At 40.9% G+C, this 144093-nt stretch overlaps 3 protein-coding genes across 4 annotated transcripts; all 3 read right to left on the reverse strand.

Moving 5' to 3' along the window:
• Positions 1–13480: 13480 nt before the first annotated feature.
• Positions 13481–40528, reverse strand: rfx4 (regulatory factor X, 4). Of its 2 annotated transcripts, none has more exons than XM_060922927.1 (18): positions 40486–40528; positions 37517–37603; positions 37223–37283; positions 35672–35795; positions 34589–34650; positions 34201–34414; positions 33605–33682; positions 33291–33454; positions 27120–27220; positions 26967–27025; positions 23363–23507; positions 22381–22475; positions 21192–21309; positions 18633–18752; positions 17359–17520; positions 17062–17224; positions 16823–16961; positions 13481–13750 (listed from the first exon to the last, which is right to left on the reverse strand). In XM_060922927.1, exons 1-18 carry the CDS (start codon positions 40526–40528, stop codon positions 13481–13483), a joined length of 2205 nt encoding a protein of 734 aa, XP_060778910.1. The 2 variants fall into 2 exon arrangements, with proteins under 2 accessions (XP_060778910.1, XP_060778909.1); XM_060922926.1 differs by having other exon boundaries at positions 17062–17227.
• A 3292-nt stretch (positions 40529–43820) lies between these two features.
• polr3b (polymerase (RNA) III (DNA directed) polypeptide B) lies at positions 43821–105585 on the reverse strand. Its single transcript, XM_060923754.1, is given in 29 exon segments — positions 43821–44304; positions 44407–44580; positions 49602–49715; positions 49936–50102; positions 51012–51115; positions 60024–60166; positions 64145–64262; positions 64485–64643; positions 70736–70945; positions 72406–72533; positions 73061–73159; positions 73352–73426; positions 74023–74176; positions 74407–74569; positions 77306–77412; positions 77415–77505; positions 84319–84480; positions 85981–86115; positions 86278–86394; positions 93565–93687; positions 95392–95500; positions 95608–95725; positions 98404–98495; positions 98818–98918; positions 103162–103237; positions 103324–103388; positions 104989–105045; positions 105174–105206; positions 105425–105585. Coding segments are annotated over 29 exon segments (3396 nt in total). The 5' UTR covers positions 105497–105585; the 3' UTR covers positions 43821–44174.
• Positions 105586–131739: 26154 nt separating this feature from the next.
• Positions 131740–140645, reverse strand: endouc (endonuclease, polyU-specific C). The gene is made up of 8 exons (XM_060923755.1): positions 140543–140645; positions 140213–140272; positions 140025–140124; positions 139697–139808; positions 136907–137028; positions 134114–134226; positions 133549–133699; positions 131740–132359 (listed from the first exon to the last, which is right to left on the reverse strand). The coding sequence occupies exons 1-8, from the start codon at positions 140551–140553 to the stop codon at positions 132090–132092; spliced, it is 939 nt and encodes a 312-aa protein (XP_060779738.1). The 5' UTR covers positions 140554–140645; the 3' UTR covers positions 131740–132089.
• Positions 140646–144093: the final 3448 nt, after the last annotated feature.

The following is a 144093-nucleotide window of genomic DNA, read 5'->3' on the forward strand; positions in this document are numbered from 1 at the left end:
TCCACACAGAAAGGCCCTCGCCGGCCCCGGGGCTCGAACCCAGGACCTTCTTGCTGTGAGGCGACAGCGCTAACCACTACACCACCGTGCCGCCCACCCTAATATAATATCAACAAATAATAATATATTGGAAAACTTGGCAACTTGGTGTATGAGTATTGAAAACAAATATACTTACTGTCATGACTATAGCACCCAAAATATGTCCAACATGCTTTCTGTATTTAACCATTTATGAGAGATAAAGCATTAGGAGCTTCATATTGACTAGGAATCAACTTGAAAAAAATTAATTATTGCATAAAAATCGTATCGCAGCCAAGGCCTACCCTGCTCCCACGTTTGCTTATAAGCCCTTTGTCGTTTCTCCTTCTCGTACGCTTTATCGGCGGCCTTTTTCTCCTCTTCAGACCGAGGTCGCTTTGTCGCCATCTCTGGCGGTTTCTGTACACCTTTCAGAAAATTCCACATTGCAACGTAGCTTTGGCAGATGTAGATGTAAACAACAACAAAAACACTTGTTTAAATGGGCAATAATGTGGCCACATCTATTGAATTTGATAACGTGATTACCGCGATATTCAACGAGACGTGTTATATGCATGCGCAGTAGTGAAAAAAACGACAGCCACGATATGATTCGGAATTCTTTGGTATTTTCCGTCCTGCCGATAAACACATCAATTAACACAGACATGGCACACAGCTTTAGTTGACGGTGTGTCTGAATCTTCACTTCATATATATTTTTTATTTTCAACTAGCCAGCCGAGCTGGCTAGTGACAGGAATTACCCACCAAATGACAAATTAAGTCGCCTCGGGCGACCGGACCACCGCGAATTTCAAGCTGTGTTATGGAGTTTGATCTACTGGGAAACTACATTGTGTGTTTGTAGACCTGGAGAAGGCATTGTATTGTATGGTATTGTATGAGAAAGTGTGGTGTGAATGAGAAGTATATCAGAGCAGTGTAAGACATGTATGAGAACAGTGAAACAGCAGCGAGGTGTGCAGTTGGAATGCCTGAATGGTTCAAGGTGAAGGTGGGACTCCTTCAAGGATCTGCTTTGAGTCCTTTCTTAGGCGGCACGGTCGCCTCACAGCAAGAAGGTTCTGGGTTCGAGCCCAGCAGCCGACGAGGACCTTTCTGTGTGGAGTTTGCATGTTCTCTCCGTGTCTGCATGGGTTTCCTCCGGTTTCTCCCACAGTCCAAAGACATGCGGTTAGGATAATATGGGACGGCCTTGGGCTGAGGTGCCCCGGGCGCTGTTAGCATGGCTGCCCACTGCTCTGGGTATGTGTGTGCGCTCATTGCTCATGTGTGTGTTCACTGCTTCAGATGGGTTAAATGCAGAGAGGAATTTCACAAGTGTGTGATGAATAAAGTTGTGCTTTCTTTCTTTCTTTCTTTCTTTCTTTCTTTCTTTCTTTCTTTCTTTCTTTCTTATTTGCCATAGTGATGGATAGCTTAACGGACGAAGTGAGGCAAGAGTCACCGTGGAACATGATGTTTGCGGATGATATTGTGATATGTGGTGAAAGTAGAAAGGAGGTTGAGTTGGGTTTGGAGAGATGGAGGTATGCATTGGAACAAAGAGGAATGAACATGAATAGTAGCAAAACAGAATACATGTGCAAAGTTGGTGAATTCAGGTACCTGGGGTCAACTGTGCAGGAAAATGGGGGTTGCGATAGTGAGGTGAGAAAGAGAGTGCAGGCAGGGTGGAGCAGTTGGAGAAGGATTTTGGGAGTCATTTGCGATAGGAAAGTCCCAGCAAAAGTTAAGATGTATAAGACAGTAGTGAGACCAGCTGTGATGTATGGATTGGAGACCGTACCCTTAACGAAGAGACAGGAGGCAAAGTTGGAGGTGGCGGAGTTGAGGATGTTAAGGTTTGCAATGGGAGTGACAAGGTTGGACAGGATAAGGAACGAGCACATCAGAGGGACAGCACATGTGGAGAGCTTGGGAATTAAGCTAAGAGAGATGAGACAGATGGTATGGGCACATCCTGAGAAGAGATGCAGAGCATGTTGGAAGGAGAATGTTGAGGATGGAGTTGCCAGGCAAATGAAAACGAGGAAGGCCAAAGAGGAGATGCATGGATGTGGTGAGAGAGGACATGAAAGTGGCAGGTGTGGTAGAGAAAGATGCGAAAGACAGGGAGCGATGGAGACGAAAGATCCACTGTGGCGACCCCTAATCAGGAGCAGCCAAAAGAAGAAGGAGAAGAAGTCCTACTGGCAAACTATTTTTGCATGTTAGTCAAAATCAAGTTAAAAGCTTGACCAAAATACCTGAACGCTTTTAAGTGAATTGCTAATCATTCCACTAACTTACTATCTGGAAAACAGCACACTGAATAAGATTTATTACAATAAGACATTATTAAATAGAGCAGCGGCTACAATTATCGACACCTTAATGATCTTTTGGCCATTGCAAAAGTAGAAAAGACTTTCAATATGTAAATTGTGCATGAATAATTACTCAAACTTTCGCTGGAAAAAAAAAAAGAATTGATTCCCGATTACTTAGCTTATCAGATCACATGAGACCATTCCACAATTATTGACATCCAGATAATTATTTATTTTAAATAATAATAATCGGTATGTGGAATTAAGTTAACAAAACATAGTTTTTATTTAAAAGTTGTTTTACATAGGGTTATATTTAGTACAAAATATCTTTTATATAAATATGTCGAGGGCGACATGGTGGTGTAGTGGTTAGCACTGTTGCCTCACAGCAAGAAGGTTCTGGGTTCGAGCCCTGTGGCCAACGAGGGCCTTTCTGTGTGGAGTTTGCATGTTCTCCCGGTGTCTGCGTGGGTTTCCTCCGGGTGCTCCGGTTTCCCCACAGTCCAAAGACATGCAGGTTAGGTTAACTGTTGGCTCTAAATTGACTGTAGGTGTGAACGTGAGTGTGAATGGTTGTTTGTCTGTGTGTCAGCCCTGCGATGATCTGGCGACTTGTCCAGGGTGTACCCCGCCTCTCGCCCGTAGTCAGCTGGGATAGGTTCCAGCTCGCCTGCAACCCTGTAGAACAGGATAAAGCATCTTGAGATGATGGATGGATGGATAAATATATCAATGTTGGTGCTTACGTAAATGAGGAAGTAATTCTAATGTTTGTAAACAAATGAACTGATAATTTTTAACCTGCGGCACAGTGGTGTAGTGGTTAGCGCTGTCGCCTCACAGCAAGAAGGTCCTGGGTTCGAGCCCCGGGGCCGGCGAGGGCCTTTCTGTGTGGAGTTTGCATGTTCTCCCCGTGTCCGCGTGGGTTTCCTCCGGGTGCTCCGGTTTCCCCCACAGTCCAAAGACATGCAGGTTAGGTTAACTGGTGACTCTAAATTGACCGTAGGTGTGAATGTGAGTGTGAATGGTTGTCTGTGTCTATGTGTCAGCCCTGTGATGACCTGGCGACTTGTCCAGGGTGTACCCCGCCTTTCGCCCGTAGTCAGCTGGGATAGGCTCCAGTTTGCCTGCGACCCTGTAGAAGGATAAAGCGGCTAGAGATAATGAATGAATGAATGAATTTTTAACCTGTCAGAAAATCTTTTTGTCCCACTTTCTAAGTATTTTTGTAGATCACATTTTGTTAATCATTTGTTGTTGTTTGTATTAATTTCTAGTTTTGTAGTTTACCAATAAATGTCAACAGGCAATTAACATTGTAACCGCATGAAAATCCAGGTCAAAGGTCACATGTCATTCCTCGACCCTTGATTCCTCAATTTATATTTTTACATCTAAAAATATTAAATGTCTACTGATATTGTAATATGTGGTAGATATTTACAACAAACTGCAAAAAAAATACACATACAGTATATATATATATATATATATATATATATATATATATATATATATATATATATTCTGAATGGAATAGAAAAATCTGAGTATTTCAAGCATGTAATTTTTTATATGCTAGGAATTTAATTCTAGTCTAATTCTATTTATTGCAATCGGATTCCAAATACTCTATAAGCATTCCATTCTGTTATGAATCAGAAAAAAATTATTATAAATCACAGCACTTTTATTTTTTTTAAGTACTTCATCTACTTCAACAATGTTACACAAAGATCGAACCATAACAGTTGTAAATGTCACTTAATTCCACAGGGTGTCGATAATGGTGGACACCGGTGAAAGTGATCACTATTATCGACACCTCACGTGACTTCTCAAACGCGTGTTGAGATACAAAATGGTGACTGTCAAATGAAAGAGTAAGAAATAAAGTAGGTTTCGACAAGGAGATCATGAAATATTGGTGAATTTGATAAGTAAAAACATGTTCATGATCTTTCCATCATGCTCACCTGTGATGATAACATCTGGGTTTTCCTCAAATTGCTGATCGTGCTGAAAAAAATTCCATCTCAGGTAATGAGCTGTGTCATCAGACGACAAGACCCAAGGGCGAGGGCGGGTCTTCTGGTTGATTAATTAACCAATAATAACTGTTGTAACTGAAACTCACCTTTGTAAAATTGTTTTTTTATTGGTAAATCTGAAAAGGTGTCGATAATTATGGACTGTCGATAATTGTACCTGCTGCTCTATATATTTTTTGATTGAGTGTTGTATTTATAGGTTGAAATAACATAAGTCGAAATCATGACGTAAATTTTTTTCCAGCGCTTCCTTAACTTTTAGCATGCTAGTGCTAACTGTTTTCACAGAGGTGCTTAAATTAACCAACATTATTTACTCATACTTATCTAAATAAACTGTTGAAGTACAAATTCAAATTCTCTTAATTCACTCAAGCCAAGATTGAAACTTACTTAAAGTATAAAAGTAAAAGCACAAGAAAGGTTCAACAAAAGAAAATGATGCACTGATTGTATTTCTGAGATAAAATGGTGCCTTTTTAAAAGCAAGGAACAGGAAAATATCCCTTTATTCCTAATCCCTCAAACATTAGCTATCGTGATCACTGATTATACAGTACATACTAGTTGAATGCTACAGCTAGCTATTACAATGGCTGCTTTGAATACAAAGTATACATTAAAAAAAAAGAAGAAAAGTCACAGTGATAGCACTGCTAAAAAATCAAGTTTGGTCTGGCCAGTTACCAAACCACAGGTCAAACTGGTAGACCATCTTTCCCAGCTGGTAAATTATTTTCCAGCTTCCTAATTGACTGAATTGTTATGTAAATATAATCACAATGTAAATTGTAAACAAAAAATTGTTATATAAATGTTTGAGGATTTTCAACTGCATTACTATTGTTTTATTTTCTAAAATACAACCTGTCTGTGATACACACAAGTAGCAGTAATTCAGAAACTGTTTCTGACCAGCATGGCCTATGTTTGCACCTGGTGGCTTGCCACACCAAGCTGGATTTTCCAGCAGGACAATGCCAAGCCTCATTCTGCACGGGCTACAACAGCGTGGCTTTGTAGACACAGAGTGTGTGTGCTTGACTGACCTGCTGCCAGTCCAGATCTGTCTCCTGTTGAGAATCTATGGTGCATCATGAAGAGGAGAATCAGACAACAGCGACCACAGACTGGTGAGCAGCTGAAGTCTTGTATCAAGCAAGAATGGACAAAAATTCCAATTGCAAAACTACAACAAGTAGTATTTTCAGTTCCTAAACTATTAAAAAGTGTCATTAAAAGGAAAGGTGATGTAACACCAGTGGCATCGTTAGGCCCTACCACTCAGGGCTAAAGCCTGTATTTTAAGCCTAGCCCCGGGTACTTTTGCCTTCAAAAAAGTAAGAGATTAATAGAAAACAACTGACTGAAACCGATCAGAACTTGACTTGCAGTGTCTGAAGACAGAGAGGGGAGGGGGGACATAATTGAGCACTGCACAGTGCGCATTCAAAATTTTGGTAACCACCAACTGAAGAAGAACATTCAGAACTGGTTGGAAAACGACTTCAAATAAATAATCCACTATTGTTGGATTTTTCAAGATGAAAACAGATGGTAAGTCATCGACCGTGGGTGTATATATAGAATGTATCAACAGTGTAACCTATTGAATTATGTTAATGCACAAAAACCATTCCGTGTAACCTGGTTATGTTGAATTTACGGTGTAGGGTCTGTATGATTAGTGTGCCAGGCTTGCTCAAAAGTTCGAGTGGTTTAATGAATATCTACAGTGGTGGTCTATTTGCCCCAACTAAGTTTATTTAACAGGTCAACAACAATTTGTGTTCATGTAGACACCAGTAGTTGCCCTGACATAATTTAATCCTATGTTTTAATGCTACATGTCAAGTCAAGTTTATTTTTATAGTGCTTTTAACAATAGACATTGTCGCAAAGCAGCTTTACAAAATTTTAATGACTTTAAACATGAGCTAATTTTATCCCTAATCGATCCCCAATGAGCAAGCCTGTGGCGACGGTGGCAAGGAAAAACTCCCTCAGATGACACGAGGAAGAAACCTCGAGAGCAACCAGACCCAAAAGGGAACCCATCCTCACCTGGACAACAACAGACAACATGACTATAACATTAACAGTTTTAACATGAAGCCAGTTTCGTTGATGTTATAACTCTTCATTGATGGAAACTTGAGTGCAAAACTGTTCATGACAACTGCAGTCCTAAAGTTAGCAAGTCAACTGTAGTCCTCAGCCGTAAAAGCGTTACTGTAAGTGTCCAGAGCATCTTCCAAGTGTGACTTTCAACTGGCCATATGGGGCCGTCCTCCACAGGAGCGATCTGATGATGTGATCTTACATGTAGCCTGTGCAGAACCAGCCAACCATAGCCAGACTTTGGTATATTAGTCACATATAGGGATAAAATAGGGTGTTTTTTTTTGTTTGTTTTGCAACACAAAAATTAATGTCAACATAAATTTGCATTGTCCAGACACCACAAATGAGCTGCTGCAGTCAACTGAGCCTGGATCCACTAGAGAAATTATTATTTTTTATTTATTTATTTTTTGGTGTGTGTGTGAGAAACTTGGAAGACATATTTATATGATCATAGTCTTGTGATATGGGATGTCATCTGGGATTTTGAATGTTGTAATATAGCTTAGAATTTGTGTCTTTGTGATCCTAAAGGAGAGAGATGTGAGTGAGAAATTATATATTTTTTATTAAACTGATGATAAATTTTACGAGTGATATTTAAGTCAATTGACACATGCCTCAGTTTCCTGAGATATTATGGGTGTCGATAATAACTTAATAATGAGGAGACAGAAACTGAAGTGAACTACATAAATTTAAAAAGAGCACAGTACGAAAATCAGTAATAAAGATGTCATAACCTTTGAATGCATGTGGGTGATAATATTTCTTGTCAAGTTAGATACAACCTTGCCAACCTATCTATGCCAATCTCCCTTAAAAATATACAAGCTCCAGGAAAACTTGACTTACCCCTTGTTAGGCAGCAAGAGAACAGTCAGTTACTGAAGTAGATATGTTGGAAGCAGGAAAAATGGGCAAGCGTAAGGATCTGAACAACTTTGACAAGGGCCAAATTGTGATGGCTAGATGACTGGGTCTGAGCATCTCCAAAATGGCACATCTTGTGGGGTGTTCCCAGTATGCAGTGGTTAGTACTGACAAAAAGTGGTCCAAGGAAGCACAACTGGTGAACCGGCAACAGGGTCATGGGTGTTGAAGGGTTATTGATTCGCATGAGACACGAAGGCTAGCCTATACAGTCCAATCCCACAGAAGAGCTACTGTAGCACAAACTGCTGAAAAAGTTAATGCTGGCTAAAACAGAAAGGTGTCAGCATTAACTTTTTCAGCAGTTTGTGTAATGAAAAAAAAAACTGTAATGAGATAATGTTATTCACTTCCCCTCTCAGTGGCTTTAATGTTATGGCTGATCGGTGTATACTTAAAAATCAGACTTACGTACAGTAACAGAGTAACTGTACTTTGCTACTTCCAGCCTCTGGGTTTTGACCACAGCTCTGGTCTCTGGAAAGTGAGGGTGTTCATGTAAGGCAAAGTGTTGACAAAGATTATAGAATAATATTTATGTATTTAAATTTTCCATTCTGCATATACAGTAAACTATGATTTATTTGGAACCTTCTATTATCTGTGCACTTATGTTGACTTTAATATCTTAACATACAGTGGTGCTTGAAAGTTTGTGAGCCCTTTAGAATTTTCTATATTTCTGCATAAATATGACCTAAAACATCATCAGATTTTCACACAAGTCCTAAAAGTAGATAAAGAGAACCCAGTTAAACAAATGAGACAAAATATTATACTTGGTCATGTATTTATTGAGGAAAATGATCCAATATTACATATTGGTGAGTGGCAAAAGTATGTGAACCTTTGCTTTCAGTATCTGGTCTGGCCCCCTTGTGCAGCAATAACTGCAACTAAACGTTTCCAGTAACTGTTGATCAGTCCTGCACACCAGCTTGGAGGAATTTTAGCCCATTCCTCCGTCTAGAACAGCTTCAACTCTGGAATGTTGGTGGGTTTCCTCACATGAACTGCTCGCTTCAGGTCCTTCCACAACATTTCAATTGGATTCAGGTCAAGACTTTGACTTGGCCATTCCAAAACATGAACTTTATTCTTCTTTAACCATTCTTTGGTAGAATGACTTGTGTGCTTAGGGTCGTTGTCTTGCTGCATGACCCACCTTATCTTGAGATTCAGTTCATGGACACATGTCCTGACATTTTCCTTTAGAATTCGCTGGTATAATTCATAATTTATTGTTCCATCAATGATGGCAAGCCATCCTGGCCCAGATACAGCAAAACAGGCCCAAACCATGATACTACCACCACCTTGTTTCACAGATGGGATAAGGTTCTTATGCTGGAATGCAGTGTTTTCCTTTCTCCAAATATAACGCTTCTCATTGAAACCAAAAAGTTCTATTTTGGTCTCATCCATCCACAAAACATTTTTCCAATAGTCTTCTGGCTTGTCCACATTATCTTTAGCAAACTGCAGTCGAGCAGCAATGTTCTTTTTGGAGAGCAGTGGCTTTCTCCTTGCAACCCTGCCATGCACACCATTGTTGTTCAGTGTTCTCCTAATGGTGGACTCATGAACATTAACATTAGCCAATGTGAGAGAGGCCTTCAGTTGCTTAGAAGTTACCCTGGGGTCCTTTGTGACCTCGCCGACTATTATACGCCTTGCTCTTGGAGTGATCTTTGTTGGTTGACCACTCCCGGGGAGGGTAACAATGGTCTTGAATTTCCTCCATTTGTCCAAAGTCTGTCTGACTGTGGATTGGTGGAGTCTAAACTCTTTTTAGAGATGGTTTTGTAACCTTTTCCAGCCTGATGAGCATCAACAACGCTTTTTCTGAGGTCCTCAGAAATCTCCTTTGTTCGTGCCATGATACACTTCCACAAACATGTGTTGTGAAGATCAGACTTTGATAGAGCCCTGTTCTTTAAATAAAACAGGGTGCCCACTCACACCTGATTGTCATCCCATTGATTGAAAACACCTGACTCTAATTTCACCTTCAAATTAACTGCTAATCCTAGAGGTTCACATACTTTTGCCACTCACAGATATGTAATATTGGATCATTTTCCTCAATAAATAAATGACCAAGTATAATATTTTTGTCTCATTTGTTTAACTGGGTTCTCTTTATCTACTTTTAGAACTTGTGTGAAAATCTGATGATGTTAGGTCATATTTATGCAGAAATATCGAAAATTCTAAAGGGTTCACAAACTTTCAAGCACCACTGTAGATGTTTCAGTCTGGATTTTTTTTTCTGTCTTTTTTTTTCCGGGTCTGTCGGTCATGGTTAAAAATGGGGACATTTCTGGGGACAGCCCCAGCCAGGGACAGGTCACCAAAAACAGGGCCTGTCCGCAGAAAATGGGGACGCCTGCTCACCCTACAGTTACACACTGTAAAACATTTCAGCTTTGTTTAGTTATGTCCACTTACTTTTTCTCTTTAACTCAATGAGCTCTGAAAAGTGTTTTAATTTGAACTAATCTGTGCAAGTTTTCAAAGATTAGACTTAAATTACTTATTTGTCTTGAGTAATTGAAACTTTTTCTGAGTTGAAACAAAGATAATCGTCAAATTGAGTTAACTTGCATTTTCAAGACAGCAGGTGAACTTGAATTTCCAAGTTGAACCAAATTGTTCATCACATCATTCTGTGTATAAAAAAAAAAGTTTCTGAAATGCATACAGTGGTGCTCGGAAGTTTGTGAGCCCTTTAGAATTTTCTATATTTCTGCATAAATATGACTAAAACAATCAGATTTCCACACAAGTCCTAAAAGTAGATAAAGAGAACCCAGTTAAACAAATGAGACAAAAATATTATACTTGGTCATTTATTTATTGAGGAAAATGATCCAATATTACATATCTGTGAGTGGCAAAAGTATGTGAACCTCTAGGATTAGCAGTTCATTTGAAGGTGAAATTAGAGTCAGGTGTTTTCAATCAATGGGATGACAATCAGGTGTGAGTGGGCACCCTGTTTTATTTAAAGAACAGGGATCTATCAGAGTCTGATTTTCACAACACATGTTTGTGGAAGTGTATCATGGCACGAACAAAGGAGATTTCTGAGGACCTCAGAAAAAGCGTTGTTGATGCTCATCAGGCTGGAAAAGGTTACAAAACCATCTCTAAAGAGGTTGAACTCCACCAATCCACAGTCAGACAGATTGTGTGCAAATGGAGGAAATTCAAGACCATTGTTACCCTCCCCAGGAGTGGCTGACCAACAAAGATCACCCCAAGAGCAAGGCATGTAATAGTCAACGAGGTCACAAAGGACCCCAGGGTAACTTCTAAGCAACTGAAGGCCTCTCTCACATTGGCTAATGTTAATGTTCATGAGTCCACCATCAGGAGAACACTGAACAACAATGGTGTGCATGGCAGGGTTGCAAGGAGAAAGCCACTGCTCTCCAAAAAGAACATTGCTGCTCATCTGCAGTTTGCTAAAGATCACGTGGACAAGCCAAAAGGCTACTGGAAAAATGTTTTGTGGACGGATGAGACCAAAATAGAACTTTTTGGTTTAAATGAGAAGCATTATGTTTGGAGAAAGGAAAACACTGCATTCCAGCATAAGAACCTTATCCCATCTGTGAAACATGATGGTGGTAGTATCATGGTTTGGGCCTGTTTTGTTGCATCTGGGCCAGGACGGCTTGCCATCATTGATGGAACAATGAATTCTGAATTATACCAGCAAATTCTAAAGGAAAATGTCAGGACATCCGTCCATGAACTGAATCTCAAAAGAAGGTGGGTCATGCAGCAAGACAACGACCCTAAGCACACAAGTCATTCTACCAAAGAATGGCTAAAGAAAAATAAAGTTAATGTTTTGGAATGGCCAAGTCAAAGTCCTGACCTTAATCCAAAAGAAATGTTGTGGAAGGACCTGAAACGAACAATTCATGTGAGGAAACCCACCAACATTCCAGAGTTGAAGCTGTTCTGTACGGAGGAATGGGCTAAAATTCCTCCAAGCCGGTGTGCAGGACTGATCAACAGTTACCGGAAACGTTTAGTTGCAGTTATTGCTGCACAAGGGGGTCACACCAGATACTGAAATCAAAGGTTCACATACTTTTGCCACTCAGAGATATATAATATTGGATAATTTCCCTCAATAAATCAATGACCAAGTATAATATTTTTGTCTCATTTGTTTAACTGGGTTCTCTTTATCTACTTTTAGGACTTGTGTGAAAATCTGATAATGTTTTAGGTCATATTTATGCAGAAATATAGAAAATTCTAAAGGGTTCACAAACTTTCAAGCACCACTGTACAGTATATGTCCATAAATCCAAACAGATCATTATTAATTTAAATAAAAGTAAAATAAATAGTTGGATGACTGGAGAAAAAAGTACATTAACTATTTTATTCTATTTTATTGCATCTTTACAGTGTGTACCATTAATGATAAAAGGTTCTTCCGTTTGTTTAGGTCTTCAATAGTGGGTTTTGAGCCTAGAAAACATTCAAAGTAGAACCGCTTTAGAATGCTAGTGTGCAATCTGCAATACTAAACAATCATGTAAGCGTTTTGTGAATTTTCTCCTGTTCCACAGTGTGGCTGTATTGGTTCTGTGCTTGAGCTCATTTCTGAGTGAGCAGAAGTGGGGTAGGCTGTTCAAAGGATGAAAAAATCTGGGACTTTTCTTATCAGAAACATGCAGCAGAAGAGGCAGACATGAGGTCTGCAAAATGACGTACCAGCATAACTCACTGCAGGCTACACCCAGATTGTTTTACACACTGGGAAGAAATATAGGTCGCTTGAGGTTAAAAGTGTTACCAGTTATATGAATTAAACTAGCAGGGTCAGGCGCTCCTCTGGAAAAATGCCAGTTTAATCGCAATTAAAAGAACAAAATCAAAAGTATATATGAAATACAAGTTGGATAACACTCATCATTTAAATAGGCAAATAATCACACTTGATATTGGGTTTTAAAAATTGTTTATGTCGCAGCAAATAATTCCACATATATCATTTACACGGTAACAGCTGTCACCACAGAAGTTATTGAGTGCTTTTATTTACAAGAGAAAGTGGCTAAAGATAAATGTTACATTTTGATATTCTTTCCTTTTTTTTTTATTTCTACCCATAGGGTAATAGGTCCACTGTACCATTGAGTGTATTTAAAAACACACAAATCTAAGTTAACATTTTTCTAAAATAAAAAAAAAAAAATTTATAATACAAACATATATAAACAAAGCCAAAGGACACCATGTTACTAAGGAAAATGTTTAGTTAAGCTCGTCCACAGTGACAGCAACAGGGCCTGTAATACAAAGAACAGCGCAAAGCTGCTGACGCACAGCATTCTAAACACTTCACTGTGAACTCATCAGAACCCCATATTCACATATACAGTCGGCAAATAGATAATAGTTGTAATTAAATTCATTGGTAAACTCCCTTCCTCTGACGTCCATGGGCCAAAAGGCCTTTGAAAGAGTTTTATGCTTTCTGGGTTTTTGTTTTTTTTTTTACTGTAAAACATGAGCCAGGAAATGCTGGAAAGCAGTCAGCACAAGAGCTAACGCAGAGACGTAGCGAGATAATGAAATCTTTAATGTTGTTAAAGAGCTGCTCTGACGCACAAGCAGCGGGACAGCAGCATGTTAGATGCATACTTTCAGAATAAAACTAGCCCACATTCCAAGATTGTTTGGAGAAGGAATGAAAATTAATGATAATCAAAAGGCACACTTAGGCTTGACCTGCACTGTCATCACATCACAATGATTCTGCTTGGTGAGAAATAGTCAGTTTGGGACCTCTCGCAGAGGACACCCTTAAGCATGCACTTGCTTTCTGAAACCCCTCTCAGTCCTCCACTGACACATATGTTGGGACGATGACGCTGGGTGTTCCTTCGCCTTGTTGGAGTTCTTCCTTTTGTCATATGCTGATACACTCCTCACGTCTCTGGGAATATTTCGAAATATTTTATAAAGATTTGGCTATTTGGCCCACCCTGTAGTAGCTTCCCCACTAATATAGGCAAAGCCAGGAAAGTGTTGTGCATGCTCATATTCAGAGTTCCTTCGTGGTGTTAAAGAGGAGTACATGTCCCCTGTAGAGGCATAGCGTGTTGAGTGCATAGGAGTGCTGGAGTAGCTGTTGGCTGAGGGAACATCTGGCCAGCGGGGGGTCATTGGGGTTGCATGCAGCCGAGGAGTACCACCCATCAGACATGGCTCCATGCGGGACATTGGGCTGTTCAGTGAGTACTAAAGAAATAAAGGGGAAAAAACAGTCAGTGTGTGTGTGTGTGTGTGTGTGTGTGTACTGCAGTCATGTATGTTCCATAACTGCACTTTAAACAAAATCGCAAAAAAGTCTCAGAATTCAAAGACACACGATGACTGATTAGCTGTCATGCTTATGCTATATATCTTTTATGTGTAATGTTATATACACTGTAAGCATTTTTCAGTTACTGAAAGCTACCATATTTTAAGGTATCTGGCCAAGAGAACAGTTTAGAAAAAGTATCGTTTTAGCTATAATTTCACATAATTCATTTAGTCATAACCAGAACTAAATTGCATATCAGTTTGAGAAATAAAGAGATATTAAGGAGATATTAAAAGCTATACAAAATACAAAATGCATAAAAGATACTTAATCCAATGCTCAATTATGATAGGTCAAAAGGTGTCAAATAATTTTGTATAACTCCGTATTTTCAACCACAAGGTTTATATTATTAAGGTGCTTCTTTTAATATGTTATTATTTCTATAGTAACAACCTACACGTGGACTTGTATGGCGGATGCTCCACTTTTTTTTTTTTAAAGTGTGTAATCATTGGTATGGTGAAGTTCTAGAGAAAATATTTAGGTACTAGCATTCTTGGAAGGAGATGCCAGTGTCTGCGCTTCAGTCAGATGTATATATCCTATAAATTTAAAGTGCATATCACGGGTAATTTCAGGAGCAAGATCAATGTAATTCTCCTATTTTATATTAAACTTTGGTCAAATATCTGTCACATTCTGCATTCTCTGCAATTTTTTTTACCTTGCGCAATACCAGAAAAATTCAGTTGAAATCAAGCCATTTGAGGCGAATTGGTCCACCTCTGAAAAAACTTGCCATTTGAATTTCCTGGCAAACACTGATTTTCTTGACGTCATCTGCGGGACGCCTCCCTCTGAATCCTACGTCAGTGCTGGTTTGTTTATGAGAAAACGTCCTGGTGGTTTTCTGCAAATTTCTTCAATGTTATCGCGTAATTATTAAAATGGTTAACAGATGTATCGTAGGAGGGTGTAGCAACACCAATCTTGATGAGATTAGTACTCATCGTTTTCCAAAAGACCGGACAATGAGAGAGAAATGGGAGCGCTTGGTCTACACAGACTGTGCACTGAAACCGTGCAAAGCTCGCGCAGCCTGCTGGCACTTCCGCAGATAACATCACGAATCTGGCTCCAGACTCCCTTGGGATTTTTCCAGACGCGTTTTGTTATTTTATTTTTTTTCTGCTGTAGACAGATGGCCTTGTGCAAAATTACCCTTCTGGATAAGTGTGTAAAGGGACATACTTTCATATAAAAAAACCACGAAATTGGTCCAGAATATGCCCTTTAAGGTGTCTGATACAGGAAAGTCATCATGACAGAGGGCTTTGAAATTTCTCTTTTTTTCCCTTCTTCTTCTTCTTAAATTAAAGAGAACGAAACTTAAAGAGAAGCCGGTGAGGGAATGACTGTAGATGCTACGTATATGTAATAACAGGAACTAACTTGTTTTGCAGATGTTCTACAACATTAAAAAAAAGCTTCAGGACTTAATGTTATTAGAAAATAATCAACAGAGTGTTTCAATATTTTTGCAACAACAGCATATCCTGAAATGTTTAATTCCTTACATATGACGTCATATTTATTTCCATAAACAATACAATTAAGCAAGTTATAAGGTTGAGTTTAAAGAAATATTATTTAAGCAGGGACGCTATTTAGGGACTTGACATCAAATTTTTGTTGCCATGGGTAACTCAAGTGATCATAAACAAAATTAAAATCATACATGTCGACATGTGTGCTTCATAAAAATCCTTTCTGTCTTCAAATAGGAAACCAGCATAGTGTTCCATTTGTGTCGTGTAAATCACTTCCTACTGAAAGCATCCACTCAGACAAAGATCAGACATTGTGCTTGTTTTAAACACACGGAGGAAAAGTGGAAATAAAAATCTCTGTCCTCTCTAAATAGAAACAGTCCACAGTCCATACCATTATGAAGTACTGCAGCATGGAAAAAGAAAGTCAGCCGGGGTCTGACCAAGATATGAGGCTTAGTGACCTCTTGTTCGTGCAGAGAAAAGGGGCCATTGAATAACAATATTTTAATAAAGGCGTGCTCGGTCTGGTTTGCCGCTTGCTGGCTGGGGCTCTGTGAGGCAGCTATTGAGTGTTGGGTAGAGGGGTGTTGAGTGGGGGGCTGTCAGAGCTGTGACCAGGCCACCTGTCAGTGTCTGCATCCGCTGTAGAGAGAGCGATTCACCCCGGCTGCTTCGGCAGCACTGAGGCTGGGTCAAAGATCTCTTGACAGGAAATTACTATTGCTATTATGTCTGCTTTGGCTTACAATATACGATGCCACCAACCTGGCAGTCTCTTTCCTTTCCATGTGCAGTTCAGTTTAACCACTGCTCGGCACTTTCAGTTCGATAAAAATGCAATTTGTGCATATCTTCTGCAATTTGTAGCCAGTTTCTGCATGAAGTAGTACACTAAATGCAGAACACGTGTAATTTATTTACTTTGGACTCACATGTTCTAATTAAGGGTGGTGAAGAACGCATACAATTCTTTGTAGGACCACCAAATTAAAATGTTATTTCTAATTGTTTGCACAGAAACATTCCTGGAAAAAAAGAACATACGTTAACTTGGAATGAAATGACAGAGACACAGTTCACCCACAGGCTAAATGATCCATTACTATGGCCCTCTCTGCATTATACACAGTTCAGCATTTCACATGCTAATGACCACAGTTTGTCATACACCATTCTTATTCATATTAGCGTAACAGGCCTTGTAAGATGCTATTAAACAGGCAGGAGTGGAATCCACTTCCATTACCATTTCCATTTCAATGAATGGGAATACACAACTATTATGCAACTATTATGAAACACTGGAAGTCATTACAGTTGCATAAAGATGTATATTGGACTGAACAAAGCTTGAAATCAATAGATGGTAAGACACTGCCATTATTAGAGAAAAGTTTCACATTGTTGGCATATTCAGAGTAAAGGAGTGAGTTCTGGTGGACAGCTGACCTGTGCAGAGGAACGGTGGTAAGAGGAATAGTGCAGTGGGGTGGGGAGGCCTGCATCATGGGGCAGACTTGGATACTGGCTCTGAATGGCATGATGATGCTGGTTTGTGTAGCTGCTGTAGTTGTAGCTTCCCGTGTAGCTAGGAGAAAGAGCATGAAAGAAAAAACAAAACAAAACCAATAGCTAATAAAATCAGGATTATTGGAACCATTCATCTGTATCTCTTGTGATGGGCTCACCCATGCTCGTCTCTGTATGGGTAGACTTGCATCCGGTGTGCAGACGAGGTAGGGTGCACTGGGGCGCTGCTACGCATACAGGACAGCTGGGATCCTCCGTCGGGGGGATTGCCTCCTGACGTGGTCACTGTGTATGTAAGGGACCATGTATATGACTGAAGAGCTCCTGGTATAGTACACACATATACAAACACGTGTTTCTCCCGTGGACCTCATTTTAATTACATAAATGATAGAGGAAACCTTTTACACTGCCAAGATTACGTATTAATCGGAAGTTTTTGAATGCTTACATACCTGAGGTAATAGACACACTGTTGTATTCTGGGGACTGGGCTGATGTTGGGGTGCTGGTGGCTACTGGTACCGTTCCCACTGAAGGCACTGACTTTGCAGGAGAGTAGGGTTCAGGGGACACGGAGGTGCTCTCATTTAGCATCATATCCTCACTACTGTCTGCTGTAGGAAAGCAACTTTAGAAACCTCAATACATAACATACGCTTAACCCAATACTTTATTTGGAAGGCCTGTACACCTGGTTATTCATGCAATTATCCAATCAGCAATCATGTGGCAGAAGTGCAAGGCATAAAATGCACAATAATACAGGTCAATAAGCTTTGCTAGTGTCATTGATGTCAGTTCCAGACAGTATTTCAGAAACTGATGATCTCCTGGAATTTTCATGCACAATATTAGGTAGAGTTTACACATAATGTTGGGGAAAACAAGAAGACATCCAGTGAGCGGCAGTTCTGCGGGTAGGAATGTTTTACTGATGAGAGAGGACAGAGGAAAATGGACAGAATGGTTTGAGTTGACAGGAAAGCTATGGTAACTCAGACAACCACTTTTTGTAACTGTGGTGAGCAGAAAAGCACCTCAGAATGGGCAACAATCCGAATGGGCTCCAAAAGCAGGCTCCACTCCTGTCAGCCAAGAACAGGAATCTGTAGCTGCATTGGACACAGGCTCACAGAAACTGGACAGCTGATGATTGAAAACACATCGCCTGGTCTGCCACATGATTGGGTGACTGGATAACTGCATGAATGAGCAGGTGTACAGGTACTCCTAAGTGGCATCAGAACACCATATACACGATATGCTTCATTTTGTAATCTTATGATGCCATAATGTTCATTCAAAAAATATCATGGGTTCCTTAACACAAAATGAGTATGGCTTTTTCTTTTTTTTTTTGCTTGACGTTTGCTCTGCCCATTGAGCAACCACAAATAAATAACTAACAGCTTACACAAAATGTGCTTGTCCTGGCTGCCCAAGGTACTAATTTGTCCACCACTCTCCGAACACACAGTGTTAATCGCTGCCATCTTTTAATGATAACACATGACAGTGATGGTCCTATACTATGCATTATGTGCTATTGTCACTTCTGCTCTCAGTAAAATACATTCTGACTTATCTACATTGTTTTAGCTTTGCATATGCTGACGTTACATACTCTACCATGCCTTATGTTAATTTCCTAGGTTTATTTGTTTCTTAATAAAGATGTTTTTGAATATAAGACATGATAGCTGACAGCCCATATCCTTTGACTCACCTGTCGTTCCCTCTCCCTTCATGGCTCTCATCAGCTCATTGGCTCTTTCCTGGCAGTGCAGTGACTCCAGCAAGTACAGCACATAGTCATCAAACATCAGATGAATCAAGTGGAATGAGCCTGCACATACAGGACCAAGGAATATACAATAAATGACAGTGTACCATATTCTGTGCTTATACACAGAGTCTTTCTTAGGAAAGTCCCAGCAAAAGTGAAAGGTAAGCTGTATAAGGCAGTAGTGAGACCAGCTGTGATGTCTGGATTGGAGACCCAGGGGCGCAGATACGTTTTTTGAACTGGGGGGCACAAAGCTGCCAGCAAACCAACCCCAACCCCACCCCCACCCCGTGTTGTCAACGTGTTGACTTTCTAACTATGCCTGTGTGTTGCGTGAGCGGCAGTCAGTCAACAACTCTTCGCAAAGTTTCCTTATGAAACAATATGCTCGCTGAAATTATGGCAGGGAACGCCAGATTAAACATTAAAACTGGCTTCTGAGCACTGTATCTACAGGCTACCACCGAAAGAAGGAGGCTATCAGAAAGGCATCTCTACTCCGTACGATTTTACTTTCACTACGACATTACTTTGAACAGACTATCAAAAAATTGCAAGGTGATATCATAAAGTAAGGCACACCTTACTTACAGTCGTTGTTTTTTGAAAAAACGATGCAATCATTTTCTGCCTTTTCGGTTTGGCACCCTTCATCATGCCGTGTTGGGGTCCTGAACTAGGAGCTGTCCCCAATATGCCTGTCAAACTTGTTGTGGGTAACCATAGCAACCAAGCTCGAGCTCGCAACCTGTGCAGTCTGCGCAGCTCAACCAACTGAATATCAGTCTTTGTTTTGTTTTATGTGAGTTGTTGCAAATATGTATGTACTGCTGTGCACCTCAATAAACCGAATGGTAATTAGTCTTTTGATTTTTCCGTGAGGTTTGCCTTATGCAAAGAAAGACAGCATAGACGTTTTTTCCTCCCTATAAGTGGGGGGGACCGAACAAGGTGAATTTAAATCTGGGTGGGACGAATCCCACCCGTCCCACCCTCTATCTGAGCCCGTGTGGAGACCGTACCCTTAACGAAGAGACAGGAGGCAAAGTTGGAGGTGGCGGAGTTGAGGATGTTAAGGTTTGCGATGGGAGTGACGAGGTGGGACAGGATAAGGAACAAGCACATCAGAGGGACAGCACATGTGGACAGCTTGGGAATTAACTTAAGAGAGATGAGACTGAGATGGTATGGGCACATCCTGAGAAGAGATGCAGAGCATGTTGGAAGGAGAATGTTGAGGATGGAGCTGCCAGGCACACGAAAACGAGGAAGGCCAAAGAGGAGATACATGGATGTGGTGAGAGAGGACATGAAAGTGACAGGTGTGGTAGAGAAGGATGCGGAAGACAGGGAGCGATGGAGACGAAAGATCCGCTGTGGCGACCCCGACTCGGGAGCAGCCAAAAGAAGAAGAATTAGAAGATACACACAGTCTTTCTTAGTTGTACAGAAATCTATACTTGGTTAGGCTTTTGTTAGACCCTCTAACGAATACAGATTACAAACTATGATTATAGATTAGACAGAAATCACACACTTTTTTTTGAGAGTCGTTGGTGCGAATATAATGTAAAGGCCCTCACTCATAACAACCGGGGGAGGGAAGCACAATCCTCACATTGTACAAGTAAGTCCAGTCAGTGTGTGCGTTATAAACCCCATGGCTATTCAGAGCACCAGGCGCAAATACTGCCCACTCATAAAATGGGAAGCAGGAGGAAACACTTGCGGAGGGGGGTTAGCCTTTGTTAATTAGCTGTTTTGTATCAAGAGCTGCATTATCAAAACACTGCAACCAGCTGTGTCTTTGATATTCACAGACAGAGCCGAAGAGGAGGGGGTCCTCGCCTCTTCTTATAGTCCTTCTTTCAGCTACTTTGCTTTAGACACGGAACTGCTGTTAGCCAAGAGTTAGCACGGCAGCCATGTTGACATGAAGCTTTGAGATTTGGATTGTGAGAAAGCTCTTGAGAATAAATTCAGAGAAATAGACCTCAGGTCACACTAGACTAGAGATGAGTGCAAAGTGAAATAGTGCAAAAAGTGAACCAGCTATTTAAAACCTCAAGAAAAATACAATATTAATATTTTAATTTGTTTTAAGATAGTCACATTTAAAATAAAATTTTACTTGTATAGTTCTTTTAACAAGTCACAAAGCAGCGTTACACAAACCAGGATGTAGATTTAGATTTAATGAACAAGCCAGAGGAGACAGTGACAAGAAAAACCCGCTGATATGAAATTGAGCTAAAATACTTCAAGATACAAAAGACAGCCATTCTATTCTGCATGATACCAGATAGTGGGATTATACATTATAGTATATGGCTGTAGAAGAGCAACAGCAAACAGTATTAATTGTGCTGACAGGATGTTCAATATGGGTACATTGTGAATAAGACTGCTAAGATGAGCACATGGCATTCAAATATCTATCTCATGGGGGTTACACCCCAGTGCGACTGTAGTAGAATATCACGGCTCTTGCAGACTCACCGAAGCTGGGGGCGCTGTGCAGCGTCATGTCCCGGATCACTCTTGTCCCAAAACAGGACCACATGAGAAGAAACTGCTGAGCAACCTTCTTCAAGGATCCAGGTCTCTTCCCTGCCACCTAAAGGAATATTACCATGAGAAAAGCTTTGGGGGAGGAGGACAAGGGCCTTAACCTTAGAGTCCACGCTGGGGTCTAACCCCAGAGGAACGAAAAACATGTCAACAAGTCAACTATTTGACTTTCCCCTAGGGACACGCCTTCCCATTCAACTATTGTCTGCTGGGTAGTGGACGTTCCCAAGGCGACCAAATTTTTACAACCCTATATCTGCAATATAATGGGTGCAAAAGAAGCCATGAAGACATCATTAAGTCGGGGAACAGCAGCACAAATGGCCCAGCATAAGCCTGTCATAATAGGGTTGGCATTTAGACTGATGCTTCACATTTCAGAAGCCCTGCTGTTAAAAAGAGCACCTAAGGTATATTTAAGAAAGGGTTAAAAATCATTTTAAAAGAAAATTCATATTAATTTGAAAGTACTTTCGAAACAGAGGAAAAAACAGGGAAAGGGCTTGGGTTTTTCATACACTATGTTGTTTATATTTTCTGATTAAATTTTAAACATGCAGAAGAAAAAGTGTTTTTAGTATAAATATGCAGGTGATTGTAGAAAATCGCGCACACTGATTGGTCGAAAAATTTGGGTTATTTCTGGATAATCACTTCAGGCAACTCGGCAAAATGGCCGCCAATTGCTTTGTCACTGTAAGCGAAGGAAGAATTACAAATGATGAAAGAAAATGCCGTTCCTACAAGCACTAAAGATGCTACGAAGTTTGGTCGAAAACTATTCAAAGGTAAGGTGGAATTGTGATTTATTTCATCGATTTCAAAACAAAGTATTTTATGCGAGTCGGCATAGATAAGTGACACAAGTCTGCGTGCATTACATTTGCATGCCGCTTTTGAAGTTTGAAATAAATGATTTTTTAAGATACAGCTGTTGTTTATTTTTTTTAATAATCACTGGTGTATAATAACCTCGACTTCATCTTGGTTATTATTCACCGATATTCACTTTGCCTTCTGTGAATAACTGTTAAATAGGGGAGTGATTTGTGAACAGGTGGTCTTGTTTAATAGCTGATATTTCTACCGACTGAAAAGACATAAAAGCTAAACTGACCCGTACAACACATCTGTCCACCATAGAGTCCAGCCACTCGATGTATGCTTCAATGGGAGACTGATCCTCTAGAAGCCGGTCAAACTCCTGATACACTGAGAGAAGTAAATCAGGATGAGAGCGATTAAATGGAAAGAAAATTAAATTCCTGGGTGCTTTGTTAATGCTAATTATCCATCGACAGTCATTCATGTTTCGAAGCAGTGCTTCCACGAGCATAGCAGAAAATGTCATGCAGTTTACTGCATGTCTTTGCTAAAACACAAACTTCATAAGGGCGGATTTTTCAAAAACTGAAGATCAAGGGTTTTTTTTTATATCCATATCAATAAGTAAATATATTCAAACTCTGTTGGCATGAACTTGTTATGAATTAACACATTATGCCCCTTAATACAATTCTGAACAATGATACAGTGCCAAAAGCCAATTTCTGAACTTTGAACTTATCAGTCATTTGTGGCTCGCCACTGAAATGAGTCTGAAGTTCTCCCTGGTTGTTAAAAGTTCGAGGGTAAGCTCGGTTAACCTCTCAGCGGCTCTAATTAAAGACTGCCTCTCATGACCGTGGGAATGATTCAGCCCTGGGTACCTACTACAGCTACTGAGTGACATCAGACTGACATCAAACATCAAAATGTAAATCTTGTCCTGGAGCACAATACTTCCAATACAGATACTAACAATTCACTGTTAATCACTACTAATAAACTCATATGAACTTCACATTCTAGCAAAGTGCGACATGGGTAGCAGAGATGACTCGTTTATTACATCAGAGTAGCTGTAAAAAGACCAAAATATTCCTTTCGTTAGGTTACGAGCAGTTAGCCCTGAGCCTTTGTGTTTAGTTTTATATGACTACACTGCTCTTTTTACTCTAGGGAAGAAAATAAGCTGTTTCTACAATTTAATTTACGCCCCTTTCCTCATCTCTCTAGCAGACATTATTAATCTATTAGTTGTTTAGTCACTCACTCACATTGGATTATGAGTCGTCTCTGGTCCTCCCGCGAGTCCTCCATCGTGTAAAGTGTCTGCTTAGTGATGCTGTTCAGATCTACATTCCTCCAGTCCTCCAGCATCTGAAAGGTGATATCTGCACTGTGGATCACAGTCCGTGACGCCTGCAGGTAGAGAAGTGTGAAAAAAAATTCAGTTTAGTGGAAACTTTAATACAAAATAAAGAACACAAAGCATAATATTTATACCAACAAACCATTGAATGGGTTAAGTTTTAGACATGTTCATTTATTATTAAAATTAACAAAAATGGTAAAACAGTGTATGTTAGGATATTGATATAAAATTACACACACACATTATATATATATATATATATATATATATATATATATATATATATATATATATATATATATGAGTGATTCCACGCTTATGAGTACTGAAATGGGGACATGAACTTATTCACCTAAAACCATTTCTTTTTTTACCATCAGGTCACAAAACATGTAATCTTTAATGAATGATATGTTAAAAGATAACTTTAATTTTCTGAGATGTAATAAAAACATATTTATATGCCAAAGTCAAGCGTATGAGTTCCAAAATGATGTCTGTTACATTACTTCTGTTACGATTGTCCATCTCGCGTCTGTTACAAATTAATTACAATCTAGCTATATACCATGTTAATCTTATTGAAAGAATGTGTATGTTTATTCTACTACACATGCTTATTAATTATATTTGCTAAAACATCACCTTCCTATGTTTCAAAAAGTAATTCTACATTGTTAAAATTGAGAATATATATGTCCACAACACTTCTGTTACATTCTGACTTTGGCATATAAATATGTTTTTATTACATCTCAGAAAATTAAAGTTATCTTTTAACATATCATTCATTAAAGATTACATGTTTTGTGACCTGATGGTAAAAAAAAGAAATGGTTTTAGGTGAATTTTTAAAAATAAGTTCATGTCCCCATTTCAGTACCCATAAGCGTGGAATCACTCATATATATATTCAAAAGTTTGCATCTTCTTAGATGAACGTGATATAAATATTCACTAATAATCCCCCCACCCCACTGCTTTTATCACTACCTCTTCCATATCCTCTGGTCATCAGTATTCGGATCATCTCAGTAATATTTAATCCCACACCACTGACTCAAATACATCCTAGTGTAACTCGAAATGCCATAAACTGGCTTCTTCAGATCAGGTCTGGAGACAGAGAGGTTTATTGTAAAACTTTTTTTCTTTTGGTTCTTTTCAAACTATTTAACTGTTGTGGGGATGCAATTCTAAGTACATCGCATTTCATTTAACACAGGGCTGCCAACTTTTCGAAATTCCTTGGAGTGAGATTTTTTTTTGGGGGGGGTTGACGGCAAAATTTTTCCGCACACCATGCAGTAAGTGGGAATTTTGTATTCAGTTTGATATTCACTTGTCCCCCTGCATTCTGGTGTTTTTTTTGTGGGTCGTCCAGCTGGAGATGGACAATGGGGGGGGGGGGGGGGGGGGGGGGGATTTTGGATTTAGTAGATGTTCCTGCATTCTGGTGGATTTTTGGAGTGGCCTGCTATGCCATACCTACATTCTTACACACCCTGACTTGCCAGGCCTTCAGCTTGTGGCCAACAAAAGCACCAAGTTTTGGCTTAAAAGCCCCCACACTAGAAAACTACAGATGACTGCCAATGTTCCTGTAGCCCTATAGACCTGTGTTTCAGATTTAAAGGCAAGTTCATGTTTGAAAATATTTCATCAGCAAAGCCTAAACACCTTCTGAATTGAAACTAAATGTTAAGTTTTTAATAACTGTTGCAAAAAATAAGATTGTCCCTCACTGACTATTCATTATGCATTTAAGGGCTTTCCCCACCACTGGGTTCAGCAGAAGATTGGCATGGGGAAAAATATCAACAGCAAAAGAACAAATAAAATGCTTAAACAGTAAGCAAAATGTGCATGTGCTACAAGAAACATTAAAATAATTAAGTTTGAACAGTATTGAAACACAAAAAGCTGAACCTTGGCCATAGGTGGGAATGTGCACACAAAGTTGGGCTTAAAAATTTTGGTCATACTTAAATAAGCTATATTAATATATTTCTTATTAATTTATTCCTTATCTATGTTTCTTATTAGTAATAGAGCATTTGTCAGGGCCTGTTATCTGACAAATATTCTCTACCTGTCTTGCCCTCTTTGAAACCCTGTCTCCTCAGTATATTGTTCTCTGTCTTTTTTTTTTAATTATTCACAAGTTCAAGTTCTTTGATATTACAGGTGACCATGCTTTATTTACTTTAACTGAGAAATTACATACATCATAAATAATTAAAGGCGGCACGGTGGTGTAGTGGTTAGCGCTGTCGCCTCACAGCAAGAAGGTCTGGGTTCGAGCCCCGTGGCCGGCGAGGGCCTTTCTGTGCGGAGTTTGCATGTTCTCCTCGTGTCTGCGTGGGTTTCCTCCGGGTGCTCCGGTTTCCCCCACAGTCCAAAGACATGCAAGTTAGGTTAACCGGTGACTCTAAATTGACCGTAGGTGTGAATGTGAGTGTGAATGGTTGTCTGTGTCTATGTGTCAGCCCTGTGATGACCTGGCGACTTGTCCAGGGTGTACCCCGCCTTTCACCCGTAGTCAGCTGGGATAGGCTCCAGCTTGCCTGCGACCCTGTAGAACAGGATAAAGCGGCTAGAGATAATGAGATGAGATGAGATAAATAATTAAAAATAAATACCCTGTAAATAAACAATAGGTATGGTGGCTAATGGCTCTTCTTGCATTTGTAATATTATCTCTTACTTGCTTTATTTTACAACATTTCCAGTATGGCTTCAAATAAAGTCATAAAGTAGGATAACATACAGTAAACAAACTAAAAATGCGCCTTAATAAACGTGTGCTAAGGAGGTGCTCTCCCGTGCTGCTTGTTGGGGAAGATAGAGGCTGTGGCACGGCAGTAGGCCTATAATGATTTAGCATGCCTAGTACACAGTTCTCGATATGGCATTAAATATTCTCACAACACTTATAGGCTAAAACGATTAAGAAACTTTATATAAGTTCATAATTACGCCAGTAACACCACACATTGGCGTGCATATGTACAAACCTGTCTGAGACACCCGTCTTCAACTCGAATACCTTCTTCTCTCTCCTCTTCCTCTAAATTGACGGTAGGCAATTATCCAACTTCCGGCGAGTGCAGCATCATTAGATGCGCCACCTACCATAGGGGAGTGTGTACAGAAGGGAACACCTCTCTGCCTGTTTAGCCGTGCATAAGGCGCAATTGATCGATCGCAAGTGGTTGGCGCGACGCAATGGGTAGCCTAGATCAGATAGATAAACTAGATTTTTTTCTAGCGTGAGAAATCGGAGGTATGGCGTGTGAGCGTGTGAAGACAATCAAATGCGTGTGTCTCACGCTCATTGCGTGAGAGTTGGCAGCCCAGTTTAACATCATGTATTTAATTTTTTTGTAACTAACTGACTAACTATAATTGGACATGTGGTAAGATATACAGTATATTTCATATGAGAAAACAGTGAAACGCAAAAGATGTATATTATTTCTGGATGCAAAGTCATTTTGTCTTACCTGACAAAGATGATTTAATGACGTTTGCCGCTTAAGGATCTGGGAGAATCTTCTAGACACTGAAAAATTAAAAAGTTAAACATTTCTTTCACATTGCTTTAAGATACCTCAACAGTCCAGACTCAGTATAAATGCAGGTAAGATGAAACTTACATTCAAACTTGATGTTGCGCAGGTTCTCGGGCAGATCGTGCAGAGCCACCCTCAACCACTCATCAAGCTGTTTAGCAAATTTCCTGATGACCTGAGTCAGGCTACATGGACCATTAGAACGATTATTTTATTTTAAAAAATGAAATACTTGTACAGCTAATTATTAAAAAGACATTATGTAAATAAATATGGTGATGTCATTTAATTTATATAAAAGTCAGTAAAAGAGATTAAAAAAGTGAATATAAAGAAAAACTGTTGAGGTAAACATGCTGTGTGTGATGACTCACGTGGACATATATATATATATACAGGTCCTTCTCAAAAAATTAGCATATTGTGATAAAGTTCATTATTTTCTGTAATGTACTCATAAACATTAGACTTTAATATATTTTAGATTCATTACACACAACTGAAGTAGTTCAAGCCTTTTATTGTTTTAATATTGATGATTTTGGCAAAAAAGTAAAGGAAAACCAAAAATCTCTATCTCAAAAAATTAGCATATTTCATCTGACCAATAAAAAAAGTGTTTTTAATACAAAAGAAGTCAACCTTCAAATAATTATGTTCAGTTATGCACTCAATACTTGGTCGGGAATCCTTTGGCAGAAATGACTGCTTCAATGCGACGTGGCATGGAGGCGATCAGCCTGTGGCACTGCTGAGGTGTTATGGAGGCCCAGGATGCTTCGATAGCGGCCTTAAGCTCATCCACAGTGTTGGGTCTGGTGTCTCTCAACTTCCTCTTCACAATACCCCACAGATTCTCTATGGGGTTGAGGTCAGGATAGTTGGCAGGCCAATTGAGCACAATAATACCATGGTCAGTAAACCATTTACCAGTGGTTTTGGCACTGTGAGCAGGTGCCAGGTCGTGCTGAAAAATGAAATCTTCATCTCCATAAAGCTTTTCAGCAGATGGCAGCATGAAGTGCTCCAAAATCTCCTGATAGCTAGCTGCATTGACCCTGCCTTTGATAAAACACAGTGGACCAACACCAGCAGCTGTCATGGCACCCCAGACCATCACTGACTGTGGGTACTTGACATTGGACTTCAGGCATTTTGGCATTTCCTTCTCCCCAGTCTTCCTCCAGACTCTGGCACCTTGATTTCCGAATGACATGCAAAATTTGCTTTCATCCAAAAAAAGTACTTTGGACCACTGAGCAACAGTCCAGTGCTGCTTCTCTGTAGCCCATTTCCTGCACACACCTGTGCACGGTGGCTCTGGATGTTTCTACTCCAGACTCAGTCCACTGCTTCCACAGGTCCCCCAAGGTCTGGAATCGGCCATTCTCCACAATCTTCCTCAGGGTCAGGTCACCTCTTCTGGTTGTGCAGCATTTTCTGCCACACTTTTTCCTTCCCACAGACGTCCCACTGAGGTGCCTTGATACAGCACTCTGGGAACAGCCTATTCGCTCAGAGATTTCTTTCTGTGTCTTACCATCTTGCTTGAGGGTGTCAATGATGACCTTCTGGACAGCAGTCAGGTCGGCAGTCTTACCCATGATTGCGGTTTTGAGTAATGAACCAGACTGGGAGTTTTTAAAAGCCTCAGGAATCTTTTGCAGGTGTTTAGAGTTAAGTCGTTGATTCAGATGATTAGGTTAATAGCTCGTTTAGAGTACCTTTTCATGATATGCTAATTTTTTGAGATAGGAATTTTGGGTTTTCATGAGCTGTATGCCAAAATAATCAGTATTAAAACAATAAAAGACCTGAAATATTTCAGTTGGTGTGCAATGAATCTAAAATATATGAAAGTTTAATTTTTATCATTACATTATGGAAAATAATGAACTTTATCACAATATGCTAATTTTTTGAGAAGGACCTGTATATAAAATTTGCTCTCTTTCTGTGCATGTCTCAATCACAAGTACAGTATTAGCATTTTAAATGCTGGTTAAAATCTAGGTCCAACAACCTGATCGGCATGGTGGTGTAGTGGTTAGCATGGTCGCTTCACAGCAAGAAGGTTCCGGGTTCGAATCCAGCGGCCAGCAAGGGCCTTTCTGTGTGGAGTTTGCATGTCTGCGTGGGTTTCCTCCGGGTGCTCCGGTTTCCCCCACAATCCAAAGACATGCAGTTAGGTTAACGTGGGGCGGCCTTGGGCTGAGGTGCCCTTGAGCAAGGTACCTGACCCCTGACTGCTCCCTGGGTGCTCTAGTGTGGCTGCCCACTGCTCTGGGTGTGTGTGCGTGTGTTCACTGCTTCAGATGGGATGAATTTCACTGTGCTTGAAGAGTGCGTGTGACAAATAAAGTTTTTTTCTTCTGATGCCCTGCTTACATCTACATTTATCATCTAATGAATTTAACAATATTGCTGACAAATTTCAGTAAGGTACACTACCGTTCAAAAGTTTGGGGTCACTTTGAAATGTCCTTATTTTTGAAAGAAAAGCACTGTTCTTTTCAATGAAGATCACTTTAAACTAATCAGAAATCCACTCTATACATTGCTAATGTGGTAAATGACTATTCTAGCTGCAAAGGTCTGGTTTTTGGTGCAATATCTCCATAGGTGTATAGAGGCCCATTTCCAGCAACTCTCACTCCAGTGTTCTAATGGTACAATGTGTTTGCTCATTGCCTCAGAAGGCTAATGGATGATTAGAAAACCCTTGTACAATCATGTTAGCACAGCTGAAAACAGTTGAGCTCTTTAGAGAAGCTATAAAACTGACCTTCCTTTGAGCAGATTGAGTTTCTGGAGCATCACATTTGTGGGGTCGATTAAATGCTCAAAATGGCCAGAAAAATGTCTTGACTATATTTTCTATTCATTTTATAACTTATGGTGGTAAATAAAAGTGTGACTTTTCATGGAAAACACAAAATTGTCTGGGTGACCCCAAACTTTTGAACGGTAGTGTATAAAGTTACAGCAGAAAATCAGTCTGATAGTCAGCATCATCCACAGGTAAAAGTCGCAAGATATTTAAATATGAGCCTTATCGTTGTTGCTTCACTTGTCTGCTCTCTCTGTGCTCTTACACTGGTGAGGAAATAATCACCAATTAATGAAAATACAACCCCAAATCAGAAAAAGTTGGGACGGTATGGAAAACTAAAAAAAATTTAAAAAAGAAAGCAGCGATTTCTAAATTTACTTTGACTTGAATTTCATTACAGACAGCATGAACCCAAGATATTTTATGTTTTATCTGATCAACTTCATGTCATTTGTTAATATACATCCATTCCTCCATTTCAGGCCTGTAGCACATTCCAAATAAAGTTGGAATGGGGGGAATTTAGGGCTAGTAATGAGGTAAAACAATTAAATAATGATGTGATTTGAAACAGGTGATGTCATCAAGTGATTGTAATCATGATTTGGTACAAAATCAGTATCCAGGAAAAGTCTTTGAGGAGCAAAAATGGGCCGAGGATCTCCAGTTTGTCCACAAATAGATAGCAAAATAATTGAAATGTTGGAAAACAAGGTTCCTCAAAGAAAGATATGAAGGGATTTGGATATTTCACTTTCTCTGGTGCATATCATCATTAAATGAATCAAGGAATCTGGAGGAATTTCAGTGCATAAAGGGATATATAGATACAACTGTGCTTCTTAATTCCATGAAAGGTGTCATCAACTATGAAGGGTACTGTAGATAGACAGACAAAATTACACAAATAACTAAATTGGCCAAGAGGTGCCATAAAAGATGATGTGCACACAACACCTTAAGTTAAAAAAAATTAACAATGTACCAGAAAAAGGAAGATGAGTGTATGCAAGGGTATACAGAAATTCAACCCAAGGCAGCTTCATGAACCTGAAGCAGTGCTCAGCTCCACTAATGAGTCTATTTTGCGATCAAAAGGGCAAGGGCGCAAGCCTAAGCTGAAGACCCATAATCTCTGATCCCTCAGATGGTAGTGGATCAAGAACCGTCTTCATCTATATCTGATATAACCACATGGGCTTGGGATTACTTTGGCAAACCTTTGTCAAGAACTACAATACGGAGTTACATCCACAAATGCCACTTAAAACTTTACTGTGCAAAAAGGAAGCCTTATGTTAACTGTTTCCAGAAGTGCTGTCAACTTCTCTGGGCTCGGAGGCATCGGGGATGCACCATCATATTGTGGAAACATGAACTGTGTTCAGACGAATCAGTATTTCAGGTCTTTTTTAGGAAAAAATGGATGCCATGTTCTCTGGATGAAAGACGAAAAGGACCATCCAGGCTGTTAGCAGCAACAAGTCCAAAAGCCAGGGTCTGTCATGGTATGGGCTTGTGTCAGTGCCCTTGATAAGGTAACTTTCACTTCTGTGATGGCAGCATTAATGCAGAAAAGTACATTGAGTTTTTGGCGCTACATATGCTGCCTTCAAGATAACATCTCTTAAAGTGAGCTTTCAACAAGACAATGCAAAACCACATTCTGCACACATTACAAAGGCATGACTGTGGAAGAAGAGGGTGCCTGTCCTCTCTGTCCCCAATGGATAGTTTTCACATGACGTCACAGAGTCGGGGATTCCCTAGTGGCGGCCATCTTGCGGGTCAAGCTTACCGTACGGGTCACTGAGCACACATTGTAACGCGCGAGTACAAAGTCTTCAAAAGAACCCAAGCAGGCTATTTAAAGCTAGCAATGGTGCACACCTGTTGTATTCATGGCTGTCGTAATAGGTCAGATGATGACGTCAAGCGGAGCTTTTATGGAATTCCCACTGTACGGGAGCACGAAGGCGAGCAAACAAAGAAACTCAGCATACAAAGGAGAAATCTATGGCTTGCGAGAATCAACCGCAAGGATTATCAGCCTTCCAAACACAGCAAAGTCTGCTCCGATCATTTTATAAGTGGTAAATTGTTTAAATAAACAATCAATTGCAAATCCGTTACAGTCCATGAAACATAGGAAGTATAAGGATGAGAAAAAAAACAGTGAATCGGAAAGCTGCGCACATTTGCGCAGCTTCGCGCAAATGTGCGCAGCTTTCCGATTTAAATCAATTCCGATTTAAATCAACTCGATATTATACACACACATATATTTATATGCAGTGTTGAGAGCTCTAAAATTCCAATGTTTACATACCTTGGCTGTAATTAGGACACGACTGTCACTTGTTTTTATATGGTGGACTTCACGGACCCAACCACAGACAAAATAATTGTATGACTCCAGCGACTTGTATGCTTTGAGGTCGTCAAGTGTGTAGGCACTTTTACTATTCACGAAATAGTTCACAATATCAGGGTACGATATGGATGGCAGCCCTGCATAGTCACTTGAAAATGCATCTTTGTCCACTTCGTAGGGGTCAATTCCCCCAATCAAGGCCAGTTTGGCTGCATACCGTTGTCATGAGATGTCGTCCAATGTATCCATATACTTCCGTTTGCTTGATTTTGCCAACATTGATCTTTATTTTAGAAAACTGACTATATAACTTCATAAATTTGTCCGAGATAACGTAGCCGGTAATAGCGATGGTCCGTTTTGTTTGCCCCACAAGATGGCGGCTGGAAGGCGTTCCCCGGAATGCCGTGACGTCAGTGAAAACTATGTATAGAGAATGTGTGGTGAATTTTTAAATGAAAAATATGACACTGATGGCCCCGTATTGTTGAACACCTTAAGACCTGTTGGCAGGAAGAATGGGACAAAATAACACCTGAAATGCTTCATCAATTGGTTCTTCAGTCTCTAAACATCTTTTAAGTATTGTGAGAAGGAATGCAGCATGATAAAATGGTAAATGCTTTACCATCTCAACTTTTTATGAAATGTGTTACAAGAATCAAAACTGATATAAATGCTTATTTTGAAGAAAAAACAACAGCAACAAACTTCATGAGGTAAAACATCAAATAATGTGCTGTTGTATTGTTTTGAGTGAAATACAGGCCAAATATTATTTACAAATCGTTTTCAGTTTTAATTTCAATTTAAACATACCGTCCCAACTTTTTCTGATTTGGGGTTGTATGTGTACATATATAAATATGTTTGAGCAAAATGTTATACCATTTTTGTTTCAATTGTTCCACATCAGGATAACTTTTTCAGTCAAAGGGCAAAACATTAGAAGAATTCGAGTAGTTAAGAAGTCAATGGAGAATAGTAATAGGACCATAGGACCTAATATACACATACACACACATACAAATGGACAGCAAACACTCACCTATCAGGCAGGGCCTGCAGGACTGTGGGCATGAGGACTCCTGAAATGGCTTTGTATAAGATGGAGTCACACACACCTACAATGTTTACTACAGTAGATGAGCCCAAGACAGGCAGCATGTGTGGAGGCATGCCTTGCCAAAAATGCAACAGGAAGCTCTGGACCTACACACACACACACACACACAGAATGGGAATTATTAAACCCTGATCTCCACTGTGAGAACAAATCTTTGGGTTGTGATAAAAGACCACAGGTGTCAATAAGTTTCAGTTCATCCAGTGAAAAAGAAAAAAAAACTGAGATACACAAACCTCATCAAAATTGGCTCGTATGACGGTGTCTAGTATTCTCTGGCAGTGAGTTCTGTACATCATGATAAACGTTGAAACCTGTGAATAAAACAGGTCATTTAAATGAGACTTAATGACAATGTAATAAATGAAATAAAATGTTTGTTGTTTTTTTTTTGTATTATGACCTCTCATTCCTCCTGAACACCTGCCGTAAAAGTTCTAACAAAATATATTAATTACAAAATAAATGACACATAAAATACTTTTGCCAATAAAGCTGGTCACAAATTTTAGTCAAATGCGGTGTATAAAAAGTGGCTTTGGAGATCAGCAAGCCGTAAACCATTTCAAATTACAGCTCCTTATTTAAAGCAGGACAGCTAGAGTCTGTACTTTGTTGTGTTTGAGATCTTATTATCTACTTGAAAGATTAAGAGTTTGCTAGGACCCAGCATTATAAATCCTCTGGGCCCTTGTTTAAATCCAGACCCAGAAAAGGTGCAGGGGGCAGATGAAAGGGGAAGCAGGAGGGGTGGGTGTATGAGAAGAGATGGGGGGTGGGTCGGCTGGCTAAAGAAGAAGATAGTCACTGGGTTTTTTAGTGCTCTATTTACCTTCTGTTCTGGCAGAATGGCAGGCAGATTTAGGTCTTTGACATTTGGAAATTCTGGCAGCAGAGTGCCCAGTTTGGAGCGGGGTGAATACGCCACTGTCTGCTTGGTAACCTCTTTCTTGCCTGTCTCGTTTACCCAGGCGCCACCCTTCTTGGAGTACATCACATCATAGTACTGTGAGCTCTCCTTCACTGCTAGGCCATAGTAGTGGTACCTGAGAGAGAGAGAGAGAGAGAGAGAGAGAGAGAGAGAGAGAGAGAGAGAGAACTGAGATAAATGTACTGACACAACAGAGTAATTATTCATTTGTCGTGTTAGAAAAGTAAACAGAATTATCACATAACATGAGAAAATAATACACAGACAGTGTCAGTTTGTGAACACTCACTTTGATTGGCCCCTGGTTCCCAGCCTTCGTGTCGTTAACTGAGGAAACTGCTGTCTTATTATCTATATAGGAAAGGGCACAAGAAATCATTTACTGCAGATCACACATTGTTCTTCCTTCACATTCGCAAACTGCTTACAAGTTAGACAGTTTACTTAAATCTACTGGACATGTCCAACATGAAAGGAGGAGAATTTGCAGTGCATGAAAGACGCCTCTCTGTTTGACCACTGAAGTTCTTGCCAGTTGTCACATTCGCAAAATTCATATCCAACAGCTCTTCTTTCCATTTTTTTCCTTTTTCCTATGTCTTTCTCTGAGCGTCTGTCTCTCTCTGTTCTGTTTTTTTGTCCATGAGATTGGCTCCTTGGTCCAGCTCCCGGTGCAGAAACTTTAGCAAACAGTGGAGTTCTCCATTGTGTGGGATGAAAAAAGGGGCCAAGCTGTGAAGTTTCTGTCAGGCTCGGCTTGATAAATGAGCAGACAGGGAGGCAGCCCCAGCTCTCTCTCTCTTTTTTGTCCTGAATCAATGAAGCCTTCCTAAAGGACACCCCACGCTGCTTCAGCCACTGATCTAACATTCCGCAACATCTCACCCTTCCAAATTTCCTTTAATTACACATTAATCCAGGCCCCCTCTCTTTTTCAATATCCTCGGACAGGAGCTGGGGAATGGGGCAGGGATGTCAGGTGGTGCCGACGTAAGGAGGTGCTTGGACAGATTGTGGGAACAAGGGGAAGCATGTTTATAGGGTTAGACTGTTAGTTTGTCACAAAATAATAATAATAATAATAATAATAATAATAAAAGTGACAGTAATGTTCTGCTATTCTATTAAAGGGTAGTGGTTTTGCACAAATGTCTAAAAGGGCTTGAGCAAGGCCATTAACACTTACCTGTTCAACTCCATTCATATTATATGCTTCAACCGTCACTTGTACTATTACAAATGTATTAAAGCCATCCAAATGCATTTAGCATCTGAAACTGATGCTAAACTGAAGTACTGTATGTCTCTTAAAAATAATCCCATGACACAATTCAGCTATAATGCTCAGAATAACTGGTTTGTGAGAGCTTACCTTCCCAAAACTGGCAGCATTGACAGGCTGAGTGCCATGCTTCTCACAGAAGTCTAGATAGTGCATGTAAAGTGCACTGCGAGGGACACACACACCCTCAGCAATCTCATAGTTCTCCTCCAACCTGGTGAAAACCATCTCATCAACACAAAGGTTCGAACATTCTGTTGCATACCATTTATGAGGAACTTTTCAAAAATACTGACATTGTACTGAAGCGATGAAAGCTAAATTTGTATTAACTGAAGTCAGTAAGCACACTAGAACTGTGTCTAATCATTTTGGAATGAGTTTCCATTTTGATTGACTAGCAATTCAGTCTTGATTAACCACTTTACAACTTTTGGCGGAAAAATACAAGAAACGGCAGCAAAAATGTACGCTTGAAGTTAGTTCTAGGCATGCTTTTTTTTTTAAACAGTAAAACATCCCTGACTATAAAACAGATGAAAAATGTTTTTTAAAAAATTGCAAAATTAAAACCATAAATAAAACAATGGCATATATGAGGCAAATATATAGCATTCAATAGCGAATTTGTATTCATAATATGCCATATACAGTTGTTATTCAAAATTGTTAACAGGTTGAGAGATTGCATTTGCAGAGTTTATTATTATTATTATTATTATTCACACACATGGGCTTTTTGTATCTAAATAACAATCAATCACATTTAATGAAATCGTTTTCATTTCTGGCTTGGACCTCACAACAGTCATATAATAAATGCTTTTGATTCATATCTAGAAACTCACAAATATGAATATTTATTAGCCATGATATTACTGGCATATTCCTTTTAAGAAAACATTAATTAATCAGTTCTTCAGCTTCATGGGTTGGAAACTTAATTCAGTTCTCAAGAAGGGTTTTCTCACGAATAATATTTCAGTTATACTCTGTAACATAATTCTGGATTTTTATGTCACATATAAACCATATATACCTTGTGAAGTTGGTACAACTGTAATGTAAGACACCTTCATTAAGAAAACAACAACAATAATAATAATAATAATAATAATAATAATAATAATAATAATAATAATGTCAGCAAAGGGTGAGTAAAGCTTGCTGGGTGGATGTACAGTATAGCAGGCCCTCGTCTGTTTTGATTTACAGCATACGACATTGTTTTATTCTTTACATCACTGAGTAGGCTTTTAAAAGTCATCATCCAACATCTTGGCAGAAAGGAGCTGATGTTACAGTGAACTCCAATTCTGAGCTTAAAGCGATTAAAACCGTAGGTATTGGTATCTTTTAAATAGTCACTGGCACAGCTATGTCTACCATTGGACCAGAATGAAAACAAAAATAAATCCTGTGCACACAACAAAAATCCTCAGGGTCAAATAAAGAACTACAGTGATGTAGAAAGTGTTACAGCGTCCACTTATATCCAGCTGTGCTTATGAAATCAACACTGGGCTTTTTTTTGCTGTGAATGAATCTCTCTCTGTCTCATGAAGTGTCATACTTAACATTGAAGTTTTAACAGCCCAGTACATGAAACTGATGAATAAGGCTGAGTAACTGCAAACTCACCATTGTAAAGTTGCAGGTGTGGAATGACGTTTAGATGCCCGGTTATTTTCCTTCTCTTCGTCTTTGACAGATTATTAAAAAAACAAACAAAACAATTCCGGAATTAAAAATATGATTTTAAATTTGGTTACATTTTGGTTTTGAATTTAAAAATCCATCCAATTAAATCATGTCTTCACATCACCTTTTTTTTTTTTTAAATCTCTTGTTTTTATGGGAAAAAAATGAAACCTAATAATTGACAGTTTGTAAAAATGTTATCAACGGGTTGTGTATTGAAGTGTCACGGCTTACTTTCATCTGTGGACATGTTCCCCAGGGATGTGTGGCTGGAATAGGGTTTGCTCTCGCTTTCATTCAGGCACCTTTCAATCCAGCTCTCTGTCAAAGTGTACAAGTGGAAATGTTCTTTTCACATACACAACTCATTTTCATCAAAGAGAAAGTCAACTTTTTTTTAATACTAGTCCTGCTTTTTTCACAGTCATATGCATGACTGCATAACGCAACAGCTGTAAACTGGGTTGGATGAAAAAAGAGTTGGTGTAAAATACAATAATTAAGGTTTTTTTTTTTTAGTTTGTGAAATTCTGTGGAAAAGCAAGGAATAGACATTTTCATGATGCTCAATTTGAACAGCCCTGGAGGATTAACTGGAAATGCAAGTTTATTGGAAAACTAGGAGGGTCCAACAACCTGTTCCATTTTTAACAATATAAGCAACAACAATAAAGCTGGGATTAATCTGAGAGATTAGTGGGTTTCTTCTATGGACACTTCTTGTCATATAAATGCCTGTTCTAATGATTTGCCCTGCTTTATCAAACTACTTTTCCCCAGGGATCATTTATAGGCCTTTGTTAAACAATACCACAAGCAGTTTGTGCTATTTTGTTTATTTCTACTGACTTTATCAGAGAAAAAAAAATACTCCAACAGGAAACTAGCCTACAGGTAGCATATTTTAAAGGTTTAGGCTAAATTGTCTCATCATAAAATACTTCAGTAAAACTTCTGACAGGATATTTTAGGCTCAGAAAACATCTCATATGAAGAAATATGAATTGATGGACGTGCAACGGCGCGCATGCGCAGAAGCTCTTTCTTGTCGGGCTTTGGAGCAGCTGATGGTGTTCTGCCTGTCGCGCGCTTGTGTCCGGACCGAATGAAACGCGCGTGCGTCGAATTATCACCTCCGCTGAGTCCGCGCGCTCAGCACTGTTCCGGTCCGTTTCCGGGTTGTTGCCGCAACTCAGGTGAAGCACGCGCACCATAAGACCACACTAAATATCAGTGTCAAAACTGTGCACGTGCAGCGTTCAGTGCGACAACAGGCTCGGTTTTGGACACAGCTCGAGGCCCGGCGTTACGGTTTCCGGCACAGGCCGTGACTACTATCACCATAGCAGCGGTTGCCAAGGATGTGCGTCGGTAAGGACTCGAGTTCAGACAAACTTTCTCTGAAGTTTCAATGGAAGAACAATTATTTACAGACATTCATAATCGTGTAGAATGACAAGGGTCTGTGGTAATTAATAAAAAATAATAGTTTGCTGCAGTATAGTGTGTATATATATATATATATATATATATATATATATATATATATATATATATATATATTCTATACTGCCACAAACTGTGGTAACTAATAAAAAAATAGTTTGTGGCAGTATATATATATATATATATATATATATATATATATATATATATATATATATATATATATACACACACACACTCTATACTGCCACAAACTGTGGTAACTAATAAAAAAATAGTTTGTGGCAGTATATATATATATATATATATTCTATACTGCCACAAACTGTGGTAACTAATAAAAAAATAGTTTGTGGCAGTGTATATATATATATATATATATATATATATATATATATATATATATTCTATACTGCCACAAACTATTTTTTATTAATTACCACAGATCCTTGTCATTCTATAATAATTATATTATTATTTTAAAAAGGCATAGATAGATAGATAGATAGATAGATAGATAGATAGATAGATATGCCTTTTTATAATAATAAATTTAGGAGTCGGGTCACATTACTGGAAATAAATGTAAATAATGAAGGCTCAAAAATGTTCTAATGAAACTTTAAAAAAAAAAAAAAATCTTCAGGGTTTCATTACACACCGAGTGTTTGAAGGATTGCCGAAAAGCAGTTGGGCCTAATGGATAATTAGGCCACAACAAAATACATCTTCTCAGAAATGAATTCTCCTTCAGCTATTATCTGCTACTCGGTTATAATTTATCCGGTTATAAACAGAAACGTTAATTGTCCAAAGTTGTCTTAATAATAAAAGCTATCCTCGAGCTAGGCTGTTATAATTGGACGGTTTGTTTTGTGCGCAGCTTGAGTAGGTCTAAATAATTGGATTAAATCCAATCTAAAGGCGAGACGGATCAAAGATCGTTTCTTGTGTGGTGCTGAATATCATCAGAGAACATCCACAAGAGAAAATCTAGATGGTTTGATAAGATACAAGTTTTAATCAAGGAAAGATTGTCATTAGATTGTTATTGTATTTTAATACGCAGCTACTAAGCTCCTGAACCTAGAAGATTGATAGTCTTGGTGTATTTAGTGTTAAAAACTTTAGGCCTAATCACAAGCGAGATGTGTTGGGAATAGACCCAATTTCACTTTAAATCAAAGAAAAAAAAGGTGAACTGAGATTTAGCAGTAATTAACCAACTGTTTCCAGTAACACATACACTAGCACTGTTTAAAAAAAATCTCACACACACACTTCTGTAGCAATGCTTTTCACCTTATGCTACTTTTAAACAGCGGACAAAATAAACGGAGCTCGGTGCATACAACAGGTGCAGCTCTGGGCCTCGACTTTTACCCTCATTCACCACAAAAAAATGTCTCCAAACCTCTTGAAAGAATTAGAAGCAAGGACCAAAAATCTCACATTTAAATTCCAAGTGACTCAGATGCCACTCAAAAGTTCATTATGATGCAAAGGTTGAACATTACATTGTTGGCATGCATCCTTTGAAGCAACGAAAAAGATGAAAATAGCCCTCCAGCTGTTTATCTCTAATAAGTTAAAGTCACCAAGCTGTCCTGCTGAAGGATTAAAAAAAAAAAATTAAATGTTAAAAAAAAAAATTCTCTACAGTAAGGTTGAGGTCACACATTTCCAAGGCTTGAGTCCCAAAACTGCCCAGGCTCCCAAGCATCCCGAAAGCCAGGGGCAGTGCGGCAAGAACCAACCTGTGGATTCCATATCAGGCTCTTCGAGCAGCCCACAGTGCATCCTCTTCCCATCCAGTGTCCCCAGGGCTCCTCTGAGAAAATGGCTTTGAGCAGGATTCCCCCTCCTCAGCTCCCTCGGAATCTCTGAGAGCACTGCCTGTCACTGAGACGCATACAATGTGCTGGCTACACAGAGAGAGCAAGTGAGAGAGAGAGAGAAGAGAAGATGGTGGTGGTGGTGATAGTGGAGGAGAGGTGGTGGGGGTGAGGGTTGAAGCGGTGGCGGGTGGTGTGAGGGTCAGAGACTCCAGAAATCCAGAGGGGGGAAAAGCCAGAGCCGTCAAAATGTTTGCTGATGTTTCATGGGAAAGGGGCTGATTTTATAGGAGCCCTGATGGGGGACATGTCATTGATAGGCTCGGCAGGCTGATGAATGGCTTCGAGTCAGATGGGGATGTGGCAAGGCTCACTGGAAGTCTTTTGTGGGGCTGTTTTGAATAAGAAAAGCTCCCTCCCCAGAAAAAAAAGAGGCTTAGATCTACGCAATCCCAGCACTGTGGCCTCCCCGTCTCCCATTATAGCATTTAATACGTTTTCATACCCCCTCCCTACACACACACACACTGCCCCCACTGCCTCCGTTTTAAAGTTCTTGATCCAAGGGCCACTTTTTGGCCCATTACAGAAGTTTCGTGATGTCTGCATCTTCTTTGGTAAACCCAAGTGGCATTTCACGAAACAAGCTAACAAACTGCTAACCACAATGACAAAGTTGTAGCATTTTATTTATGCATAATTAAAATAAAAATCAAATTTATTTCAGGTTTGAATCATTCTTGCCACTTTTCTAATCTAGCACTGCTTGTATTGCACTATTAAAAAACCAAACGGCAAAACTTGAAATGGAGAAAAAAAGAGAAAGTTTAAGAATTTGGTCAAATCTGCTTTTGCGCAAACAGCACTGGTTGACCCCCTCCCCTTCGGTCTCTCTCACTCTCTCCTTGTACCAACCTTATTTTAGTGTGCTGGGAGGAGAGCGTTGGTCACAAAAGAGGGAAGTAAAAGTGTAGAGCCTGAGGCAGGGAGGCTCTGATGGAGTGCCTGCGAACTGCAGAGGGGAAAGCTGTGATTAGAATATGAATGGAACCACGGGGGAGAGATAGAAGGAGAGAGAGAGTGAGCAAGAGAAAGGGGGATTATGGCTGAACTGCTCCCCACATGGTGGATAGAGGAGGAAGACTCTCCAGAACTCTGTGCATTCAAGTATGGTTTACTGGCGTTGCCTTATACCTTATAACTGTGTTGCTACTTAAAAAGCAAGAGTGTGCGGGACAGGTATAGAACTCTTTAAACAACTTCTAAATCCTTCGACTCTTTCGCAGGCTGCCGGAACATAAAACATAGCAGACAGATGAGAGATCGAATACGAGATGAATGCATCAGACGTGAGGATCAGGAGTCCTGAGTGCCTCATTAATTCCAGTTTTCAAGGTGTACACAGTCAGTCAAAGATGGTAAGATGTTCGGAGGAGCTTCTGTTCCCCTCCTGAAAAGACATCCTCTTTCTGTTTTATTCCTCTCAGTGTCTCATTAGGCCCTCATTAGTTAGGACAGGTGCAGTCGCCTAAAAAAAGAGACAACAGCACACCCCACCTCCCTCCAACCTTTATCAGCGAGTCACTGTCAGTCCCTTTCTGCAGTATTCCCCCAATCAAAAGCTTCCAGAAAGGCTTAGTGGGTGGCGGCAAGCTTTGAATGGTCGATGTTTTATTAGTGTAAAAAGCATCAGAGAAGGAAGGTGGCCAACACAACAAGCACTTTTCCCCTGTCAGTGTTGTCACATTAGCACTTAATCAAGGACACACAATACGTTCACCTCCATCCCTGCCATCAGGCCAGTCGGGATAAACACTTCCTGTTTCATTGACCCTTAATCACTGGTAGAGGTTAAATTGGGTGGGTGTGCAGGGGAGTACCGCTCCGGGACCATTACTTTACGCCAACAGCAAGCGGATCTGACTTCTGATACTACAATTCGATAAAAATAATGGCTGGTGATAAATGATTATTTTATACAGCTATTTATTCCTTTATTTAATGCAGCTTTTGATCATTAAAGGAACAGTCCACCGTACTTCCATAATGAAATATGTTCTTCTCTGAATTGAGACGAGCTGATCCGTACCTCTCCGAGCTTTGTGTGACCTCCCCGTCAGTCAGACGCGCTGTTACTCCTGTTAGCAATGTAGCTAGGCTCAGCATGACCAACGGTATTTTTTGGGGCTGTAGTTAGATGCGACCAAACTCTTCCACGTTTTTCCTGTTTACATAGGTTTATATGACCAGTGACATGAAACAAAGTTCAGTTACACAAATTGAAACGTGGCGATTTTCTATCCTATGGAAAGTCCGCACTATAATGACAGGCGTACTAACACCTTCTGCGCGCTTCGACAGCGCATTGATACCTTCACTCCTGTTTTCCCCCTCTCCCCCTGACTTCCGTCAATACACAGCCAATGTGACTGGAAACATCAGTGCTGTGGTCAATAATAGTTGGTTGTATTGACGGAAGTTGGGGGGGGGGGGGGGGGGGGGGGGAGAAGAAAAAAAAAACCAGGAGTGAAGATATCAATGTGCTGTCGAAGCCTGTCATTATAGTGCGGACTTTCCATAGCATAGAAAATCGCCACATTTCAATTTGTGTAACTGAACCTTGTTTCATGTCACTGGTCATATAAACCTATGTAAACAGGAAAAACGCGGAAGAGTTTGGTCGCATCTAACTACAGCCCCAAAAAATACCATTGGCCATGCTGAGCCTAGCTACATTGCTAACAGGAGTGACAGCGTGTCTGACTGCGTCTGACTGACTGGGAGGTCGCGCAAAGCTCGGAGAGGTACGGAGCAGCTCGTCTCAATTCAGAGAAGCACATATTTCATTATGGAAGTACGGTGGACTGTTCCTTTAAAGCAGAATGTGTTCATTCTGCAAGTTCACTGCATTGCACATCTTTCTCAGAAAGGAACTGGAAAATATTTTTATATAATTGTAATGCCAACATCAAGGAATTCTGAAAATGTATAATGTGAACACCCACTTGGAGTGAGCTAAAATTACTTCATATTGCTTGTATAAATCACATTTCCATTATATCAGTGTTATATGATGGTCACGTTACATGAATCAGGCATCCATTTCCCCATTACTGTCTGATCACTGCTTTGCTGATAATGCAATCACGACAATAAATTAAAGCAATATAAATTAAATAAATAAATCACTATATTTGTAAATACTTTAAATAATTATTTATTAATTACATATACATACAGAAAATACATCCAAAAGCAAAACACAAACCAGGCAATTAATGAATTTTTCTTCATTGAAAAAACAAACAAAAAAACTTCAAGTAAGCACTTTTCATGTGCAAACTATATTTGCCAACATTTGGGAATATTATGATATCCTAGTTATATTACAACCTCTATTTTAATACAGAGACTTTCAAATAATGTGTCAATTCCTCTTATTTAGAATCAACATGTAACCACTGGTGGTTTACAAAATTTCGACATGCACACAAACCACTGCAACAGCATGTCCTAGATATGCAGCGTGAGACACGAATCTGCATCAGGAGTGCAGCTTTCACAACACAGTGTTTTCTTGCCTTGAGTATTAGCAGCATCAATGAACTAGCTCACTCATTGTAGCGAGCTAGTTTCAGGCGAGGCACAATGTTCATGGACTGAAGCTCCTGGAAGAGCAGCTTACAGGCGTAGGGAATGCGCAGAGATGATACGTGGCATGAGGACTTACAATAATGGCACCTGCAGAACACGAACACGGACACCCCCCCCAAAAAAAAATTGTAAAAAAGGTCATAATCAGAATATTCTGGACACAAAAAACTGGAATGAGTTCGTACTGACCATCCAGAGTATCCCAGCAGGCCACACTGACCACACACGTCCACTTCAAAAGCATCACTGGAGATCATGAGGCGCTCTAGAAGCAGCATGCTGGCCCCATAGCCAATCAGACAGTCCCTCTCCATCTCCCCCAGACGCAGACCTCCGTCCCGGGAACGACCTTCTGTAGGCTGCCTGTGTAAAAATGCACAGATATGCACTTGTCTATATTGTGCCGACTAGAAGACGTTATAAACCAGCAACTACAAGGCAGTAATAAATCAATCAATCATTTACAATTAGCATTTTTCCACTGGTTACAACTCCGTCTCCAGAACTATCCATACACTGATGCTCATTTCCCATCTTAGGCCACACCAGTTCGATTAGTTGGTTCTCGGAATCGCCGCTTGAAGAAAATGCAAAAAATAAAAATAATCGAAACTCGACTGCAGGTTGAGGTCACGTGACGTCGAAAACCAATCAAATCGCCCCTTTCACTTTATATAAAAAGACTTGTGGAAGAAACATGCCTGTGGAGGGGAATCCTGCAAAGCCTGTGTTTGTGATTGTTAGGATATTCAGCAAACAGAAGCGTAAAATCTTTGACAGGTGTGTCGAAATTCAAGAGGGGGAAAACTTTGCACAGTTGTACTCAAGACGCGGTGAGCTTGTTACCCTGCGATGTGCCAACTTGGACTACAACTCTGTGGAGGTGGGCTTGATTTATATATTTCATTGATTGATGTGAGGGGCAAACAAAAAATCATTCGAAGTATTTAGCCATCAGAAGTAGCCTACTCCTGGTCAAATCTTTTTTTCTGTGTATTTCTGTGTTCAATTGACTGTAATTCAATCATTTATTTAGCCTCTCTGTTTACTGGTTTGCCTGATAAAAGACACGCAGCCAGAGCTCGCCCTTAATGCATATGGGTGGAAATAAGATAAGCTATTAAAAGAGCCATATGAAATGTGTAACAATAATGTATTGTCTTTGTTTTGTTTCTCTATTATGAAAGCCCTCTATTTCCACCGCTAATTTTACCATCAGAGCATTTTTTTAATTTTATTTTTATTTCGCACACTCGCTTCATATTTTTCCTCAAAAAAAAAAAGGAGAACCAACTAATTAAATTGGTGTGGCCTTACCATAATAATAAAAGTAAGACAGGTTCTTTTTTCTTAGTAAAAGATCAACACTAACCCTTAATCTGTGTAATCTTGCTGAGTTGCCCCTTATGGTACCACTTGTGGTTGACCAATAGAACCCTGTTTTCAGCAAATTCTAAAGAAATTACTTTGCTCCCAAGTGGCACAACAGAAAACCATTCCTCCTATTGCTCAGTGGTTGTGATGATGCAACAGCCATCTGTGGCTGGGAGCAAAGTTTTCTGTACTCTCTGTGTGGGAGGGATGACGTACTCCCTCTCCCATCAACAGTAACCAATCATGGACACCTGTGAGCTCATGTATGCGGACAAAGGCAGACAGCGCTTTCCTCCAAATGTGTTATGAGGCACTGTGATGTAGCATGAGCAGAAGTGCAAAAAGATAACATTGGCTGACATAAGCCTAGGTCACAACCGGACGTACGATTTTTTGGCCGTGCGATTTTTGGCGTTTCCCAAATCGCTGCTTTTTTTTGTTCGTGGAGGAAGACGCGCGTTGGCCGTAAGTTTGTCTTGCAACCTGAAAAAAAACGTAAGCGCCCGTAGAGTTTGTTTGACATGACAAAGAACCTCTGCGGCCGGTCTGCAGCCAGTCTACGGCTCGAAAATCAGCACGTCACACGCGCGCCCTCTGTGCGTTTCTTGCGTTTTCTGCACGTAGACCGGCCGTAGGAGCACGTACGGCCGGTTGTGACCTAGGCTTTAAAAGGAAGCATGTGCCAGCCTTCACCCTGCCTGGTTGGTAGCGGTCCTATAATGGGGAGAGCTGGATGGTTTGTGAGAATTGGCAGAAGAGAAAATTAGGGAGAAATTAATTTGTAGACTTTACATCTAACTGGATCTCCTCCTCTTAAACAACACACTGATGAGGCATTTCACATTGACAGCAGACCTGCAGACACACACTATACCTAGAACACCGGGCACGAGGAGGGAATACACCCTGAACGGGACATCAGTCCATCACAGGAAACCATGCACATGCGTGCAATCGCAGTAACACCAAAGGGCAAAATTTGCATACCAGCATTTTTATATCTCTACTCCGAAGGACAGAGGGGTATACTGGTTTACCTCTGTCCATCCCAAACACCCTTTTGCTCAGCAACCACAAATCATAGCCACTTGGTACCAAACTTCAGCTTGGGGTTCTATACAGTGTAAACCGTTTTCAGGTCTGTCACACATCGACTTCCTGTTTACCAACTGAATGTATTTAGGAAAAACATATACAGTGGTATGCAAAAGTCGGGGCACCCCTGGTCAAAATTACTGTTACTGTGAACAGTTAAGCAAGTTGAAGATGAAAATGATCTCCAAAAGGCATAAAGTTAAAGATGACGCATTCCCTTTATATTTTAAGCAAAAGCAATTTATTTTCATCTTTTACATTTTCAAAAATGACAAAAAAGGAAGAGAGCCCGAAGCAGAAGTTTGGGCACCCTGCATGGTTAGTACCTAGTAACACCCCCTTTGGCAAGTATCGCAGCTTGTAAACACTTTTTGTAGCCAGCGAATAATCTTTCAGTTCTTGCCTGGGGGATTTTCACACATTCGTCCTTGCAAAAGGTTTCCAGTTATACAAGTTTCTTGGGCTGTCTTGCATGCGCTGCTCTTTTGAGATCTATCCACAGATTTTCAATGATGTTTAGGTCAGGGGACTGTGAGGGCCAGGGCAAAACCTTCAGCTTGTGCCTCTTGATGTATTCCACTGTAGATTCTGAGAAGTGTTTTGGATCATTGTCTTATTGTAGGACCCATCCTCTTTTTAACTTCAACTTTTTTACAGATGGTGTGATGTTTGTTTGCTTCCAGAATTTGCTGGTATTTATTCGAATCCATGCTTCCCTCGACCAATGAAATGTGCTCTGTGCCACTGGCTACAACACAACCCCAAAGCATGATCGATCCACACCCATGCTTCAGAGTTGGAGAGGTGTTCTTTTCCTGGAATTTGGCACCCTTTTTTCTCCAAACATACCTTTGCACATTGTGGCCAAAAAGTTCCATTTTGATTTCATCAGTCCACAGGACTTTTTTCCAAAATGCATCAGGCTTGCTTAGATGTTCATTTGCAAACTTCAGACGCTGAATTTTGCGGCTAGGATGCAGGAAAGGTTTTCTTCTGATGACTCTTCCATGAAGGTCATATTTGTTCAGGTGTCGCTGCATAGTACAACAGTACACCACCACTCCAGGGTCTGCTAAATCTTTCTGAAGGTCTTTTGCAGTCAAACAGGGTTTTTATTTGCCTTTCTAGCAATCCAACGAGCAGTTCTTTCAGAAAGTTTTCTTCATCTTCCAGACCTCACCTTGATCTCCACTGTTTCTGTTAATTGCCATTTCTTAATAACATTACAATCTGAGGAAACAGCTACCTGAAAACACTTTGCTCCGTTCTTGTAGCCTTCTCCTGCTTTGTGAGCATCAATTATTTTATTATTCAGAACGCGAGGGAGTTGCTTAGAGGAGCCCATGGCTGTTGATTTTAGGGACAAGTTTGAGGAGTCAGAGAATTTATACAGCTTTGAAACCTGCATCATCTGACCTTTCCTAACAAAGAATTTGAACAAGCCACAGCTCATCTCATCTCATTATCTCTAGCCGCTTCATCCTGTTCTACAGGGTCGCGGGTAAGCTGGAGTCTATCCCAGCTGACTACGGGCGAAAGGCGGGGTACACCCTGGACAAGTCGCCAGGTCATCACAGGGCTGACACATAGACACAGACAACCATTCACACTCACATTCACACCTACGGTCAATTTAGAGTCACCAGTTAACCTAACCTGCATGTCTTTGGACTGTGGGGGAAACCGGAGCACCCGGAGGAAACCCACGTGGACATGGGGAGAACATGCAAACTCCGCACAGAAAGGCCCTCATCAGCCACGGGGCTCGAACCTGGACCTTCTTGCTGTGAGGCGACAGCGCTAACCACTACACCACCGTGCCGCCCCAAGCCACAGCTCAATAAGCTAATTAAGGTGTGGAACCTTGGTAAAAGTTATCTGAGAACTCAAATGTATTGGGGTGCCCAAACTTTCGCATGGCGTTCCTTTTCTTTTTTTCACTCTTCAGTTGTATAAAACAAAAATAAAATGCACAAATCTTGCAGAAAACACTGAAATGTGTCGTCTTTATCTTTATGCCTTTTGGTGATCAGTTCATCTTCTGCTCACTTAACTATTCACAATAACAGACATTTTCAGTAAGGGTGCCCAAACTTTTGCATGCCACTGTAGGGTAGATTTACAAAATTTTCATAACACTTTTCTCAGCAACTACAAATCATAACTGCTTGATATTTGGTACGGAGCTTCAGCTTGGGGTTCTATACCGTTTTCAGGTCTGTCGCGCATCGGCTTCCTGTTTACCAACTGAATGTATTTATGAAACATACAGGGTGGATTCTGACGCTATTTCAAGAAGCAAAATGCCATTTCAAAAATGACAGTTTACCAGGATGCTATTTGAAATCCCTGGGGAGAACACTGCTCTTTACTTACTTGTTTCAGGGTTGATTATTTGTTGAAGTCAACATTCATAATAAGTGTCCTATTCCTTCAATTGCTTGCATTCTGATATAAGCAAGAGCAGGAGCTCACAGCTGATCTTGTTTGGTGGCAGGAGGAAGCCAACAAACTTGGATAAAACCCCCACATGGAAACAAGAGGAATATGGAAAAACTCCATGCAGAAAATAACCTGAGCTAGGATCAAACCAGGCACCCTGTAGCTTTGACATGGCAATTATGCCCAATACTGTGCTGCCTCTAGCTAGTGTGCGTTTTTTTTTTTTAAACTGACTTGACGGACAATATCTGAATATTGATCTGCACCATTTGTAGCTCCAGTAAAATCTCCCTGTTCAATTCTCTTGGTACTCTGGCAAAAAGGGTAACCAATTTAAATTGAGAGTTACTTGGCAATGGAGTTCACGAAAATCTTTATCATACTCTCTAGTGGAAAAGCGCTCTGAGGTAAAAATGTTCAAATGGTGGTTTAAACTGAATTTAGTGACCATATGAAAGCAGTTATAATCCTACCTGGTGAGCACAGCTCGAGGTCCACGTGCTCTTGCATGCATCTTATCCAACACCATGTGCTTCAGTTTCTGGTAGTACACTGGCCCAAAGTAGATGTAGGCTTCCAGGGGTTCCCTAAGTAAACACAAAGAGTATAGGAATAGCCATATTAGCTGGACAAAAAAAAAAAAAAAAAAAAAAGGTTTAAACTTGGAACGACAGCATTTAAAGGATGGCATTGTACTGACGAGTTTAGAGAAAACCACATGGCAATAATCTGTGTGTCTTCAATAATAAAACACATGATGCATTTGTCTTATCTTTTATAACGGACAATTCTGAAATTCTTTATTACCCTGTAATTCCAGACGTGACGAAATCTTTGCCCTGATAGTTGTATCCATAGCGAATAAGATCCTCGCACACATCTTTCACTTTACTGCCTCCGAAAGCCGTGCCATAGTGAAAACGCCCGTCCAGCACGCCTGCTTTTCCAGCCAATAGCTCGATCAGTTTCCCGACCTAACACAATAAAAACATGATGCAAATAACGCCCATAGCCTCATGCTCCAAGCAGCTCACTCATACATTATTTCTAAGCATGCCTGTGATAATTATAGCATTCCAGTTATGCTGTGAATTTAAAAAAAAAAAAAAAAAGCACAAAATAAACTGCGTATGACGTCAGTGCTTTTGCAGCTGGAGAATGTGACATCATGGGCACGGTCGCGGTCCAATGCACCACAGTGGCTTTGCACAAAAAGGGCTGAATGGCCTTTGACCTCCTGATACTGAAAAGGATGAATCCCTTTCTTCTACTTACACCAGTTTCCATCTGAGAGCCTGCTGGGTGCACCCAAACACACTTCAAACTGGTTGTAGAACCAAAACACACTGGTGTTAAATTACTTTTAAACTGAAAAATTAAACTTGAAATCGAATTGAAGAAAAAAATAAAATTAGAAATGCAGTGCACTAAAGGCAAGCTTTTTACTGCATGGCAAGTCCATCTATAGTGTAAAAAATAAATAAATAAATAAATAAATAAATATATATATATATATATATATATATATATATATATATATATATATATATATATATATATATATATGTATATATATGTATGAATGAGGTTGAAGACATTTCCGTGGGTTTGTCTGATGAATAGTCTATGCTGAACTGGTTTCTGCATACAACAAAAATGCCATCTTTTTTCTAAAATACGTTGGTAATTTTGTGTCAGGCTAAGGGCTTGCAGATTCAAATCTTGGTACTGCCGAGCTCTTAATTTTAACCACTCAATTGTATTTTCTCTCAGGCATTAACCAGCTGAACAGATAGAAATGTAAGCCAGCTTTAATCCAGTGGTATTCAATTCACACTTAAGAAAAAAAAAAAAAAGACTCATTTCCACAGAGTGGGGCTTACAGTCATTCTGGAGGGGTATCCATGTGGGTTCATGATGATGTCTGGGCAGATCCCCGTGTCGCAGAATGGCATGTCCTCCTGAGGGACAATCAGTCCACAAACACCTGTAGCAGGAGAAACAGACAGCATTGAAACCGTGAAAACACAGATGTAAACTATACAAGTTGGTTAAACACTGATCAAAGGCTTCTGTTATTATGGGAACTGTATGTGTGGAGTTCACTTTTGTGATCATTTCAAAAGGATATACATGTTATTTACCAGCTGGGAGGTCCGTATGGTGAAATACCGTGACCGAGGTCTTGAAAGTACTGAGCAAAGCCCTCTGGGTCGAGGTCAGCATTCAAGGCCGAGGTCACGGTATTTCACCATACGGACCGACCTTAAGCTGGTAAATAATATCTATTCTTTTCTTTACCAAATTTTAACAGACAATGAGAGCACCCGAAAGGGAAAACCGAGCCGAGCTGCCATTTTGAATCCTCATTCACGGCTGTAATGCAAATGGCTTCCTCCTCGGTATACAAGTGCACTTCCATGGCAGGAAAAAAAATACATTTTGCTGCCTATGTAGTCCCCTATTTATACAAATAGGAGTCATTCAGGATTCAGCCATGTTTTTGCTTGGCGTTAGCAAGTTAGAGAGGTTTTTAGCTTTCTCCTGAAATGTTTTCTTTAATTTTGTCTTCCTCAGGGTAGTAAAACTCGCTTTCACTGTGAAAACTTATCACTATCCATGCTGTAAAATTAATGCTATTCTCCTGAGAAATGCTGGCAAAAATTTAGAAGATTTTTGGTAAATCTTATAAATAAATCTTATTTAAAAAAAAAAAAAAAAAAAAGGATAAATGTTGACAAAAAAATTCTACTATGTTTGTTGTTGTGAACAAGCGAATCGCCAGAGGTCCATAACCGGGGTCCGTATCCTACGGTACAGACCCGCTCGCCAGCCAATCAGAGCGCAGGATTTGGACTGCAAAAAAAAAAAAAAACATATATTATTGTTCACAAGTAATATCAGTACCAAAAGTCCTTCCCATGCCACAAGACACACGAGGCAGGGCCGATCTCCATTTCGGTAGCCCTCTGCCTCTCGCCTATTACATAGTTAGGGTTACAGTGGGGGGCTCGTCCTCTGGTAACCATGAGTGTTTGACTCCTTACTCACATCTGTATTGCGGCGTGCTCACCGAGCTCTATATAAAATCTGGAGAGCTCAAAGCCTATTCCCCACTGTAGAGACAAGTGAAGCCATCTCGCTGCCATCTTACCACTGACATTGTGTGTATTTGGCTTGTGTGTTAAACTGTCACATCCGATCAAATTTGCCCCAAGAAAAAGTATTTCCTGACTCTCTCTCTCCCCCATTACCTCTTATTTTTTCAAATTTATCCACATTCCTGACATATCTTTATAGCACTCCCGTTCACTGTGTTTTTTTCCCCTTTTCCAGTCCAATCTCTGATTTTTTTTCTTTTGAACAGCACTTTTACAGAGATTATTTCAGTTTCTCTCTCATACTTCTTCCTGTCGATTTATTTATTTATTTATTATACCAACACAAAGGCTGTACAATACTTCTTTTCTATTTAGGGGACAGTTGTTGAAACAGGATTATTTTCTCATGTGCCATTTTCACTTCATTCTCAGGTCTTAACAGTATTTAATGGTCACATAATTCACTGTCATTTTAGACAGAAACAATTCAATTCTGATGCTTTTTCTTTTTAAGACCACACCGTGTTTAGCAAATGGGGTAAACAAATGCAATGAGAAATACAACTTGGCAAACAATGTGACAAACAAATGCAACTTATCAGAATTACGAATGATATATGCATTGGAAAATGAAATCATTCATGCCGATGCAAGAGGAGTTTTGTTAACCGCCTGCGGAGTATGGGTCCAGTCATCATCTCATTGACGCATTTGGCAAGATGTTGCATCCAAGATGGAGATAATGAAGGGGGGGGACGTTAGGAGAGGCTTTTCTTGGAGCAAGTTTGATCGAAGACAATTGTTTAACACGTAAGCCAAATACACGCGATGCGAGTGGCAAGATGGCAGCTAGATGGCTTCACCTCTGACGAGCTCTGCAGATTTTCTATAGAGCTCAGTGGGCATGCCTTGGCAGATGGCAGTAGGTACCATTTTCATGATGGTCTTTGGTATGACCCAACAGCGAGTAGAACTCATGATCTCCCGGTTGAGAGGCGAACACGCTAACCACTAGGCCAGTTCACGGTAATGTCAGTACCAAACCAATGCAAATTATAAAAGGAGTCTCATTCAGGAATGTTTCATCATTTTGCTTTTGTCCTACACTACTAGCTGCTTGGTTTTTCAGTACAAACTCTTTAGAAAGCATGACAAATATAGACATATTTTAGGTACAAATAGTCCCGAATGATTACATTATTATTAAATCTGATTATTCAGATGCTGTTCGAATAATTTTCTACCACAGCGCAACTCGGTACAGTTTTGACTGAAAGGCAAAGCACAGGCTTATATCAATGCACTCTATTATTGAGGTGTTTACATACAGAACTTTATGACTGATGCGCCACAAAAAGGTGTGTAAATAACAACTGCTGATAAGGTGAAGTTTTCTGTTAGGTGGTGTTTGTGGAGCATTATTGAAGGAGTCTCCCGTGTCAGCATATAGGAACAGTGAGAGGTAAAGCTGCAAGTTATTTGACATGGGAAAGTCTTCAGGACAGAGGGCTTTGTGGTTTCTTAGTAACAAATCAAGTTGCATTTTTCTTCAAGACAACAAAAACAGAGCTTGGTGAGGGAATGAGATAATATAAACACAAGCGATAAGAACGAAATTGTTTAAGTGATGTTCCGCAGCAGGGCGGCACGGTGCTGTAGTGGTTAGCGCTGTTGCCTCACAGCAAGAAGGTCCGGGTTCGAGCCCCGTGGCCGGCGAGGGCCTTTCTGTGTGGAGTTTGCATGTTCTCCCCGTGTCCGCGTGGGTTTCCTCCGGGTGCTCCGGTTTCCCCCACAGTCCAAAGACATGCAGGTTAGGTTAACTGGTGACTCTAAATTGACCGTAGGTGTGAATGTGAGTGTGAATGGTTGTCTGTGTCTGTGTGTCAGCCCTGTGATGACCTGGCGACTTGTCCAGGGTGTACCCCGCCTTTCGCCCATAGTCAGCTGGGATAGGCTCCAGCTTACCTGCGACCCTGTAGAACAAGATAAAGCAGCTACACGAGATGTTCCGCAGCATTAAATGTGTTAACGTTAATTATTTTTTTTCGTGATGTGGTTTCCATCAAACCCTGTGCTCTGATTGGCTGGCGAGCAGGTCTGTAGCCTATGATACGGACCCCAGTTACGGACCTCTGGCGACTTGCTCGTTCACAACAACAAACATGGTAGCAATTTGTGTCAACATTTATCTTTTTTTTTTTTACAAGATTTATTTATAAGATCATCAAAAATCTTACATTTCTGCCAGCATTTCTCAGGAGAATAGCATTAATTTTACAGCATGGATCGTGATAACAACAGTGTTCACAGTGAAAGCAAGTTTTACTACCCTGAGGAAGAAGAAATAAAAGAAAACATTTCAGGAGAAAGCTAAAAACCTCTTTTGCTAACGCCGAGCAAAAACATGGCTGAATCCTGAATGACTCAATTTTGTACAAATACAAAATTAGTTTTCTGTTAGAATTTGGTAAAGAAAAAAAATATGTTATTTACCAGATTAAGGTCGGTCCGTATGGTGGAATACCGTGACCTCGGCCTTGAATACTGACCTCAGCCCAAAGGGACTCAGTCAGTACTTTCAAGACCTCGGTCACAGTATTTCACGATACGGACCTCCCACTATCTGCTGCCTTTTTTTTTTTTATTAAAATAAACCTTTTTGCATTGACATTGCTGTAAATGAGGAAAAATTAGCATTTTAAAATATCAAGTACAGTCCCGTACACAAGAACCGAGTGAGTTACACCACCTGCTATGTGCAAACCCTACAAACAATTTTTTTTTTTTTAAATAAAATCCCATACAGCATGTCTGTTCCATGACTAAAAATCACAGTATACTAACTGAGCGCTGGGGTGGGGGGTGTTTACATATGCTGTGTAGATACATGTATGTGATGGTGATCAGGTCTGCTGGTTTTATAGAAAAGGCAAAGCAGGAGCATTAGCCATTCACACAGTGAGCCAGAGAAGTGGTGCACAGCTCCGCGTGTGAGTGTAAATGTTTGCTCCACACTCTTCCATCTGTCCGAGCAAACACATTATTAGGCCATTTGCAAGTTGTAAAAAGAGAGTGGGCAGGAGCAGGAAGTGAGGAGAGGTACTCAGCCGGACAGTAAGAGAGGGATTAGACTTCTGTAACTTCCCCTGGCTGTGCCACACACAAAGACAGGATCAGTCCGTGAGAGGAATGGGATAAGTCCGTGTGTAATGTGAGAACAAGGCTGAAGAGATCTAGTGACTATGTACATCATGTTGAGATCATGATCTTATAAGATCATATAAGCATAAAACTGGAACTACCTCACAGTGAAGCAGCTAAGTATATCCAGGCTGACGTTATGTATAATGAAGCATAACTGGGATAAACATTAATATACATGATTAAAATATACACACACACACACACACACACACACACACACACACACGTGTTGTTGAAATCTTAAATCTAATTAGTTTGACATTGTTGAACATCGCCAGCATGGCTCTGACTGTAGTTCAGATAACAGGATATGAAGGTCCTTGTTATTTCTAGAAATGCATTATTCTCTCTCTAGTAACAGCTAAATCTCAGGGCCTTGTACAGTAGCTGTGCCATATAAACAGATTAATAAATGCGTAACGGCTCATATGGTGAAGTTTTCTGGAAAGAGATTTATTTCGCATTTCTGGAAGGTGTCTCGAGTGTCAGCACTTTACAACAGTTGGAGCACTTTGTTGTTTCTTGGTAAAAACAAACTGCATTTTTTGACTACTGACTACAAGAGAGAAAAGAGAGGTAGGTGAGGAAACAACTGTTTATAGCTGCTATAACAAGCAAATATGATAACCTGCACTTGTTTTGTGGACGTTCTACAACATTTAAAAAAAAAAAAAAAAAAGTTATTAACCATCACGTCAGTTTATTTGTACAGCGCTTTTAACAGACACACTGTCGCAAAGCAGCTTTACAGAAAATTAAAGACTTTAAAACATATGAGCTAATTTTATCCCTAATAAATTATTTATTCCTAAATGGGCAAGCCTGTGGCGACGTTGGCAAAGGAAAACTCCCTCAGACAACAAGAGGAAGAAACCTTGAGAGGAACCAGACTCAAAAGCAGACCTGGGCATTTTCCGGCCCGCGGACTGCATCCGGCCCTTTGGTTCATTCTGACCGGCCCACGTAAGGTTAATTAGAAATTACAAAATAAACGCATTTTCTAATTTTACCTCATGCATGGACTGAATGTGCATTGCTTTTATTTTGAAGTTGTGTTCAACAAAAACGCAACGCGCGCGATAGGAACATGACATGAAATCCCACGAAACCTAATCCCGCGATAACTACTTCCGTAATTTGTCCAGACCAACCACAAACTTGTACGTCATCCTTCAAACGGTCCAGCCAATCACATAGTGTGACGTCACCAGCAGGCGCCGGAGCCCAAGCTGATCTGATACCTACACCGAATCGACATGGCATCATCATAATATGATGTATCTTGCTTGATATTTGGAGTAGAAAGACAATATTGTGATGCCTTTATTGTGTTTTGGGGTGAATGTGACTGGGGGAAAAAAAAAAAAAAAAGGGTACAAACGTTCACATTTTGTTAACCATTGTTTTGGGAAATTTGATTGAATAAATGACATTTTTTGTAAGGCAACCTCATTTTTTTTCCATACTCTTACCAGTCTTAGCAGCTTGTAAAAACAATGTTATTTACTGCTTTATATAAAGAAATACAATTAATATTGTGCAGAATTTAGTTCAGCCTTTTGGTCCGGCCCTCCACAAAATTTTCTGTTTCTCATGTGGCCCCATGGAAAAAATAATTGCCCACCCCTGCTCAAAAGGGAACCCATCGTCATCTGGGTAACAACAGATCGCATGATAACTCACTCACTTCTATAACGGTGTCCTATATAGTCACAACTGTGTAACCAGGAAATTCAGAAAAATAATTACCAACAGATAAAAAGTTGGTCATTCTTCAAATAATAAAACAATTGCTAGTGTTGAAAAACCGCTATGATGTAAGAGGAATAACACTTTGGAATGTGCCGTTACAGGAAACTCATCAACTTCTGGATGGTAACAGATCACACTGCACTGTGTGAATTCCTTGTTTTATTCCTTCCCTATATGACACGATAATCCAGCAAACTGGTTACCCTGGTTTGCACATGTAATACATTTGTCAGGATAAAAGTACAACTTCGAGGCTTACCTTCTCACTGAAAAGGCAAAGAGTAAACTAAGCACAAATACAAAACACTTCTTTAAAAGAACCTGTAGACTAGAACTGGTAAAACATTCAAAAGGGGAGGGAAAAAAAAAAAAAAAAAAAGATTGTGAAAATGTGATGCAGAAAGTGTAAAAAGAAGAGTAATTCTCATCACATTCTCTGTTGTTATTTGGTGTGTGAGTGAATGATAAAAGAGGCATGAAATCAGCAGAGAAAAGGAGAACAGCATTAAGAGTCCACGGCCCTCCATCACACCCCATACAGCCTCACACTGGCAGCTCACACAATGAGCCCCACCAACACAGCCCAGCGAGTGTGAGTGCGAGTGTGTGTGTTTATGTCTGTGTGTTTGGGTCAACAGTGAATAATTAACCAATTTTGCTCTGTTGACCAGAGCTTATGAGACCAGTCAGAGCAAGCAGGATCAGTGAAGGGGGATGCAAGTAAATAGTAAAAATACAAAAAACTCCAGGGAAACTTGCGTACTATAACTGGCACCAGTGCACTGTGGGATATCCTCAGTTGGCTCTTGATATCTATAAGCTGCCAGCTTTTTTTTTGTGCGTGTTTCAGACACATAATTTGCTTAGAACATGCTACTTGGTCTTCATGATTCACTTTTATTTTCATGTACACTTATTATCTGGGCCATGAAAAGGGTTCAAACTTACAAAAGCTCCCTAATAAAGTAGTGCAATGTAATGAGAAATTCATATGATGTTGATTTTTGCCCACTAAACGCATTCATTTTCTTATATCAGGTTCCCTAATAAAAGATATAAATTATTATTATAAATACATTCACCCACTACAACAGCAGCATCAGTTATGCATCCATCTGAAATTGTCTAGAGAGAGAGAAGAACCCCCCCCCCCCCCCCACACACACACACAATAATGTTTACAATTACTAAAAATTGAAGCCAGAAGGAAGCGCCATTAAAATTATCACTGCATCAACGACAAAATCAATATTTAATTCAGGGTTCTCGCCCTTTCCTTATGAAAACAGTCTTAATGTTAGTCTTTTTCTAGATTTCTTAGTAATTGTAACTATCCTGCTAAAAGAGTAAATGAAAAGTGAATCTGAATTTTCAAATTTAATTAGCATAGGTAATCGTACGGGGCCGAGTAAAATTAAGGATTAATTTCACGAGTGATTTTGAAGTTTTGAAATCACGAGTGAAATTGATCCTTAATTTTACGAGGAACCATACAATTACTTGTTTATAATATATAGGGCCAAATTCATACTTTGGAAGCCATTCAAGTTCACAACATTTGTCATTCACGTTTTCTGAACCAATCAGGGCGCAAGACTATCTTGCACGTTTGAATCAGTTTCTAAAGCGTCTTTCATGACGACACGGTGACACGACACGAGGATTTTGAAAGTGGTTTACAAAATATTATTGGAACTTCTTTACAAAAGCCATTTTGTTGACAAAATTTGCTAATTTTGGTAACCGTAACCAAGCCAATAGCATTTCAGAAATACGGCCCCGCGTTAAGGAAAAAAAAGCCCTCCTTGATTGACCAATCAGAATTCAGTAATTTGGCGCCATGTATTATAAAGTGCAGATATATATATATATATATATATATATATATATATATATATATATATATATATATATCTGCACTTTATAATACATGGCGCCAAATTACTGAATTCTGATTGGTCAATCAAGGAGGACTTCAAAAGCTTTTGGCCAAACTAAAAAAGAAGAAAAGGTCAAGTTACTGGATTAGATTTTTCTCCAGTTGCACTTTCTTACTACAACATTCCTTAAAACCAGCAAACAAAGTTTACTGCCTCAAAGCCATTCAGCAGCACTGTGGAGATTATGCTTAAATGCATTCCTAAAATGCATTAAATTATACCAAACAAGCGACTGGATTCCAAAACCACGGAAAAGGCGTTCAGCTGCACTGACCCTGTCAAACAATAACCGTCCTGTGTTAGTCCAGTCTGGCAGCTCTGGGCCACTCCTTTAAATACCAAAAGGCCTGGTAAAAAGAGCAGTAAATAGCATTTTGGTCTGTTTGCAGCTAACCCCTCCCTGACCTCTGCTCACTTTCATGGGCCATGATGAGTGCCCAAGGACAACCTTGGTTAATGAAATGAGTGAATTATGCATGGCGCCAGTTAGCGTGCTGATTAAACCATCATCGTGGCCTGGGCTCTCAGCAGAGGTGCGCAGAAACAATGGAGCCTGTAAACACTTTTTCCTAGGAGCAGCATGGCTGTAATAAATTTGCATATGCTGCTTCAGGACAAAGGGCTAATTAATTGAAAAACAGCCCTCAAAGACAAAAAAAAAAAAAAAAAAAAGTAGTGAAGAGCAGGATCCTGAATCTGAATATAGTTGGGGCTAGGCAGGGGAGGGGGAAGGCCCTTGTATGTTCATGTTTGTGAGCACGCACACAGAGAGCACACACACTTGTATGTGAGTGAATAACTGGCAGTGATATCTTGCCTAGGTCTTAGAACCAAATACATGTTCTAGCATCACAGACTCAAAGGAAATGATTGGAGAGAGTCCTGAATGACTGTGTACCTTTCTGGCCGTGTCTGCTGCTGAATTTGTCTCCTATCTCAGGCCGGCGTGTCTGCCGGAGCAGGATCTTAACCAGAAATGCATCCTCGGCGTTTGAAGAAATCATCACCTTCTCAATGTACGAGTCTGTAGAGCCCTTGTACCTGTTTGTACAGGAAAGTCAAAGTCAACTGCCATGTTCTGAAAACAAAAGTAGGAGAATAATGCTCCATTCATTCATGTGAATGAAGAATTCATCACACACAAAATGACTAGTGTTTTACTGGGAAAAAAAAAAAAAAAAAATACACCACTCATTTTTCATATAAACTACATCCGGGACACGGAGAACCAAAACAATGACAAATATCTCCATGTGTCACTTGTGAGGAGATTGATAAATTTGGGTACTTTTTGTTTGTGAATGTGTCTATATAATAAAAAGGGGGAAAAAAAAAAAAAAAACCCTCACACGTTGGCTTGAAGTGTTGAAAAATTCGCATTTTTCATATGAAATACTTTCTTTACCTTTATTTAACCAGGAATAATCCCAATCAGTGCGTTTACATGCACATCCAAATCGAGCTACTGTCGGTAATCGAGCTAAGGGTCCCAGCAGGGGTGCCAGAGAAATCCAATCCTACATGCACACAAGGAAATCAAGCTATTGTGTGAGGTACATTGTGCACCCGAGCCACAGGTGGCACTACACGCCCCATCGTGTTGGCACACTTCCGGTTGTCATCATGAAGAGCTATTCAAGAGTATAAACAAAGTTATCAGCAGTGTTGCCAGATACTGCTGACGTTTTCCAGCCCAAAACATGTTCAAATCTGCCAAAATGCACTTAAAACCGCCCAATCTGGCAACACTGGACCAGTTTCGTGTTCACAAGTTCCGTGCTCAAGCTGTTAGGCTTGCTCTAACAGACTGTATGGCTACAAACTGTCCTGCGCAGACCACTGTTTTGTAAGACAACTTATTTTGCACAATTGTATATTTTTCTAAAGTCCATTTTTTTGCTTACAAAAAATATTTTTCTAAAGTCCATTTTTTGCTTACAATTTAACTTATGTCTTAATAAACACACAAAGTTCAATTGTTTTGTTTTTATTGACATTCTTCAGATGTTGGACATATACACACACACGTGTGTGTGTGTATATATATATATATATATATATATATATATATATATATATATATATATATATATATATATATACACACACACACACACACACACACACACAAATACAGTGACTTATGTACACAATTCACAGCTATGCAACAGCTGTACAGATGTATTTGGTGATACAGTGAGTGAGCTAAATTTTAACCGTGCAAACAATGCCACAAAAAGAAAAGATTCATGCCGTTGTCATGATTCGTTGTCATGCCGACCGAAGCTGTTGTTTCCCCCGCTTGTGGTCTCGTCACTCGTCACTTCCGGAAGGGGCAGTGCTGAAGTAAGTAGCTCGACTACGTAGCTCGATAGGGTTTACATGCACCAAGTAGCTCGGCTACAATCGCATAATCTAGGTCGTGTAGCTCGATTATGAGAAATCAAGTTCGGTTCAATTTCAGCCGAGCTAAGGTGTTTCCATGGCATTTAGAACTTCAATTTCAGTCGAGCAACAGCAGAAATTCGATTTTCTCTATGTGCATGTAAACGCACTGAGATTCAGAATCTCTTTTGCAAGGGGATCCTGGCCAAGAGAGCAGCACAGTAGATCCACATAAAACACAAACTTGGGGGGTGGGGGGTGTAAGTAAGTAAGTAAATAAATAAAAAACTGTTAAAACAAATTGGCAAAATCACATCATTACATTATAATCACCAGCTGCGTTCAGTAAGAGGACATGTTCATTCAGTAGTCAAATAGTCCTTGATCCTAGCTTTAAAATCTTCCATACTTGGGAGGTAATCCAATTTAAGATGACTAATTTATACCAAGACGAGGGTGCGAATGCTTTAAAGGCACGGATCGGAGTGACAATTTACGATATTTCAATCTGATGACGTCACTCCCAGTGTTTTCCTGCTGACTCGATGCGTGTTGTCAAAATGGTGAACCCGTTCAAAATTAAAATTCTTTTGATTAATTTCCATTTTTTGTGTGTGGATGCATCCATATAATATAAAGAACATTGCACAGTGGTGCAAATATATGACGTTTATCTTCTCGTGTTGAACATACATCAGTCGTTCACTTACTTGTGATGAGATCTTTCACCACTCAAAGATAAACTTCATATCTTCGTGCAACTTGTCCTCTCTCTCTCTCACACACACACACACACGGCATTGGGAAATAATTGCTTGCTCACTACTAACATATTTTGTGAAAATTATTGAACTCTGTTTTAATCATTCAAATTTTTTTGAAATACTAATTATAAAAGTTCACACGATGAGTCAAACAATAACAAAGAAATCAGATGCAATCACCGTTTTATTTACCTCTCATAGAACTCAAAATACAAAAGTGCAAAGTAACTACGCATGAGCAGACCACTGTTTGCAGCAAAATGGCTTTCCACCATAACGTGCATGAGCAGGCTATTTGTTGGCAGCTCGCTCCGCCAATTAAAACGGTGTAAAAAATTAATTTGATAACATTGGTTATCTTGTTACAGTGGCATCTGTCAAGGGGTGGGATATATTAAGCAGCAAGAGAACAGTCAGTTCTCGAAGTTGATGTGTTGGAAGCAGGAAAAATGGGCAAACGTAAGGATCTGAATGACTTTGACAAGGGCCGAATTGTGATGGTGAGACGACCGAGTCTGAGCAGCTCCGAAATGGCACATCTTGTGGGGTGTTCCTGGTACACACTGGTTAGTACCGACCAAAAGTGGTCCAAGGAAGGGCAACCGGTGAACCAACGACAGGGTCATGGGTGTGGAAGACTCACTGATTCACATGGGGCATCAAGGCGAACCCATATGGTCCAATCCCACAGAAGAGCTACTGTAGCACAAGCTGCTGAAAAAGTTAACGCTGGAACCTTTCTGTTTTAGTCAGCATTAAGTTTTTCAGCAGTTTGTGCTACGGTAACTCTTCTGTGGGATTGGACCATAAGGGATAGCATTCATGCACTATGTGAATCAATGAGTGAAACAAGTGAGCGTAGTGAACAAGTGAAATATTTTTAAACACGAGAAAATATCTTCGTACCACTGTGTAATGTTCTTTATATTATATGGACACGTCCAAATTTTAAAAAAGTTAATCAAGAGAGTTTTAATTTTGAACCGGTTTGCCATTTTGACAACGCAGATCAAGTCAGCGGGAAAACGCTGGGAGTGACGTCATTGGAGTGAAATATCGGGAAAATATGCCACTCAGATCCACGATGCGTTTCGTATGAAAAATACAAGTTTTTCAACATGAGAAGATAAACTTCATATCTTCAAGCCAACGTGTGATTTTCTTATTATACAGGACACGTTTACAAACCAAAAAAAAAATAATCCCCAAATTTATCAAAATAATTCATCGATTTTCTCACGAGTGAAGGTATTGGAAAACGCAACTCAATGTCCCAGATTTAGTTTCAGTATCTGTTCAAATCCACTGGAGTCGCTTCTGAACACATGAGTCAGTAGAAGGGGTGAGACTCAAAGAAAACGTGTTAACATGGTCAATATCACAAATTTGCTTAAATTTAAAATAAATAAATAAATAAATAAATAAATAAAGAGTGACCTTGAAATAATGTAGGATCTTGAACACTGAATATTCTCATACTGAAGATACTGAACATTTACTTAATTTGTTCTAAACATTTATTTCCTCTTTTACACTACATAAAATTGTTTTCAGTTTGGTCTCAGACTTTTGGACCCCAACAGTACATAATGCTAATGATGAACAAAAAACTAATGATGAATTAATTCTAATGATGAAGGAAAATGTTAGTAATGTTCATAACCAGCATATCTGGCCATGATAATCCTAATGGCTTAAACATATTTTATGTAGTTTTACACCTGAAAAAAAAAAAAAGTTAAATTTCTAAAACAAACAAACAAAAAAACCCTACAAGTCATGAAATAAGAGATCACCATTTTTACATTTAATGGTACTTCAGGATAAGTGTGATGCCTAATTATACTGACTATGAAGCAAACAAACTCACGTGATTGGCACATCTCTGTACTGTGGTTGGTTTGGCTGGGTACTGCCCTCCAGTGGTGTTTGGGTGACCGTGGGCATGGACTTATTCACCAGAACCTGCTTATTCTCCACTCGCTCCCCTGGTACACAACACAACACACTTTGATCCACATGCCTAGAATCTGACTCCTATCCCATTTCCAAATTTGCCGATATGTATACCCTTTAATGAAGGGAAAGCAGTTCCAGGCAGCATATGTATAAAACGTTACACAGTGTATACATGTCATTTATGCAGCAGAATACAGCATCTCCCAGCCCCTTTACTCCACTTTAATGAAGTGAATCTCTGCACTGCTCACCAGGGGAACAAATGCCGTCAGCATCCAGGATGCTGTGTCTCCAAATGGGCTTCCGTGTTTCTGCATCCAGCATGGGACCCATGACCTTGTCAAAGGTCTGGTTAGTGTAACGTCTTAGTGTGCACTTTGCGTTCTTGTACACAAGACACCTGCCAAAGCCTGAGGTGAAGGAAGAGCAAAGAACGGAGATGAGCATAGTGAGTAATGTGGAGAACGGAAAAGGCTTTTTCTCTAATAAATCATTAGCTGTTTGCTATTTAAAGCGTCTAGGAACAAACAGGTATTCATGAGTGTAATTCATATACAGCATCCTCAGTAGGATCACCACCACCTGGTACAGGAACTGCAAAGCCCTGCAGAGGGTTACTGAAGGGATCACCAGATCAGCACTGCCCAGTCTACAGGACATCTATACCAGGCAGTGCAGGACCCAACTATGGACTGTTTTGGTGGTCTGGCAGCACATCCTAAGGCTGGGCAGACACTGTGCGATTTTTTCAATTGCGGTATTTAGCTGCTGCTCACACTGTACGAGTGAATCGCAGGGGTAAACAGCACGCAGCTTACGATTCCTGTTCTCACACTATACGATCCGATGCTCGGATGCGATCTGACTGCTCACACTGTACTTCCCATTCCTGTTCTTCCCATTCCTGTTCTCACACTATACGATCCGATGCTCGGATGCGATCTGACTGCTCACACTGTACTTCCCATACTTCCAGATTCTTGTATCCGGAACTGCAACGCAACGTGAATAGTGTTGTGACGTTCGCGAACGAACCGATTCTTTTAAAGATTTTTTTTGGGGGGCTTTTTCACCTTTATTGGATAGGACAGTGTAGAGACAGGAAATGAGCGGGAGAGAGAGAGACGGGGAGGGATCAGGAAGTGACCTCAGGTCGGAATCAAACCCGGGTCCCCGGATTTATGGTATGGCGCCTTATCCACCTGAGCCACGACGCCCCCACGAACCGATTCTTTTGAACGGCTCCTAGGCATGAACGATGAGAACCGAGTCTCGAGCTGGAGGAGCCGTTCTTTCTGTCGTTCTTTTTCTGTACTGTGTTTCAGATAGTTTATAATGTTATTGTGTGATATTAATGATAATATTGTGGGAAAACTACTTTGCATGGACGTTCATTTAATTTATTCTATCGTCATTTTGTTTGTTCTATTTTTGTGTATTTTATTTATCTGTTTGTCTAGTTGTATCTATTTTGTATCTCAGACTTAAATATTTTTGTAAAACAAGTGTTTTTCTATAAAATATTCTTGCGTTCTTGATAACTATGTTCTTGAGTGGGTTCTTTTTTTTTTTTTTTTACAGAAAAGCCGTTCTGCATGGACATTCATTGAAGCCCTCATTGTTTTTTAATGGTTATTTATGAGCGTTTAGGGGTTACAATAATGTAAGTCTAGGTTGCTTTATATAAAAGGTATGTCCAGAAATATTGATGTCACTGTCTAAGCAGAGGGACCTGGCTTCTTTAGACGCTGGCTTCTTAAAACTGAATAAATATTTAAAAAAAAAAAAAAAGAGCCAAATGAGCCAGTCTTTTGAACGGCTCTTTTCAAAGAACGGATCACAAAGATGCGGATCCCATCAAAGAGCCATAAATCCCATCTCTAAACGTGAAGAAGAGGAGGAGACCGGAAGTGCTGCTCAGTGTTTGTTTTCTCTTCCGTATCTGTGTTCGCGCATGTGTAATGTGACAGGTTGAGGTAAATCGGCTCGTGACACTGCTTCAACAGTGCGATAGCCTCACGATGGGCGACCAGGATTTCAAACATGTTTGATTTTCATTCGATCGATCGGGAGGAGGTCGTGAGGTGTTAATCGCTTGTCGTTACCCCATGTATACTACACGATCCAAGACGCACGATTGAGCCAAAAATCGGCCCGATCTCCAAAATAGTCGCACGAGTGAAAATCGTGTCAAAATCGGGCCAAAAATCGCACAGTGTATGCCCAGCCTAAGGAGGAGCTTTATTCCTCAAGTCATGAGAACCCTCAACTCAACCACCAACTCCCTCTGGCTCCTTACATTTATGCATGCCACCCATCCCCTCGCGCCTCAATCAAGACACTGCCCGTACTTGTCTCATGTCATATTTTCACTCACACTGGACAATTTAAATGGCCATACATATGTACAATACTACATACACAAATCCACACATACAGCATATACACCTTTTCAGGTGCGTCGTCTTGCACACCACCTCTTTCCTTATACCCATTATAAAATCTCTGTATATTGTTCTTGTTACACACAGCCTTTGGAGTTGCCATGTCATTTCACTGCACCTTTGTAGCAACTACAAATACACGTGACGAACAAAGGTCTGATCTTGAGCTCAATTTCTGTCGAAACAAGATTTCAAGGAATACTTGTGTTTTTCAACCTGTCTATTATCACTTCTGTAGCACACCGTTTAACAAAATAAAATCCCTTAGGATGAGACCCACCAGGGAACCTGTTGAAAAGAAAAACCTGTTGTTCTGTAGCTTGATTGTTGCATTTACGTTGAGGTACACGACGTTAATGACGGGCCACCCTACACATTGTTTTCTTCTGAAAAAGGAGTGCTATTGCTAAATTGACACACTACAGATTTAAAGCATAAATTTTATAAATACTCTTGATTAAGTGTCACTCAAATGCATGAGATTCTCATTAAGGTTTACTGACTGCCCTTAGACTTCTGCTTCAGGAGAATTTCATGTAAAAAACGATGTTCAGGGGGCGTCGTGGCTCAGGTGGATAAGGTGCCATACCATAAATCCGGGGACCCGGGTTCGATTCCGGCCCGAGATCATTTCCCGATCCCTCCCCGTCTCTCTCTCCCCCTCATTTCCTGTCTCTACACTGTCCTATCCAATAATAAAGGTGAAAAAAGCCCCAAAAAAAATCTTTAAAAAAAAAAAAGACGATGTTCATTCCTCAACACTGGGAGACATGCTGAAATTCTTGTTCATGGTCGTCACACTCAAGCTACACTAGCAAATAGATGGTGAGGTTAAAAAATGCTGGATTATGCCACTGAAGGTGAAAGTTATTTTTCTATGATGCACTCTCAGGAAAACTAACTTTCCATGTCATTGGGCTGGTAGCCTAAAAGGTACATCTTTTGTACCATTAATATGCATGTTGCCCTGGAAACATGCCCATAGTATACCTTTAAAGTGCATATTCTGGACCAATTTCGTTTTTTTTAAAATCTGAAAGTATGTCCCTTTACACACTCATCCAGAAGGGTAATTTTGCACAAGGCCATCTGTCTACAGCAGAAAAAAATAAAATAAAACGCGTCTGGAAAAATCCCAAGGGAGTCTGGAGCCAGATTCGTGATGTTACCTGCGGAAGCGCCAGCAGGCTGCGCGAGCTTTGCACGGTTTCAGTGCACAGCCTGTGTAGACCAAGCGCTCCCATTTCTCTCTCATTGTCTGGTCTTTTGGAAAACGATGAGTACTAATCCCATCATGATTGGTGTTGCTACACCCTCCTACGATACATCTGTTAACCATTTTAATAATTACGCGATAACGTTGAAGAAATTTGCAGAAAACCACCAGGTCGTTTTCTCATAAACAAACCAGCGCTGACGGAGGATTCAGAGGGAGGCGTCCCGCACGCGACGTCACGAAAATCAATGTTTGCCGGGAAATCCAAATGCCAAGTTTTTTCAGAGGCGGACCAATTCGCCTCAAATGGCTTGATTTCAACTGAATTTTTCTGGTATTGCGCAAGGTAAAAAAATTGCAGAGAATGCAGAATGTTACAGATATTTGACCAAAGTTTAATATAAAATAGGAGAATTACATTGACCTTGCTCCTGAATTTACCCGTGATATGCACTTTAAAATATGTTTTAAGGTATGTACCGTATTTTTTGGACTATAAGTCGCACTTTTTTTCATGGTTTGGCTGGCCATGTGACTTATACCCCGGTGCGACGTATATATGTTTTTTTTTTTTCACCGCGGAATAACTGGAGCTGATGCCGAGTCTGACGACAGCCACGCAGAAGAGGAAACGGCGCTTCGTCTGCCGCTGGAATTGGCAGAGTTGTTCAGAAGCGACACCGAGGATGAGGAATTCAATGGATTTGCTGATTTGGAGTGAAATCGTCAGCTTGATAAACTTGATTGACCTGTGTTTTATTATTAATGATAGGCCTATAGTTATTTAAATAAGTTATGTAATGATTTTAGGCAGTGCTTAATTTGTGAAGTGGGAGGTCCCAGAACGCAGGAGGTGGGTGGGTCCGGCGACTCAAAAAAAAAAAAAAAAAAGGCGGGGCGTGGTTTACTATAGCTTTACGCACACGCGCTTACTGTGTGTGTACAAAAAAAATAAATAAAATAATAATAATATCAGACATTATGATCTTAGAAAACGCTTTAGTGATGAACAGTTACAGACAGTAATATGTCGTGATGTTATAAAATATTTTTTATTAGGCTATATATTAAATTATATATTAAATTTATCTTCTAAAATAACAGACTGTACTCATATCACAACCGGTTTATTTCACCATTGATCAGATCACACAAGACATGAGTTAAATGACTCATTTTAAGGATTTAAGTAGGTTATTTAAAAGCAATGCCAGCGGGACTTCGTGGCTCAGGTGGGTAAGGCGCCATACCATAAATCCGGGGACCCGGGTTCGATTTCGACCTGCGGTCATTTTCCGTGCCCTCCCGGTTTTTCTCCTGCTCATTAAAAGCAGTGCCAGCAAACATAAGTGCAATCAATTCAAGTAATAGTTAAGAAATAAAGGGTTTACAAAACAAGTTGGAGAATTCATTTTAAAAATTTTAGTAAGCTTTCTTGTTTTTTTGCCATTTTTTCCACAGCGCAAGCTAACGGCTACAAAAAACCCAGTGTTCTATTGAGCGGAAGTATACACCCCATGTCCCTCCCCCTTCCCCTTTCGCATAGATTTTGTGGATGTCATAGGAGAGAAATCAACAACAGATATCAAAATCAAAACCGAACACTAAATAAATTTTTATTTACTTATTTAATTTATTGTTTGATTTTTTTTCCCTTTGTGATGGTCACGGAGGTGAGCTGATCCATTTAAATAGCTGCCGGAACACCAAATGAAATGAAAATATCTGCCGGATCCGACAACGGAGGTTACGGATCTTGTTCCGTCATGTTCCGGCTCAAATTAAGCCCTGATTTTAGGCCTATAGGCTATTGAATAACTTGATGTTACTGTACATATTCAGCCAGTTTTTCTCTGGGCTATTATAAATGATTGTTTTGCATTTTTAAAAATAAAGATGAACTTTATTCTTCGTCTCTGATGTTATGGTGTTAATGGTCTGAATAACGTTTAATGTTTTTATCTGATATGACGTTAACTGGCAGGCGCACTTTCTGCCTGTTTTTTTTCTCTGAGCGGTTGTTGTTGTTGTTGTTGTTTTTTCACTAGACGGTTGTTTTTACTACCGTACCTGTCTTTGGAGATGATATACCTATAGCCTACTTGACCTCTGATTTGATGAAATAAAATTCGACAAAAATGAAGAATGACACTCCTCGATGATGACTACAGCTTTAATAACACAGATGAAAGAGCCATGGGGCGATAATAAGCCCTACCGGTAAAAATATTCTAAAAGCAAACTGATTAATGCATCAGTAATAGGCTATTAATATTAGTTATAATAATAATAATATTAGTAATAACGATAGTGATAGTATTAAAGATAGTAGTAGATATTTAAAATAATCCGACTAGGCTACCTGCAGAGCAAAGGGCGCGTTATCACTGCTCAGCTGTTCGTTTATTAAATAAACAATGCAGTCGCGCAGTAACCACGCGCCGCTTATCAGATAGAATCACAGATTCTATGGATAGAATAACCCTTCAAAAAAGTACGACTTGTAGTCCGGTGCGACATATACATGTTTTTTCGTCTTCATAATGCATTTGTTGGCTGATGCGACTTAAACTCCAGAGCGACGTATAGTCCGGAAAATACGGTAAATGGCGCATAATTAGTTTGAGTAAATCTTTAAAAAGGTACACTGCGTGCACCTTTCTAGGTAAAAAAGATACCTACTAAAAGGTACAAAATGTATACCTTTGTGGGTAGCACCCCAGTGACACAGTACACTTTAATAGTGTTTTTCTGAGTGTGTTCATATAGCAGATTATCTGACGGCACATTTTAGTGCTGAGGTCATCAGCACTAAAAGTGTTGTCTTAATTTGCACTCTTACCTCTGTCCAGAGAGGCTTTATTTAGTACCAAAGCGTCCTCTATATCATAACCGCTGTAGCTCATCACAGCCACTGTTGCATTCTGACCTGCAGGTAGCTTCTCAAAGTCAATCAATTCAATGGTCTTTGTCTTTACCATGGGCCTCTGTGGATAAGCCAACAGGTACATCAGTGTGTCTATACGATTCCTCTGGTTATATCCAATAGTACCTGTGGAAAACAGAAAACACTTGATAGTGAATGGGCAAACAGGCAAAAGAGAAGAAGAACGCGAGTTCATATTGTCAAGTCTGGTGGAAAATATTTCATCTCATCTCATTATCTGTAGCCGCTTTATCCTGTTCTACAGGGTCGCAGGCAAGCTGGAGCCTATCCCAGCTGACTACGGGCGAAAGGCGGGGTACACCCTGGACAAGTCGCCAGGTCATCACAGGGCTGACACATAGACACAGACAACCACTCACATTCACACCTACGATCAATTTAGAGTCACCAGTTAACCTAACCTGCATGTCTTTGGACTGTGGGGGAAACCGGAGCACCCGGAGGAAACCCACGCGGACACGGGGAGAACATGCAAACTCCGCACAGAAAGGCCCTCACCGGCCACAGGGCTTGAACCCGGACCTTCTTGCTGTGAGGCGACAGCGCTAACCACTACACCACCGTACCGCCCCTGGAAAATATTTGCTTTGCACAAATATCTAGTAGTAGCAGCAGCAAGTCAGTATGATCACCTTATATGGCTGTACAGATGAGCGGTAGAATATCTAGAAAATTTAAATCCTATCTCCCTGAATTATTATTATTAGTAGTACTAGTGAATTAAATTAAATTGCACAGACCTTGAAAAAAATCTAGTCTGAACCAGAGAAATGTTGGTTTTGCAAAGCTTAGTCCAAACCGAAGAATAATTGTAAATGCAGAATTCATTCAAGACGGCCAAATCTGCATCCCCAAAACCTCCCCTAAATAACCTTTTCATGCTTAACTAACTTCAGGCTGGTGGATGCGAGTGCATTTAAAAGTGACAGTATCTTTAGCCGCAGTGTTCCAGCATGATGCAGTCTGACAGAGAACCGTCTCCTTAATCCACCCAGGCAAAGTTATGAAAGAATAGCAGCCGTCCCTTGAGGCCTTGACATTTGTCAGATGCTATTACTTCACAATCAGGGTACAAGCACACAGTGTGTGAAAATGGGTCCGGGGCCACACAGAGAGATTTGCACATGTATAGGGCCATCCGCAAAAAACCCACAAGAGACAAGGGCAAGGATATCGGGCCAAACGTAGCTGCAGTGTCATTGGTTTTGTAAAGACCGGGGTGGGGGTGTAGTTCTGGTAACCAGGGAGCGGTGTGTATTCTCTCTCGCTCTCTGGTGCAGCTGAGCACACTAACCCTCTGCACAAACTGAGCAAGACACAATGAATGGCTAATGACACTTGGGGAGACCATGTGTAGTGGTTCTTTTCTCGGCCCCACACACACACACACGCTGGCAGGAGATGTTTGATGTACACACAAACACCCACACTTACTTTAGTGTGTCTAAGCGTGTGAATGCCACCGTGAACATGAATATCCTGCAGAGTGTGTGCATGTGAGTCTGTGTGTAAGATACACAATTATTTAGTTGTGAAAATGATGAGGTTAGACACACAACTCTTACCCATGGCCTGCTTGCCCATAGCACACTGATAGGTGTTCCTGGGGGATTGGTTATGATGGGGATAAGGAATCAATCCAGCACAAACCCCCAGGAGAGTGAACGGCTCAATTTCCAAATGAGTAGTGTCCCTGCAACACACCATTAAACATACATTGGAATTTTTAGTATGCATGTAAGCACAACTGTCTGCTTTCTGCACCTGCCACGTTATCCAAAGGGTCATGTGTACAAGACAAAAATAAAGACCGTTTTCAACTATGTATTCAGCGCATGTATACTTTAATCTGATCTCTTTTGTTTTTATACATCTGCACAAACACAACCAGACAGTGAAAAATGCTTCTTCTTGTTATATTTGGATCAAAATTGGAGATAGGCTGAAGGAGAGAGTCTTGTATGTGATTAAGTGCAACCACACAAACTAGGAAAATGAAAAAGTTCCTCCTATTTGGTCAATTAAACAAGTTAAACACTTCCAAGATTCTTGATGCTACCACCTCTGTAGTATAGCACTGCTGTTAAAATACAAGCAATTATTTCATTGCACATGATGCCAAAATCAGATTTTTTACAGTCAACAGGTCGTGTGTCTATGTGAACATCAACCCTACTACGAAAACACCAAAAGCAAGCTACATGCACTAATAAAACTCACTTGGTGATCATGTGTTCATACAGAGCAATGCTACAGTCATTCTCCTCATTCACATCCAGATACTCCACCAGACTTTCATGTAGGAAGTCCTCAAAGGTCCTGCATGGAAATAGAGTTTGTTTTTTTTCTTTTTTTAACAATGGCTTTGATAAAGTATCCCGAGTATATAAATGTTTGCCAAATGCAGCGTTTCTAAAATGCTAAGACAAAAAGAACAGAAGAAAGAAGGCTTGTTTAAGCCTCTTTTCAAAATCAATGAGTGTTTCGACTATTGATCCCACTGAAGTGCACCTGTAGCCCTGAGACAGCTCCTCGATGTGTTTGTTCTTCACAGCCGGCTGCCCGTTCTTCACAATGATGTAGGGTCTGGCAAAGCACAAAACAATCAGCACTGAATGAAGCTTTCACTATTATCTGAGAAACAGGCTTTACACCAAAAATAAAGCCAGACACTTGTGTTACACTAAACCACAACTGTGCCATAGAAGATATTAAACGTGCCATCACCATACAACACCAGAATAGTTTTTCCTTCTCTCTAAACTAAGGATGTAACCTATTATGAAATGTTCTGACTAATATATATGAACAGGAGGCACACACTTTTTTTTGGAGAAAGTCACATGAGCAGAAAGCTTTTACTTTCACATGGGTGAGTGATCAGATATATTTTGGGAAACAAAAGCAACTGCGTTCATTAGAAAAAGTGTCACAAACAGCTACAAGCAAAAATAACAGTTCCGGTGGGATTAAAATAATTTGTCTCATGCAAATCTCATTGTAAATAAAATGAGATTAAAAAAAAAAAATAAATACTTCTGGTTTGGGCCATAGCCACTTCTGTTTAAAATTTGAATACAGGGATTAACATCTGGAGCATTAAACAGATACAGAGACACACAGCATCACACCCCTACTCTAAATAATTTGGAGTGTTCGGCGAGCACAGTGAGGCTCTCTACCTGCAGAGGCGTCCCCCGTCAGAGGAGATATACACGCAGCGGTCTGTCACATTGGTGGAGATGGAAACGAACTCATTAATGAATCCGGCTCTTCTCATCAGCCTGAATGTGTTAATGAGCTTATGGTGGTCTCGAATCACTCCCAAGATGTTACCTACAGAAACATACATAGTCTGGAATTGCTCTTTGTAGGGAACCTCAGCTGACATGTTCATTAGTGTAGATAAACAAATGCTATGCTTCTAAGCAATAACCTTCCATGTAAAAAAAAAAAAAAGAAATCAAATGGGGAAAAAAAAAAAAAGTGAAAAAGTATATTATTTTAAAATAAATAAATATAGACCAGGGGATGCTTCTGCATGTGAAAGGTTGAATGGGTGTTACCATTCAGGAAGACAAGGAAGACAGTGGGGTAGGAGAGTTCCTCTCCACACAGCAGATTGACGTCCTCCACGCCCAGGTTAAAGGCCAGCTTAATAATGGGTCCATCCTCCATGTCGGTGGTGATGTGTGTCATCAGAGCCAGATTCTTCACCAGACCACAAGCCTGAACCACAAACGTCCAATAAACGCATTTAAAATCTAGTCACTAATCTAAGGCTAAAAAATATTAAAAGTAGATATTGAAGCTACTCGAATTTGAATTAATTAAAAAAAATAAAATAAAATCAGCACTTTTAATTTCATAAAGTACCAGCTTCTTATTTAGTCATTAATCTTACAGAATATTACTATACAGCAAGCTCAGTGAACGCATCAGGAAGTATGTAGCTGTGAGTATGAGAAATTTTACACTAATGGCTTGTCTTCGTTTCTCCAATAAATATGAACAAGTGCGCTCTGAGCACAATATCCCCCACTGGCAACTGTGCCATAACTCTGGTAAAATGTGACTGAATTGAACGAAATAGCAATATGCGCATCACTGACGTACAGAATCCTGCCAAGTTTCATGAAATTCCTCCAAAAAATTCTGAGGGAAGTTGATTTCAGAAAGCAGGGACACCTTGATGAAATTTCCAAAGTACAAGTTTGTTAATAATCAAAGGGTGTAACTCTGGTAAGATTTGCCCAAATTAAACAAAATTTCAATGTGTGTATAACTGTCATATAACAAAGCCTTTTACCAAGTTTGGTGAAATTCCTCCACAAGTTGTGAGAGGAGTTGATTTCAGAAAGCACACTCATGAAATTGTCAAGAGTATAATTTAGTTAATCAAAGGCACAAAGGCACTGTCTATTCTTTGTCGGTCACATTTTACTCTGGTAAAATGTGACCGAATTGAACAAAATTACAATATGCGTAGTACAGACATAGAACAATGCCTCTTGCCATGTTTTGTGAAATTCCTCCAAGAATTGTGAGAGGAGTTGATTTCAGAAGGTGAGCACCCTTTCCTGAGACAGACCGATGGAAATTGCCACGGCCAGCAGAGGATTATATTTAAAAAAAAAAAAAAACAACCCATACATATTACATAAAATTGTGGTTAGGTCTTTGTTAAAGTATAAATATATGTTGCTTACATTCACACGAATGGAGATATAGACTCCCTGACCACTTTATTCGAAACACTTTTACATCTACTCATTCATACAATTATCTAAATCAGCCAGTGGTGGGTTTCCCAAAAGCCTCTTAACTGAGAGAGAGAGAGAGAGAGAGAGAGAGAGAGAGAGAGAGAGAGAGAGAGAGTGTGTTCATTGTGCTGCTCGCTCTACCATTTAACGATGATCTTTGTGCTGCGATGTTTTTGGGAAATTCGGCACAATCCTGTGGGATCAGTGCAATGTATAAAATCAATAGAGATTAGCAGAGCACAAGCTTCAGCTAATGTTCATATCAACATAGGAATGGGGCGTCGTGGCTCAGGTGGATAAGGCGCCATACCATAAATCCGGGGACCCGGGTTCGATTCCGACCCGAGGTCATTTCCCGATCCCTCCCCGTCTCTCTCTCCCGCTCATTTCCTGTCTCTACACTGTCCTATCCAATAAAGGTGGAAAAAGGCCCCCCCCCAAAAAAAGGGGGGGGAATGTAATCCAAGTGTCTATGACCATGGCATGGTTGTTGTAGCCAGAAAAAATGGTGGGAGTATCTCAGAAACCACTGACCTTTTGGGAATTTCACACACACGACTCTCGAGAGTTTACACAGAATCATGCGAAAACGCAAAGCTTTCAGTGAGCAGCCAGGTCTGCAGGGAGAAATGCCTTGTTGATAAGACAGGAAGAGGAGACCGATTCCGAGCTAAACAAACAACTCGAATAACCACCTTTTACAGTCATGGTGAGAAGAAAAACATCTCAGAGGGCAGAATCTGAGGCCTCAGATTCTGCTCGCACACCCTCCTTCAGCATCTGATGTGTCATCCTCACAGTCCCCCACCCCCAACACACACATCTCATCGTTGATTAACACACTGAACTCAGGGACCGCACATCTCACTTTACCTCGCTCATTTGCACTATTCCGCACTACCTCATCTTAACAGCTGCTAGTTTGTTTATACTGCTTATTTCATGTTTACCTGCTATACTTCAAGTGCCCTTGACTGTTTGGGTTATTTGAGACCAATTTATGTATGATTGATTCATATATGAGTGTTTAGTCTACGTCTAGTTCATATCTAGAGTGTTTATATTGTCTGAGTGTTTAGTTCTTATCTAGTGTTTACACTGTTTATATTGTTTGAGTGTTTAGTTTATGTCTAGCTCCTATCTAGAGGTGTTTATACTGTTTATATTGTTTGTTTTTTTCAATTATTCTATTTTTATTTATTGCATTGCCTGTTTGCACCGTGGGTCAGAGAGGACTGATATTTCATCTGTGCTGTATGTCGAGCATGTATAGCATATTTGACAATAAAGTTGACTTGACTTGAGAACTGAACCTTGAGTTGGATGGTTCTACAACAGCAGAGGACTACATCAGGTTCCACTCCTGTCAGCCAAGAAAAGGAGGCTACACTGGGTACAAGCTCACCGAAAACTGCACTGTTGAAGGCTGGAAAAATGCCACTTGGCTTTTTTGGCTGCTTGGGTGATTCCAAGAATGAGCAGGTGCACAAAATGTTCCTAATAAAGTAGGTCAGTGAGTGTATAAAAGATATAGTAGGATCAAGATATCGTAAAAAAAGTCTTTATCACTATATAAAAGAGATGACCATGTTCCACGGTCATTAGGCAGTGATCATGAAGGTTAAGTGGTAACTGCAGACCATTCCCATTTTGTTAATTAAAAGTGTTTCTCTTCACTTTTATGTCGACATGTTGTACTGACCTCTCCTTCAGGAGTGTCTGAGGGGCAGAGCATTCCCCACTGGGAGGGCTGCAGGGAGCGCGGCCCGCTCACCTTCCTGGTCTTCTCAAACTGAGAGGAAATGCGGTCATCATACCCAAGGCTGAGATGTACGAGAGACGCGACAGCACCTGCGTCACACCCTGCCTGTCCATCTTAAACCTCTTCAGAGACCAGTTCCCCTGAGGACAACACAGAGGTGTGAAAACTGTGGTTAGCACATGGAAACTTCCAACAAGAAATATCTTCATGATATTATGAGCTTAAACAATGAACAATATCAAAATATAAAAAGAGAGATGTCATGGCTGATATACAAATAGAAGAAATCTATCAAATTTAGTATGTTTGACCGTATTCATGTGGATATGATATTCAGTATTAATTGAATATGATATGATGCAGTCATTTTCCTGTCTTCACTGTAACAGTTTCAGTTGTCTCTTAAAGAGTAAATTAATAATGACTTATTGACGTCACTTGCTCGGTCTTTACAGGAAAATATCAAACTGAGGTCTTGACAGTACGGACCAAGCCGTCGGCAAGGTCCGTCCAAAAAAAAGACAGAGGTATGATATTTTCCCGTAAAAGCCGAGCAAGCGAGGTTATTAAGGAGTTTATTATATTGTTAACTCCTTATCAACCTTGCTTGCTTGGCTTTTACGGGAAAATACATCATACCTCTGTCTTTTTTGGACGGACCTTGCCTACGGCTTGGTCCGTACTGTCAAGACCTCAGTCTGATATTTTCCTGTAAAGACCGAGCAAGTGACGTTAATAAGTAGTTTTTTTTTTTCGCGGTCCATTTTCCATCAAATCCTGCGCTCTGATTGGGTGGCGAGCAGGTCCGTATCCTATGGTACGGACCCCAGTTACGGACCTCTGGCGACTCGCTCATTCACAACAACAAACATAGTAGAATTTTTTTGTCAACATATCTTTTTTTTTTAAATAAGATTTCGCTCATCTCATTATCTGTAGCCGCTTTATCCTGTTCTACAGGGTTGCAGGCAAGCTGGAGCCTATCCCAGCTGACTACGGGCGAAAGGTGGGGTACACCCTGGACAAGTCGCCAGGTCATCACAGGGCTTAAGATTTATTTATAAGATTATCAAAAATTTTATAAATTTTTGCCAGCATTTCTCAGGAGAATAGCATTAATTTTACAGCATGGATAGCGATAACGACAGTGTTCACAGTGAAAGCGAGTTTTACTGCCCTGAGGAAGAAGAAATAAAAGAAAACATTTCAGGAGAAAGCTAAAAACCTCTAACTTGCTAACGCCGAGCAAAAACATGGCTGAATCCTGAATGACTCCTATTTGTATAAATAGGGCACTACATAGGCGGCAAAATGTAGTTTTTTTTCCTGCCATGGAAGTGCACTTGTATACCGAGGAGGAAGCCATTTGCATTACAGCCGTGAATGACGATTCAAAATGGCGGCTTGGCTTACCTCGGTTTTCCCTTTCGGGCGCTCTCGTTTTCTGTTAGAATTTGGTAAAGAAAAAATAAAATATATTATTTACCAGCTTAAGGTCGGTCCGTATGGTGAAATACTGTGACCTCGGCCTTGAATACTGACCTCGGCCCAGAGGACCTCGCTCAGTACTTTCAAGACCTCGGTCACGGTATTTCACCATACGGACCTCCCAGCTGGTAAATAACATTTATTAATTTCCTCTTTAAAAGACAACTGAAACGGTTACAGTGAAGACATGAAAAATGACTATCATTAAATTGTAAATATGACTAAGATTAAAACAAAAGGGCCATTACAACGAGGTGTGACGCTGCTTTCAGGAACGTCATATTTGTAACATAGTTGAGTCACGCATGCAGAATAAACAGCTAGCGGTTTCAAAACTGAATTTATTTCTCCACTTGGGTAATATATGACAAACATTCTAAGAAAAATAAAAATATCTTTATATTTTGTCTTCACTGGCACTGTTTTCACTGTCAAACCTGTAGTCTTCATCATGGCTTTCTTGTTCGCTTCCCTGTGCAACCTCTTCGGGGTAATAAAATTCACTTTCTGAATGCTCTTCGTTGCTCATTTCTTGAATAACTCGGTAACTCTTGCCTTTTGTGTTTCAACCATTTTTGATTTCCAATTAATCTTTTCTCGTTTTGTTTGCAACATTGAAAGCTGACACCTTGGAAAGAAAGTCCGTAATTGCCCACAGACATTACAGGAAAATTCTGCCTGCCAAGGAACCAATCAGAGCACACGATTTTACCGGAAGTAGCTCATGCCATATAACAAACTAAATTAATAACCCCAAAATTCCACTTCTTGCACCCCACAATCGCAACCTTCTCTCCTGGATGTAGCACAAAAGGTGGAGCCATCAGAGCCCGCTGTGCTGTCATTTTATTAAATAGCCTATGTAGTGAGTAAAACCACTGCTCAACCACAATCACAATGTGGTTTGGACAACTGGGGTTTTAATGGTTGTGCCTGTGGATGCCATTTTGATGTGGTTCAAGCAAGCACCATTTTCTTATAGGGCACAATTTGCATAAGTGTTTGACTGGAGATGTTACTATCTAGCAAAAACTAGGTACTGCATATAGTATACGAGTATAGACCCTTCCCTCTGACGTCACCGGAAACCGGAAGTAAACAGACCCTGCGCCATATTGGAAGACCAACAAACTCGTGATCAGGGGGAAATAACGGCAGCGCGCGGAATTTAAACCCACGAGGCACTTGATTCATCATAAACCTACAATGGTAAACTTTTGTGCTGTGTTAGGGTGTTCCAACAAAGCTGATGGGAAAGGTGAAAAGAAGTCGTTCTTCAGAATACCAGCTGTGATTGAGACACAAGGGGAACAAACTAAGGAGCTTTCTGCCAGGAGACAGAGAATAAGTGCATTACTGAGTGTCTGTGAGCAAAGGAGAGCCTGAACGTTGCAACCTCCCTATTGGCTGTTTGTAAAAATGTATCAATTGTTGCCCTTCATCGCGGACTCGAGAGACGAGACCTGACGAGTTAGTTCGTTGGTAGCAGAACAAAATGTCTGGACACAAATCGGGTTTTCAGAAAAGGAAAGAAAATAAATGCAGGGTCGAAAATGCAAAAAAGGAGGCAGAAAATGCAAAACGAGTTTTAAGGTAGGACAAATGGTTACTTTTCTGAGGCAGCCCGCCGTAGCTGCAGGCTTTCAGTTGTGTCATTGAATAGTTCCTTTTCTGAGGCAGCTCGCCGTGGCTGCCTGCAGGCTGATTTATTATAGCCCATTTAGTTAAAATAGTTGATATAAAATGTTTATAGTTATGTGATGGTTGTCCTCAGTGTTCGAACTATGCTGATATTTTCGGGGGGTCCCTTTTTTTCCCTGGGGGGGTGCTTGCGCTTGTCTTGGAGCGCGGATCTCCAAACACATGAGAAGCCTATCTTACGCACATATCACGCGGACTCCACACCTCCACACACGCATCGCATCTGAAGTCCTAACTCATCAGGGGAAATAGTGTCCGCATTGGCATGTTCAAAAAACAACCTCGCGTCAACAATGATACCACACGCAAGAAAAAAAAAACAGTCAGGCTACTCAACAACCAACCTGGCAGCAGCAGTCGTTGTCATATCGGTTTATTTTATCTTTGATGTAAACGCAACACTTCGGATATGCTATGTCAATAAACATCATTTTGCCAATATTTTAGAGACCCCCCAACATTTCCCAAATCATGTTTTCAAAGGATCTCATGTCTGTTTCAGGGGATCTCGGATCCCCCGAGTACCCCCGTAGTTCGAACACTGGTTGTCCTGATTTAGACTGGTGTGTTTTTTTTTTTTGGGGGGGGGGGGGGGGGGGGGGGGGTGTTGTGTTTGCGCGATGTTGCACCCGGGTCCAGATTAGGGCAGAACCGGCCCTGGCTACATTTCAGGTGTAGTTTGTTTTATGTATGTATGTACTTGCATAGATGTGTACTTGGTCTTCCAATATGGCGACTACCGAAATCTCGCGGCGCGGTGACGTCATGCAGGATCCCTCTATACAGTGTATTGTAACAGTATACAGTAATATAGTATACATGTGACAATTTGGAAAAAAGCCATTGCATGTCACTATGACTGAATTCTGGCAAATGCCCAAAACAGATTAAATCTGGCTTTGGTTAAAATCGCTTTCTGCCTATAACATACTTCGCCACTTAAATTTTTTTAAACAAAAACTATATTTCACTAAAACAACATGGAAATGTTAGTTTTTAATCTTGCCTTGGCTATCTTCCTGCAAAAAGCATGTTGAGTGAAGAGCCAGTTTAATACATGTGCTGGTAAAACAGTCTGCTTAAAGTGCACATCACGGGTAAATTCAGGAGCAAGATCAATGCAATTCTCCTAGTTTACTGTATATTAAACTTTGGTCAAATTATCACATTTTGTGCAATTTTTTTACCTTGCGCAATACCAGAAAAATTCAGTTGAAATCAAGCCATTTGAAGCGAATTGGTCCGCCTCTGAAAAAACTTGCCATTTGGATTTCCCAGCAAACATTGATTTTCGTGACGTTGCGTGCGGGACGCCTCCCTCTGAATCCTACGGCAGCGCTGGTTTGTTTATGAGAAAACGACCGTATTATTTACACCCCCGGTGTTGTCTCCGTTGTCTTCACTACTTAAATCATTAAATCCAAACAGATGAAGCCCCAATTCTGACATCTCATTATATTCTTCATCCAAAGGTGAAGTAACATTGCGCTCAGGTGACAATTCCATATTTCAATGCAAAATCGCTAGCTGCTAAACTTGGTCGACACAAGCTGTGCACTGAAACTGTGCAAGCTCTCGCAGCCTGCTGGCGCTTCCGCAGGCGACGTCACAAATCTAGCTCCAGACTCTCTTGGGGTTTTTCCAGATGCGTTTTATTTTATATTTTTCTGCTGTAGACAGATGGCCTTGTGCAAAATTACCCTTCTGGATGAGTGTGTAAAGGGACATATTTTCATAAAAAAACCAAAAAAAAAAAACCAAAAAGGGTCCAGAATATGTACTTTAAAGAGCTCTAAAACCTTGCTAGTTAAAGCTAGACGGCCTTCCGATTTCATAAATTCATAAATTCAGTTCCCTCTGAAATTTGGTCATTGTGATACATGTTTATTTCTGCAATCTCTTTTATATTTAAAAAAAAAAAAAAAAAAAACCCTGCCCAGGCCATTCTGTGGCTGGGAAGTTATTTTATTTGAGGGGATCCCCTCACAAATAATGTGCATGGAATCACTCGCTTCACACAGTCACACATGCCCCTTTTCCACCAAAGCAGTTCCAGGGCTGGTTCGGGGCCAGTGCTTAGTTTGGAACCGGGTTTTCTGTTTCCACTGACAAAGAACTGGCTCTGGGGCCAGAAAAACTGGTTCTAGGCTAGCACCAACTCTCTGCTGGGCCAGAGGAAAGAACCGCTTACGTCAGCGGGGGGGGCGGAGTTGTTAAGACCAACAACAATAACAAGACCGTGAAAGATCGCCATTTTTAAGCGACGAGAAGCAGCAGCTGTACAAACGCGAAGTCATCCATTATTATTGTTGTTGCTGCTGCTTCTTCCGTGTTGTTTTTGCTTCGATATTCGCACCAAGGTTTAAGCAAACGTAGCGATGTAACTGACGTATACAGCGACGTAATGACGTATACAGCAACGTAAATGACGTGGCACCGCAAGCGATGGAAAAGCAAACTGGTTCTCAGCTGGCTCGCAAGTTGAACGAGTTGTGAACCAGCACCGGCTCCGAACCAGCCCTGGAACTGATTTGGTGGAAAAGGGGTAACAGACAGAGGAAGTCCGTGTGCGCATGTGCAGGTTTAGCTGCTGCTGCTTCTTCTTCTTCTGGGTTTTACAGCAGCTGGCATCCACAGTGTTGCATTACTGCCATCTACAGGTTTACCTTTGTGCACAGACAGTTCCATCATTGTGTCACTAAACAAACAGCTGATCACACAGAGACGCTCGCTGACCGCTGATATTTATTAGTTTGGTCCTGCATTTCCTTTCCTTCACAACATAACATCTTTTCTTCTCGCTTTCTGTTACTGTAGTCGGTCTTTCATGTTTCATTCGCACGCTCACTTCCTCCATTTTTTTGTCCTGTTTCAAATTTGTATCCCACAATGCCTTGCGCGAACGGGGAAAGCCCACCACATGATGCATGACGTAGTTTCTTGAATTGGGTCATGGTGAAGCAGGAAAAAATAGCAGAGAATTTAGGGCCATGTGTCCCTAAAGTCATTAATTATTCTATTTACAAAAAAATAATAAAATTGGAAGTCTGCAATTCAAATTCAGTAGCTTTCTTTCCATTAAACAAAAATAATTGGGCGTCAGGGAAAATTCTTTTTATGACCTACACTTGAAAAACCTGAAAGGCAGTCTAGCTTTAAAGGTGATTTCCTCTCACAGCAAATGTCATGCTTGGATTCAGGTACTGGATAGCTATGTGCCACAGCAAAACGTACATAAGCGTCATCAGTTCAGATTGCAATCAGATACCGGCTGTCAAAATATCTGAGAGGCTCCATTGTTGCAGCTGGAAATTCATCTTTTTTTAAAGATTTTTTTGGGGCTTTTTCACCTTTATTGGATAGGACAGTGTAGAGACAGGAAATGAGCGGGAGAGAGAGACGGGGAGGGATCGGGAAATGACCTCGGGTCGGAATCGAACCCGGGTCCCCGGATTTATGGTATGGCACCTTATCCACCTGAGCCACGACGCCCCCTGGAAATTCATCTTTAAATGCAGTTCTCCTTTTTCACATTCAAAAGTTACTTGTGCTTGAGATGCATGCCAAAAAGAAACACATTTCAGTTCAGCAAAGTCTGTAGTTTTCATAACTATGCCGAAAAATTTGCCATGTGACGGGTTTTCTTAGGCTAGAACACGTACAGAAAGTCATTTGAGAACCAGCTATTGTTTGATGAATTTGCAGCCATACCATCTCAAAGTGTCGGACATGAACACAGCACTTTGAAGTCAGCAGAGACTCACAGTAGAGATGGCGTTAACCATGCCGTTTGTGATCTGGTCCTGCCGCATGTGTTTCACCACATCGAACTGGGCCGCTCTCTGCTTGGGAATGATCTGGTCAGCGATCTTCTTCAGCTCGGAGTTAAACTTCTTAAATAGATCCTCAAACAGTAGAGACAGAAGCTGGAAGGAAAGAACAAATCAACACGTACATGATTTCAGAAATCTAGAAGTTCAAAACTTATATATATATATATATATATATATATATATATATATATATATATATATATATATATATATATATATATATATATAAAAACCAGTGACTAAAACAAGCAATAAAAAGTACAACAATGCTACACTAAGCTGTAATCTGTTGATTAGTACATCAAACAATTCAATGTGCGTTGAGCATTCAAACGTCCTTCTATACGTTAATTCCCATCAACACTCCACTGCTTCACATCTTTTTGTTGCTCCGATTCCCGAGTACCAACTTTATTAACTCTATCCGGCTCCTCCATATCTCATACCATGTCATCACCCCTGTGGGTGCTGCAGCATGTAATAACCAGGTGTGCTCATGTTCAGATAAGGCTGACCTGGCCTTTTGCCCAGGGCGCTCTCATCCTCACGGAGACTCTCCAATAGCAGCTTGCCTCCATTCATCCATATTAGCATACATCAAAACAAGCAGGCCGCACTGAAACTAATAAAGAAATTAAGCTTCTGCAGCACAGCAGGTCCAATTAGTTGAATGTCAATGAATCATAATTGAGGAATAAGGAGATTGACAGTCTGGGGAGTGTGTGCAAGTTCTGCTGAAAGGGCTTGCTTTGCTCACTAACCTCACTCACTCACACACACCCCTCCCTAGAGAGGGTTGGTCGGGGGAAATTAAAGGACTTAAGACTGCGGTAATTACATTATCAGAGCCGGGCTTGTGGATTAGCTCAATCGCTCCCGTCAAGGCAGCCATTCTTTTGTCATGGTTGTGCTAAATAATAATAAAAGCCAGAAAGGCCTGAGCTCGGCTGGGATTTGGGTGCTGCCTCTGCTCTGCTGCATATCTCGCCGTCAACAAAAGCAGGCAAGCTGGGAAACGGGGTGGGCAAAATATAGAGGAGACAAACAAAGCGGCGGGGCAAATAATGAAGGTATTAATAAAAGACAAGGAGGGCAGACACAAAGAGGAAGATGAAGGATTGGGAGGAAGCCAGGCATGCAGGTCTGAGTTCAGTTTCACACAGGAGCGGCGATGTGTGTAAAAGAGAGAAAGAGAAGCCAGCGTCAAAGGCTGGAAATCTGAAAGATCCGGAAAAACATTGTGATCTATAAAAAGGCCCTATTAAGAAGATAAGTAAGATGGTAAAGACAGCACTCTGAGCAGAGCACCTCTCAAACAAGGAACAGTTAAACGCATTAAAGCTGATAGGACATACTTATCGCAAAAACGACCACTGTCTTGGGAGAAGCAAGAAGTATTAAAAAGCTGTCAATCATTCTTAATTAAATTAGCGGTGATGTGAATAAGCACCGAACAAGGAAGAGGGGCTGCTTAAAGGAGTATCGAACCTAACAGACATTGTACACAAGCTATTTGTGGATTCTGTAGTCGTCTCCATCCTCCCTCACTCAGGCTGTTTGTGTGCATATGTGCATTCCATCCATCATCAATACCTGCCCGGCCAGCTCGAGACGCTTGTTTCCATAGTAATCGCGATCGTCTACTTTGTTGTTCCCTTGTGCGAGGATCACCCTGCGCACCATTACAGCCAGGTAGATGCATTTCGCTCGGAAGTTAAACTCCTTCACCTAGGAAACACAGAAGGCCACGCTATACTTTAGGAACAAATACTTATTAAGCATCAAATTTACATTTCAGAAATGGAACAAGATCATGATTATTAAAAAAAGTGACATGGGGGAAAGGAAGATGGGGAAAAAAAAAACCCCAAGATAAAGAAAGACACTCACAGGTACATGGGTGAGAATGGTGGAAGCAAGCAGCTCTCTGGCTTCCTCCATCTTGGTTTTCTTCGGTCCACCCCACATACGCTGACGCCTTACTTTGTTTCCAATATACTTCAGAGCCTGAAATGAAAACAAAACAGTCACATCAGCATCACGTGTCTGGCAGTGGTTTGTTTCAGCAGGGGGAATACCGGATACACATGTTCGCAATAAAGAGAACATTTCAAAATCAGCGAATGAGCAGGATACCTCAAGGTCCACTAACTTACTAAAGATACGTCAGAGATCAGACGCCCAGCCCCTCATCTGATGCACACACCTGAGCTCAGCACTAATTATTCAACCACAAAGGTTAAAAGGTCATAGAGTGGGATTTTCTTCTAGACCACCCACTTTGACCATCATAACCACATGGCTGTGTAACTCGTAATAAAGCAGATGACATAATTAAAAACAACAAAATAATTAAATGGGGAAAAACGAAGGTTGTAGAACGCTGTTAGGAGGGCACAGGATAACAGCAACGGCAGTGGTAAATGAGGTATGGATAAAAGCTTTGAATTCTGCAACTTTTCCCAGTGTGTTCATGCTGCCTCTTCAAACAAGCATTTCATTTCAATAAAAATAAATGATTAACTAAAATAAAAAATAAATAAATAAATAAAAAAGACCATTTCTTTAAAATAACCACAAGCTGGCCAAGTAGTTAGCATGTCCACCTCTCAACCGGGAGACCACGAGTTCTACTTGCGGTCGGGTCACGCCAAAGACCATCATTTAAAAAATAAATAAATAAAATTTGGGGGGGGGGGGGGGGGGGGAGCACCTACTGCCATCCGGCAAGGCACACTGCAATACAGATGTGAGTAGAGAGTCAAATGCTCACAGTTACCAGAGGACTAGGCCCCCCACAGTAACCCTAGCTATAGAATAGGCAAGAGGCCGAGGGCTATAGAAAACAGAGATTGGCGCCGCACCCATGTGCCTCAAAGAGCTATTTAGCTTTGGGACAGGAGACTGCCTGGGAAGACCAGATGCTGGCACGGGAGGGACATTTTCTTTAAAATATTTCGCTCCGATAGTTTGTGTCAAAACCCAGTTGTTCCATGTGCATACATTGTACCGTAGATGTTCAATTTGTAAAAATGTTCTAAAAATAATGCAAATTAAAAAAAAAAAAGTGCAATAATGATATCTGCTTTTCCCCTTTAAAATCTTGCTGTACTGCTGTGCAATGACAGTAAAAGCCTTCATTCTATTCTAAAAAATGAGAATTTAATTTGTTAAGATGATCAAGGGAAAGTTGTGTCCTAAAGGTTAGAGAAGCAGTTTTGAGACCAAAAGGTTGCCAGTTTGATTTCCTGGACCAGCAGGAATGGCTGAAGTGCCCCAAATGCACCTAACCCCCAACTGCTCTGGGTATGTCAGGGTCTTGCATGTTGCTCTGGATAAGAGCGTCTGCTAAGTACCTGTAATGTAATGTGTGGTTGAAAGAAAAATCATGGAACTGAAACAGCTGAGGTCCTGAGCCATCGAAAATATTTCCTCCATCTGCACGGGTAAATTTGCAAAAACATTTTGTCCAACTTCATTTTAGTTCATAACAAACACCGTTTAACTGTTGAAAATGTTTAACCATAATTAGCTTAACAAAATGCTGCTTTTACAGGGAAGTAAGGTGTGTGAAGCTCTACATTTCACCTCATGAAAACAGAACTTATCGATTCATTGAAAAGATCGCACTTTTGTCTAGTGCTGTGCCAAAATCACAGACACTGAATGCTTGGTTCTGACTGTTCAGACGATTACTTTTTTTTTTTTAAATATATAAAACAGCAGCTTGTGTTTGACCGTAGTTCCAACTCCAAGGTTAACTATAATAGGCTTGTTCTAATACTTGACCATTTTTAGAGTAAAAAACTTGCACAGGGACTTGGCAGATGCTCCACATACACTTTTTTTTTTAAATGTGTGTCTGTTGACATGGTTAAGTTTTCTATAAGTAAACATTTACCTAGATGTTTTGGAAGGAGTCCCCAGGTGTCAGAGGGCTTTGTGGTTGCTTAGCAACATGACAAGCTGCATCTTTTTTTTTTTGGGCTAACAAGCTTCAAGAGCACTTGGTAAAAAGAGATGCTGGTGAGGGAATGGCTGTTTAGAACATCTATAACTTTAAGGGTAACAGGACTGAATTTGTTTCATGGACTTTCTACGACATTAAATGTCACTAAAAATTGATTTTTAAAAAATTAAGTAATAAACAAATTTGAAAAATGTTGGCAAACTGATGCTTTTGTGACCTGACCCCCCCCCCCCAAAAAAAAAAAAAAACCTTCAAGGCTTCATGCCAGGTAGCATGAACCTTCCTGGTTTTAATCATTTCCCTATAACAGCCTGGCCCAAGTCTTTATTTTTACTGATAATTGTCCAACACACTGTTCAGCTAAAGTTTGCACGTACATTTGCAAATTATCCATAACACAGCAAGTTAACTGCTGTTATATGTTGTAAGACATTGTTAGCCATCACATAGTAGTTAGTATTTATACTTGGTATTTATTCACTGTAACGTTGCACTGCTCTAACGCTAATTGTCTGGTCTATGGAGAAGTATTCCAGTAAGAATTTTATTGTACTTTGTACACTGTACATATTACAATAAACTTTGAACTAGGTTACTGAAATCACTTACATGCAACTTAATTATGTATATTTAAAAATAAAAAGACTGCCTTTAAATTTCTACAGCACAGATATAACAGATGCTGCAACTAGCGGTCAAACAGTGTTCGAACATGTTCCCTCCCATCCTATTAGGAGCCTTTAATGATTTTGCTCTAATATGCCTTATCTGAAGTCTGCCAGGGTCAATTGTAGCATGAACGTAAGGCTCATTAGAGTACTGATGTGTGAGACAGACACACACGCGTGCACACACACACACACACACACAGGTACCGGGGCACAAACAGGCACGTGGGCATGCTCAGACATAGGTTGCTAGGATGCAGATATGCTTTTTACCAACTTATTGTTGGGGCTTTGTACAAAAAAGTGTGCTGAGGAAATTGTGCCTCAGTATTCAATGATGCACATCAGACATATTTAGTGTTGTTTGACACTGGATCAGTGACGCTTTTAAAAAGCCTATTGCATTATGTAAGCAGTGAGAAACAGACAGATTTAATACTGTTAAATACAGCAATTAAATTAACTGATTTAATTAATGATAATTAATATTAAATATGGTGCATGATAGCCACTTGTACAAGTCCATTATCAAGTCAGGGTGTGAAAGAAAAAGAAAAAGACAGACGGACAGAAAGACAGACGGACAGAACTCAATTCTGCACAAGAATTGAGCTAATATGCTTTTTGAATACTACCATTGTTCAGGTACAGGATATAAGGTGGCCAGTGGAAGCCAAAATTCACACCAGATGTGACTAGATCTGCCAGCAACACAATATAAAACACCACAGAAATCCATACAATACTCCGTGTGGTACGTAGTTACAGAGGGAAGAAAAAAAAAAAAGTGTTTTAATGGTGCCACATGATAGCAACATGAAATCGGAACATGCACAGATATGCTGCCAATTCACTATCCCACTGTCTCACATCACATGTTCAAGTGAACAGTGATGTAATTACAGCTGGTCCAAATTAATTCATGTTATACTGACACGAGGCTTTTATTCAATCCCTGGTGAGTTGTCCCTTAGGTGTGATTCCTTTGGTCAGGTGAGAACACAAGAAAATCATACTCGTGGGGATTTAAAAAAAAAAAAAAGCCTTCCAAGACCTTCAGAACAAAGCAGCCTAAATCTACTTGAAAGTGAACTCTAGAGCAGTTCACAGCTGCAATAAAAACATGATTTGACTCTGAATCAATGCAAATGCATGAAGTGAATTGAATATATGCTATACAGTGAGGGTAGTAGGGTTTTTTTTTTTTGGTTTGGTTTGTTTTTTGGTCCAAGCTCCAAAACTGACACGCAAGGACATAGCAGTAGTGCTGCAGAAATATAATGGGCTCTGGATTTCTGAATCAAAGCTTGATCAATTTTAAGCACCAGATGTTCATTCTCTGACCTTAGCAGATAGCGATTTCTTTACACATTTGCCAAAGGTTTACTTATATTTATCATCACTGTATTTCTGATCCTCCTGCGCACACACAGTCAGGTTTCCTTTTGCTTTGTATGATAATTTGTACATTGCAAAAACCAAACCAAAGCAAGTTATTTGGTCTTCACAAACAGTCAAATAGTGAAAGTACCCTAAATTTCATAAGGAAAAGAAAAGTACTTGAAAACACAGGTAGTGTGTATAGAATGGAAGCCGTGTCCCCTGGATGGAAGGTCACTCATGCCATGAAAAGTTGTCAGTTAAGTGGAGCATCTGGTGTGATTTCAGCCATGTTAACTTGGTCCAATTAATTTACTTAAAGAGGAACAGAGGGCAATATATAGAGTAAATATAACAATAAAACACACATTGATGAACCTTATTCAAGACTTACAAAAGTTTTTTGTTCTAAGGTTGGAAAGTTATAGTGTTTTGAAAGTAGCTCGAGCAAACTATTTCCGCAGTTTGAACAGCCTGCCATGATATTAATTTTATCCAATCAGAATGCACGTTCATTTTCTCTGCGTAACACTCATGACGCATGTATGTGCCCAGTTGTGTTGGCTCATTGAGGTTGGGAATAGCACGTGTGAAATACCCGTTTCTGCCTCTTGCGACGATTTCGCAAGTCCACGGGTGGCGCCTCTCTCATTGCAGCAAATAAATTCTGCTGGACTCGTGAGCAACTCCACGTTACATTTTCCGCACGAGCACCACGCCGTGTCACCTGCACGCAGACGCTCTGCCCCACGCTCGCCATGCCCATGGTCAGCATCAGTCTCATCCTCGCCGTCATCCGAGCTTTCTTCTCTTATTTCATCACCGGAGTTGAGAGTACCTCTCCTAGGTTCAAACTGGCACCCTTCTAAGCCATAGCCTGCTTGCAGTGTGTCTTGCGGGATCTCTTCGTATGATTCGACAGAGCTGTCGCTTTCACTTGATGCGCCCGACGCCATGATTACACGCTTATCTCCTATTTCGGAGAGTTCCGCTAGTGCAGTGGGTAGCGCTGACGTCACGGTCTTTTAAAAATGGCGACTCTTGTGCGGTTTAGCGTATAAAGTATTATATTTACAATTACCAAGATATTTCGTTGTTTTCTAGTACATAAATTTGATAGAATACTTAAGAATACGTTACTTTGTCACATCAGCAACCGTATACATTATATTTTGTACCCCTTTAACATTAGGCCACACCAATTTAATTAGTTGGTTCTCGGATTTTTTCAGGAAAAATATGAAGCGAGCGAGCAAAATAAAAATAAAATTAAAAAAAAAAAATGCTCTGATGGTAAAATTAGCGGTGGAAATAGAGGGCTTTCATAATAGAGAAACAAAACAAAGACAATACATTATTGTTACACATTTCGTATGGCTCTTTTAATAGCTTATCTTATTTCCACCCATATGCATTAAGGATAATTGAAAATAAAAGTCTGAAACAACAGTCTTCATTTTTTTCCTTTTATTTGTGTAAACAAGCCCCCAAGGGGAACTCAAACAACTGTGCCTGACAAGTCAGAATGCCATCTCTTGGCAGAATTTTTCACCCTGAAAAATATGGATGTTGTATTCACAGCATTTATGTGAAGACTGTAACTTTCACCACAGGGTGACTAACAGCATTAGAACGACAAGATCGCGCTGTTTCACCAGATATGCGGACGGTAGCCTATGTGACTAAAACTCCGCGATCAATGTAACTGAGATGAATATTCATCAGTGTGCAGTTAGGTGAATCGGGCTAGAATAAGAGCAGATTTTTTTGCATGAGAAACAGGAGATGTGTTGCGTGAGGGCATGAGAGGGCAGTCATACGCGTGTGTCTCACGCTCACTACATAACAGTCGGCAGCCCTGCTCAAGAGGGATGCTACCCAGAAAAAATGAACAAGGGAATTAACCCAGTAGGCCTACAGTAAATTTGTGTCATGTATTGTCCTTGTCAGCAGGGCTAGCTCTGGCTGCGCGTCTTCTATCAGGCAAACCAGTAAACAGAGAGGCTAAATAAATGATTGAATTACAGTCAACTGAACATCTACAATGCACAGAAAAAAGATATGACCAGGAGTAGGCAACTTCTGATGGCTAAATACTTTGAATGATTTTTTTGTTTGCCCCGAACATCAATCAATGAAATATATAAATCAAGCCCACCTCCACAGAGTTGTTGTCCAAGTTGGCACATCGCAGGGTAACAAGCTCACGACATCTTGAGTACAACTATGCAAAGTTTTCCCCCTCTTGAAAGATTTTACGCTTCTGTTCGCTGAATATCCTAACAATCACAAACACAGGCTTTGCAGGATTCCCCTCCACAGGCATGTTTCTTCCACAAGTCTTTATCTAAAGTGAAAGGGGTGATTTGATTGGTTTTCGACATCACGTGACCTCAACGTGCAGTTTTCAATATTTTGAAGCCACGACGTTTTTCTGTTGGTGGGAGTTTGATTTCAATTTTTTTTTTCCATTTTGCATTTTCTTCAAGCGGCGATTCCGAGAACCAACTAATCGAATTGGTGTGGCCTTATTTATTAACTTAATTTACTTAACATTATTGGGCGGCACGGTGGTGTAAGTGGTTAGCACCGTCACCTCACAGCAAGAAGGTTCTGGGTTCGAGCCCAGCGGCCGGTGAGGGCCTTTCTGTGTGGAGTTTGCATGTTCTCCCCGTGTCCGCGTGGGTTTCCTCCGGGTGCTCCGGTTTCTCCCACAGTCCAAAGACATGCAGGTTAGGCTAACATGGGGCAGCCTGGAGCTGAAGTGCCCTTGAGTGAGGCATCTAACTCCCGACTGCTCTCTGGGCACTATTAGCATGGCTGCCCACTGCTCTGAGTATGTGTGTGCGCTCATTGCTCACGCATGTGTGCGTTCACTGCTTCAGATGAATTTCACAAGCGTGTGATGAATAAAGTTGTGCTATTTGTCTGGTGGCACATCAGAAGGATATGTCACCTCTCCGTTCTGGTCCTACATGCTATATTTCAGAACAGTGGTTTAATTCAGTAAACCAAAAATAGTAGAGGACACTGTGGTTCAATTCCTTCTCCTTTCAGCAGAACTAAAACTTTAGAGCATTCAGGTGAAATTATGACATCCCTGCAAACGATTTCCTTGAATGCGAGTCATGTGCTACAGTAGGAGTAGCTATGGTGTACCTGTGTCTGGGTGAAAATCTGAGACTTCTGGCACTCTTCCAAACTGGGGGCAAAAGCAGCCATGACGTGCTCCTCTGTACCAATCATCTGCACAATCTCCTGATCGCTCTCCACACCCATGGCCTGAAAACACAGCAGTGAATAAATACATACTGTACAAACATACAATCCCTGTATCTTACATACACTGAGCTGATGTGCACATCACAGAAAAACATCTGTATTTGACACAGGAGAGGTGGTTCAGAGGTGAGGAGTGAAATTTAGGCCTCTCTGACATTTACTTATGCTAATAGACAACTGTGGGAACAGGACTGGGCTTACACACACTGCATATAGGTCTGCATCGTTTGCTAAAGCTTCCGAGGAGCAAGAAAAAGCCTGAAGGAATTTACTTGGGATGCGTGAGTGCAGAGCAAATACGCTCAATAGCTAATTTAGCCAGTACAATGTTGCAGTCGTATCTGTGTATTTGGAAAGAGCCGAAAGCAAAGTGAATTCAGCAGAGCACTTTGGGAGCCACTTAGATTCTGATTAAATACAAGAATGAGGCCTGATAACCTGAACTGAACATTTTTTTAAACACATATACATAATGTACTGTTATGTTTTTGTTTTTAAACAGGTTCCTGTGCTTTACTACAGAAGTCAATTAAAACCTCACCACCCAGCTGATTTTTTTCACAATTGCCACCGCCACCAAGCAGTTCCTGACTGCAGAGTTTTTAATATTATTCCCTTCTGTACTCCCCTTAAACCTGAAATGATAGGAATACTTAACTTCCTGTCTTTTTTAGGCTATTGGTCTTGGACAATTAAATTGTTTAGTGGAATTTTAAATGGCAAATCGTGAGTCAGGGTTATTTAAAAAAAAAAAAAAAAAAAAAAACACACACACAAACACCCCACATCGATATCTTTTTACTTACACAATTGTACCTTTTGCATTATTTTTCCCCCCTATGAAAAACACCATGGTGTGTGTGCCTCTGTTTCCCCAAGCCCAAATGTTTCAACCATTGCCCTTCTTCATTGTGCTACCCTTATTTTAAAACAAGCCTTAATTTTAAAGAATATGTTTCATGACAATAACAAATGCCTACAATGACTGGCCCTTATTTACAGTTTGAAACAGTTCTGCATTTATATGCTCTATACCCATACTGTCCGACACTAAAGCATGACAAAAATAAGTACAAGGTTCTTGCTATTACACTGTTTTTGGGGGAAAGAAAAAAAAAAGACTATACCAGATTGACTTAAACATTCCAGACACCGTGTTCAGTTTCTTATTAAACATTAACAATATCAGATTTATTGGGCTTAGAAGCTGTATTAGTGTTGAGTGTTTAAAAAACAATCCAGATACAGAATCCTAAGTGTCTTGGTTTTTTGACCCCATAATACATGTTCTTTTTGCATTTCTAAACTCCTCCACATCTAGAAATGAGTGCATTTGAAGTTTTCCAGACGAACTTTACTTCAATCTAATTAAAATAAATAAATAAACAAACTCTACCCACTATTTTGGCAAAATATCTTGAGAAATGTCTGTTTTGACAAAATATATCTTCCACACTGTCAAATAAGGTAATTTAACTGCATATTTCACTTTTTCACCTCCCAGCATCACTGGATTTCTTTTTTGTTATATTGCACCATCTGCTGGTTACTGGCTGAAACCAAATACCAACATAACGGTCCCTAGCCCTGTTGTCATATACCATACTGTCACTAATTAATACCCATCATTAGAGACTACACGTTTCCAGCAATTCACTACATGCTCCTATTCATTTCGGAATTCTTCGCCTTTAGCCCCCTCACTTTGAAGATGATGCCGATGGGAGCGTCCTCAGAGAGGGTGTTGTGTTTCAAGTAAAAGCGTCCTTGCTTCACGATCATGTTGGTTCTACTCTTCTTCTCATGGGTGGAACTGAAGTCCAGAAAAAGAGACAGAAATGTAAAAATATTAGGAAGAAAATAAACAAGTGTTATTCACAAACTGATTGGTGGGAAACTGTGGTCACGTGATGGCAGCACCTGGTCACCGAGGCTCCCACCGCACCCTTGCGGTCTTGCTCTACAATGATGCGGTTCTTGGACAGCTGCTCCTGGATGAGAATGACCTTCTCCTGACCTTTGACAATGAAATAACCACCTGCACACAGAGACAAACTATTAAAGAGCGGGTCAAAAGAGTAGGATAGTTCCTCTAATTACAGTGGTGCTTGAAAGTTTGTGAACCCTTTAGAATTTTCTATATTTCTGCATAAATATGACCTAAAACATCATCAGATTTTCACACAAGTCCTAAAAGTAGATAAAGAGAACCCAGTTAAACAAATGAGACAAAAATATTATACTTGGTCATTTATTTATTGAGGAAAATGATCCAATATTACATATTGGTGAGTGGCAAAAGTATGTGAACCTCTAGGACAGACCTGGGCATTTTACGGCCCGCGGGCCGCATCCGGCCCTTTGGTTCATTCTGACCGGCCCGCGTAAGGTTAATTAGAAATTACAAAATAAACATTTTCTAATTTTACCTCATGCATGGACTGAATGTGCATTGCTTTTATTTTGAAGTTGTGTTCAACAAAAACGCAATGTGTGCGACATGAGCATGACATGAAATCCCACGAAACCTAATCCCGCAATAACTACTTCCGTAATTTGTCCAGACCAACCACAAACTTGTACGTCATCCTTCAAACAGTCCAGCCAATCACATAGTGTGACGTCACTAGCAGGCGCCGGAGCCCGAGCCGATCTGTAGATCTGATACCTACACCGAATCGAAGTTGTTGCGAGCAGATCACAAGAAGACTTTAGCCCCCAAAATGTCCGCAAAAAGAAGAAAGGTAGATGCCAAATGCAGGGCTTTCAACAAAACATGGACTGCTAAGTATTTATTTACTGAAGTCAGAGATGAAGCCGTGTGTTTAGTTTGCGGAGAGCAGATCGCAGTGTTCAAAGACTACAATTTGAGTCGGCATTACCAAATGAAAAACACCAAATGAGGTGATTAGACTACAAATGTGGGCGTCATTATTATAATATGATGTATCTTGCTTGATATTTGGAGTAGAAAGACAATATTGTGATGTCTTTATTGTGTTTTGGGGTGAATGTGACTGAAAAAAAAGGTACAAACGTTCACATTTTGTTAACCATTGTTTTGGGAAATTTGATTGAATTTTTTGTAAGGCAACCTCATTTTTTCCATACTCTTACCAGTCTTAGCAGCTTGTAAAAACAATGTTATTTACTGCTTTATATAAAGAAATACAATTAATATTATGCAGAATTTAGTTCAGCCTTTTGGTCCGGCCCTCCACACAATTTTCTGTTTTTCATGTGGCCCCATGGAAAAAAAATAATTGCCCACCCCTGCTCTAGGATTAGCAGTTAATTTGAAGGTGAAATTAGAGTCAGGTGTTTTCAATCAATGGGATGACAATCAGGTGTGAGTGAGCACCCTGTTTTATTTAAAGAACAGGGATCTATCAAAGTCTGATCTTCACAACACATGTTTGTGGAAGTGTATCATGGCACGAACAAAGGAGATTTCTGAGGACCTCAGAAAAAGTGTTGTTGATGCTCATCAGGCTGGAAAAGGTTACAAAACCAGCTCTAAAGAGTCTGGACTCCACCAATCCACAGTCAGACAGATTGTGTACAAATGGAGGAAATTCAAGACCATTGTTACCCTCCCCAGGAGTGGCCGACCAACAAAGATCACTCCAAGAGCAAGGTGTGTAATAGTCTGCAAAGTCACAAAGGACCCCAGGGTAACTTCTAAGCAACTGAAGGCCTCTCTCACATTAGCCAATGTTAATTGTTCATGAGTCCACCATCAGGAGAACACTGAACAACAATGGTGTGCATGGCAGGGTTGCAAGGAGAAAGCCACTGCTCTCCAAAAAGAACATTGCTGCTTGTCCACAGTTTGCTAAAGATCACGTGGACAAGCCAGAAGGCTATCGGAAAAATGTTTTGTGGACGGATGAGACCAAAATAGAACTTTTTGGGTGAAATGAGACGCGTTAAGTTTGGAGAAAGGAAAACACTGCATTCCAGCATAAGAACCTTATCCCATCTGTGAAACATGGTGGTGGTCGTATCATGGTTTGGGGCTGTTTTGCTGCATCTGGGCCAGGATGGCTTACCATCATTGATGGAACAATGAATTCTGAATTATACCAGCGAATTCTAAAGGAAAATGTCAGGACATCTGTCCATGAACTGAATCTCAAGAGAAGGTGAGTCATGCAGCAAGACAACGACCCTAAGCACACAAGTCATTCTACCAAAGAATGGGTAAAGAAGAATAAAGTTAATGCTTTGGAATGGCCAAGTCAAAGTCCTGACCTTAATCCAATCAAAATGTTGTGGAAGGACCTGAAGCGAGCAGTTCATGTGAGGAAACCCACCAACATCCCAGAGTTGAAGCTGTTCTAGACGGAGGAATGGGCTAAAATTCCTCCAAGCCGGTGTGCACGACTGATCAACAGTTACCGGAAACGTTTAGTTGCAGTTATTGCTGCACAAGGGGGTCACACCAGATACTGAAAGCAAAGGTTCACATACTTTTGCCACTCACCAATATGTAATATTGGATCATTTTCCTCAATAAATTAAATGACCAAGTATAATATTTTTGTCTCATTTGTTTAACTGGGTTCTCTTTATCTACTTTTAGGACTTGTGTGAAAATCTGATGTTGTTTTAGGTCATATTTATGCAAAAATAAGAGAAAATTCTAAAGGGTTCACAAACTTTCAAGCACCACTGTATATACCGATTTCGTTCAGGTTGTATCAGAGGATCTACCTGGATCTAAGGGACACTCGTTCAGTTTAGAGAACTCCATAGGTGTCTTGCCTGTCAGCACACAGTTGGAACTGCGCAACATAATTGGCATCCTGAAACGGAAAAAGCAACTACTCGTTTAATGAGTGATGAAGTCGCAATTCTGATTGGAACTAACTTTTTTTGCATGATTGTTACACAACAGTAAATGCAACTATAGATGAATAAAATGTACGTACGACATGTTATTTTCAGTGGCAAATTGCTGTGGTATAAGAGAAATAAAACACCCAAGGATGTGCTATTGTTGGAAAACGATCAACTTCAGTGCCGAGCATGCTTTATTCCATAATCAGAGTGGGTGTATTATCAGAAAGTCCAAGAATTAGTTTGAAATCCCACCTTCAGATTGGACATGTAATGAAATTTGAGTACCTTCCTATAGGTAAAGCATTTCGGATGATCCTCTGACTGCCTCTGGTGTACTCAATGTCCACTGTAATGGGGGCGGAGTACGTCATGTCTCTCAGTCGACACTGGATGGTAAAGACAATGAGAATTAAATCATGACTACTCCTTTTGCTGAGTCAGTTACTGAATACTGAACCAAGAATTCAAAAAAGTGGACAAAGTGAAGCTGGGACAATAAAGTTTTTGAAATATTTATACAGCATGTGCAAAAAAGTACCTGTATGAGCAAAAAGAAGAAAAAATATCAAGCCAAAATATCCACAAGTCACTTGATACTGTCCTAACACCTTTGCTTTTACTTTGCCAGTTTCCTAGAAAATCTTAGCTTGTTCTTTTTTAAAGACGTGCTGCACATTTAAATGTGTTTTTTGAGCTGTAAATTATATATATGACTGTACTATGATGAAACATATCAATGCTTCTGTTACAACTAGACAGCCTTTCGATTTCATAAAACCGGTGAAATTTAGCTGCCTCTGAAATGTGGTAATTGTGATGCATGTTTATTTCTGTAATAGCTCACAAAATATCAGGCCATTCTTTGGCTGGGAAGTTATTTAAATTTGAGGGCATTCCCTAGCAAATAACGTGCATGAAATTGCTCGCTTCGTGCAGTCAATCAGAGAGAGGAAGTCCGTGTGCGCGATTAAATTCATTAATTGTTCTATTTTTAAAAAAAACTAATAAAATTGGAAGTCTGTGATTCGAATTCAGTAGCTTTGGGTCCACTAAACAAAAGCAATAGAGGTGTCAGGGAAAATTCTTTTTATGACCTCCACTTAAAATCTGAAAGGCAGTCTACCTTTAATATTGACAAAATTACCATTTTTAAAAAAAGAAAAATTGTTATTTTATGGTTTGAAAATGGCTCAAAATAGGGCTGTGCGATAGGGGTCTGCGCGGGTCGGATTTTTCAGTCCCGCTCCCGCCCGCAAAGAATTATGATTTTCAGTCCCGCTCCCGCCCGTGCCTGCCATATTTTGTCCCGCTCCCGCCCGCAAATCCCACATGATGCAGACGTTCGCGTTATTTCTCAGGAAAGTTCTTGTCTTGACACAGCATGATGGTGCCCCGCCCCCTACTTTGAGTGGATTTGAGCATAAATATCTACAGCTCACGTTCATTATTATTTACCTTGTTTCTGAATTCAGCATGTAGTGTCTCTAATAATAATAATAATAATAATAATAATAATAAAGTGCTGTCAAGCGATTAAAATATTTAATCGCGAATCGCACATTTTTATCACATGAGAAACCATTGTAATTCTCTGATCAGCATAAAAAAAGTGAATGGGCTTGCTTTGTACCAATGGTATTTTTTTTTTAATTGCAAAGCAGAGCTAGTAAGAGAAGTGAATTGATTTACTGCTTGAGTTAGTCTACAACTCTAATCAGAGAGACAGGTTACACAGTGCCGGTAGGCTTGACTCAATGCTATCCCCAGAAATCCTTCCTGTAATATGCAAATTTGGCTGTCCAATCAGAGGCGGCCAAATTTGCATATTACAGGAAGGATTTCTGGGGATAGCATTGAGTCAAGCCTACCGTCACTGTGTAACCTGTCTCTCTGATTAGAGTTGTAGACTAACGCAAGCAGTAAATCACTTCACTCATGGTTCTCTTGCTAGCTGGGTGTGAACTGCAAGTCATTAGAGTGATCAAAGGATTTCCCGTTAGGGTGATCAATGGCAAATTTAAGATGCCATTCCTCACTCAATCTGACTCTCTCTGCAAATTTAGGCATCTTAAAATGTTTTTATTAACGCCAAATAAAATATCCAGCACAAATTATATGAGATAGACAAATTAATAATTTATAAATTTTATTTCGAACACGTTTTTAGTTAGCAGGACTGCAGCTTATCACCACTCCCGCCCGCGCCGCATATGTGCACTTCTGGTCCCGCCCGCGCCCGCAATGAGCTTTCAAAATTTGTCCCGCGCCACACTGCTTTGCGGCGGGTCCTGCGAGACTCCCGTGGGAGTGCAGGGCTCTACTGTGCAATAAATCGAATATACTCAATATATCGCCGAAAATTCTGTGTGCGATACATAAAATTATTATATCGTAACTATCGAGTATTTTATGGTCATCTTCCGACTTGCGTTCGTTTCATGTTTGTTTAAAACATTTCCCGGTGGTTTTCTCCCTGTCCCTCAGGCAGTAACGTGAGAGGCTGCCTAAGGGTAAAGAAAACAATAACGTCATGCACTCGCCAACCAATCCCGGGCGACATCTCGGTGCTGAAAGGAACTTCCGGGAAGATTTTCTAGTTAAGATTTCCTAGTTCCGGTTTACAGCGCTGACTCAGTTCGTGCAATCGCTGGTGCTGCATAGGCTACCGTGTAAGCTCTGTCAATTTCAGCGACAAATTAAAAATGGAAGCGGACGAATTGGTTCCTAAAAGAACTAGTAAGGGGTCAGTCATCTGGCATTCTTTTGGATATCGCGAGGAGGATGTGGAACAGCAAATGCCAGTTTGTAAAGTTTGCAAAAAACCTGTCATCACGAAAGGCAGCAGCCGGAATTATACACATCTGAGAGGCAGAGCCAGAAAACATTCAGTTCAAAAAAGTGTGCAAAGAGAAAAATTATGTTTTGCAGATCTCTCTCTTCTCTCCCTCAATCTCTCTCTCTATTGTGAATGTTCCAGTGGTTCTCAGTAGTCAGGTTAATAGCTTGGAGATCTATTTTTTTTAAATAATTTAATGAATGAGCACTTTTCTTATTTAGGCTAAATGTCTCTCAGTGTTGAGCTTGCACTTTATTGATTTGAGCTCTGAGCAGCTCTGTATTGTATTGCCCCTTTGTTGCAATTTCCAAGATTGTTTTCGCAGTTTGTGCTACATCTTTGAATAAAAATAGTCTTATTTCAATTCAATTGTGATTAATCACTAACATGAAAATTTAAAATGTGTTGTTAAAAACCACCTGTAAAGTTAACCAAGAATGTTATTTAATCTGCAGGGATTGTAGTGAAAACAGTAAAGAGTAAAAGTTAGATTTCATGGGGTTCTTTAGAGGAGATTTAAATATATCGAGATATATATCGTGAAATGGAGAAAATGTATCGGGATATTCATTTTTTCCCCATATCGCACAGCCCTAGCTCAAAACATTATCCACTGGCTTAAATAATCCTGAACCTTGTAACGCTGACAGAATTGACCATTTGGTACATCTCTCCTTCATGAAGGGGAAACAAAAAGTTAACGCCCTGTAATCTGAGGTGGGCGGCAAATCTCCCCTAGCCCACACCTTTGAGTCTGTGAAAACACGCTCTTATTCAAATATATGCTGATCAAGACTCACAGAGAAACTCCTGCCTCACACGTCCATGAAAAAAACCCAAACAAACTCTTTTCCCCTTAATTTTACATGAAGGGAAATCCAGGATATACCCAGAATTCATTTTCAGCATTTTGGATTTTTATTTTCTTTGCAGCTATATTACAGAACTATTACAGAGACACTTTTTTCTTCTGCCTCATTCAAAATTTAACATGGATGCCAACATTTGCACTGAGCTGTACTTTTTCCTGGACTACTTCTAAAAGTTGCTTAAAGTGCATATCCTGGATGAATTTCGTTTTTTTTTTATATGAAAGAATGTCCCTTTACACACTCATCCAGAAGGGTAATTTTGCACAAGGCCATCTGTCTACAGCAGAAAAAATAAAATAAAACGCGTCTGGAAAAATCCCAAGGGAGTCTGGAGCCAGATTCGTGACGTTACCTGCGGAAGCGCCAGCAGGCTGCGCGAGCTGTGCACGGTTTCAGTGCACAGCCTGTGTAGACCAAGCGCTCCCATTTCTCTCTCATTGTCCGGTCTTTTGGGAAACGATGAGTACTAATCCCACCATGATGGGTGTTGCTACACCCTCCGACGATACATCTGTTAACCATTTTAATAATTACGCGATAACGTTGAAGAAATTTGCAGAAAACCACCAGGTCGTTTTCTCATGAACAAACCAGCGCTGACGTAGGATTCAGAGGGAGGCGTCCCGCACGCGACGTCATGAAAATCAACGTTTGCCGGGAAATTCAAATGCCAAGTTTTTTCAGAGGCGGACCAATTCGCCTCAAATGGCTTGATTTCAATTGAATTTTTCTGGTTTTGTGCAAGGTAAAAAATTTACACAAAATGCAAAATGTGACAGATATTTGACCAAAGTTTAATATAAAATAGGAGAATTACATTGCTCTTGCTCCTGAATTTACCCGTGATATGCACTTTAAGCGTTTCACTAGATTATGAATTGACGAGCAGGGTGACGCTCACTGAACTGATTCAGTCATTACCTCATGTGGAGACACTGGTCTGGTGACATTAAAGCTCTCTTCCACATCAGGCATCCCGACATAGATATTGAGGTACCTATTGAGAAAACACAGTGTAATTTATGTAAAATTAAAAAGAAAAAAAACCAAACAAACCCTGAAGAACATAAACAGCCGCCTTACTTTAGATACCACATGGGATCTGCATCACTTGTAATCTTTTCATTTGCTTTCATGATCTTTTTGATCTGAAAATATGACCAGAGATGACGTGAGAGCTCTGAACAAAAAAAAAAAAAACCTTCAACTAGCTTTTTGATATAAATACCATACATACAGTATAGGGTCTGTCTCAGAAACTGGGTACTGTGGGGGTCCCCCACTAAATATACTCACAGTCAAACTATACAGTTTTGAATGGTGATGTTGGTTTTAATTTGAAATAAAATGATGAAAGAAATAATACACATAAAACTAAACCTTTGATGTGAATACTCTTCAGAATTTGGCAAAAATTCCGCAAATTTGTGGAAAAATGGCAGCTTGATCTGGGACATGATAAATGGTTGACTACATCGCATTCCTTTAAAAAGGTTCCACTGAAAAGTCTACAGTTATCACTAATTGTATTTTAAGTGGTAACTTTATACACCTAAGGATTGGTGCGCTCACAGAATAATCATAACCGTAATAAAACATCATGCAAAATATTTGATCACCGTTGTAGCTCCATTTTCCGCAGACCCAAAACCAATACGATCGTGTTGATCTAAATGGAACGCCTCAGGGTCGAGGTCACTACCTCACCAAAAGTAGGAACTTAAAATCACTACGCCATATAAACATTTAGTTATAAATCTGCGATTTTGTTTTTTAAAACGAAAGCTGAAAGTTAGGTATAGAATATGTTTCTTACAGAATATGTTACGATGGTAGCTGGTCTTGTATGAATTTCTGAGCTATAAAATGAGTTGTGGTCTATTTTTTACCGTAGCGTGTTGTGTGCGCGGGGAAGGACACGCATTAACAATTTGCATGTGTAGAATGGAATTTTCCACTCCAGCAGTTAGAAGTTGATCGTGCTTCCATTTGCGGTCTTTCTGTTACGCGGGTGATCTGTTCGGACGTTATCACTGAAAAGGTGAGTTGACAGTTTTATTTTGTTTTAGTCTTGCAGTATAAGGCAATAGAATGTTTCTTTTTCATCTTACTTTCATATTTCGTAGTGTTTGCATATTTTTGGCCAATATTTTGCAACCATGGTCAATTTAGATCAAACTTCATAGAATCTATGGCCAGTCATTTTGCCCCGCCCCCGCCTTGTGCTCCATCTGGTGCGGTAGTGATGTCCCGTTGCTCGCGCGCCGCAGCAGAGACCCGCGCGACCTTCAGCCGGTACAGTCGCTGTTCTTTTACCACCGCCGTTATTCTCATCTTTCCGGTGTGTTCTTGATTTTTCCATTGTGTCCTATTTTGCCATATCAAATACCCAAAATGTACCATATTATTCATATTTAAATGAATAATCAATTCAGTCATCATAACTTGGCATTTTTAACCCAAGCAATCAAAAACGGGAAAGTTATTCAACATTTTCACTCATCTGTGAAGGGGCTTTAATTCTACAATTTTACAAAAGCATTTGAATTGCAATCAAAAAAAATTTTCCACAGCGGAGGCCAGATAAAGAAAGATACTATCTTTATTCTTATTAAACATGACAAAAGAAACATTGAGTGTTAGGTAAATACAAAAAAAAAAAAGTTAAATTAGAAAATTTATTTTTTGACCATAATGTCCCAAATGAGAGGCCAGTTTCTGAGACGGACCCTATAAAAACACCCTTACCTCCACATTGATGAAGTAGTTAAAGGAGTCAATATGCTGCTTTACCAAGCCTTTAACCTGAAAAGGAATTGAAAAGGAAACTCTAAGAAGGGAGTGCTAATTTGTATTATTACTTCAACTACTTTGAAATTGAAAATATTGCTTTATTTTCTTAATATCTATCAGTAACTGGACAGGAATCTTACCTTCAGAAAGGCTGGAAGCAACTTCCATTTTTCCTTCAATAAACACAGCAAAATAAATAAATAAATAAATAAATAAATAAATAAAATTATATATAAAATATTTTTTCCAGATATACAGGGAACATTAACTCTACAGTATTTCTTTACAGAGGGAGAGGGGAGCCATTTGGGATTCACCTCATGTTAGCCACCTAGCTAAGATGTTTAAATACACTGTAGTGGAGCTCGTGCTGGTTTTAATGCTCTCTTACCTCCACTGTGTCCACTGGAGACGCGAGCTGTTGCGGGGACATGTCCCCAAAGTCCTCCTGCAGTAACTCCATGCTTTTTACTACAGCTGCCACAACCTATGCGACCAAATCACATTTCAAACTTCATCACCTACTAATAACACTGCAACCGGAAGCTGAGAATACACGTGAATGGTGCACTGCAACGTGCAAATGGTGCCGGGTAAAACAATAATGCAGTGCAACGATAAAATTGTACCGGGTAGAAAAAAAATGTGAAGGTGATTAGTTCCACCAACAGAAAACATCTCAGATGAATCAGTCAGATCAGTCTTAAATGTTCAGCACAACCTTTCAGAAATATTCTTTGTGAATATTAGCAGAATTATAAAAGTACCATAAATTCCCGGGCAGAAAAAAAAAGTTTGAATAATATGCTAAATGTCCATTGAATAAAGCTGTCAAAGGTAGAATTTTCAAACCCTTACAGTATACACTGTACATATTGTATGATTGGTGTTTATCATCTCATCTCATCTCATCTCATTATCTCTAGCCGCTTTATCCTGTTCTACAGGGTCGCAGGCAAGCTGGAGCCTATCCCAGTTGACTACGGGCGAAAGGCGGCCCACGCAGACACAGGGAGAACATGCAAACTCCACACAGAAAGGTCCTCGCCGGCCACTGGGCTCAAACCCAGAACCTTTTTGCTGTGAGGCGACAGTGCTAACCACTACACCACCATGCCGCCCCCTCTATTATTATTATTATTATTATTATTATTATTGCTGCTGCTGCTAATTTGCTCATTGCAATGATTTGCAATTTTATTGCAAAAAAAAAGATTTTGACCTTTTTGGTGACCTTGACCTTGATTTTGACCATGTGTGTGAACATACTTGGCCAGTAAACATGGTTCTGATTCCCACACCGTACTGCTCTCAACCAATCAGAACACATCGTACTGCTCTCAGACAATCAGAACACATCTGAATGAATATGAAGGAAGATATCACGCAAAAAGATTTTGACCTTTTTGGTGACCTTGACTTTAACCGGATGACCCTCAAAATGTTGGAGGTTCTATTTGAGACCAATGCCCATCTATCCTGAAAGTTTCATGAAGATTGGTCTAACCATTTTCCCATAATATAATTCACAAAGAAAAGAAAGAAAGAAAGAAAGAAAGAAAGAAAGAAAGAAAGAAAGAAGTGTTGCCAGACAAAACAAATCTCGGCCACTTGCACTTATGATGAACATGAATTAAGATATCGTGAAAAAAAGATTTTGACCTTTTTGGTGACCTTGACCTTGATTTTGACCTTGTGTGATTCTGATTCTCATTCGCACATCATACTGCTCTCAACCAATCAGAACACACAGTTCTGCTCTCAGACAATCGGAACACACCCGTACTGCTCTCAACCAATCAGAACATACCATACTGCTCTCAACCAATCAGAACTCACCATACTGCTGTCAACCAATCAGAACTCACCATACTGTTCTCAGCCAATCAGAACACACCCGTACTGCTCTCAACCAATCAGAACACACCGTACTGCTCTCAGCCAATCAGAACATATCTGAATGAATACGAAGGAAGATATCACGAAAAAACGATTTTTACCTTTTTGGTCACTGTGACCTTGACCTTGACTTTGACCAGATGACCCTCAAAATGTTGGAGGTTCTATTCGAGACCAATGCCCATCTATCCTGAAAGTTTCATGAAGATTGGTCCAACCGTTTTCCCATAATATAACTAGAAAAGCACTCGGGAACGCAGACCTCCGCCAAGAATCCTTTAAAAAAATCCGGGCTCCAGAAGGTGATCCGGATCACCGCCAAAATTTAATGGATTGTTACTTGTGCCCAGTCACACCTCTGGAAAATATTTCAGAGCAATCCGTTCATTACTTTTTCTGTAATGTTGCTAACAGACAAACCAACCAACAAACAAAAAAAACCAAACCAACGCTACCGAAAACATAACCTCCTTGGCGGAGGTAATAATAATAACTAGAATGCATTTCCGGAGAAAATGCGAAAGTGTGCTTGCTCAGGTGTGCCGCCATGGCGACCCGGCAAGAGAGGTGACTGCACGCCCACACGACAGGTTTTATGTCAACATGCGAAAGTTTGGCCAAGACACAAGGCGGATTCTCATACGGAGATGACAGGCTGGCAAGGTTCTTTACAGGGACATCCCAGAGCTTCACTAACATGAAAATGTAAATGTAATTCTAAATCCGTAAAGAGATATGACCCAAAACACGTTTTTGCTCATTGTGGCGCCCCCTAGTGGCCAAATGACACCAAATTTAATGAGGGTACATGACCTGGTGCCGAAAGTCATCTCAACAAATATGGTCTTGATACATCAAAGTGTTTCTGAGATATGAGCCAAAATACGTTTTTGCTAATTGTGACGCCCCCTAGTGGCCAAATGACACCATATTTGATGAGGGTAGTTTGGATGGTGTCCAAAGTCATGCTACTAAATATGGTCTTGATACGTCAAAGCATTTCCGTGATATGAGCTCACTTCCTGTTTGGTGGCTTTGCCATCGATTGTGATTGGCTGCCACGGGCGAATGCTTCGACGTATGAGAGCAAAACAAATATCATTCATTAGGCATGGACTGGAGATCATGTGTGCCAAGTTTCGTGATGATCGGACAAAACATGCGGCCAGGGTCACTCTACCTTCACTTTGGACAAAATTCAAAATGGCGGAAAATCTAATCAGGCGGAGAATGACGTCATAGGGTGCGTGGGAATCGTCTAGCTCCAAGGATTCCAACGGCACCAGACTTATGAAAATCAGACATACGGATCAAAAGTTACGTGCATGAACACATGTAAGACTGTGATCAGTTGGTGGCGCTACAGCGTGAGACGTACCAACATGAAACTTGATGAAATCAATCAGGGTCCACTCCCTCTATCAGTGTACCAAGTTTCATGACTTTACACCTTACGGTTTGGCCTACAGAAGGAAAAATCTGTTTTTTGCGTCACGTGCCCATTCATTTCAATGGGGAAAAAATTAATCCTTTAAAAAAATCCGGGATCCAGAAGGTGATCTGGATCACCGCCAAAATTTAATGGATTGTTGCTTGTGCCCAGTCACACCTCTGGAAAATATTTCAGAGCAATCCGTTCATTACTTTTTCCGTAATGTTGCTAACAGATAAACCAATAAACAAACAAACGCTACCGAAAACATAACCTCCTTGGCGGAGATAAAAAACAAAGAAAGAAAGAAAGAAAGAGGTCTTGCCAGACAAAACAAATCTCGCCCACTTGCACTTATGAAGAACGTGAATTAAGATATCGCGAAAAAATGATTTTGACCTTTTTGGTGACCTTGACCTTGATTTTGACCTTGTGTGATTCTGATTCTCATTCGCACATCATACTGCTCTCAACCAATCAGAACACACAGTTTTGCTCTCAGACAATCAGAACACACCCATACTGCTCTCAACCAATCAGAACATACCGTACTACTCTCAACCAATCAGAACTCACCGTACTGCTCTCAACCAATCAGAACACACCGTACTGCTCTCAGCCAATCAGAACATATCTGAATGAATACGAAGGAAGATATCACGACAAAATGATTTTTACCTTTTTGGTCACTGTGACCTTGACCTTGACTTTGACCAGATGACCCTCAAAATGTTGGAGGTTCTATTTGAGACCAATGCCCATCTATCCTGAAAGTTTCATGAAGATTGGTCCAACCGTTTTCCCATAATCTCATCTCATCTCATTATCTCTAGCCGCTTTATCCTGTTCTACAGGGTCGCAGGCAAGCTGGAGCCTATCCCAGCTGACTACGGGTGAAAGGCGGGGTACACCCTGGACAAGTCGCCAGGTCATCACAGGGCTGACACATAGACACAGACAACCATTCACACTCACATTCACACCTACGGTCAATTTAGAGTCACCAGTTAACCTAACCTGCATGTCTTTGGACTGTGGGGGAAACCGGAGCACCCGGAGGAAACCCACGCGGACACGGGGAGAACATGCAAACTCCACACAGAAAGGCCCTCGCCGGCCACGGGGCTCGAACCCGGACCTTCTTGCTGTGAGGCGACAGCGCTAACCGCTACACCACCGTGCCGCCCCACAAATAATAATAATAATAATAATAATAATAATAATAATAATCTTTATAAGGCACAGGGTTTCAAAAGCTGACAATTATTTACATGAAAACTGTACATAACAAATATAAATGAATGGCAAATATATAAAAATAGAATCAATAAAAAATATAATAATTAACTCTAAATTGTACAATGTACTAAAACCTCTAAGTTATAATTTTCACACTATTTCTTAAAGTTTTCACTGTCAAGACAACTCACGATAAGTTTTAATACTTTTGTCCACATTATTATCCATCCATCCATCCATCCATCCATCCATCCATCCATCCATTATCTGTAGCCGCTTATCCTGTTCTACAGGGTCGCAGGCTAGCTGGAGCCTATCCCAGCTGACTACGGGCGAAAGGCGGGGTACACCCTGGACAAGTCGCCAGGTCATCACAGGGCTGACACATAGACACAGACAACCATTCACACTCACATTCACACCTACGGTCAATTTAGAGTCACCAGTTAACCTAACCTGCATGTCTTTGGACTGTGGGGGAAACCGGAGCACCCGGAGGAAACCCACGCGGACACGGGGAGAACATGCAAACTCCGCACAGAAAGGCCCTCGCCGGCCACGGGGCTCGAACCCAGGACCTTCTTGCTGTGAGGCGACAGCGCTAACCACTACACCACCGTGCCGCCCCACAAATAATAATAATAATAATAATAATAATAATCTTTATAAGGCACAGGGTTTCAAAAGCTGACAATTATTTACATGAAAACTGTACATAACAAATATAAATGAATGGCAAATATATAAAAATAGAATCAATAAAAAATATAATAATTAACTCTAAATTGTACAATGTACTAAAACCTCTAAGTTATAATTTTCACACTATTTCTTAAAGTTTTCACTGTCAAGACAACTCACGATAAGTTTTAATACTTTTGTCCACATTATTATCCATCCATCCATCCATCCATCCATCCATCCATTATCTGTAGCCGCTTATCCTGTTCTACAGGGTCGCAGGCTAGCTGGAGCCTATCCCAGCTGACTATGGGCGAGAGGCGGGGTACACCCTGGACAAGTCGCCAGGTCATCACAGGGCTGACACACAGACAACCATTCACACTCACATTCACACCTACGGTCAATTTAGAGCCAACAATTAGCCTAACCTGGGCGGCACGGTGGTGTAGTGGTTAGCGCTGTCACCTCACAGCAAGAAGGTCCAGGTTCGAGCCCCGTGGCCGGCGAGGGCCTTTCTGTGCGGAGTTTGCATGTTCATCCTGTGTCCGTGTGGGTTTCCGCTGGGTGCTCCGGTTTCCCCCACAGTCCAAAGACATGCAGGTTAGGTTAACTGGTGACTCTAAATTGACCGTAGGTGTGAATGTGAGTGTGAATGGTTGTCTGTGTCTATGTGTCAGCCCTGTGATGACCTGGTGACTTGTCCAGGGTGTACCCCGCCTTTCGCCCGTAGTCAGCTGGGATAGGCTCCAGCTTGCCTGCGACCCTGTAGAACAGGATAAAGCTGCCAGAGATAATGAGATGAGATGAGAATTAGCCTAACCTGCATGTCTTTGGACTGTTGGGGAAACCGGAGCACCCGGAGGAAACCCACACAGACACAAGGAGAACATGCAAACTCCACATATAAAGGCCCTCGTCGACCACTGGGCTTGAACCCAGGACCTTCTTGCTGTGAGGCAACAGTGCTAACCACTACACCACCGTGCAGTTTCCACTGTCAAGACAACTCACTATAAGTTTTAATACTTTTGTCCACATTATTATCCATCCATCCATCCATCCATCCATCCATCCAACCATCCATCCATCCATTATCTGTAGTCGCTTATCCTGTCCTACAGGGTCACAGGCAAGCTGGAGCCTATCCCAGCTGACTATGGGTGAGAGGCGGGGTACACCCTGGACAAGTCGCCAGGTCATCACAGGGCTGACACATACAGTGGTGCTTGAAAGTTTGTGAACCCTTTAGAATTTTCGATATTTCTGCATAAATATGACCTAAAACATCATCAGATTTTCACACAAGTCCTAAAAGTAGATAAAGAGAACCTAGGTAAACAAATGAGACAAAAATATTATACTTGGTCATTTATTTATTGAGGAAAATAATCCAATATTACATATCTGTGAGTGGCAAAAGTATGTGAACCTTTGCTTTCAGTATCTGGTGTGACCCCCTTGTGCAGCAATAACTGCAACTAAACATTTCCGGTAACTGTTGATCAGTCCTGCACACCGGCTTGGAGGAATTTTAGCCCATTCCTCCATACAGAACAGCTTCAACTCTGGGATGTTGGGTTTTCTCACATGAACTGCTCACTTCAGGTCCTTCCACAACATTTCTCTTGGATTAAGGTCAGGACTTTGACTTGGCCATTCCAAAACATTAACTTTATTCTTCTTTAACCATTCTTTGGTAGAACGACTTGTGTGCTTAGGGTCGTAGTCTTGCTGCATGACCCACCTTCTCTTGAGATTCAGTTCATGGACAGATGTCCTGACATTTTCCTTTAGAATTCGCTGGTATAATTCAGAATTCATTGTTCCATTAATGATGGCAAGCCGTCCTAGCCCAGATGCAGCAAAACAGGCCCAAACCATGATACTACCACCACCATGTTTCACAGATGGGATAAGGTTCTTATGCTGGAATGCAGTTTTTTCCTTTCTCCAAACATAATGCTTCTCATTTAAACCAAAAAGTTCTATTTTGGTCTCACCCATCGACAAAACATTTTTCCGATAGCCTTCTGGCTTGTCCACGTGATCTTTAGCAAACTGCAGACAAGCAGCAATGTTCTTTTTGGAGAGCAGTGGCTTTCTCCTTGCAACCCTGCCATGCACACCATTGTTGCTCAGTGTTCTCCTGATGGTGGACTCATGAACAATTAACATTAGCCAATGTGAGAGAGGCCTTCAGTTGCTTAGAAGTTACCCTGGGGTCCTTTGTGACTTTGCCGACTATTACACGCCTTGCTCTTGGAGTGATCTTTGTTGGTCGGCCACTCCTGGGGAGGGTAACGATGGTCTTGAATTTCCTCCATTTGTACACAATCTGTCTGTCTGTGGATTGGTGGAGTCCAAACTCTTTAAAGATGGTTTTGTAACCTTTTCCAGCCTGATGAGCATCAACAACACTTTTTCTGAGGTCCTCAGAAATCTCCTTTGTTTGTGCCATGATACACTTCCACAAGCATGTGTTGTGAAGATCAGACTTTGCTAGATCCCTGTTCTTTAAATAAAACAGGGTGCCCACTCACACCTGATTGTCATCCCATTGATTGAAAACACCTGACTCTAATTTCACCTTTAAATTAACTGCGAATCCTGGAGGTTCACATACTTTTGCCACTCACAGATATGTAACATTGGAACATTTTCCTCAATAAATAAATGACCAAGTATCATATTTTTGTCTCATTTGTTTAACTGGGTTCTTTTTATCTACTTTTAGGACATGTGGGAAAATCTGATTATGTTTTAGGTCATATTTATGCAGAAATATCGAAAATTCTAAAGGGTTCACAAACTTTCAAGCACCACTGTAGACACAGACAACCATTCATACACCTTCGGTCAATTTAGAGCCACCAGTTAGCCTAACCTGAATGTCTTTGGACTGTGGGGGAAACCGGAGGACCTGGAGGAAACCCACACAGACACAGGGAGAACATGCAAATTTCACACAGAAAGGCCCTCGCCGGCCTCTGGGCTCAAACCCAGAACCTTCTTGCTGTGAGGCGACATTGCTAACCACTACACCACCGTGCCACTCCCACATTATTATATTTTTATTTATCCTATTTAGCTGACCAGGCAGGATTTAATGATTCTGTAGAGCAGATGTGTTAAGCTGCATGAAAGGACTGCAGGTGAGATGGAAAATACCTCAAAATAAATATGTAGTCTGTATCAGATCTGACATCCTTTAAGTATTTTATGTAGGAGCTTTACGGACTCCGCTGACACAAATTACCACTCATGCCCCTTTTCCACCAAAGCATTTCCAGGGCGGGTTCGGGGCCAGTGCTTAGTTTGGAACCGGGTTTTCTGTTTCCACTGACAAAGAACTGGCTCTGGGGCCAGAAAAACCGGTTCCAGGCTAGCACCAACTCTCTGCTGGGCCAGAGGAAAGAACCGCTTACGTCAGCGGGGGGGCGGAGTTGTTAAGACCAACAACAATAACAAGACCGCGAAAGATCGCCATTTTTAAGCGGCGAGAAGCCGCAGCTGTACAAATGCGAAGTCATCCACTATTATTATTATTGTTGTTGTTGTTTCTGCTTCTTCCGTGTTGTTTTTGCTTCGATATTCGCGCCAAGGTTTATGCAAACATAGCGACGTAACTGACGTATACAGCGACGTAACTGACATGGCTTCCCTTAGCACCGCGAGCTATGGAAAAGCAAACTGGTTCTCAGCTGGCTCGCAAGTTGAACGAATTGTGAACCAGCACCGGCACTGGCCCCGAACCAGCCCTGGAACTGATTTGGTGGAAAAGGGGTATAAGACATCTTTTATCAGCCATCTACAATGCAGCCATCAGCATTCTGATTCTATGATGATCCATGATACCCCTTTTCCACCACATCAGTTCCAGGGCTGGTTTGGAGCCAGTGCTGGTGCTGGTTCACAACTCATTCAACTTGCGAGCCAGCTGAGAACCAGTTTGCTTTTCCATCGCTCGCGGTGCTAAGAGAAGACACGTCATTACGTCGCTGTATACATCATTACGTCACTACGTTTGCATAAACCTTGGCGCGAATATCGAAGCAAAAACAACGCGGAAGCAGCAGCAGCAGCAACAACAATAATAATAAATGACTTCGCGTTTGTACAGCTGCTGCTTCTCGGTGCTTAAAAATGGCGATCTTTCGCGGTCTTGTTATTGTTGTTGGTCTTAACAACTCCGCCCCCCCCGCTGACGTAAGCGGTTCTTTCCTCTGGCCCAGCAGAGAGTTGGTGCTAGCCTGGAACCGTTTTTTCTGGCCCCAGAGCCAGTTCTTTGTCAGTGGAAACAGAAAACCCAGTTCCAAACTAAGCACTGGCCCCGAACCAGCCCTGGAACTGCTTTGGTGGAAAAGGGGCATCAAAGACACTCCAAAAAGGTCTGACTACTTGATTTCATGCTGAAAACAGCAGATGAGCCAATCAATGGATGAAGCCGGCTGATTGACAGGCGCTCAGGTGGTTTTAACCAGAACCATGGAAAGAGAAAGAAGGAGAGAGAGAGAGAGAGAGAGGCAGAGCTGGATATCATACAAGCTCAGGCACGAAGTGTGTGTTTAGGTGCAATCAGAACCTCCCGTGTGTGCACTACAAGTTGAAACAGGTGAAATGTCATTACAGCTGCGCCAAAGACAACTGGCAGCTAATTACTGGATAAACCTAAAAGGACATGAAGATGCGCATCCAACAAAAAGGGTTTTGCAGATATATTGGGAGAAGGAGAGAGCACAAAAGCAAAGTTTTGGCTGGATAGGTGACCAAATAGCAAGAGACATGGGAGTGTATGATAAAGAGTTTGGGGTAACTGTACTGTGGCCTGTCAGACCTACCTGGATCTTAGAAAGTCCTAGTGTGGATATGCAGCTGCTTAAGATCAAGCACAGCGGCAAGACTGCTGATTTAACTAATGTGTATTACTGGTAGAGACCTTAAATACAAAGAGAGTATTCATATCTTTACAGACGGATCAGTGGATCCACAAACAAATATGAGAGGGGCTGTGGTTACTGTGCCAAGTAATCAGGTCAGACTTAGTAAAAGGACATTAGATTGCTTCAATGTGAGTAGTGTTGAGTTGTATGCCATATTGATGGCACTTGAATGGGTTAAACAGGCAAATTGCAGAAACTCCATCATCTGTAGTGATTCTGGTTCAGTTTTGTCAAGTATTCAAACAGGAACAGCCAAAAGCCACTTAGATCTTTTGTATGAAGTCTTGTTTATAAGCTCCAGGTTGATTAGGCAAGGGAGAGTGGTCACATTCATGTGGGTTCCAGCCCATGTAGGTATACTTGGGAATGAACAAGCAGACAAACTAGCAAAAGAAGCAATCAAAAAGGGAAATCTCATCTCATTATCTCTAGCCGCTTTATCCTGTTCTACAGGGTCGCAGGCAAGCTGGAGTCTTGTGGTCTTTGTACTATTTTCAATGAAATATAGGGTTTCCAAGATTTGCAAATCATCACATTGTTTTTTATTTATGTTTGACACAGTGTCCCAAATTTATGGAATTGGGGTTGTAGTTACTTAAATTAAATTATATATATTTTTGTGCGGGCGGCACGGTGATGTAGTGGTTAGCGCTGTCGCCTCACAGCAAGAAGGTCCGAGTTCGAGCCCCGTGGCCGGCGAGGGCCTTTCTGTGCGGAGTTTGCATGTTCTCCCCGTGTCTGCATGGGTTTCCTCCGGGTGCTCCGGTTTCCCCCACAGTCCAAAGACATGCAGGTTAGGTTAACTGGTGACTCTAAATTGACCGTAGGTGTGAATGTGAGTGTGAATGGTTGTCTGTGTCTATGTGTCAGCCCTGTGATGACCTGGCGACTTGTCCAGGGTGTACCCCACCTTTCACCCGTAGTCAGCTGGGATAGGCTCCAGCTTGCCTGCGACCCTGTAGAACAGGATAAAGCGGCTAGAGATAATGAGATGAGATGAGATATTTTTGTGCTTTTTAAAAAAAAAAAAGGAATCTACATCTGCGTCCTCTCACTCTGAGGAAAGGTTGGATGAACTTAATGGTGTATCACCACGTAGCAGCAGTTACTTCGCGTCATCAAGTGACAAATCCACTGATGAGGTAAAGGGAATTCTTATTCCATTCAGTGGCAATTTTATCTCCCTTAGTAAAACTAAACACTTTTTTCTAACTCTAACCTTAAATTAAAAAAATAGCAGTTTCTTATGGCCCTTTTCCACTACCCTTTTTCAGCTCACTTCAGCTCACTTCAGCCCGACACGGCTCGCGTTTCGACTACCAAAAACCAGCACAACTCAGCTCGCTTCAGCCCTGCTTAGCCCCTAAAACTCGCACCGTTTTGGAGTGGGGCTGAAGCGAGCCAAACCGTGCCGAGTGAGGCTGGGGGCGTGAGCAGACACTCCCCTGTGCACTGATTGGTGAGGAGGAGTGTCCTCACATGCCCACACACGCCCCGCGAGCGCGCTAGGATCTGTAAACACCGCAAACCCAGAAGGAGAAGAATTACGAATTACGAGAATTTCTGAAGCTTTATGCGCCTCGCCTCATCTATACGCTCTTGCCAATATCTGTCCGCGTTGTCGGTGACAACAAGCCACAGCACCAAGACCAGCAACACTAACGACTCCATGTCCTCCATGTTTATTGTTTACTATTCGGGTCGTGAGACTACCGCTTAAAAGCTCACTGATGTCACTGTTTGCGCTACTTAACGACATCACCTGACGTCCACCCACTTTCGCTAACTCCACCCAATGTGTCCACCCACTTCCAGCCAGCACGGTTCAGCGCGGTTGTAGTTGAAATGCAACTCCAACAGCCCCGCTCAGCCCAACTCAGCACGGCACGGCTCAGCCCGACTCAGCCGCATTTGTAGTGGAAAAGCGGCATTACTGTCTGCAGAGTTACAGATAGTTACTTTAATATTTCCAGCCTTTGTACTCTATTGTTTCTTTACAGTAAACACATTGTACTGTATTTTTAAATTGAGAACAAATCTGTATTGTTATGGGATTACCTATTGGTAAAAGTTTATTCCTGTGAAAAGTAATTGCTGCAGTTTTACAGCTATATTGCTGCATTAAATCTTTTAATTCATCATTAGAGATTTTGAGTAGTCCACTAAATATCCTTGACAGCTAAATATTAAAATGTTGTTAGCTAGGGTTAGCTATTAGTGAGTTACATTTAAAGTAGCTCATCTGATAACCTGGATTAGAGTTTAGGTCCAATATGTAATGAGAGTCTCATTATCTATTAAAAGCATCCAGTTTTTAATCAAAAGTTGGTTTTAATTTGTATTTAAAATTTAAATGTAAGTACAGTAGTTAAATAAAGGCTAACAAGCCGTCTGCTTCTTCTAGACCATTTTAGGTATTTAATAAGTATATTCCTAATATCCATTTTGAGTTTAACAACTAGAAATGAGAAGTGAATTTGATTTACATCATGAAATGAATTACAGTGTCCGTGAAATTTGCTTCCCAACAGTACATTAAACTTGTTGAATAAAAAAAAAAAAAAAAAGCACTTTTTGTCAGCTGTAACACTTCCATGTGTTCAGTGGACGCTGAAGAACAGGCAGGCAGGATCAGGTTCATTTTCAGGTTTTTATTGAAAACCACAACTTGAATGAAACACAAAAACACACACTTTTCACCAGATTCAAAAGACAAAAACTCTCTGCTCCTCTCCCCCTTTTATCTTCTTACTGTCACTGCACACAAACAGACAACACATTAATTCGCAACAGGTGCTTCCAATTTGCCACTCACCTTCCCCAGCTTTGCTCTCCATTCACAAACCGGCCCTTGACCACACCCCCCACTGCCACATACCCCACCACCTGACTCAGGCCAGGGAGCCGTCCAGCCTGCAGCTGACTTCTCCCCCCCCACCGGGAGAGGTAGTCCACTACCACCATCTGTGCCCCTGGCCAGTGAACCACCTCAAACTTAAAAGGCTGCAGAGCCAGATACAAACAGGTGATCCAGGTGTTGGCATCCTTCATGCGGTGCAGCCACTGTAGTGGGGTATGATCCAAGCAGAGGGTGAAAGGGCATCCCAGCAGGTAATAACGGAGGGTGAGAGTGAGGACCACCCATTTGATGGCCAAGCACTCCTTCTCGATGGTGCTGTGGGTGCAATCAGTTAATTATTGAAATTAAGTGATCAATCTCGTTAAATCAGTCTCATTAAATTTTGAAGGTTAATAATTAAAATGAATCAATCCCATTGAATCATTTACTTTGACTCGTTTGAATTGAATCATACCATAGAATCAGTCTCATTCAGTGAATCATTTAGTGAATCGTTCAATGAATCGTTTAGTGAATCATTTGGTGAATCGTTCAATGAATCATTTAGTGAATCATACCATTAATCCTGGTGCTTAATAATAAATTACCAAACAGCTAAATTATGGTACATTTCCAAATTATTAAGATCACTTACCATATTATATAACATTTGCACCCTTTTTGAATTCTTCGAGAAGATTGGGGACTTCAGATATTGTTGTTCACAAATAAACACAGTTTGTTTAATAAATGAATTTATTATACAAAGATAAAAAGATAAAAATAATAAATCAATATATACAAGCAGTGAGGTGTGTGTGTGTGTGTGTGTGTGTGTGTGGGACTTGACCATGTGTTTAGCCTCGTGTAGCTAACTACACGTGGTGGAGGCCTAGCTTGTTGGTAGCTAAACAAAAGAATGTTATCTAAACAGAACAAAGGATTAGCTCTGTGTTTAGCCTCAGGTAGCTAACTACATGTGGTGGAGGCCTAGATTAGCCTTGTGTTGCTAGTATGTGTTTGCTAAAGGCCCTATGGCCTAGCTAAAGTGTGTCTGTTAGGCCTGGTGAGGCTTACTGAGCACGTGTTGCTAAAGACAAAGGTATTAGCCGTAGCTAACTAAAAGCTAGCTTGTGGATTTCTAGCTGAGGTGTGGTTTATCAGGCCTGATGGCCTGCTGAGCACATGGTAGGCCTTGATTAGCTTTGTGTTGCTAAGCAGACAAAAGGGAAGCTGTAGCTAACCCACTAGCTCATAACCATACTGAATCCACTGAAATCTTAATGAGATCAAGATGTATAATAATGAAATTATATTGTTAGTAAGAATAAAAGAGAGAAGCATGCGCAGCCTATCTATTAAACAATTGAGAGAACATAGAACCAAAATAAATCAACACGCTGCATGTCTAACAGTGTAACAGATAAACCTGGGTTTAAATTCACACTATTTCAAATAAAAGCAAATTCCTAAGACTATCCTAATTATGCCCAAATGCCAAAATCTTACTTAATCCTGCCTTTAGCAAGATATGAAGAACTATTCGCCGGTGTAGTCTCGGGCCTCGCCGTGGGAGCACGTGAGCCGCTCGTGATGGAGGCGGAGAAACTTTCGGGTCCAGCGGAGCACTTGGGTGGTTCCCGTGGAAAGCAGAGGATTCTTGGTCCGAACCTCAGCGTTCGTGAGGAAAAGTCTCTGATCAGAATAAGATGCACAGCGCTTTTGAGTTAAAAAGGATTCAATCGCTTCTTAACTTTTGACTGCCTGGGCTGCAGTCGTGACGTCACTTCTAATGCAAGTAAACCGGTTGTAACTCGGGTTGAGTTTAAAGATCGCGCGACTCTAGAGTTTACCTTTGCCAAGGGTAAGAAGCAAAATCGCGCTGAGTGATGGATCTTGCAAGAAAGAAGACGTCTTTTTGGGGTGGAGAGCGCGCCTCTTTATACATCCAGATTCATCGGAAGCCAGACGTGAGAGACCAAGATGGAAGCGTTGTCCCATTGTTTTATGTTTCCTTGTATGATGACGTAGATGATCCCGCCCACGCGTGACGTAGGTCACACGGAAGTGGACTGGGAATTGTAGTTCTGACACAAGATGGCGGCATGATACCTACAGTGCTGTACTTCATCTCCTGCATGGAGAGCTTGCGGCTGATGTACAGCATGGGGTGCTCCTCTCCCTCCACTGTTTGGGACAAAATTACCCCCAACCCTCTGTCCAACGCATCAGTCTGCAACACAAAAGGGAAAGAGAAGTCAGGGGAGTATAACTGCCCCCCAACACAGTGCAGTTTTTACCTGATTTAAGGCCTGTTTGCATGGCTCTGTCCACTGGACTGGATCTGGTGCTCGCTTTTTAGTGAGGTCAGTCAGTGGGCTGGTGACGTCCAAAAAATTAGGCACGAACTGCCTACAATAGCCAGCCCCAGGAACTGCCTCACCCCCTTTTTGGTCTTAGGTCTCAGGTAGGCCACAATCACTGCAGTCTTATCAATTTGGGGACGCACCTGCCCATGACCCAAGTGGAAGCCCAGATACCAAACTTCCACCCACCCAATTGCACACTTCTTCGGGTTTGCTGTGAGTCCCGCATGCCTCAGTGACCTCAGAACTGCCCTGAGATGTCGTAGATGCTGCTCCCAATAATTAATATAAATGATTATATCATCTAAGCAGGCCGTCACATACACATTGTGGGGACGGAGAATTCGGTCCATGAGACACTGAAACGTCGCTGGGGCCCCAAACAACCTGGAAGGGTGACAAATTGGTGCAAACTGAATGGAGTGGAAAAGGCCATTTTTTTTCACGGGATAATGGAGTCAAGGGGATCTAACAATATCCTTTTATTAAATCTAGTGTCGAGTAAAAGCAAGCCGCACCTAACCGATTGAGCAGTTCATCAATGCAAGGCATCAGATAGGTTTCAAATTTAGACACCGCGTTGACCTTTCTATAGTCTACACAGAACCAGACCAACCCATTGGTCTTGGGAACCAAGACCACCAGGCTGCTCCAGTCACTGTGTGACTCCTCAATTACCTCCATCTTCAGCATAGCCTGGAGTTTGTCCTGAACCAATTTTTCTTGTGTTCGGGGAGCCGATACGGGCGGCTGTGCACCACCACCCCTGGGGGAGTCCCAATGTGATGTTCTGTGAGGTCAGTGCAACCAGGGAGGGGTGAGAACACATCAGCGAATTCCTCCTGCAATGTAATAACCTGTGCTCTTTGGGACAGTGAGTGGTGGTCTCCACAGGGGACCGGGGTGAATTGGGCTGCATGTTTTAGACTTACCTCTGGTCCCAGCTCCGCCCTCTCCGGAATGACTATCGCCAGAGCCACAGGAACCTCCTCTCTCCATGGTTTCAGGAGATTGAGGTGGCAAATTTGATATATGTCGCCCTTATCTGGACATTTGACCTCATAGTTGACCTCCCCAATTCACTGTGTGACCTCAAAGGGCCCTTGCCATTTGGTGAGCAATTTTGAACTTGAAGTGGGCAGTAAGATGAGGACTTTATCTTTATTAGCCATGCCCCTCTGTTGTACAGGCGAGATTGACGTTCTTGGGCCTGTAGTAAATTCTCCTGGGTTATGTGACTCAGTGCATGGAGTTTTGCTCTCACGTCAAAAACATACTGAATTTCATTTTTGCTTTGAGAAGGCCCCTCCTCCCAATTTTCTCTAATAACGTCTAAGACACCACAGGGCTTGCGCCTATTCAACAATTTAAATGGGGAAAACCCGGTGGAGGCTTGTGGGACTGCACACACTGTAAACAGAGGGTTGAGCCTCCTGTCCCAGTTTTTAGTATCCCTGTGAATGAACTTACAAATCATATTTTTAAGTGTTTGGTTAAATCGTTCTACCAGCCCGTCCGTTTGCGGATGATAAACACTAGTATAAATCAATTTAATCCCCAATAATTCGTACAATTCATGCAGTGTGTGACATAAATGTAGTGCCTTGATCAGTCAGGATTTCTTTCAGAAATCCTGACTCAGGAGATAATGCAGAAGAGTGCCTGTGCAACACTGTGTGCTGAGATATTGCAAAGAGGCACTGCTTCTGGATATTGCGTTGCATACAGTAATCCACTATGACTAACACAAAGTGATACCCGTGTGTAGGTCCATCTAGTGACCTGATGATATCCATGGCAATTCTTTCAAAGGGGCTCTCCATCAATGGCAATGGGTGCAATGGCACTTTTGGTGTGGCCGCTGGATTTACCAGTTGAAATTTGGGACATGCCGCCCACCACCTGAGAACATCGGCGTGAATCTCTGGCCAATAGAAACAGGCCATGAGACGATTTAGTGTTTGATCCTGCCCCAAATGCCCAGCCATAGGATTACGATGAACCATATGGAATAGAAGTTCCCAGCAGCTCTTCAGGACCAACAACATCTTTTCTTTCGTTTGAGTGTCCTGTGTCCCTTAATAATACAAAAATACAGGAGGGAAAGCGCAACATTGGGCGAGAGGATTTGGCCATCAATTACTTTCAGCTGGTCAAAAGCATGTCTCAGAGACTCGTCATGTGTCTGCTCCAATGGGAAGTCCCCGAAGGGATTCCCAGAGAGGGAGGAGGGTTCTCCCCACTCTGTCATCATGATGTGGAGCTGACACAGATAGCCCTGGGACCGCCTCCCCGGCTAACGTTGCAGCAGGATTCCCCCATGACATACTACTGCAGGACCCACCCACTACTAGCTATCCGTTTCATTAATGTTTTAAACCCTGGCCAATCAGTTCCCAGGATCAGAGGGTGGATGAGGCTCGGACTAACTGCTGCCTCCAGACTATGCTTTTTTTCTCTGGAAATGAATAGTCAAGTCAATTTATTTATATAGCACATTTAAAAAACAACAGGAGTTGACCCAAAGTGCTTTACAGGCATAGCTAGTAATAAACTTTAAAAACATAGCCTAGCTAGGCTTATAGCTCAGAGCTGAGGCACCACAGAATTACAGCTGGAATAAATACATAAGAGAATATATAATAACAACAATGATAATAGTACAAGAACAAATAATAATAAAAGCAGTGCAAAGTTGTAAATAAGGAAAAATCACTTAAAAAAAAGGATTTGGCAATAGTAACAGGCATTAGCAAATATCTGTGTATATCACTGTGCACATGCTTAACCTTCACCAAACGTGCATTCCCCAGTGCCCCGCATTGAATCCGGCTTTGATGTATGGAGGTCTGATTACAACCTGAATCCACCAACCCCTGATGTGTACCCCCTTGAATACTCACCGGTATGTGCTATGCAGGGCCATCGACAGGGGGGGACAACCGGGTATTTTGTCCCGGGCCCAGGCATGAGGGGGGGCCTAGAACTGGTCCCTCATGAAGATGCCATTAATCATTCTGTTTCATTTCAAAATGTGTTGATTTGGGGGAGAAAAATGTGCTATATTTGCATTCAATGAATGATTTCTGGTTCTTTTGCCTTTATTGTCTTCGAAAATAGATTCAAATACCCACCTACCACCCCTAATGCAGAAATGGTTTGGTCTTTGCTTAAGGCGCCAAATAACACGGCACTATTCCATCATAACGCTTCGACAATAAGCGTGCGAGCCCGTTTGCCAACATGCACAAGTCAGGAGCAAAGAAAAGAAAAGAGAAAAAGAGATGAAGAAGCCAAGAGCCTCAGGGGCTCACTGCATAGATATTTTAGAAAAGATTCAGATGATGCAGCAGGTGGTGAAGGCAGTGGGGCAGCTGAGCCAGGTAAGACACAGATAACTTTTTTCCAGCCCCGTAATGTAACCCCAGCACGCGCGACGTGCCATTCATAATTATAAAGTAGGGATAGCAGGGTACACTGAGTGAACATTGAAATGCACAGGGCATTGAATTATTTCATAAACATATCGGTTTAATAACACTGTGTTGCATATATCTCAATGAAGCAAAGAATAGCACATTGGCCCGCAATCATATCCAAATGTTTTAGGCACGCTTGCTGAGCTGCGCTGAGCTGGACTCCGGTTAGCTGAAAGCCCGTGGAACGCTGCCTCTTGTTAATTAAACCTTATTTTGTTGGAAATCATCCCGTGTAGATACGACGGCATGTGAAATTGCCAGCTAGATAGAGTTTAATGTAACGAATGGGCTATAAATGGGGTGTTTTGAGGTTAGTCTGTTGCAAAACATTAAACTTTCGCTTAGACTGGATACTCTTCAAACAATTCCCTTGCTCAAGTGAAAAATGATAGGCCTGTATGAAAAGCGCAATTAATGAAAGTAGCCTAATAAGCCCTAAATGAATAAAACAACCTCTGTTTTATTGTTGTTGCTTACACGTTAAGATTTTGAAATCTTCTCGGTCCAGTTCTATATCCAGGGAACGTTGTAATCCTTTTGGTTTATCCGTAATAAACATGTCAGCCCCCAGGTCAGATAGGCTAATGTTACGTGGTTGGGAGGGTGTCAATTTTTTTTTGTAACATTCTAAATCGAGTACGGAAAGGACGTTTATGAAAAACAAGACAAAAAAATACACTGAAAAAAAGAGGGGTTGGGTGTGGGTGGTTGCTGTGTGGCGATGTGCGTGCGCGCGTGTGTGTGTGTGTGTGGGGGGGCACTCAGATTATTTGGGGGGGGCCCACTCAGATTATTTTGTCCCGGGCCCAGCCAAAGCTGTCAACGGCCCTGGTGCTATGTTCCAGCTCAATCGAGGGTGGTTTTTGGCGCATCAGGGATCTGGACCACTGCCCCCACCTCAATCACCTGGCACTGGTCCTGGAAGTGCCCAGGCTCCCTGCGGTGCCAGCACACCAGGAGCACTCACCTGCAGTGAAGACACAGAAACACTTTTGTGAGGGTGACGTGTGGGAATCCCACGGACTCTGGGGCTGGTGCACCTGCAGGGGTAATGAGATGCAAGAGCACCTGGCGGGCTTCCTGTTGGGCCTGCAGCAGAGCCTCAAAGCACCGCTCCTGCTCTGTCCTCATCACGACCAGCGCCTGGTGCTGGTTCTGTTGGGTGGTGGTGAGGGCATGGACCAGTTCTCTGAATGGGGAGGACTCCATGGCAACAGTTATTTTCCAGTGTCCCAGGTTTCAGCACCAGTGTAACACTTCCCTGTGTTCGGTGGATGCCGAATAACAGGCAGGCGCGATCAGGTTCAATTTCAGGTTTTTATTGAAAACCACAAATTGAACAAAGCAACACAAAAGACATATTTTTCAGCAGATTCAAAATAAACTTCTGTGTGCCACTGTATGGACATGATTTCACCCTGGGGAAGACCAAAAACCTCTCTGCTCCTTTCCCCCTATTATCTTCTTCCTGTCACTGCACACAAACACAGCACATTAATTCACAACAGGTGCTTCCACTTTGCCACTCACCTTCCCTGGCTCCACTCTCCATTCACAAACTGGCCCTTGACCACACCCCCGCTGCCTCATCAGCAAAGTGTAAAATAGTTTTATGCATAAACTTCATAATTCAGATTGACATGAGGCTACAAAACCATCTCCAAGCAGCTTGATGTTCCTGTGACCACAACTGCAAATATTAAGAAGTTTAAGCTCCGTGGGATTGTAGCCAACCTTCCTGGATGTGACTGCAAGAAGAAAATCTATCACAGATTAAACAGAAGGATACCCAGAGGAAACCCACGCAGACACGGGGAGAACATGCAAACTCCACACAGAAAGACCACCGTCGGCCGCTGGGCTCGAACCCAGAACCTTCTAGCTGTGAGGTGACAGTGGTAACTACTACACCATCATGCCATCCATGCCATTTTCATTTGTTTTGTGCTGTAAAATATTCAGTTGAATCAAAAATCAAACACAAAGTCTGATTGGTGTTTAGCATGGAATAAACAGTGATGGATGCCATTATCTTTCATCAGTTTCAAGTTATTTCAGACATTTTTTTTTTTAATGGAAGGGTAACAACAAATTTGTCCATGTCTGTATGTCATGAAAATATATATGTAACTTTTGCCAAAAATGAGTCAGGGCTTTTAGCTGCTTCTGGAAACGTTTTACATTCATGAAAAGTTCAGTTTCCATTTTGTGGCAGTCCCTGAAACTATCTGTGATGCTGAAACTGGGTTTTTGGGTTTGATCTTCATGAAGTCAGGTAACTTAAACTGTTAGTTGTCTTTGTAAAGCTGTTTTCGGCTGTATAGAAAGGATAATCCATGCTTTGTTCTACTTAGATAGATAGATAGATAGATAGATAGATAGATAGATAGATAGATAGATAGATAGATAGATAGATAGATAGATAGATAGATTTTCCCCCTTAGGAATCTACACTTGCATCCTCTCTCTCTGGGGAAAGGTTGGATGAACTTAATGGTGTATCGCCACATAGCAGCAGTTACTTCTCATCATCAAGTGAAAAATCCACTGATGAGGTAAAGGGAATTCTTATTCAGTTAAGTGGCAGTTTTATTTCTGTAGTAAAGCTAAACACTTTTTTCTAACTCTAACCCAAAATGTAAAAAAAAGTCTCTTATTTTCAGCAGAGTTACAGATGGTTACTTTAATTAATATTTCCAGCCTTTGTATTGTATTGTTTCTTTACAGTAATTACACATTGTACTGTATTTTCAAATCGAGGACAAATCTGTATTGTTATGGGATTGCCTATTAGTAAAAGTTTATTTCTGTGAAAAGTCATTGCTGTAGTTTTACAGCTATATTGCTGCATAAAATCTTTTAATTCATCATTAGAGATTTTGAGTAGTCCGCTAGATATCCTTGACAGCTAAGTATTAAAATGTTATCAGCTGGGGTTAGCTATTAGCGAGCTACATTTAAAGTAGCTCACCTGTTAACCTGGATTAGAGTTTAGGTCCAATATGTAATAAGAGTTCCATTATCCATCAAAAGCATCCAGTTTTTAATCAAAAGTTGATAAATAAAAACTTTATACAAAACGTCCGACAAAATCTTTTCCGCTTAGAATGTAAACAAACCAGTGAAATGACAGTAACAATTTGTGAAAAATGCTATAATAATAATAATTCTTGAAAAAAATTTAAAAAAAGATACGTTCTTACCATCAAATACTTTTATTCCATATTTTGTTGCTTTTTTAATTTTTTTTAGGGTTTTGTTTTCGAGTAGAGTTTTTACTTCGTCCTTGGTTGGTTCAGCAACACACTCTGCCATTTTGTTTTTCTCTACTCATGATATATGAGCTGATAGCCTAGTAGTAGAGTAGCCAATCAAAGTGCATGATTGAAAAAAGTCTCTTACTGTCAGCAAAGTTACAGATAGTTACTTTAATTAATATTTCCAGCCTGTGTACTCTATTGTTTCTTTACAGTAATGACACATTGTACTGTATTTTTAAATCGAGAACAAATCTGTATTGTTATGGGTTAGCTATTAGTAAGCTACATTTAAAGTAGCTCACCTGTTAACCTGGATTAGAGTTTAGGTCCAATATGTAATAAGAGTTCCATTATCCATCAAAAGCATCCAGTTTTTAATCAAAAGTTGATTTTAATTTGTATTTAAAATTTAAATGTAAGTACAGTAGTTACTCACACGGTTAGTCTTTGTAAAGCTGTTTTAGGCTATATAGAAAAGATAATCTATTATTTGTTCTACTTAACAAATATATATATGTGTGTGTGTGTTTTTGTTTTTTTTTTACTAGGAAGCCCAACCTGCATCTCTCACTAGGCACATTTGGCTTCTTTTAATAGTGGTTTGGCGAGTACCAGCAGATGCTTTGCATCGTCACCAGTGATGAGGTAAAGGGAATTCTTATTCAATTAAGTGCAATTTTATCTCCCTGACTAAAACTAAACACATTTTTCCAATTCAAAATTAAAAGAAAAATTACAGTCTCTTACTGTTAGCAGAGTTACAGGTACAGTAGTTACTTTAATATTTCCAGCCTTTGTACTGTATTGTTTCTTTACAGTAATGTGCTCAGGAGTGCATATGTCATGAAAAGATATATGGAGCTTTTGCCAAAAATGAGCCAGGGCATTTAACTGCTTCTGGAAACCTTTTACAGTCTTGAAAAAAAAAATTGTGGCAGTCTCCTTAACCATCTGTGATGCTGAAGTTGAGTTTTTGCTTTTGATCCTACTCTTTATGAAGCCAGTTAAAAGTCAAACAAAACCCCAAAATAAATGCTGTTTGCCGATCACAGCAAGTATCATGATGTGCGCGCCACATGTTTAAATTAAAAATAAAACTTTATCAAACAATGTATCCATTTTAAAAGTTATGATATTGCTAAAAATAGGCTTACCTGGATGCAACCATTTGCATTGAATTCGGATATTTGTCTGTGACGTAACTGGCACACTAGAACGCCTTTTACCTTCGTTACACAGAGCCAAAACAAACGCTTCTAATTTAAAAAAAAATCCCTGGCCACCACTCTTTCTTTCTTTCTTTCTTTCTTTCTTTCTTTCTTTCTTTCTTTCTTTCTTTCTTTCTTTCTTTCTTTCTGTTCACTGCTTCAGATGAGTTGAATACAGAGAAAGAACTTCACTGTTCTGTAATGTATGTGTGACAAAGGCTTCTAATTCTAAAAATCTAATAAATTTTCTGTAACCATGTGATTTTTACTGGTACACAAAATCCTTGAATCAACAGACTTCTCTTTTATGAAAGCCGATTTTCACTTGGCTAGATAGCACATATGTGGCCCTAAATTCTCAGCTATTTTTTCTTGCTTCACCATGATGCAATACAAGATACTCCGTCATGCATGACGGGCTTTCTCCATTCATGCAAGGCATTGTGGGATACAAATTTGAAACTGGAGAGAACAATAGAGGATGCGAATGAAATGTGAAAGACCAACTATAGTAATGGAAAGCGAGAAGAAAAGATGTTATGTTGTGAAGGAAAGGAAACGCAGGACCAAACTAATAAATATCAGCGGTCAGCAAGCACTTCGGTGTGATCAGCTGTTTGTTTAGCGACAGAATGATGCAACTGTCAGTGTATGGTCAAGGTAAACCTGTAGATGGGAGTAATGCAACACTGTGGATGCCATCTGCTGTAAAACCCAAAAGAAGGAGAAGAAGGTAACCCTGCTCATGCGCACACGGATGTCCTCTTTGGACTTTTTTTTTCTTTCTTTCTTTTTTTTGATATTGCAGAAATAAACATATTACAATGATCAAATTTCAGAGGGAACTAAATTTCACTGATTTTATGAAATTGAAAGGTCGTCTACTTTTAAAGGATTTGATATTTAAAATTGGAATTGTGAATTGTTCTTTCTTGAAATATTATGCAAATTTGTGGTTTTTAATCAAGAAATTAACATAATCCACTGTCCTTATTCACAAAAAATCTTGTTTTATGAACATCTCATCTCATTATCTCCTAGCCGCTTTATCCTGTTCTACAGGGTCGCAGGCAAGCTGGAGCCTATCCCAGCTGACTACGGGCGAAAGGCGGGGTACACCCTGGACAAGTCGCCAGGTCATCACAGGGCTGACACATAGACACAGACAACCATTCACACTCACATTCACACCTACGGTCAATTTAGAGTCACCAGTTAACCTAACCTGCATGTCTTTGGACTGTGGAGGAAACCAGAGCACCCAGAGGAAACCCACGTGGACATGGGGAGAACATGCAAACTCCACACAGAAAGGCCGTCGCCAGCCACGGGGCTCGAACCCGGACCTTCTTGTTGTGAGGCGACAGCGCTAACCACTACACCACCGTGCCGCCATATATATATATATTTTTTGTTGTTGTTGTTTGTTTGTTTGTTTGTTCACATTCACTGGATATGAGCAATCGTGTGCTCTGAGAGAGAGAGAGAGAGAGAGAGAGATAAGCTTTAAGTGATCAAATCCAATTTTGAAAAAGTATGAACTACATGTTCAATATTCTGCTGACATGAATTTTATTTTTAATTTTTCCTCCGACATCTCATTTTATTTGCCAAGAAAATAAGAAAATGCATGAAGATGGCTATTTAGTTTTATTTTGACCGCTGACATTGTAGTTGTTCCCAAAATCTTTTGAGAACCTAATGATGAAAAATAAATGCCTTAATTTCCACTGTTAGTTTTCTTTGTGAAACTGACAGAGACAAATGTGCAGTAAAAATGATCCATCCTTTGTTCTACTTATGATATTTATTTCTGCACTTTTTTTTTTAGGAATCTAGATATGCATCCCTTCTCTCTAAGGCAAATTTGGCTTCATTTAATAGTATTTCTCCAAGGAGCAGCAGTCACTTTTTCATGAAATTAAGTGAAGCCAAGCATCAAGTGAAATCTCCTGTGAAGAGGTAAAGGGACTTCTAACTCTCCCCCCCCCCCCCCCCCCCCCAAAAAAAAAAAGTCTCTTACTGTCAGCAGAGTTACAGATAGTTACTTTAATTAATATTTCCAGTCTGTGTACTCTATTGTTTCTTTACAATAATGACACATTGTACTGTATTTTTAAACTGAGAACAAATCTGTATTGTTATGGGTTAGCTATTAGCAAGCTACATTTAAAGTAGCTCACCTGTTAACCTGGATTAGAGTTTAGGTCCAATATGTAATGAGTCTCCCATTATCCATCAAAAGTTGGTTTTAATTTGTATTTAAAATTTTAATGTAAGTACAGTAGTTGCTGCCAGGATATAAAGTAGCAGGTTGTTGGGGCAATAAATAAAGGCTAACAGGTCATCTGCATGGCTTTTTGTCCCAGTTTAAACTTGCTCATATACACTCTGGTTTGCTGATATTATCAAGGTTCTGCTGTTTTGTCAAAAGAAATGAGGGTCATTTGCTGCCTCAGTGCCTTTTGGGCCCGATTTTACACAAAAGTTGATGAGATGTTTTACATTGCTGATACCATACTGAAATAAATGTTAAACCATTTTAGGTATTTAAGTGTATGCATAGGTCCAAAGTTTCCAACTTCCAAAAGCTGGTCCATTTCTGAAGTGACCTCGGAGGCTGAGGACTCACAGCGACTGATCAATGGCGGCGAAACCCCCAAGGGGGAGTGTGCAGGTACAATCCTCATGCAGGTGCATGCCCACATTTAAAATAAATAAATAAAATTATATGTGTAAACCACAAGAAAAAACCTGTAACATGAATGTCCCATCTCTCCCCATCTGGCTATTTTGGAAAAAAAAAATCCTTAAACATTTTTCACCCAGAATATAAGTTTAATCAGTAATACTATATCTGGTAACTTTAGGCTACATACTTTAATTCCTAACAAATCCCAAATTCACCAACATGTATTACACAAGTTTTGAGTTGCCATCCCCATTCATCCTTATGGGTGACTAACAACCATAATCCTATATGGGGAGGAAAGCATCCTAATACTAGATTACTTTATTGCTAAAAATGCTTTGTTTATGGAATGGTGGTTCTTCTACTTACCTTCACCCAGGGCATGAGATGTACTCTGCAATTGATTTCTCTCTGTATAATCCTGAACTACTACTCGACTTCTCCTAGCAGGCCTGGAATGACCTCTGTGGGAGTAACCACTTTCCCTTGATATTTACATCTACAGAAGCAGACATGCAACTAACAACTCCAAGGCAGCAACTTGTGTAACCGAACAGCTGGGCTAGAGCAATCGACAATTGAGCTTCTGCAAAGTGAACAATACGTTAGGTTATATTGGAGGTAAAAACTGCATAGGCATTATTAATTAAAAGACAACTTGCACAACATTTTATTTTGCTATAGTTTTATTCGAAATGGTTTCAACAGAAAATAGTTAATTCTACTTTGCAAAACACTTCCAATGTGCGCAGTTTTTCAACTTACATGCACTTCAATTAGGAGTGTTTTTTCCCCCTGAAATGCAAGGACAGTCTTATAGCAGTTCAGTTTTTTGCCAAATAAAAAAATGTGTCCTTATTCCTTATTGCTCAGACGCATGCTATATGGACTTGTCTTTAAACAATGCCAGCTTATCCTAAAATGCAATTTCAAATCATGATTATTTTATAGCTATTAAAAACAAATGCTGAATCTCAAATGCTACAAGCAGATAAAATCAACCATTTAAAAGTAAAACTTAGTTGCTCTGTATGTGCCTGTTGTTGCTGTTCAGTAGCTTGGGGTAGGAAGTGCCAATAGAGCGTCCATGTCTGTTGACAACAAGCTCCAGTTGGTACTGGTCCATATTCACCACCGCAGTGCTGGTTTTCTCGGTGGATGTCAGGAAGAAGATGGTAAACACTGCCATCTCAAACTCAGGACTGACACCAATGAAAGTACTGCCCACTGGTTTCAGGAGACCATGCCAGCTGAACTGTACATTCAATACGTGATCATCTGCATCTGGCTAATGGGAAGAGAACAAGAGAATAAATCCTGTTCCACTATCTGTTAAAAGTTGTAAATTCTTTAAGTTTCAGGTTCATGAATCTTCAGTCTCAATGACTACAATGACACTGAATCCTCAAAACTCATGTCAGAAGGTGTTTATTACCTTTCTATAACAGTAACTGTGACAGTATTGATGCCTGTAGTTCAGATTACAGAGTCTTCAAGACAGAGAGCTTTGTGCTCTTGGGTTTCTCTGTAAAATGACTAGACGAAGGTTTTTTCTTATTAGCTTCACTGTAACTATTAATGAAGTGGCGTGCATTAAACAAATGAATATAAAATTGTTAGCATGGACAAATTGCTTTGGGAAATGAAGAAGAAACTAGGTAGAACTCAACACCAATGGCGTCGATGGGGATGCCTCCGCCCGGTAGACTACACGCCTTATTAAGTTGTGATTTGGGGATGGACATTTGACCTCACAGTAATCTTGACCTGGTGAAATTACTTGTATCAGCCTTGGAGATATTGTGTTCACAAGGTTTTCGGACAGACATTTGACCTCATAGTGACCTTGACCTTAGACCTTTTGATCTCAAAATCTAATCAGTTCATGTTTGTCCCAAAGCGCACAAATGGTGAAAGTTTGGTGAAATTCCTTTCATTAGCCTTTGAGATATCGTGTTCACAAGGTTTCAGGACTGACGGACGGACAGACGCATGGACAGATGGACAACCCGAAAACATAATGCCTCCTGCACCTTACGGTGGCGGAGGCATAAAAAATACTTCAGCATGTGCCGTTATAGGAAATTAATCAACTTCATGGTGGTAACTGTAACTCCATTTCACACTGTCTGTCTGACTACATCAAACAGTTTACTGTACAATTATTTTACATTTCTGCTATGGTAGTACAGGTACTTTTAATATGGTTAGCCTACTGTTTTAAAGTGCTGTAGCAAATTTTCCCTACATGCCTCTAAATGTTTCTTTGTGAGGTCAGTTTCAATAATAAGCACAACCATTTCAGACTTTTCTCCAATTTGGTCTATTGTTACTTAATGAAACACTTATGTTGGAAAATCATCTTTTACTTTAAGTCAGGTTTTATCATTTTTACTCACTTTTTTCAACTTTTACTTTAAATGCCTCCAATTTTTCAGCAATATCTTTCAGTTTACAGTAGAGGTGTTAGACATTACCATATAATTTCTTGTTGCTTTGTAGCCCTTATAATCAAGAAGGTTCTGCTTTTCTTGGAGGTAAAACTGAACCCAGTTGTGGAGACCCATAATATCTCTTCCCGATTTTGTCTCACCAACAAACACATGTTCAAAGCCACTGGAGTCCTCTCTGGTCAGACAGGTATAGATTTAAAAATAAAAGGAAAAAAATAGGAAAGGAGAAAAAAGTTTCACATTACTAAATAAGCATGATGAAATGGGGAGAGAGTGACAGACAGACAGAGTGCAACAGAGAGAGAGAGAGTGCAACACAGACAGACGGAGAGAGACATACAGACAGAGACAGTGACACAGAAAGAGAGAGCGTGACACAGACAGACAGACAGACAGTGACACAGAGTGAGAGAGTGCAACACAGACAGAGAGACAGCGACACAGAGAGAGACAGAGAGCGCGACACAGACAGACAGCAACACAATAGAGCAACAGACAGACCGGAAGCATGACACAGAGAGAGCAACACAGAGAGAGAGAGAGAGAGAGAGAGAGAGAGAGAGACAGACAGACAGACAGACAGACTCACCCTCCAGTCCTATCTCTGTGGTAAAGTCGGAACCACATGGAGTACAGCTGACTCTTAAACCGCCTCAGGTTTGATTTTGATTTTCCCTTTTTAACTAAATACTGGTGAGCCCTCTGAAAAAGAGAAAAAAAATATGCATCATTAAATGAATTAAGCAGATGTCAGTGTTGTGCATTTCACTTTAGACCAACTATTACATGTTTTATTGCACACAGTATTATATTGTGGGTTTGATTTTCCAGGAGCTGCATCTAAGAACACAATGTGACTGGAAGAAGCAGCACTTTCACAATAATTACATGCATTACTTTGGCAGAACAGCAAACAACTGGCTACAGAGGCTTCAGCATTTTACAATTTATTTTGTATTTTTAAGAGAAAATGATGCTTTTGACGTGTGAAACAATGAGTGCAAAATGTTCACAGCCATATGTTTATTTTGTAAATAAAATAAAAATATTGATTTATGTGATATTAAATGATGTGTGGAGGAAAAACTGACAGTGACGAGACAAACTCTGACAAGAAGGAAAGAGCAAAGACTGACCAACCAATCGAGCAGAGTTAGAACTTACAGGTCCAGAAGAATGTCCAGGGTGTGAGAGGACATGCCCTTTCATTACCTCTGTTTAGAGGAGTTGAAAGGGGGATTGAGGCAGCTATAATAGTGGGCTCAACAGTTAAGGCTCTGGGTTACTGATTCAAGCCCCAGCACTGACAAGCTGCCACAGTTGGGCCCTTGAGCAAGGCCCTTAACCCTCTCTGCTCCAAGAGCACTGTGTCAAGTACCCCCTTGTTGTATGTTGCTCTGGATCAGAGCATCTGCTAAATGCCTGGAATGTAATGTAATATGAGGACTATATGATGTTTGTTCTTCAGGGTTGAAGATGACCATGACTTCAGTTTGGTGGGCAGTGGTTGTGGGTCTGGAGGTGTACTGATAAAGCCAATCTGGGCTTTGAAGGTATGCCTACATGTCGGGCACGCATTGGTAGGTGCTGTAGGGAAGGTGCTGATAGTTTGAGCCTTCTGTACAGCTCATTTCTTCTGGGCCTCAGCAATGCATCTCTGCTGCACGTGCGCCACTTTGCTCGCCATGCTGGATGATCCTGAGCAAGCAAGTCCCAGGAGTTAAGATCAATTTCTAGGGTTTTGAAGGACACTGAAATTTGCCATTGAAGCATTTCTTCTGCTCCCCCAGATGAGAAGAGTGTTAATGCTGGGAAGTCCAGCCCATTTTAGGACTTCTGTGTCTAGGATTTTGTCCTGCTGCTTGATATGAAAGAGTTTGCGGAGGTAGGTCAAATGGAAGTGATTGAGCTGCTTAGCGTGTCTGCTGTATACAGTCCAGGTCTCACAGGCATAAAGTAGGGTGGTAAGTATCACAGCACAGTAGACCTTCAGCTTAGTGGTAAGGCTGACATTCTCACAAAGTCTCCTGAAAGCGGCACTGGCCTTTGCAATCCTGTTGTTTACCTCGACATCTATGTTCACTGCTCAGGAAAGGGTACTGCCCAGGTAAGGCAGTTGACAAATTTGTTTAATGTTCTGCCCATTCACTGCAATATGTGGTTCTTGGTAGGGCCTTTCAGGCACGGGCTGGTACATTACCTGAGTCTTTTGGGTGCTGATGGGAAGACCGAAGTTGTCACAGGCTTGTGAAAAACTTCATTTCATGCTGCCATCTTCGTACAGGCATTGAGGGTGCAATCATCAGTGAACCAAAAGTCTTGGATGACAGTCTCCTTCACCTTGGTGACGGCCTGTAGGTGCCTGAGGTTGAACAGACCACCGTCAGTCCTGTATCTGAGGCGTATCCCATCCTGACAATCTTGGAAGGCATCTGTCAGCATGGCAGAGAAGACCAAGCTAAAGAGTATCAGGGCAAGAACACAGCCCTGTTTCATGCTGTTTGTTCCTGGGATTGCCTCCGGACTCATCTCCATCATCCAGTACTTTGACTATCATGCCACTGTAGAACTGCTGCACTATTGTGATGAACTTGCTGGGACAGCCAAACTTCTCCATTATCTTCCACAGGCCTTCTCTACTGACCGTATCAAAGGCCTTTGTTAGGTCAACAAAGGTTAACATCTGTGACAAAGCGCCAAGATCAGATGCCATCCCTGCTGAAGTTTACAAAGCGGGAAGCCCAACTATGATGCAGAAACTGACTGAACTCTTTCAGTCCACGTGGAATGCAGACTTATTGGACTATATAGTGTTCTAAACTCAATTGGTTGTGACCTAATACATGTATATGGTGAATGAAATGATTGAGTCTAACACATTCATAGAAGGAAATGCAAACTTTTCTTTAAATTATCTTCAATAATTGCTTATCCTGGTCTGGGTCACAGGGGATCTAAAGCCTGTCCCAGGAGCACTGAACATAGGCTGAGAATATATCCTGGATCAGATGCCATTCCATCTCAGGGCATGATGCTTACACGTGTCTATATCTAGGGGCAAATCAGAATCATCAGTCTACCTACTGGCATGTTTCTGACCCAAAACCCAGCACAGGCAATAATCTGAGTTCAGGATTTCAACTGATTTTTTTTTTCATGTATTTCCATATTATCAAATTAATGTACACAGTTTGACCATTATTGTAACTGTAAAAAGGAAAGAACATCTGGCAACCCTACCAGACTAAATTACATGTTTTGTTTTGGGGTTTTTTCGTGTAATTGCTAGGTTACACAACATTTTTGCACTTGCCTGATGAGTTTTTAAGCAACATCATCTTGGGTTTACACTCTCATACACAATGCAGAGTTGTTTTTATACCTTCATGACCGTTGTGTTCAAAATGGCATCAAGGAAAGCGTTATTCTCAGCTATCTCATCAGTAGTCACCTTCTCAGCTACACCGATGGACCTTTCATAGTTATCAAGCAGCTTCATGAAACCTAGAAAAAAAGAGTGAGAGAGATGCTTAGGTTGATGAAACGCTGTAATAAGAACTTTCGAACAAATTATTTGAGCTGTATGATCACAAACTCCCCTCGCCCCATCTGATTATGTGATCATGACATTTACAATGGTGCTTGAAAGTTTGTGAACCCTTTAGAATTTTCTATATTTCTGCATAAATATGACCTAAAACATCATCAGATTTTCAAACAAGTCCTAAAAGTAGATAAAGAGAACCCAGTTTAACAAATGAGACAAAAATATTATACTTGGTCATTTATTTATTGAGGAAAATGATCCAATATTACATATCTGTGAGTGGCAAAAGTATGTGAACCTCTAGGATTATCAGTTAATTTGAAGGTGAAATTAGAGTCAGGTGTTTTCAATCAATGGGATGATAATCAGGTGTGAGTGGGCACCCTGTTTTATTTAAAGAACAGGGATCTATCAAAGTCTGATCTTCACAACACATGTTTGTGGAAGTGTACCATGGCACGAACAAAGGAGATTTCTGAGGACCTCAGAAAAAGCGTTGTTGATGCTCATCAGGCTGGAAAAGGTTACAAAACCATCTCTAAAGAGTTTGGACTCCATCAATCCATAGTCAGACAGATTGTGTACAAATGGAGGAAATTCAAGACCATTGTTACCCTCCCAAGGAGTGGTCGACCAACAAAGATCACTCCAAGAGCAAGGTGTGTAATAGTCGGTGAGGTCACAAAGGACCCCAGGGTAATTTCTAAGCAACTGAAGGCCTCTCTCACATTGGCTAATGTTAATGTTCATGAGTCCACCATCAGGAGAACATTGAACAACAATGGTGTGCATGGCAAGGTTGCAAGGAGAAAGCCACTGCTCTCCAAAAAGAACATTGCTGCTTGTCTGCAGTTTGCTAAAGATCACATGGACAAGCCAGAAGGCTACTGGAAAAATGTTTTGTGGACAGATGAGACCAAAATAAAACTTTTTGGTTGAAATGAGAAGCATTAAGTTTGGAGAAAGGAAAACACTGCATTCCAGCATAAAAACCTTACCCCATCTGTGAAACATGGTGGTGGTAGTATCATGGTTTGGGCCTGTTTTGCTGCATCTGGGCCAGGACAGCTTGCCATCATTGATGGAGCAATGAATTCTGAATTATACCAGTGAATTCTAAAGGAAAATGTCAGGACATCTGTCCATGAACTGAATCTCAAGAGAAGGTGAGTCATGCAGCAAGACAATGACCCTAAGCACACAAGTTGTTCTACTTCTACCAAAGAATTGTTAAAGAAGAATTAAGTTAATGTTTTGGAATGGCCAAGTCAAAGTCCTGACCTTAATCCAATCAAAATGTTGTGGAAGGACCTGAAGCGAGCAGTTCATGTGAGGAAACCCACCAACATCCCAGAGTTGAAGCTGTTCTAGACGGAGGAATGGGCTAAAATTCCTTCAAGCCGGTGTGCAGGACTGATCAACAGTTACCGGAAATGTTTAGTTGCAGTTATTGCTGCACAAGGGGATCACACCAGATGCTGAAAGCAAAGGTTCACATACTTTTGCAACTCACAGATATGTAATCTCATCTCATCTCATCATCTCTAGCTGCTTTATCCTGTTCTACAGGGTTGCAGGCAAGCTGGAGCCCATCCCAGCTGACTACGGGCAAAAGGCAGGGTACACCTTGGACAAGTCGCCAGGTCATCACAGGGCTGACACATAGACACAGACAACCATTCACACCTACAGTCAATTTAGAGTCACCAGTTAACCTAACCTGCATGTCTTTGGACTGTGGGGGAAACCGGAGCACCCGGACATGGGGAGAACATGCAAACTCTGCACAGAAAGGCCCTTGCCAGCCACGGGGCTCGAACCCGGACCTTCTTGCTGTGAGGCGACAGCGCTAACCACTACACCACCGTGCCGCGCCAGATATGTAATATTGGATCATTTTCTTCAATAAATAAATGACCAAGTATAATATTTTTGTCTCATTTGTTTAACTGGGTTCTCTTTATCTACTTTTAGGACTTGTGTGAAAATCTGATGATGTTTTAGGTCATATTTATGCAGAAATATAGAAAATTCTAAAGCATTCACAAACTTTCAAGCACCACTGTATAAACAGATGATCACATCACCATTAAAACATAAAAACAGGCATGAGAATGACAGAGTATATCAGAGGAAAAAATCTCCTTGATCTGAAAACAGACTTAAAGTTCTCACAAAGATCATAAAATGTTTTTTTAATGGACAAAATCCTTCATTTCATATCTCAGTAAAGATGGACAGGCTTTGACCTAAATAAGTGATGACAGTCTATTTTAGACAAGTAATTCTTTTTATTAGGGGAAGCTATTCTCCTTGCATGTGTGTTCTTATCACGGTAGAGTTACTGCATTAAATAAATGCTTCACAGTGCATTAACGGTTCTTTGTAACCAAGCATACAAAATGGAAGCCTGACGGTTGGATAAAGAATCTCGGCACGCCTCTGAGAAAGGCATGTCGAGAGCTGCTCCTGGGAAAACTTGAGCTTTTCTGCAAGCCAAGCAGGTTTTTATGGCATATGTTTTCAAGAGTAGAGCATGTTAACAGTTTTGCTGAGGGTTTCTGTGAGGAAATTAATCGAAGCAGGTCTATTCGAAACTAAAAATAAAGCATAATTTTCTCTTACTTGTGTATGTAGTGATGGATTTCAGTTTGTTCTCGTCGACATAGGAGAAAAGAGGAGATGAAGCATGATCAACTGCGAATTCTCTCCCTTTGGGTATGAAGCCAGCTCGACCCTTTTTGTTGATAAAAAAGAATGTAGACAAAGAACTGACAACTTTCATAACATTAGAAAAATATAGAAATAAAAACTCCTATACTATTTCTTGAGGCATTTCACAACAGCTGTGGAATAGAAAAATCCCTAACAGTGAATAAAAAGCTACCCCTCTCTCTCTCTCTTTCTCTGTCTTATCACTTATCATATATTATAATAAATCATAATGCTGTACCTGCAGTGAGATATTGTAGTCTATCCCAGGCGTAAAGCGATTGACATCCAACTTCCAGAGCTCATCAAATATATTAGACAGCTCCTGGTTTACAGTTTGGCTGTATATTTTAGAAGAATTTCAGAAAGCTCTGTAAATAACTAAATATAATGTGTGAAACAAGGATTTAAAGAAAAAGATCAACTTACACTGCTGCATTCATATGTGCAAAGAATTCCAGGAGCACAATAAGACATCTCCATATTTGCCTGGAAAGGGATGCAAAATGAACATAGCAAATAATCAATGTACAGGCAATAACAATAAATATATGTACTGTATTTGCTATACAAACTACTCCACCACATATCACATGATTTCAAGCAGCCTGCAGTGGTTTCAGACGTACCAGACAGTACAGACAGTATGTAGGACCCTTACGGTAGTGCATAGTTTTTAGTGGATTATCTTGAAAAAGCATCACTGTGAGACACAAATGAGAAACATGTTGAAAGAATAATATAGCAGACATATCTGACCTGCTAGCCATTGCTCTGTTCTCCTGTGCAGCAGAACTGAAGTTACAGCGTCTTTTCCTTTGCTGAAACACTCCCCAAAATCAGGAATGGGTGGGATTTTTGTAGAATGACTCATTTAAGAGAGTCAGCCAATCGATTTCCAAACACAAGATATTTTGTTACTATTTCTCTGCTCCTTCCCTCCCCCCCCAGTACTTTTTTTTTTTCAAATACAGCATATAGACCATTAATAACATTTAAACAATGCCCTGTGACGGAAGTGCAGATGGTGCAGTGGTCATCACTGTCACCTCACAGCAAGAAGGTTCCAGGTTCGAACTTCATGGCCGACGGGGGCCTCCCTGTCTGGAGTTTGCATGTTCTTTCTGTATCTGTGTGGGCTTCCTCTGGGTGCTCCGGTTTCCTTCCACAGTTCAAAGACATGCAGATTAGGTAAAATACCCAGCCACTGGGGTTGCACAAGCCAGTGTATACTTAGCGCCAGTCCCAAGCTTGGATAGATTGGGGAGGGTTTCCTCAGGAAGAGCATCTGGTGTAAAACCAATGACAAATCAAATATGCGGAACAGATCTGCTGTGGCAACCCCAGATGGAAGCAGCCAAAAGAAAAAGACTGTGACATAAGTGCACAGCTATCACACAAATTGAACTTGGCAATGAAAAGACAGATTGTTATAGACAGTAATGTACATGACAGTACAAGAGCTAAAAGTGGCTTATCTAATCTGTCATTTATGCAATATTTGAGTCATTTGGCAGATTATTCCATCCAGCTGTAACTCAATTGTTCTTTTTTTTCCATCCTGACACCCTGTAGGCCAATTGGCCTGTCAGTTGCCAGCCTTTTACAAGGCTGTCTGTGTCTACTGAGAGCACACTTAATCTACCGCCGTCTTGCTAGGCCTGTCACAGCTTCACAACCATTCACACTCACATTCACACCTATGATCAATTTAGAGTTGCCAGTTAGCCTAACCTGCATGTCTTTGGACTGTGGGGAAAACCAGAGCACCCGGAGGAAACCCACGCGGACAGAACATGCAAACTGTGCACAGAAAGGCCCCTGCTGGTCACTGGGCTCAAACCCAGGATCTTCTTGCTGTGAGGTGACAGTGCTAACCACTACACCACCGTGCCACCCTGTAACTCAATGACTACTCAAATGACTCACTCACTTAATTGGAAAGTTCAAAAGAATCAAATTCATCAAATAGGATGTTCCATATACCAGTATGGAAATGTGTCCCAAACAGTGGTGGGTATATATATATATATATATATATATATATATATAAAAAGTAGGACATATACAGTAGATTGTAAATAATACAGCTCCATCTGTATCCTATAGGTGGGGTTTGTAAAATATAATTTTAATATATTTATACCTGTAACATTATATTAAAATAAGTAGTTAGTAAACTAGATCAAACTATTATATTGTTATATGCAATTGTGGCAGCGGGGGCGTGGTCAAGCGTCAGTCTGTGAACGGAGGGCAGAGTCAGGGAAGGTAAGTGGCAGAATCACTGCACCTGATGTCAGTTAACCTGTGTTTGTGTGTCTTCCCCAGTGACCGCGTCCTGTAAAAGGAGAGAAAGAGCAGAGGAAGGGAGCTCTCTCCCCAACCAGACGACTTATGTGTGTGTGCGTGTATGTGGGGCTGGGAGATTGTAAAGTAACTGAAAAGTGCAAAAATAAAGAGTTTTTGGAAACTCAGTTCTGGCCTGCCGTACTTCTGTGCTCCACCCACCCGCTCGAAGTTCTACAGTGGTGCTGAAACCCGGGAATCGGAGCACAGAGGAGAACAGCCCCATGGAGTCCTCCCCCTTTGCGGACCTGATCCACACCCTCACCATGGCCCAACAGAGCCAGCACCAGGCGCTGGTCGCCCTCCGAAAGGAGCAAGAGCAAAGGTTCGAGGCCCTGGTGCTGGCGCAACAGGAAGATCGTCAGGCGTTCCGGCACCTCCTCGCATTGGTGGGGTCCACCACCTCCACCGCTGCGGGCCCTCCCCACCTCACTCTAATGAAGATGGGCCTGCACAACGACCCCAAGGCCTTCCTCGCGCTCTTTGAGCAAGCAGCAGAGGCCTGGGGCTGGCCGGTGGAACAGCGCGCAGTGCGCCTCCTCCCCCTGTTAATGGGCGAGGCACAGCTCCCTGCCGACAGTCGGCTGGTCTATGCAGACCTGCGCCGGGCCGTCCTCCAGCGTGTGGGGCGCACCCCAGAACAACAATGCCAGCGCTTCGGCGCTCTGCGCCTAGAGGAGGTTGGCTGGCCGTTCGCGTTTGGCCAGCAACTCCGGGACGCCTGCCGGCAGTGGCTGAGGGCTGACAACCGTGATGCTGAGGGAATCGTCGATCTGGTGGTACTGGAGCAGTTCATCGCCCGACTTCCCGAAGGGACCGTGGAGTGGGTCCAGTGCCATCACCCGGCGTCGCTGGATCAAGCCATCGAGCTGGCGGAGGACCATTTGGCGGCTGTTCCAACGGCAGGACAGCATATCTCCTCTTCTCCCCTCTCCTCTTTCTCTCTCCCCCTCCCCTTCTGTTCCTCGTCCTCACCCCATTCCCCCACCGCAGAGGCGGGGGCTGGCTCCACCCCAGCTGGCCCGCCGCACCCGCGGTGCCCTCCCGTTTCCCACTTCCGTGTCTGTCTCTCCCCCCCTCAGGTGAGTGAGCCTGAGAACGCCGGTGCAGAGAGAGAGCTTGGGCCAGTTTGCTAGCGCTGCGGGGAGCCGGGGCACCTCCAGCATCAGTGCTCGGTAATGGAGGTGGGCGCGGTGGTCCGGATCCCCGATGTGCCAGGGACCGCCCTCGATCGGGCCGGAGCGTATCGCATGCTGGTGAGTATCCAAGGGGATATGTATCAGGCTTTGGTGGACTCTAGCTGTAATCAGACCTCAATCCACCAAAGCCTGGTGCAAAACAAGGCATTGGGGAGAGCACAGTTGGTGAAGGTGTTGTGTGTGCACGGGTATGTTCACAACTACCCTTTAGTGTCGGTCCACATTCTATTTCCAGGGGAGAAATTTAGTGTAAAGGCGGCGGTTAATCCTCGCCTTACCCACTCGATAATTTTGGGGACTGATTGGCCAGGATTTCAGGAATTAATGACTCATTTAGTGAAGCGTGGGGCCTGCCATAGTTCAGTAGGGGGAGGTCCTGGTGTAGCATTGGTGGGAGCAGCTGTCACAGAGCCGTCTACATCATCACTGCGTCAGAGTGAGGAGCAGCAGGCTCCTCCTCCTTCTCTCGGGGAATCCCTCGTGGATTTCCCGTTACAGCAGTCACGAGACGAGACTCTGCGGCATGCGTTTGACCAAGTGAGAGTAATCGATGGTCAAACGCTCCAGCCAAACGCCACCCCGTCCTTCCCCTATTTTTCTATTATGAAGGATACATTATACCGAGTGATGCAGGACACTCAGACTAAGGAGCCGATCACACAACTTTTAATCCCAAAGAGCCACCAGGAATTGGTATTCCAGGTGGCTCATTTTAATCCCATGGCTGGACACTTGGGGCAGGATAAGACACTAGCCCGAATA

This window comes from Neoarius graeffei, chromosome 6 (genome assembly GCF_027579695.1).
Source record: "Neoarius graeffei isolate fNeoGra1 chromosome 6, fNeoGra1.pri, whole genome shotgun sequence".
NCBI classification, from domain to species: Eukaryota; Metazoa; Chordata; class Actinopteri; order Siluriformes; family Ariidae; genus Neoarius; species Neoarius graeffei.

Excerpts from the sequence above, each read along its gene's own strand:
- rfx4 (XM_060922926.1), bottom strand. The coding sequence starts at position 40,528 with ATGCACTGTGGGCTGCTCGAAGAGCCTGATATGGAATCCACAG. Across the intron at positions 34,651-35,671 it reads ATGCTGCCAGTTTTGGGAAG|ATAATAAGACAGCAGTTTCC; the intron begins GTAAGCTCTCAC and ends TTTCCTATATAG. Across the intron at positions 17,228-17,358 it reads CAGTGTGTCTATTACCTCAG|GAGCTCTTCAGTCATATACA; the intron begins GTATGTAAGCAT and ends GTACTATACCAG.
- endouc (XM_060923755.1), bottom strand. Across the intron at positions 140,125-140,212 it reads GCACATATGAATGCAGCAGT|CCAAACTGTAAACCAGGAGC; the intron begins GTAAGTTGATCT and ends TAAAATATACAG. Across the intron at positions 139,809-140,024 it reads ACTACAATATCTCACTGCAG|GGTCGAGCTGGCTTCATACC; the intron begins GTACAGCATTAT and ends ATCAACAAAAAG.